Genomic DNA, 144,179 nt, shown 5'->3' with positions numbered 1-144,179 from the left:
AAGGTGAAAACACGGATGGACGGTGTGGATATACTAAAAATTCATCAAGGTAGGCCCCACACGGTAATGGTAACACCTAATCCGCTCCTGCGAGCCGTGGCCCAGCATGCACGGAACCCAGCAAGTCGACAAACCGCAGGTTTGCTTCGGTACTGAGTAACCGTACGAGTAATTCCTAAGGAATAAATAAATAAATAAACAAATATACTAGTCAGACTCAAGCTTACGTCTAGGATCGTCCGATCACCGTGATTGTTGGGCCACGGCATCACCTTTGAAGTGATTTTGAAAATCTGATGATTGGGACCTGAATAGGAAAACCGGCTCCTCTACAAGACTACAACTATATTGTAGAATAAGCTCATTCTACAACTTGTGTGTGGGGCCCACCATGGTGTAAGGCCCACATCCACTCCGTCCATAAGGTGTGCCCCTTCAGCTTTCCAATCCATCCCAAAATTCAGGGTGATTTAATATACAGGTGGGTCACACCACAGATGTGACGGGGACATCCATCATCAAAAGCTTCCAGTTTGTGTGTGGTGTCCACCGTGATTTTTGTTATGTCATTCAATCTATTCATAAGATGCTCCCCAACAGGATCACTGATGATAACATCCTTCAATCAGGTCATTCCAGAACTCAGGTGGGCCACATCACGATGTGGACCCCACCTGAATTTTGGATTGGGATGCTTTTTTTTTTTTTTTCGGTTTCGAGGAGAAAATGAGGGGCTCAAAAGGATGGGCGGAGTGGATGTTGTGTACACGTCGCGGTGGGGCCTACTCACAACGTCGTTGAATATGCTTGTTCTACAAGGCGTCCTTATGTAACCACCGAGCTCGGTGGATCGGTGACTGTGGGGCCCAACATGATGCATGTGTTTTACATCCACGCCGTTCATCCATTTTCCAGCTCTTTATTTGGTATTACTCAATAATCAAAGCAGATCCAAATATCAGGGGCACCATACAGCAGGAAAGAGTGGTGATTGAACGCTGACCATTAAAAACTTTCAAAGGTTCATTGTATTATTTTTTTTTCCATCCAACCTGTTGATAAGGTCACACAGACCTGGACGAAGGGAAATATCAGCTTGATCAATATATTTGGTTGCCCCCGAGAATTTTTTTAACGGTGGGCGTTCGATCACCACTGTTTTCTGTGGTGTAGTCCACTAGATCTTTCATCTGCTTCATTTTTAGGCTCAGGACCTAAATGACCCAGAAAAACAGAGGGACCGCGTGGATATAAAATACATGCATCGATGTGGGTCCCACAGTCACGGATCCGACGAGCTCGGTAGTTGCCCGGATCCACCGAATTCGCGTCAGGAGTTACAAGGTCCTTCTCATCAGCAAATGAATGTATGGTGTGCTGGTGCATATGGTTTTGTACAAGTGCAACCCATGGTTCGGTGATCCTAACTATTCAAGGCCTCCTATCCGGATTAGAAGATCCTCACCCTCCAATATTTGACCATTTTCATCTTTAATATAGAAGATTCCTTGTGATTTACGCATCCAAGCTAGATCCCAACAGATCTACGGTTTGGATCACCTAACCGTAGATCCCACATACGGAATCAATGGACAGCATATGATCTAACCCAACATACAGTTGTCTCCAACCTGATGAGTGGGTCTGTCTGATCATGATGGGACCAACCTTTTGCACGGCTCAGATGGCCCGGAAATGTGACACGTCGGCAGGAAAAAATGAGACCCGGTACTGCAACTCGGCCTAACATACATAACTCCCGAGAAATTGAAATTGAGGAGATAACCATTCCATCAACCATTTATCTTCACGCAAGTATGGTGGGCCCCACACGCATCAACGAACATTTCTCTCCCCCTTTACATCTCATCTCGTTTTTTTTTTTCATCTCCTTACGCGGCTTCAATCCCATTTTTCAAACTCACAACACAACTGGCTCGAATCATCCCCCAAAGATTTGCTAATCCCACACGCGTGTAACCATCCATACACAGTTACACGTGCAGATAAGAAATACGTGTGGGAGATCTGAGCTCTCCATCAAATTAGATACACTGGTTAGATCTTCTAACCTATAATTCAGGTGATTTTACTTAGGTGGGCCATAATGGACGGCTATAAAAAATGTTTCATCTGTCCATTAATTTGTACGTTGTGGCCCACCTAATGAGTGAATTGCCTTTATTATCTAGCTATGATATATATAAGAATTATTTCAAACGAGATGAAAAGCTCAGATCTTGAACACATGTTCCATACTGGCACGTGTGCTTGCGTGTGGATGACCAGACGTCCAAACGCGTGTGGAATTCGTCAAACTCACGTTTAGGCCTAATGCCAGTATCTCTCAACACCTTATATAAATCCAACCTTCCATTCCACAGCCCAAACTCCAATATCTCTCTCTCTCTCTCTCTCTCTCTCTCTCTCTCTCTACATCCATCCATCCACCATCATGGGCAATTACATCTCCTGCACTCTGTCCGGCACTGGTGGGGGCCGGCGATCCAACGGTGCAAAAGTGATATTTCCAGAAGGCAAGATCCGACAGTTCGATGAGCCCATGAACGCGGCCGAGCTCATGCTCGAGACACCCAACCACTTCTTGGTGAATTCACAGTCATTACAGATCGGCCGTAGGTTCTCAGCACTCGCTGCAGATGAGGACTTGGAGATGGGCCACGTGTACGTTATGTTCCCGATGCGACGGCTCAATTCCGTCATCACACCGGCAGACATGGGCAGCCTTTTGATAATCACGAACTCCGCCGTCAAGTGGTCCACCGGAGGAAAGGCTAGGATCTTACCAGAGACTGGTGGGCCACGGGAAAATGAAGGGCCAAGATTGAATTTGGATGACATTGAAGATGAGATGGTGAGCGAGTTTAAGGCCAGGGTTAGCATGTGTAGGTCAAGGAAACCCTTATTAGAAACCATTAATGAAGAGACCGTTTGTTCAAGATAACAACCGTCCGATCGCACATGTATATCTGAGCCATCCATCCGGGCTTCTGACTAAAAATTGCCTTTTTTTGGATGATCCCAACCGTTGGATAGATTTATCATGGTCCATTGAGTATGAAAGGTTGCAAAATCTGGCTTCCAGTATTAATTGGTCTGTATTTAGGAATTAGATGATTAATGTTGTTTTATCAGCAGTTGTGGTTTTGGTTTTGAGTTATGGTCCATTCGTGGGTGGACACCTGGAATGAACGGATCAGATCGGATCTTCTCCACGTCTGCACATATGTACGACTTCGATGTTGGAATATGGAAAGTCTGTACTCCTTCAGGACATGGCAATAAAGCCTATCCTCATTTGGGTATTTTCCTTTTGTTTGGTTTTATGTCAAAGGGATTTTACATTTGATTTCATGTAAATGGTGAATATGTTATATGAATACGTGGTAGAAAGAGAAATTTATATTAATATTATCCACGAAGTGCATAGCAAGCGCACATGCATGAGGAAGTTTTCACGAGATCCATGCCATTTGGTGGGTGTCCCCTAGGGGTGTACAACGAGTTGAACCGAGTCAAGTTGGTCTCCGCTTAACTCGGCTCAGCCACTAGTTAACCTCAACTCGAACTTGGCTAGGCTTGGTCCTCAAGCTTGATTGGCTAGCTCGGCTCGGTTCGATTAGCAGCTCGGGTCAGTTCAATCCAAGTTCATCTGTGCAGCATTTCAATAAATGCTTGGACTGCACCTTCAAAATCCCATTGTATGTAAAATAGCCGCAAAGATTTGTTAGGTATTTTATCAAATACCTTCTAAGCAACATAAAAATCAAGAAAAGAAGAATATTTATTTCATATACATTCCTTCCTTGCCACCAACTACACTTGAGGAAAAACTTCGCGCCATTACCAACTGAGGTATCATGTGAGTGAAATAAGGAAAAGAAATTCTTGTACTTTTTCTTATGAATAACCTTTGAACCCATGAGAAAGAGAGAAAACTCTTAGAAAGGAAAAATAAAAGTGAAACAATTAATGAAAAATTTGTTTACAAAGCTCACTTATGAGCTTATATCAAAATTTTTTGGCTTTCTCGTGAAGGTTTTTAACGTAGTAATTTTACTAAAATTGTAAAGGGCTTTTAAATTGACTTAAATTCTTTTTCATGACTTAAATAAGTACTCTAAGCTATTTCCAAAACTCTTCAAGCCTTTCAGTACTCCAAAATAATAGTAAAATTTGACATTTTCCCATCAAATTAACTCATATAACTACCATTTTTTGAAAGACTACTTAAGGTTAATTACCTTTGGCATTGGCCAAGATGCAGAGCTCATCATCAGTAACTTTCCATCAGTGTATGATACACATAAAATAGATAATCTATCACAAAGTTATAGCCATTCAAAACTATCTTGTGCACTAGACCTTGAGTTGAACATTCTAGTCCCTTTTTTTTTCTTTCTTTTTCTCTTTTCTTTGTTTTATTGTTTTATTGTTTTTTTTGCTTTTTTTTTTTTAAAAAATAATCCTAGCCACCCATTAAGTTTCCTGGAGCTACATCATGACATTCATTCTAGACCAAGCCTGCTTAATTGAGTTTAGATTTCAGCCTTAGAACCACTAGAATAACATATGAGTTAGGTTTGGAGTAGGTCTTTAAGTTCAAACAAGATGGGTTTTGTAAAGTCTAGCTAGGTTACTTTGAGTTGGGTTTGCATTCAATCTAAGTCAGTCCCCTCTAATTTCTAGTTTCTAATCTATATACTAACTTCCCAAACTTCCTAGCAATGTCTTCAAAGCTTTTAATTCACATGTGGCATGGTCAATTGTTCATCCCAACCATCCATTCAATCATGCCACAGAGGAAGCCTAAGATGAAAAACCTGATCCTAACCATCCAATCCATACAAATAGTCAAGATCGTGTGGAGAAATTAATAAAATAAGAACTTCTAAACATTTATTCAATTGGGTCCCACTATTTCGGTTAGATGATACTACCCATCCGTTCCCTGGCCCACAAAAGAAACAAAGTTTTCATCATAAAGGCTCAAATTCAGAAAAATTACTAACGTGCACATGAAGGTGGGATCATAATCATCTTCTTAATGACTATTAATCATTTTCATTGACAAGGTTTGTATAATTCAGTTTAACTGTTCACATTTCATTAATTGAAGGAATTTTAAAGATGAGTTCGGATAGGTCTTGGAGTAAGCGGATTTCGTCTTCCCCCTGCCCCTGACCGTGTCTGAACGGAATCGGTCTAGGGAGGGGTCTATGGGGTCCACTGTGATGTATGGGTTTTATCCACACCGTTCATCCATTTTTATTTTAAGGCATGAACCTAAAAATGAGGCAGATCTAATATTCAATTGGACCAAACGGTTGGGATTGAATGTTTACCGTTGAAAACTTTTTGGATTTCACATAAGTTTTGGATCAAGCTGGAATTTTTATTTTCACTTAATTCATATTTTTTGATGTTATGAACAGGTTTGATGGAAAAAAAACATCACGGTGGGCCCTAGGAAGGTTTCAACGGTGGACGTCATTATCACCGTTGCTTCCTATGGTGTGGTCCACTTAAGCGTTGGACCTTCTTCATGTTAGGGCTTCTAATCTAAAATGATAAGAAAAAATGGATGAACGGCGTGGATAAAATCCATACATCATGGTGGGCCCCGTCTGGTCTTGGATCGGTCGCTTTATTGGGGGTCCAAATCCCACGTACAGATGCACTTAAAAGTTTGGACACGTGGTAGTTTGATGTGCTTGAAGAGGTGTCACACTCATACCATTGTCCGCAAATATCGCCGAAATTTCAAAATCTCGCAGAAAATAGATCAAACGATATTTTAGGAGACTTAGAATATCAGAAGTTTTTAATTTCTCGTAATTTTATATTACAAGTATATATTTATGGTTTGAAAATTATTTATTAATTTTTAATAAATATTTGATTTTCAGCGATATTTTACTAGGGATAAAAGCGTCAAAATGAAGAAAATCTCCGCAGAAATTTCCGGAACGTGGCAAGCATAGGGTCCCATTCCAATGGTACAAAGCTCTTCTGACGGCACACGTGGCCAGTATTATTGGGTGACACATGAGTCTTTTTCACGACGTGGCAAGCATTATTGGAAATGGGCCTTATGCAGAAAATTGTAATGATTATACCATTTACGGATAGGTTTTGCTGGTTGCTTTAACTAAAACTCTGAAATTCGTAACTTATAAATAGTAAGTTTTTAATTATAATAAATGTCCTAACTCCTATGTATCTTAACCACGTTGTTCTTTCAAATATTGGGTGCAGGATAACGAGTTATAATAAAATTAAAAGTTATTATTGATAGTAAACATTAGATTCGACCGCCTAATACAGCATGACAGCTTATCAAAGCTGGATTAGTTGGCTAAAATAACTCATTCTAACTTAAAATCATATATGATACGTTGAGTAATCCACTCAAATTCGTGAGATATGCTTATTTTGAAGTTCCTATGATTTTGATGACTTTTGCATCCGAATCGAGCCTCCTCATATCCATCTTCGATATGAAAGTGTCCATGGCCTGATATACATCACCTGGCCGTCCATCTAAACCACGAGTCCTTTCAGATGGGTCCCACTGTCTGCTTCATATGGCCCATCTACATCATGCAATAATATGATAGAAGTATGTTATTGCCACGTGTATTATGAGAGGGAACTGCACGGGCCTAGATAATCTAACCAGTGGTTCTTCTGCTGCGACGGCGCTAGATCGAGTAGCACCTGTTTGTTACTCTACACATGAGATGTTGGGAGTGGGGTGTTTAATCCAGACCGTCCAGCACTGCAGAATATCATCGGTGGATGGCTTACGGTAGAGTATTACACCAAACGGACTATCCTAACCATCAGTTTTTACTCATAACGTCACACAAACATGGTTGGAGGTAAAACATAAATATCAGCTTGATCCAAAACTTCTGTAGCCCTGAGAAGCTTTCAACGGTAGGTGTTGAATTCACCTTATTACTTGGAGTGTAGTCCACTTAGCTTTGCATATGCTTCAATTTTGACTCGTGCTCTAAGATGAGACGGTAAAATGCGAGTCATGCTCACCCGTGCACCTTTGCACATGTGCACCTTTGCACATTTGTCATGTGCGTCTGATCCGAACGGTCCATGTGATTCAGAATCCCATGAAACCCCAAAAAAATATTTTCACCTTGATCTAAAATTCCAATGGGCTATAAAAAAGAGAAATGTAAATCAAGAGAGGAATTTGTTTTCATTTTCCATGGCCTACCACAGTTTTGGATCAAAGTAAAAATTTGGCCCGGGGGTTTCATGAGGTGCTTCTTCACGCGGACCATTCAAATTTTAGATTCATATCATGGGTGATGAATTCTCAAAAAAGTTAGCACAAGTTAAGAACAAATTGTGCACAACTTAATTTACTAATGCCCTAAATTGAGATGATAAGGTGGATAGGAGATAAGAAACTTATGTACCAACATTAGGCTGTGCCGTACAGAGTTTACTCTAGCGTCCTACATTACACAATCTATGTCCATCACTGACAACCCAACTCCGTGGGGTCTACCTTGATGCATGTGTTTTATCCACGTGGTCCATTGATTTTTCCATCTCATTTTAAGGCTTGGGCCCAAAATTGAAGCAAATCCGGAGCTTAAGTTGACCATACCATAGGAAATAGAGGGGATAATAACACCCACCATGGAAAACATCCAAGGACCCACCATAATATTTATTAGCCATCTAAACTATTGATAAAGTCACACAAGATAAGAGGAAAACACGAATATCAGCTTGATTTAAAACTTTTGTGGCCCTCAAAGAAGAAATCACCGTAGGTTCCTGTGGTGTGGTCCACCTGAGCTTTAGATTTATTTCATTTTGGGCTCGTGTGTATAAAATTAAAACATATACATCCCGGTGGGCCCCACAGCGCAGCCACCGCCAATCCACTTCCGCAGATGACGCCGTGAACATGTCATTGACCAAAATAAAGTTGGCCGGCTGATCAGTAAGTCAAATTTGTACCAGAAAATGGGTGGTTAGGAAACCAATGGTCCAGAATCAACGTACGTATGTGGCTCACTTCATGAACCTACTACCCTGATTTTTGGTATATCCCACGTTCACATTGGCCCAGGACTCAGACACGTGCGCATCCGTTCGGATCTTAACACGTGTTAAGTCAATACATGAGACGTTGGAAGTAGGGTTGTTCATCCAGGACCTCCAGCACTGTAGAGTATTACAGTGTGATGCCCTTACCTTGGGCCCATCTTGATGTATGTACTCTAAATCTACACTGTCCATCTGTTTTACTAGATCATTTTAAGACATGATCCCAAAAATGAAGCAGATCCATTTCTTAGGTGGACCATGCTAGTGGAAACGGTAGTGATTGAATGCATCACCATTAAAAACCTCCTAGGGCCCATCCATGAGGGGTTTGGGCCTTGAGTCTTATAGTGTTATGCTGGGTTGGACCTAATCTGACCTGGCTCAAGCCAGCCCATTGTAAAATGGAAGCGGATTAGATACTGACAAGGTCAGTATCCAGATGGCTACTGAAGTGATGTCACCAAGCTCTGTGGACCCCACCATGATGCATGTGTTGTATCCATACGGTCCAACCATTTTTAGAGATCGTATTATGGCATTACAAAAAGAATAAGATAGATCTAAGGTTCAAATGGACCCACCACAGAAAACCGTGGGAGCAGTCACACCCACCGTTGAAACATTTATAGGGCCGACTGTGATGTATTTTTGAGATCCAACCTATTCATAAGTTAACATAGAGATAGATGAAGTGAAAAAAAAAATATCAGCTTGATCGGAAACTACCATGGCTCCGAATAAGTTTTGAATGGTAGATGTCACTATCCCCACTGTTTTCTATGGTGGGGTCAATTGAACTTTAGATCTATCTTATTCCCTTTGTAATGCTATAAAATTATCTCTCCAAATGGTTGGACAGTATGGATACAATACATGCAACATGGTGGGCTCCACAGAGCTTGGTGACGTCACTTCAATTGTGATTTGGCTACTGACCTTGTCAGTATCCAATCCGCGCCCTTGTAAAATGTTAGGAAATGCGAGGTGTACATGCTCCAATGCGCCTAGTAATGAGTGTGGCAATGGGCATGGTTGCTTGGAACGGCCCGGATGACCCAATCCTAAGGGGTTAGGGCTTGGACCACTAAACTTGGTCCAACGCCTGGACTTGGGCTTGAAATGTAGGCCCGTGTTTGGATTGGGCAGATTGCATGGTGTGCGACTTTCGTAGTGTGTTGACGTCACCAACTTATATGAGCCCCACCATGATGTATGTTTTATTTCCAAGCTGTTTGTCCATTTGACGAGATAGTTGTAGGGTTTGATCAAATAGACAGATCTAAAGCTCAAGCGGACCACACAAGAGAAAACAGTGGGGATTGAACTTCTACCATTAAAAACTTCTTGAGAGTCACAAAAGTTTTGGATCATTTTTGGTTCATGCCTCGAGATGATTTTGCAAAATGGATGGAGGTTGTGGATATAACACATACATAATGATGAGAACTTAATGACATCAACACATCACGTTGGTTGGACCACCCAAATTGCCTCCTAAAAGAAAAAGATACTTTTTATATTTATTTAGGGTTTATTTGGATTTGTGAAAAGCATGAGGAAGGGAATAGTATTTCTGACTAAACTTTATTTCAGAAAATTGTAATAAAGAAAATATTGTTTTTCTTTTTCTTTTCTTTTTTTTTGTTTTTGAAAGATAAAAAGTGAGAAGTAGTGTTTCCTATAATTTTCCCACTAAAAGAAAAGGATTAACAAACAATAGAAACTGAATTCCAAGGAGATAAAGTTTCCTTTGCTTTCCTTTTCATGAATCCAAACTGGTTGGTGTGTGGGGGCCAATTGTAGTATTTTTATGCCATCCCATTGATATAACATGACACCCCCCCAACAAAAATGGGATGCCCAACAATCAGGTAAATCTAACAATTAGATGTGCCTCATATCATATGAACATAAAGGTTTTTGGACAGTTGTTTATAGTGTTTACCATATTGGGCCCACTTATAATTGAATGGATCTAATTTTTGGGACATCCAAGACTACCTCGCTAGACAGGTCAGATGTTATACAAACATTATGGTAAGCATCAAATACAATTAGTTAGATGTATAACTAGTTGTGTTGCACTTTTTTCTTTATTAACCTACCCCAATGGTCCTGGTAATTATCATCTTCAAAGCGTCTCAGATTCGGTAGTGATCCCTCCACTACCGAGCTTGGTATTGGCCAATACTGGTCGATGCTCTATGAGCCCTACCATGATGGATGTGTTTTATCCATGTCGCCCATCCATTTTGTTGTCTTATTTTAGGACATCATTCCAAAAATGAGGTGGATAAAGGCTCAAGTAGAGCACACCACAAGAATCAGTGGAGATTCAATGCCTATAGTTGAAAACTTCTTGTGGGCCACAGAAGTTTTGGATCAAGTTGTTTTTTGTGTTTTCTCATCATCCAGGGATACGTGACTTTATGAACAGGTTGGATAGCCATGGGCCCCTGGAAGATTTCAATCGGTCGGCATCACTATGCCCACTACTTCATGTGGTGTGGTCGACTTGGGCTTTGGATTCACCTCATTGTTTAGCTTATATTCTCAAATGAGCTGCAAAATGATTGGATATGGTCGATAAAACACATACATCATGGTGGGGCCTAGTGCTTTTCCAATACCGACCAGTATCGAGCGCGGTACTGGAGGGGTCACTCCTAAATCCAAGTCCCTTCGTACCTTCTATTGTGTGTGTTGGATGCATACAATGAAAAAGCATCGTGTGCACGTTTACAGACATTAGACCCATAATAAAAAGTACAAAATAGTCATTACATGCAGGAAATTTTTTACTTTTAAACCATCTTCGACCACATTATACCCATAATAAAAAGGACAAAATAGTCATTTCATGCAGGAAATTTTTACTTTTAAACCATCTTCCCACACATTATACACCCATGTGGTGTTTTTATATCGGCATTGAATGGAGCTTGTGCCCTTCTATACTCAATGCCCGTTATAACAGGTAGATGACTTTTGTAAATTAATGACTAAAATGCTCTAATGTTTCCAAATTAGTAAGGATTTCGTTTTCAATTCACCTAACAACTTTGAGATTTGTGAGATTGGGAAATGCTCATCAAACTGGGGCAACAAGGAATACAGGTTCCAGCAATTGTCAGGCCAGCAGCGTAAGGAAAATGTCAGTTTTGAGGCACTCATGTGTGACTGACCCAACAATAAACATGCCTCAATGAGGCAGTCCTACCAGCATCTTCGGCCACATGTGATAACATCACGAGGCATGTATAACTCTAATTCACCTCGAGCCAAGTTGGAAGCTTGCATTGGAATGCATTTAGAATTAATGTGATTTTGAATTTTCAATTATGTTTGGCAGTTTGTAATTGGAATGTAATGAAATTTAAAATTTGTGTTTGGATGCCTGTAATTGGAATGCATTAAAATGTTTTAGTACATTGATAGGAGCTTAAAATTGATTAATTAAATTAGCTTTAATATTCTAAATTGTTACACATATTTGATATTTAACAGGATAGTTGAAATAAGGCTATTGAAATATGTACTTCAGTAAAAAAAATTGACAAAATTTTTAAGTTCGAGTGAGCCACAAGCATAAGGATCATAAACAATCAACTTGCCGATGTTTTTTAATTGTTTATTTAGATGGCCAACATTTGGACAGTTTTGATAATTCTATTAATTTAATTTTAGTGTTGCAGCTAATAATTGAATTGTTTTAGATATCACTAACATGTTACATGTATAATAGATACTAGCCACAACACGCTTGTGTTAAAAATGCGACTCTCCTACCTTTAAAAGGAGAGCAAAAAGGCATTTAACTCTAATTATACTCAAATCACAGTAAAAAGGTAAAATTTTAAAACACATTAAAATTCTGTATCTCTAATACCTTTGACTTTATTTGCCACTAAATACATTGATGCCCAATGCAAAAAGTAGCCACTAGAAATCCATTTACTCCTAAATACATCCAAAACTGAGCTATTAAACAACCTCTAAAAAAAAGAAAGAAAAGGAGAGACCCATGAAGGATGGGGAATGAGAAAGGTTTTCAACTACATGGAGTACAAAGGTTCTATGATAGGCAAGCTATAAATGAGACTTGATGCATGATAGTAGAGACTGTGCATGTGGCACACATTAACTCAAAGTTCAATGAAAATTCCTTGTATTCAAACAACAAAGCGAAGATGAGGGTTTTTTTTTTTTTCCCAAGAAAATGTTGTTAAAAAATAATAAAGGCAAATATCTCTCATTATTTTTTAGAAATGGTGTTTCTGAAAAACAACAATTTTGTCAAAAACAAGCTTTAAAAATGAGGTTGCTTAATGAGGTTGCTTAATGAAAAGCCTTTTAAAAAAGGTACTGGATATATAAATTCCCTGATAATGGGGCACTACTTCACAAAAATCCTAGAATAAATGAGATCAACAACTTCCAATAGCCAATATGATGGGTATTTCTTTTGGCTAAATCCACATTTCTTCCCTCATCTTGCCTACCTGCTATTTGCCCAATGGAGTATAGTGGATGATATGCATGCACTTTTAGATTGTCCAAATTGTAGATTGATCTAGTTTAGATGCCAAATATTCATTTAAATTCACATATACAAGTGTGACACAAAAAACTTTAATACTCTAAAAGAGCATGATATTTCATGAATACACACTCCTACTGATAATTAATTATATAAAGGCATATATGAAATTTTTCTTTAACTTTTAGGGCTAGACTAATCTGATCATGCCTTGACCCTGCATTGGCCTTGGCCCAACCCTAAGTCGAGAGCCTAGGCTGGGGCCTCTTTGGTCAGCCACGCCAAGGCCAGGGTGAAGGGCTCTCAGGTCCATTGCACCCTTAGTAAAGTGTAGATGCTGCATAAATGGAACAAGGCACATGTGTGCTACACAAAAGCATCTCATCGAGTTATCCAGGTTGTGGAGATGCCATCTCAAATCAGGCTTATATGGATTTTAGGTGGGCCACATGCTTAACAATTTTTTATTTTTTATTTGGAAAGGTAAGAAAAGATTCAACTTTCTTTTAAAAAGGCGACAACCTAAAAAATACATGAGGGGCCCACATCCCAGGCCAATAAAGAAAAAAGAAACCCACATCTCAAGTCAGGGAAAGAGCCCACACCATGTGCTTGGGAGAAAAAGAACCCACACTCTCTATTTAGGGAAAGTTCACACCCAAGGCCAAGGAGGAGGAGACGTCCCATATTTCAGGTCAGGGAAAGCCGAAAAGGGTTGCCCGGATGCAATGAAGGGAGCATCGAGGGTAACTTAATTGAAATGAGCCTACTAAAATTTGGATAGTCAGCCAATTTCTTTTACCTATTCATTTGTTTTGTATAAACATAGTCATTTGATGATAGTATAATCCTGACTTTTTAGTCATGACATCCACACGGCAAGGTTTGCTAGGTGGTTGGTTCTGTTTTATCATATGTGTGACTTGTTATTCGTGTGTGAGGCTAGTAAATTGCATTCCTTATAGTAAGGCATTCTTTGTTGGGGGATTGCAAAAGCACATAGAGATGAATCAAGCAAAGTATTTCAATAGCACAATCATGTCCATACACAAAGACTCAGAATTTAACGTGGAAAACCCTTGTGGGAAAAAACATGATATAAAGCGACAGATATGCACTATGAAAGTAGGAAATTACAAGAGATAGAGATTACTCGATTTAAGCAAGCCTCGAATCACCTAAGTTACACCCTTAAAACCATAGGAAGAAATTAAAAAGCTCTAAGATCTCCCTTATTCTCGATTAAACCCATATATTTAGCCTATAGGAGAATCACGATCGAAATAGGAAACAAATCCAGCACTTATGAAATTTTGCGTAACTTTGCGCGATCGTTCAATGGCACTTCGATGAACTCAATGGATTGTCGATGGTATCGAACATCTTTGATGGCATCGAACATTTTCGATGGCATCAAACAAAATACCAAAACGTTCAAGTGATAAAATATGAATTTTTCAGATTTTCTCGATGACACTTCGATGAGACTTCAATATCATCGACGACTCGTCGATGGCATCAAACCCCTTTTGATGACATTGAGCAGGACACTTAAAGTATCCAGCAATAAATCGTGAGATTTTTTATTTTTTCTGATGGCATCGAGTAGCTATAAATGGCAACGAATAACTCTCGATGGCATTGAATGGTCTGTCGATGGCATTGAATGGCATCAACGGACCCTGTTGCTGAAAATATTTGAGACATCAACAACATTCCTCTGGCTAAGCTGATAGTTAGTCCAAGTGGTACCAAGTGCAAGAAAGGTTCACCATGAGAGAGAGAGAGAGAGAGAGAGAGAGAGAGAGAGAGAGAGAGAGAGAGAGAGCACTCGTCCATGTGTTACCGAGTGTAAGACATATTTCAAAAATCTGAAATGGTACTTTACTCGACTTGATGTTCATTGGATTCAAGTTGACTCAAAAACTTAATCCGACTTAATACAATATTTAATATTATAAAGTAAAAGAAAATGGGAAAAGGTTTTATGAGGTCTCCATGGGCCCTAGTAATATGTGTCCATCATACCATTAATTAGATGCATCGCTTTCATGGTGGTCCATGGGCTTAAAATTGAGACTAATTCATGACTTAGGCGGACCACAACACAGACAAAAATTGAGATTGGATGCCCATCTATTGAAACCTTCCTATCATTTATAGGGCCCAATGAGATGTTGTTCAGACATCCAACCCATCCACCATGTGTCCCATTTGGATGAGGGTCACACCAAATTTCAGGCTATTCCACTTAGGTGACCCCACCAGCTGCTTTTAGATATTTTAAGCATGGATTTACATGATTTTCAATTGTAGTCTACTTAAGTTCCCTATATGACTGATTTTTGAGACATCCTACAACTTAGAGGAGACCCATCAAATGCACGGTGTGAATACATAGCACACATCATAGTAGGGCCCACAGATCTCGATCTCATGTCCATTAGGTCAACCTCATAGAACCTTTTCCCATGAAATTGGGAATGTTAGTAGATACTTAACATGGTTAAGGTAAAAACGACATAGACGCAAATTCTATCAATTAAACACCTAATGTTGCATTGGTTATGTTCATCTTTCTTGTAATAAAGGTCTTGGCCTGGGTTCCATTTCTTTCCTCTTCGTTATGTTTTATTAATGTTCGCTATCCAATTCATCGAGTGACTCGGTTCTAGTCACCTTGAGTTGTGTTGAGTTGACCGAGTGGCTGGGTTGACTTGATGTGTCATCCCAAGTCAGGACTAGTCAAATCTAAGAGTGAATTTCCCGCCACTGAACTCGAAATCTGACCTAATTGAGTTGACTGAGCTGAGTTTCAAGTCAACACAAGTTCTAGGATTATGGTGTAAGGAAGGTACGCGAACGTTTAGGATAGAAAACATAGCTTTCAAACCAGGCAGGTGAACTCAGGCTCACTTGAGTTAACTCGGTCAAGTCATGGGCTAGCCATGGGGTTGGGAAAACTAAGTAGAGTACTCTTGGAAGTGGGCCTCTTCAATGACTTAGCCTACTCGAGTCAAAGGAAGAAGAAGAGAAAAGGAAAAGAAAAGAAAAGAAGAAGATGATGACTACAAGACAACAATGATATTGATGAATTTTCTAGAGCCTAATGAGTTTCATTGATGGGTACAAATGCAGGACTGTCTACAAAATACATAGCACAGTCGTTGGACTCTAGGCACGAATTTGCAAGTTGAGTGAAATACAAAACACAGCAATAGCATAAAATCTCAAAAGGAGTGAGCTGTTTAGTTCTAGATTTTAGATATTCTCATAAAACTCAAATTTCGACTGTTGATTAAAAAAACGCTCATGAATTTGGCATTTCGGGCTAGAGTAATGCTCCGTGGGACCCATTTATGCAATCAATCAATGTATCCATGGTTTTATATTGCGAGACAAAATAAGCCATTTTAGATAAACGGTCCACTTCATTTTCACCAATCCCAACATAAAATCGAGACTTGTGTCTATAGTTCTAAGGACTTAGGGACTCAACTTGAAACTACACCGAGTCAACTTGACTTGACGAGTTTTCAATTTGAGGATTGGAAAACTTGCTAATGAGCTCAAATTGATTGTTAAGTCGAAAACTTGGTTGATTCGGCGTGATTCGGTGTGGCCCGATTGAGTCGTTTAGTCAATTACATTTTATTTTTCAAAATAGAAACATAGGAAAGCAAGAATAGAGAGCTGTCTCTTGCGAGGAGTTATGACATTTTTGTGATGTAGGACGGGTCTGCTGAGTAATTCCCAAATAGATAAAAAAAGATCATTTCAGAATTCAAAGAGTAATAAAAGGAATCATTTTGCAATTAAAAAGTCTGTTTTTATGCTTAAACTAAAGTTTTTTACTTTATCAAAATTCAAAAGATCTTATTAAAGTAGTTCGGGCCATAATAAGTCACCATTGTAATGCTCTGAATTCATCATTTGTTGAATGAATTTAAAAGATTATTTTTTGAAATTTTCATTCGCTTTTTTTTTTTTAATTATTCTTTTGTGAATTCAAGGAGGATTCTTAAGCAGAAGAAACTGATCTTCTCCCTTAGTTGTTTGCACCATCCACTACGTTGATTTGTGTTTAAATTGGGGTATTTTGTATGCTATATTTATTTCTAAGCATGTAAAATATTCTCCACAAAATGAATAATTGTGAGTTTTGTGGGCCCCATGATGATGTATGTGTTGCATCTACACTATTCATCCATTTGGTGAGATCATTTTAAGGCATGAGCTCAAAAAATGGTAGATCCAAAGCTTAAGTGGACCCCATTATAGATAATGGTGAGGGCAGTGACACTTATCATGATGTTTATTTGAGATCCAACCTATTTATAAGTTCAATCCTCGCTTCTTCTTTTTTTGCTACAACGGATTCAATTGAGCTTTAGATCAGCGTCATTTTTTGTTTCATCTCATAAAATAATTTCTTCAAATGGATGAATGATGTGGATACAACATATACATTATTGTTGGGCTACCTAACCTGCATATTGACGCAGGGATGAATGTGATAATGTCGATCATCGTCTTTCTCAAGTGGATAGCTATTCCGAATCTATGGGGCTTCTTTGGACTCCTTACCTATAATTCTTGAATTCACGAGGAAAAAGTAAGAAAATAGAAATAATATTTCAAAATTTTCATAAATTAATTAACGATTGAATCAACAAGTTTATGCTAAGCCATGGAAGAAGTTTTGGAATCAAATTATAACTAAAACCGTTAGAATTCGCGACTTACTATAAATGGTAAACTTTCAATTTATAGACGACCGTGATCTCTACTAGTGTGCAATTTTTTCGGCCAAAAAAAGTGTCCTATTTGGCCGAATCATTACCTTCCGCCAATTATTCTATTCCAAGTACTTTTCAAGTTGGGCACAACTTCTAAAGCATAACGAATGAAGAGTTATACTGAAAACTCATTATAAATTATAAAAACAAAATTAAAACAAGAATTTAAATGTCATCTAATGATATTTTATAAATTTTGCATGGGCAATCTAACGTAGTGGGTGGGTGGCTAAAGTAGCTTGTTGTACCTCAAAATCATATATGGTACATTCATAGCTCATTTCTGTTTGCAAGATACGTCTGTTTTAAGTTTTGATAGTCCGGATCACCTTTGCTTCTGGCCGGGCCTTTTTTGATCCATCTCGGCTATGAAGCTCTCTGCAACCAACTCTACGTCATATATGCTCGTGTCCTCCAATGGCTTTTTATCGCATGCTTTTTTATTTTTTATAATACTCAGGGTTTAAATAATAATAAAAAAAATAAAAATAAAAATAAAAAAAGAAAAGAGGAAAAAAAGGAAAAGAAAAAGTAAATAGATTGCAGGCGTGGTGTCAACCGTCTGATGTTTTACGAAAAAAGGTCCGTGGGTATTCAATCGGCGTCACATGGATTGTCATCCATATCGGTGGCTAGATTCACGTGATAGTTCACCACCTTTTAAAAGTGAGGGTGACGCTTCCACCGTACACATTGCAAGGTCGTGCCACACACATTTCAGACGGTCCAAAAATCCAAATGGATGACTCAATTGTGGATGGATAATCATGACCCAAAAAGTACGCTGAACAGATGATAATGACCTTCTGATTGGGACCTCATGCTATTTAGTTTTAACCGTCCATCTGATACCCATCAGCTGGAATGTCACCATTTCATTATCTCTGTGATTTTCAACCCATGCATCATCTACAATGTGTCTCGCAATTTGGATGGTTTGGATAGTCATACACAAGCTCCATGTCTCATGAAGTCAAGTCCCGTTATTTTTGAAATGGTGGTAAACTCTCACAGGCTGCATCTGTGCTACAGTAGAGAGCTGGATTCAACAAACGATCCTTACCGTTCATCAATGCACTTTGCAGTTTTGCTCATTTCAGTGTGAATCGCTTTCTACTTTTGCTTTAAGCTGTCCAATTGTAGGGCAGGGAATCATATGATTACTTTAACTTTTGGCCTATCGTCCGTACAGAGAGGGACGACCTTGTAGTCGTTCCATGCTGATAGCACGCCACGTGTATGATGGAGAGGTGAATCACGGCACACACGAGCCAACATTCCATGCCGTTGACGTTTGCTTGGACGGACGGTGCAGTCAGTGGCTCTGTGCTGTGGTGCCCACCGTGATTTTTTTTAATGTTTTATCCCCTCCGTTCATCCATTCTTTCAGATCATTTTAAGGCGTGAAATTAAAAATGAGACAAATCTAAAGCTCAAGTGGACCACACCACATGAAGCGCGGAGATTGAACGCTTACCATTGAAAAGTTTATGAGGATGACAGAAGTTTTGGATCAAACTGATATTTATGTCTTCAATTAATCTAGTTACATGTGACCTGATGAACAGGTTGGATTTTAAATAAACATCATGGTGGGCATGGGGAAGTTTTCAACAGTAAGCGTTCAATCCCCATTGTTTGTTGTGATGACTTGATCCTTCAGTCTATCTCATTTTTAGATTAATATTTTAAAATTATCTTTCAAAATGGATTGAAGGTGTGTGTGTGTGTATGCGTGTGTGTGTGTGTGTGTATATATATATATATATATATATATATATATATATATATATATATATATATGGAAAAGGTACTATGCGCTCGTCCTCATGAGTCCGTCCCATGAGATCGAGCTGTGTGGGCCCCACCATGATGCGTTTCAAACATCTACCCCATCAGTCAGATGCACCATTCCATCGTGGGCTAGGTCTCAAAAATCAAGTCAATCCGTGACTTGTGTGAGCCACACCACATACAGAAGTGGGGAGGGGCCGTGCACCATTAAAATATTTATAACCATTTTTTGGGCCCACTGAGATGTAGTTTGCAAATCTAGCTCATCCATTATGTGTGTCCCACTTGGATGAGGGTTTAGACCAAGTTTTAGCAGCATTCAAAACTCAAGTGGGCCCCACCAATCGCTTTTATATGTTTTAACGGTGTCTTCACCACCAAGTGCTTTTATACATTTTAACGATGTCTTCACATGATTTTAAATGGTATGGCCCACTGAGTTCTGTATACAACTGATTTTTGGGATATCTCATAATTTAGAGAGGACTTATCAAATGCACAATGTTGATGGTTGACATGCATCACGGTGGGGCCCACACAGCTCGACCTCACGGGAGCTCATTGCGCGCACGTGTGTGTGTATATATATATATATATATATATATATATATATATATATATAATATAATATAATATAATATAAAATGTAGTTTCTTCGTGGTGGGGTAGTAGCCAGGACCGGTTTGCAACTAGCAAGCCCCGCGATAACGTGAGCGGATTGCATGTGCCCCGAACAGAAACAACTGTAACCGGGGCTGTGTGGGCCACAGTGATATCCTGGACAAATCTATTCCGTCCATCTGTTTTAAGACCACAGTAGGATAGGAATCTAAAACTCATATGGGATATACCACATGCAACAGTAACGATTGAATGCCTCGGGGTGAGAGAAGTTTTGCATCAGGATGATATTTGTTACTACAGATTATCTGAGTGGTAATAACCATACGAACGGTTTGGATGGCATATAAAAGTCCTAGTCAGCTTCAATAAGCTTTCAACGATGCACATTTTCATTCCTACTGTTTCATTTGTGGTGGCCCACCTGATTTTTGGATCTGATTGATAGAATCCTAACTTATTGTGGTATTAAAAAACAGATGGACGGAGTGGATTTGTCACGGACATCTATGTGGAACCTAGACAGCCCCGGCACAGGTATATATCTTTGTGTAATCCGCTCTTATCGAGGACCTCCATCCCAATGGGTGGGACGGGGATTTCCTTCGACACTGTTGGAGGAAGTTCAATCGGTCAGAAGCTAGGTGGGACCCACCATTATGTTTCTAAGAAATCCATACCGTTCATCCGTTTTGTCCGATCAAGTTATGAGATGCCCAAAAATACGCAAATCCAAAACTCCAGGAAGCCGTATGACAGGAAGGACAGGAAACAAAAGATCGAACATCCACCGTTGAAACACGTGGGGTCACAGAAGTTTTGGATCGAGCTTATATTTTTGTGTTTTCAGTTCATCGAGTAGAAATGACCTTATGAGCGATTTGAATGGCATATAAACATCACAGTAGACCCAGGGCATTTTAAACGGTGGGCATTTCCTTAACCACTTTTTCCTACCGTGCGGCCCACTTGAGTTTTGAATCTGGCTCATTTTTGGGTTCATATCCTAAAATGAGCAGGAAAAACGGATGGATGGGGTGGATTTCTAACAAACATCACAGTGGGCCCACCTATCTTCTGACTGCAGGAATACGTTCCACACGTGTTGCAGGCAATCCGTGTTCATTGCACTTCATACGCGTGGCAGTGAAGCAATCGTGCAAAATCTGGACCTTTAATCTAAACGGCCTAATAGTGAATGTTACTTTATCTAAAGTTTGGGCTACTCCACTCATCACATAGGCCCACATCTGTAAGATGCTTAAAAATGATGTGCAACGGTCCACGTACAGAGTACATATTTGGCCACCACACAAGTGGACCAGGTCGATCTATCAGACTACGTATATTTACCATTTCATGAATAACGGACAGAATCTCTCGCACACATTCCATCCGCACGTGCATGGCAGCTGCAAATTTGGCTATAGATGATGGAAGAAAGCAACTTCCCAATTGTTATCAAGGGACGAGAATTTCCCACGATAGCATACTGAGTAAACTCTGTGAGGCCCACTGTAGATGTATGTGTCTTATCCACACCGTCCATCCGTTTTTACAGCTAATTTTAGTACCTGATTCCAAAATTGAACTATATCCAAAGCTCAAATGAACCACACCACAGGAAACAGTGGAGATAATGATGTCTACCAAAGCCATGCTAGGCCACAGTATTTTTTTTTGATTCGCCATGTAACATGTTTACAAGGTCAAGGTCATACAGACATGGAGAAGGAAAACGAAAATACCAGCTTGATCTGAAACTTCTGTCACCCCAAGAGAAAATTAGATGAACGGTGTGGATAAGACACGTACATCATAGTAGGCCCCTAGAGTTTACTCAGCTCGCTGCGCACCATAGAGTGCCGAGTTGCTCAGTGCGGAAACCTGATTGCGTACCGAGTAATTTAGTATGCTGGGTAAACTATGTGGGGCCATTGAGATGTATGTGTCTTATCCACACCATTCGTCTATTTTCCTAGCTTTCAAAATTCAACCATATCCAAAGCGTCGGCCCAAAGTTCTGAATCAAGCTGATATTTGTGGGATGGATACACCCAATCTTTGGGCCTATCAAAGCTTTACATCAGGCTGTTATTTGTATTTTATTAGTGGTATTCATCATTTTTAACGGTTTGGATGGCATATAAACATAACGGTGGCCACGGAAAGATTTCAATGTGGGGCATCCCCATCCTCACTTGCCACTGCTGTGGGATGCTTGAGTACTGGATATAGCTTATTTTTGGAATAACATCCTAAGATGACTTGAAAAAGCTGATGGACGGAGTAGATTTATTACAGGAATTACTGCGGGCCCTATGACGATTTCTGTTGCACGGGCTCCCAACAACGGTTGTTGTAGGAATCGCTTAACAAGCAACGATGATTTTTGTTTGCAGCGGCGCATCTGTATGCACCAACCAGAATCGCCACATACGTTCTGAAGTATCACTCTCGCGAATTTTCTGGGCCCATAAAAGTAGGAAAAACTGTCCCCACTCATCAGATAAGTACAAACAGCCAACGGTTCAAATTTAATGTAATATTTTGCACCACCTAAAGAGAGAAATTTCGTTATATTGAAATAATTTCATACAATATTAACTGGGCCCAACGTATTAGCGGTCTGGATCTTTCATTAATTCTTTATATTATAACTTATTCATCACATGCATTTGGCGCGTGCAGATGCCGTGGTGCGGATACGATTCCCCTTGAACATGCAGAACCCAACGGGCAAACCTGACTGAGTTCGTTTTTTATATGTCGCGGTGCAGTAGCATCCATGTGTCTCTCCACTGTGGCCTAAATTCTGATATTTTATGATGATCGCAACCGTCCATACTATGGATACTACCTTTTAATGGCCATAATAAAAGTATTATGATAAATTAATTTTTATCATGACTGTGTATAGGTAAATATGAAACATAGAATACCATTTTCAACGGTTCATATCTAATCCAAAACATCAAATGGCAGGATGAATTTTAAAACCTTATTATTTGTATATAGCTCTTTTAAGATAGTAGGTAGAATATGGACGGTTCCAATCATCGTACATCTCTACATGTGGGCCCCCATGGGCGATACATACCGTCGATTCCGAGTCTTGACAATGGCAACACGAACTCGAACTGGCCATCGAGCATCCCATTCCCAGTAACGCGCGCTCTCTTTACACAGGAAGTTATTTGATACTCTGGCAGCGTATGATGCTTGAAACACAGTCACTAAGAAATTGTACATCTGACATCCCTTAATTCAAGTTAAACCTTATAAATTGTGGAAACCAATGTTTATAGTTCTAATGATAAAAAAATAATGTTGGTCGAGAAATATTAATCTATGATTTATAGAAAACTATTTTGGATAATAGAACCGTTAGATTTTTTTTTATTTTTTTATTTTTTTATTTTTTTGTTTTAACAGTCTAATAAATTCTCTTCAATCCAAAATTTAGATAATTAAATAATCCTAAAAATCGTTTCAAATACTTATGCATTGGTTTCCACAATTTGGACGGTCTAGTTTGAGTAATTTTATGTGACGAATGCAAATTCCAAGTAATTTCTAAGTGCTTGCGTATCATCCATCATACTCTCCAGAGTATCAAAGTTTTTCTCATCTCTGCCATTTCTCTCCACTCTGCACTCTCTTTCTTTTTCCAATCCTCCATTTGCTGACATCTCTTTCCTTTTTTCAAATCCTCCGTTTGCTGACATCTCTCTCTGTATTTTCCGATCTCCAATGGCCGGAATCCAGTGTTCTACGGAAGACTCCGATCTCGTACATTCACGGGCTCCGATCGCCGGCGAGCTGATCTCGGACGACGACCGCTCCATCGCCGCCGACTCCTGGTCTGTGAAGAGCGACCACGGAAGCACGTTCGACGATGAGCAGCGCCACGTGGACGCTTCAGATGCGCTCTCCACGGGCATCCTCCGCCCCACGTCGGATTACGGGTTTGTACTTTCCGATCGACTGCTTCTCTATCGGATCGCATTTCAGATGGAAATTGGGGCAAAAAGGGTGGGAATGTGATGCATTAGATTTCATATACACCACCTAATCGACCGATTTCCTGGGCCCGGAAAATCGTAGTGTCGGAGACTGCAATTTGGTGATCAAAACCGTTCTTATAGTGTGCCCGATTTTGGATGGGACATGCCCCAAAAATGTGCCACGTCAGATGTTCGTAACTTTTGATTGGCCCCATTAAATGTGGGCCGTTGGATTGGTCGACCATTTAAATCCAATGGTGTGATGGTGAGGATTTTATCTGATAGGGGGATCTCACTGGGTGTCACACCTGATGATGGGTGATGGGTCCCTCCAGAGTTCGGATGGATGGCTTAGATTGATTGAAGGTGGGCCCCACATGTACTTTTGTTGGGTCTAAAAGAAAACAACACCCTTTTGGCAGATAGGGTGTTTTCAGGCCAGCATTATGTACATGTGGGGGCCCACTTTTCAGTGATCCGGAGCGATCATGTGGTGGGTGCTGTGGGACCTAGTCATGTCCTTAAACTGTTAGCTGGGGGACTTTGTGAAGTACTTCCCTAGCTGCCTTAAATGGCCCACTAAGTGGACGGTCAAGGCTAAGGAAATCTTGTACCTTGGGCAAGCAAATTAGTGGTTAGGTGTAAGTGAAGCTTAACCTCCTAGCCCCGAACCTCAGGATGGGGGCGGTTTCAGATGACAGTCTCTGTTTCCGGCAAACCTGACGTCAGCCACCGGAGGTAACAACGGTGGAAAAACGAACAGCTCACCCCCCATGTGGTGGGTGCTGCCATGCATGAATGCAGCTGCAAAGAACTCGTCCATTGGACAATCTTATGCCACTGATGCTGTGAAGAACTTATCCACCCGACAATCTTATCTGTCCAGTGATTGGCCTGCGAATAGACGGTGAAATGAAGACATGGCAAACAGTCAATAGGCAACACGAGAAGTCTACTCAACGGATGGATCAGAGGATCTACTTGGTGATCACCATCCACTGCGTGGCAGAGCATTAATAAAATCCCATTCTGTTTTTATGATTGTTTGGGAATTTCCCTTTGAATTTTGATTCGATGAGAAGATTATGATTTTACTACATAAGGTTTGGGATTGAAGGAAAACAAAGATAAAAAAGAAAAATCTGAAGAGCTGTCAAATTGCTTGGATGAAAATGGATTGCAAGAAAATGCGTAAAAGAGTGCAACGGTTGAACAGTTATGATTGTTATGTGATCTTTTGGTTGTAGGTCATACATATGCACCAAAGTCTATGCACCAACGTCAAGGTAGCATCTTCCTTCTATCATCTATTTGAAGGATCCCACCTTAGATTGAATGTGGTGGTGTGGTGATACGCTTATAGATGGATAGCTGGATTTCAATGAGTGCAAATCTTTAGGAAGATATCTTAACTTTTAGTTCTTCAAAAATGATTATGACTTGAATTAAAATGCTATTTAAGTCTTTTTCTGTGTTTAATTTGAATATTGAGATTATGGTGATGTTTTCTGATATGTATGGAAATTTATTTTGTGGAAGCAGTTCCGACAAGGATGCGCCAGATGCCGAAGTGGAAACTTCGCTGGGTTCCCAAAGCTATTGGGATGCCACATACACAAATAAACTGACAAATTTCCATGAACATGGTCACGTAGGTGAAAATTGGTAAGTACATTTATCATTTTTTAAATTCTTGTAATGGCCTAATGTCAAGTAGAGGAGTCCTGGTCACCCTTGTATATACTTTTTCCTTGTAAATGCATACTCTTATCAGGGGGAAATCTCTAGTCCTAGTTTGAGTGGTTTTTCTTCCACACCTTGACAATGACTCATGAAGTGAAAGATGCTTGTGCCTCTCTCCATACACTCTACTACAAAGCCACCTTTGCGTGCCCTTACACCTGTCTTGGCACCCTCTTGATGAATGTGGTAGATCTTACCAATGTCAAAGGCTATAGTAGGTGATGTGTATGAGAAGTGGAATCATTTTCAAACAAATTCAGTAGAAGATGATTGCCTTTAATGAAAAGCTTCAATGAAGCTCACTTAAAGGGATGCTTGACTCTGTTCCATCAGGCAAGTATCTTAGCATCTACACATTAGTTGGTCAAATCAAGCCAGCGAAAAGCTATGTAATGCAAGGGCATTCCGGGCTCGAGTGGAGTGGCATATGTGAAGTGGGGGCACAAGCAGGGTGGGCAGCCTATGTGAGGCGGGTGGCTTGTGTGAGGCAGGACCCATGTGAAGTGGGGCCCACGAGCCTAACTTGGGCTATGTGATAAAGGGATTGATTTGCCACACTTTATTAGTTCGAGCTTTTGAAGGAAGTGGTTAGTTGTCCTGCGTCACTACATTGCCAACCTCATTTGAAACTGTGATACCAAGTCTAATGCCAGTCACATGACAAACCCTCTTATCTTGCCCCACTACTTCATTGGTCCTACTATTTAAAATTGAGCTTAAATTGACTACATGGAAGAACAATTTTGCATTAACTAGTGTGGTGATGATTCAATCATGATGGGGAAACTAGGTCTGAGGAGACCTCGCCTAAACTATTAGATTCTTGAAGAAACCAACAAGTGGCTATTCTCAATAACGCGAGGAGTGCCTAGGAAGTGTCTATTTAGAAATTCTACTATGCAATTTAAAATAATGTGTTTATAGTGTTAAACCATAGAACTTCACATGGTTATTGTGTTTATAGAAACTTGGATTCAGATATGAGGAAAACTATCCATTTGGGAGCCGTGTATTTGATATGCGTTGGTAATTACCATGGAATCTATTCTCAATAATTCAAGGAGTGCCTAGGAAGTGTCTATTTTGAAATTCTACTATGCAATTAAAAATAATGTGTTTATAGTAGTAAACCTCAGAACTTCACTTAGTTATTGTCGTTATAGAAATTTGGATTCAGATAAGAGGAAAACTATCCATTTGGGAGCCATGTATTTGATATGCATTGGCAATTACCATGGAATTTATGTGAATTGGAATTACCAATTATGTTTGGCAGCTTGTATATGGAATGCATTGGTGGAGAGTGAGAGAGAGGACAGTGACTTGTGAATCGGTGATAACCGGAATCCATGTGAAATGGAATCACATGGTTTTGCTGCGATTTCAAGAAAAGGGCTTTTAGAATCTAATTCACATCAAATACTCTCCCAAACACACCACTTACCATCGATTCACAACAATTACCACCGATTACACGCTCCCAAATGACCCCTAAATAGTACAAAATTGATTGAGTGGAGATGGTATTGGTGGAATGGAATGATGAAGGTGGTGATCTCCCCCCCCCAAATTTAATATAGTTGACTTACCCTTTATAAGAGATAGTCAAATGACTATGGTCAGTCCCTTCGCACTTTTAGAGCCCTAATAAAAAACAAAATAAAATAACCCTCTCCAGCATGGAATGGGGTGACATCAACAACAATTGGTTGTACATTCAACGATCATATCTCCTGACGATGATAGATTGGGTTTCAACCCTCTCTTACAGATCTCATCTGGCCCTCATCCCTAAAGCTTCCAGTCCTTTTTTTTTCTTTCCTTTTTAAGATTTTCACTTCCCTAAAGCTTCCAGTCCTTGCTAAGGTATTCCAAAATGGTTACATAATGGTAACCGTTACACGTTAACGGGTCGTACCAGCTGTTATAGAAAAATTGCCCGTACTGGCCATTACGGAAAAATTTACCTGTAACGGTCATTTCAGGGTCTTTTACGGGGCCAAAATAGGTTTTTTCAGGCGGTAACTGATATGGCCTTGGTCCACACATGCCTTGCAAAAATGCTGAATCTCAACCCAAAATGCTTTGAATATGGGGATCAGCATTCGACCTTCATTTATGCTGCATGTTGCGTCCTTGGCTGCATTATTTTCACCTTCATATGTAGGGCATTGAAGCACTAATTGGTTACTTTCAGTCACACTTAATTAAGTTGCAGAAACAGAGGATATTTCAACATCTTATTTGTATCCATTTCTTCTGCCATAAAAATCCTTTTATATAACCACGAGATTAGCATCTAAGCATTGTTTCTTCTTTTTAGGTTTGGACCTGAAGTCATGGAGGCTGTAGTGGACTGGACCAAAAACCTCTGTGTTAGCACTTCTCAAGGCTGTACACAACATTTGGCTGAAGATACCAAATCCGAGTCCAGTGGAGAGGTCCACAAATGCTTGTCTAGCTGGAGTGTGCTTGACATCGGAACTGGGAGTGGTCTGATTCTTCAGGAACTTGCAAAGCAAGGGTAGCAGTTGGAAATGCTGATGTTAACTTATATCTATTTTAGTTGCTTCACACATTTATTCCAACTTTATGGGATGTCTTCCATTCGCAACTTGGCATATGATGTATAGTTTTATTTTTGCTCATTCTCTTGCATGTAAGTGCAGAAATATCTGAGTCATTCTATAATATGTTTGTCTGTTGGAGGTGCAATGTTAGCTTGATACTCCAAAACTTGGTGGCATATCATGTGTAAATATGTAATGGGTCAGGTAGCATATCTGAGGCCTGGTCAGACGAGAATGACTTTAGTGCTTATTTAGTCATTGTAGCATTTCATACTATTTGTCATTTAATATTTATCACCAACAAAAGCCATGCACATGGTGGATTTTTGTATGGCTGACACTAAAACACCACGAGTTTTCTCACCAAGGCTCAGTCCCCTACAACTCAGTTTATTTGATTTCTTGATTGAACAATGACGTGAAGAAAGATGCAGAGATGCAAGGAGGTCCCTAGTTTTCAATTGGAAGCCTAAGCCTCACAGTTAGTTATCTCGTGATCAGTTATCACTTTCATATTGTTGAAATACCATCTCATACACTTGATGAAAAATCATTTTCCATACATGGAAGAAGAGTAATGGGTCTTGGCAGAACGTCGACAATTTCCACTATAAACAAATGCCACTACAGAAAGTATGCTTTGTCATTCTGTCTCTGTGTTTGAGGGAGTTAAAAAATAATTTCCATATTGAAAACCAAGTGAGATGGTTTTAATTGATTGTAGAAAGTCAGATGTGGTTATTATTACACTTCCACTTGAAGTTTCTTGGAATTTATTATTTATTATTTTTATTTTTTATGACAGAGATTTTTCGTCCTTCGTTTTCTTTTCGGTTTTTAATGCAACATGCAAAGAGGATATTTGGGACAGGATTTGTGAAACAGACACCAAATAGTTGGGACTAGGCTAAGACGAAAACGATACTGATCATCTTCATCATCACCATCATCACCTAAGCCTTATCCCAACTATTTGGGGCCAGCTACATGAATCCTGTTCTGCCATTCCACTCTATCAGGGCCAGACCTTCAGTTAGACCATAAGTCATCAAGTCACTACCTAGCATAGGTTTGGAATGTCATATTGTTTGGATTCACGATGGAAGTCTGGCATAAGTCTGATACCAGCTGCCAGCCTAACGCAAAGAGAGCACAAATATTCCAATACATAGGTTGATGACTATCAATGAGTGATGATGATGATTTTTTCACTGCTACTGTCCAAATTTCATTTTTCACATTCGTCAATAAATTTTGGTTATTTTCAATGACATTACATGTGTTGCACAATATGCTGTTGGAAATTTTGTATGCCAAGGGCTTACTAATTTGTTTATAGAACAAGTCCTTGAAAATATTATAATGAGTGAACTCCGATGATATCTTTTCAGGTTCTCTGATTTGACAGGAATTGATAGCAGTGAAGCAGCAATTGATCTAGCACGGAACCTTGCTGTTCGTGATGGATTCGCTAACATCAAGTTTTTGGTATTCCCATGGAATTCAATAGCATGTTTAAAAACTTTCATCTTTTTCTATCCTTTTTTTTTTTCATGGAGTCAGAATTGAAATCTACACCCACTTATATTGGTTTCACTCCATCCATTTTCCCTTCTGAAAACTCAAATAACGATGTTTTTCAGTTGCACTTTCGAAATCATGGAAATATGAAATCCATATAATCAAATCAATCTGGGTGGGTGTTTGCCTCCTGCATGCAGCATTTCTTCATTGTTCAAAGATGTTAGGACTTAGGATACTTGTCCCATGGGGAGCTTCTCATATTCAATGAAAACATATAATATTTGTCTAGTGGTTTCCATCTATATTGTAGGTCTAGTGTAGTGACCAAAACTTCTATGGAATGGGTTCAGGCTTCTTTCGGTAGTTATTTTACATTCTGGCAGGTTATGGCAGCTTTTGCACACACAATCTCTGCATGTGCATGCATAAATTTTAATTTAAACCATCCAAATTACGGGCCTATTGTGGATCATGACCCAAAAATCACACTGAGTGGATGGTTATAACTGTCCAATGGGTGCCTATCAAATGGGTAGTTAAACTGAAGTATGTAAATCCAACAAACGAATGCCCATTAGTCAGTGTTTAGGATTGTCCAATCAATCTGATTTGAGGGTTACCCATCTTTTGTGGGGCTTGTGATCGGACAGTTTGGAAGATGTGCATCCATGCCACATATTCAGTGGTTGTGTCATGTGTATGGATGGTCATACTATGCCATAAGTATCAATGTTTTTTCTCTAGATGAAAATCTTTTAGCTACTGCATCACAGAATGGCTAGGGAACCGTAATTAGCCTCACACAAGTCACCCACCCCGAGTGTGCCCATGCATCCCAGGGGCCACCCCACTCGAGTTCGGTGTGAAAATGCCCCTGCATTAATTACCTCCGGTGAGGAGTCTCGAACACGAGACCTCCCGCTCGAATACCACTTAAATGCAAGATAACTAACCACTTTCTCGAAAAGCTCAAACTAATAGACCGTGGCGAACCAATCCCTTTATCTCATAGCCCAGGCCCCACGTCCCATGGGTTAGGACCTTGGCTGAACCACCCTCATGGGCCCCACTTCACATGGGTTCCACTTTACATGAGCCACCTGCCTCACACGGGTGGGGCCCGCCTCACACGAGCCACCTGCTTCACATAGGCCGCCCACCCCGAGTGTTTCCCTGCATCCCACAAGCCACCCCACTCGAGCCTGGTGTGAAAATGCCCCAACATTACATATGCTTGCTCATTAAATCATTTTATTTGTTTATTTATCTTTTTATCTCTTGATAAGATGGGTTTTCTGAATAGAGCATACTAGTCATTTACTAAGATCATTGGAGTAGATAACTTTCACTTGATTTGGGAGCCTTTTGACATTATTACCGTTTCTTTATTCAATAGGTTGATGATGTCCTCGAGACAAAATTGGAGAGAAAATTCCAGCTTGTTGTTGATAAGGGGGCTCTTGATGCAATTGGACTGCATTCCGATGGCTCTCCCAAAAGGTAAAACCAGTCTTTAGTTCCTTTTATGACTCATGTTTCCATTTAGTTCATTTGTCTTCATATTGTGCGAAAACATGAGATCTATGAGCTCAATTCTCTCCAATTTCATTGAATCCAATTCACATTCTTGCGAGTGTGGTGTATACATTGGAGCATGGTTCTAAAACTCGGTAACTCGACTTGAAACTTGGGCAACTTGACTCAATGAGATTTCGAGCCGAGTCTCTTGGAAACTTGCTGAAGAGCTTGACTTGGTAAGGACTCGAAAAGACTTGTTGAGTTGACTTGAAAATTCGGTCATCTCGACATGAGTTGGCATGACCCAACTGAGTCACTAATCAGGTAGATACCATTGTTTATGCACCCTGACTGAAAATCAGGCCAGTCGCTCTTCAGGTGGTCCTCACATGTACAAAATACATTGGCTTTTACAAAAAAATTACCTGAGGTCCGCACATCAGCCTGGTTTGATGGCTTGTATCTTGCACAGGCTTTCTACCAGTACATCTCCTAGTATTAGGATATTAGTTTTCATTCACGTAGCCTTGACATGTCTCATGACGCAATCCGATGAGCCTCATTTTGAATCTCCTATGAAACAAATCACAATGCAGTGTTGGACTGAGCAGCTCCTTTAGCTTTGCCAATATGACAGGATTGAGGGGAAAGATCATATGCCTAAGACATCTGACCGTGTAAAGAGTGAAACCATCGTAACAATCACATGGTGCAAAAATCAGGTCGATCTGCTTATCAGGTGCGCGCAAGACCTCTCTACATTGAGTCAGATGATTGGTCGTCCATTAGAATCCAATGGTGGACCCAACTGATAAGCAGACTGGCCTGATTTATACAGCTGGAGATCTTTGTAATGGCTCCCACCTTTTGCAAGGCTCAAATGTTCTACACATGAGACACATTGGCGGGAAAAATCATGCTGCATGGTAGCTGCCTATGATCATTCTTCAGAAAACTAAATTGGGCTGATTGATTTGAATACTAGTTGTTCTTAAGCTTCTTACACTCTAATGAGAATGCACAAATGTGATTTGTTTGGCTACCACAATTTTGTATTTTCAGGGTCATGTATTGGGAATCACTCTCCAAGTTGGTTGCTCCTGGCGGGATACTGGTTAGTATCTTAACCTCTCTTAAACTCGTTCCATCAACCGCCATATCTTAACTGCTCAAAAATGGTCGAAAGTGACCAAAATGCCCTTACCAAAGTCCTGCACTCACTCTCTTCCCCTCTTGGGTTCTGGTCATGCAGGTCATCATGTCATGTAACAGCTCGAAAGATGATCTGGTGCAAGAGATGGATGCTCTCAGCCAAAGAAGGCTCACTCCACAGGACTTGGAGCCCCCCGAGGACCAAGAAACGCATGTAGAGCGGCCTCCATTCCGATACCTTGATTGTGTCCATGAAGATACTACATTCGTCTTTGGTGGGGCGGAAGTTTCCCACATTGAAACTGTTGCGTTTACACGAATTTGAAGTAGGAAGTTTGTTTTCTTTCCTTTTTCTTTTATAGCGAGTGGCCTTTATCTCTACCTTGTGGCAGGTTTGGGTGATCCGGAGTGAGGTCTGTATTGCCAGTGAATACAGAAATTCAAAGAGCTAGGTTGTAGCTGAGATTTCAATTGAGCTCCGAGTCTAATGACAATTAGAGTTTGTATGATTAAGGTTCTTAACCAAATGGTTTTTGTTACCTACGAGAGAGGGGAACACCATTTCCATGGAGCAATTTCTAACTTTCCCATTCCACTCTTTATGATTTTGGGGACATTACACATCAATATGAAAACCATGGTTTTAAGACACGCACCGAGTCTGATGCGACCGATTTGCAGTTGGTTGGCCCATTCCAGTTTTTGATACCACAGCTCACCCCCAACTCAGGCAAGTCAAGCTTATTCGACCCCAACTCGGGCGAGTCATGGCTCAACTCAGGCCAAACGTGTCAGGCCGAGTGGTGTGTACAATTTTTCTAACTCATACATCACTACATTTTTCTGCACAGTAGATGGGTGCAACATTCTTAGTTGAAAAACTTGACTCAACTTGATATCCAGCCGGGTCGGGTTGACTCAAGTTGACTAGAAGACTCAACTCAACCTGACTCTATATTTAATTATTAAACTAGGAGTTTAATAATACTAATATGATGTAGAACATGGCACAGATGCATTCCTAACATGGTTGGACCAAAAGAAGGTGGACTGTAAATTGATCATAACTTTTGATCTGGGGGTATCCTTACAGGGTGCATAACTTACCAATCTTTATTGAAATGGACAATCGGAGGTGAACTGACGCATAAAGTGGGCTACATCTGTCCGTTTTGCCAGAAAACCTGTGCTTTCAACTCAAAAACAACGTTTAAGGAAAATTTACTATTTTTACTAATTCTGATTTTTTATTATTTTCATATTTTTAGAGTTTTAGATTTTCTTCTTTATTAGAATAACTTGTAATCATACTAGGACTCTTCTAGCAAAAGTTTATTTGAGATTTTTATTTTTAGAAATTATATTTTAGAAGAGTTTCATTAGAATTAGATTTTTTTATTAGAGTTAGAATTTTGCTTTTTTTGGTAATTACGAATTTTGATTTATATATATATTAATGGTGTAACAGGGACACATTAGACAATTCTCAATCAAATTTCTAATTTTCTAGAATTTATTTCTATTTTCTTATTTTTCGTTGTGGATTTGAGGTATCTCAGTGAGGCGTCCAGAAAAGCTCCGTGGATTCGGAGTAGTTAACCCTTTGAGGAAGACTGTGATCGATCTCATCATGTTCATCCCTTCGTCATAATACTAGATACTTAAACATGCTATGATTAGAGTTGCACACGAGTCGAGTCGAACTGAGTATTGCCCAGCTCAGCTCGGCTCGCACTGCCCGAGTCCCAGCTTGTACTTGGCTCGGCTCGGGCTTCGAGCTCGAATGCCCAGCTCGTGCTCTGCTCATCCGAGTTCGAGTAGATATGGAGCATTGTGCGTGCAAGGCAAGGATGTGCGGCACCATGCATGCAGGGCAGGGATGAGCGGTAGGGACAACCAACGGCAAGGACGAGCAGCAGGGATGAGCTGTGGCACCGGATAGGGGCACCGGGTAGGGCAAGGATGAGCGGCAGGGACAACCGACACCGGATGGACGGCGAACGAGCGCAAGGATGGGCTGAGAGAGGGTAGGGGCACTAGGAAGGAATGGTGTTGGGTTTTTTTTTTTTTTTTAGAAAAAGGGTTTGGGGATTTTATTTTTTTTGAATGGGCTAAGAGAGGGTAGGGACGCTGGGAAAGGGACGGGCAGGGTGGGTGAGTAGCTTAGGGTTTTTTATTTTTTGGGGGGTATACATATACCGCTGGTTGAGTACCGAGTCGAGTCGATTTCGAGTATTACTCGAGTCGAGCAGGTCAAGCTCGTGCTCGGCTCAAAATGATTTCGAGCACCAAAAATCCGCTCGTACTCGGCTCTAACTCATTTCGAGTCAAGTGGAGTCGAGTTTTTCCGAGTCTAGTCGAGCGAGTCAACAAGTATACTCTGCTCGTGTACAGCTCTAGCTATGATATAAGAATGTACAATTTAAAACAAGAAACTACTGTTTAGTCATTTGGTAAAGGCTGGTGGGGCACAATTATAGTCCAGGGTTCATTGAACAGTCTGCTGGGCCCCACCTTGGTTGTACCATGACCCACCCGAAAACATCCCAATATTATAACTAGCCTTTCAACCAGGCTCTTGCAAATAGATGCTTAATGAGAGCAACACATCTACAACCCACGTTCAATTCTTCATCATCTAAGCCTTATCCCAACTATTAATTGGGGTCAACTAATTGAATCTTTTTCCCTTTCTTACTGCCTCTAACATTCTTTAAAGTCTTTCCCTTGCCCTTTTAGACCCTTCTACTTATACCAACTTGCTCTTAACTAGTGTAGTTCCTTATCTTTGTTACACATGATCAAATCATTTTAGTCTACTTCATTTTGTTTTATTGCTCATCTATCTGAACATGTTAGTGGTACCCTTTTCATGGACATGTTGTTTCTTAACTGCTCAGCATTTTGTCCCATAAAGCATGGTTAGTCTTATAGTCATCTTACAATATTTTTCTTTTAGTTTGAGTGGCATGCGACGATCATGTAAAACTGTAAAGGCACATTTCCATTTCTTCCACTTCATTTGAATCTATGGTCAACATTCTTCTTAATCTCTCCACTCTATGAACCATTGGCCTTACATGTTAAAAGTGATCATTTTGGAATTCTTTTTGGTCCACAATTTTTCTAATTTCACTACTATTTGTTACTAAAATTGCACTCCATATATTCCATTTTAGTACGAGTTAAATTTAAATCCTTTAGATTCTAAACCACTATTTCATAAATTATGCTTTTGTGTCGTGCCCTCTCTTGTCTTGTCAATCAAACTATGTAATATGTAAACAAGATACATTACAGGATCTCTTCCTACAAATGCCTCGTTAACTCAATCATAACCAATGTAAAATGTTGCATGCTCAATGCCTTCTCCTGGTGTAAGCCTACAGTAATTGGGATCTTACTTGTCTCTCTATTAGTTATCTTTGCATCTAGTACAACCCTCTCATACGTATCATTAATTATGTTAATACATCCTTTTGAAACTCCTTTCTCTCTCAACACTTGTAGATTGACTCTCTATGTACCTTATTGTAATATTTTTGCAAGTCAATAAAAATCATGTAGAGATCTTTCTTCCTCTTCCTGTATCTCTTTATCAATATTATAGTAGGAAAATAGCTTCAATAGTATATGTCTTGTTATGAAACCAAATTAATTTTCTAATGCATTTGTCTTGAACCTTAATCTTTTCCCAATCACTCTTTCCTAAAATTTCATAGTATAGCTCATACACAATTGTTAACTTTATGTTTTCCTTTTATTCTTCTAAATAAGTATCACTATACTTTTCCCATTTTATTCAATTTTATTAAATAACTTTCTAAACCAAAATGTCTCAATATCTCATATATACTTACAAACCTTTATTGGTATAATCAACATCTTACAAGACTTAGAGCGCCACTTTCACTGCAAACCTCGGAACCAACAACGTGGGTGGGAACCTGACCGTAGGGCCACCTAGATGTATGCATTATATATCCATGCTGCCATTTGTTTTTTCATATTATTTTAGGCCATGGTCCTAAAATTAAAGCCGAGTTTTTTTATGTGGACCACACCACAGGAAAGTGTTCATTGAATGCTCACGGTTAAAATCTTCCTAGAGTCCTCTGTAATGTTTATTGACTATCCATCCTATTAATAAGATCACACAAACCTCGATGAAAGGAAAAAGCCAAATATCAGCTTGATCCAAAACTTTTGTAGTCCATAAAAGGTTTTTAATAGTCAATAACCACTATTTCTGTTAGTGTGGTCCACCTGAAATTTATATCTTCTTTGTTTTTGGGACCAACACATAATATAAGCTAAAAAACAGATGCGTGGTGTGGATATACAACTGCATACATCTTGGTGGGCCCTACCGTCAAGGTCCCACCCTCCCTGATGGGCGCTCATATAACATGCCTTATATGATTGGCTTTTTTCAAAAAACTTTTGTCACTTTCCTAATGTACGCAATCATCTCATTTCATATGGTATTTAATTTTTCATTGACATTCTATTATTCTCTCTTCCATCAATTCACTTCCGAACAAAATCATTTTTCTTTCTTTATTAATTCTATCACGTAGGGTCCTTACACTTGCTCGGGTGGTAGACTCTCAGGAGTTTTTAACTCCCGGTCAAGGGTTCGAGTACCCATAGGTGGTGAAATTCTACTAGCGTGTGGGGTGTGTGTGCGTGTGTAAAAAAAAAAAATTTAATTTTTTTTTAAAAAAATCTATCACGTAATGTTTAGACATCTAGCAATACTGAGCTAATCTTCTTGGATTGTACAAAACTCAAAAATATGGTTCCCATGATCGAAAGACCTGATCAAGAACACCTTCCTTTCTAGGCACGTTTATATGTATGGATGAGAGACATGCTCGAAGATAGTGATTTCAATGGACCGGGTTGGTGCTGGGCACTTGAGTAACTGCCTAACTGGTTATGGGTACAAAACAGCCAGTGTGGCCGGGCCTCATTGCAGCTGTGACTGTAAGGCCCACCTTGATGTATGCATTGTATATCACACCTTGATATATGCATCCGTTTTGCTAGCTTATTTAAGCAGATAAATCTCAAGTGGACCACTCAACAGGAAACAATGGTGATTGATCATTAAAACTTCTCATGGGCCATAGAAGTTTTTGATCAAGTTGATAATTGTTTTTTCTCTTCATCCAAGTTCGTATGACCTTATCAAAAGGAAGTTTGGGTGTGCCTTCTCATGTGAGCATTGAGTACCTTTGCACACGTGTCATGGGCACTGAATTTGAACAGTCCACATGATGTGGCACCACTTGAAACTCTACGCTCTCAATTTTCAGCCCGATCCAAAACTCTAGTGAGCCATAGCAAAGAAAATGCAAATCAAGAGAGAAAACTGTTTACTTTTGCCATGGCTCTCCAGAGTTTTGTATTGGGCTAAAAATTGGGCTTATGAGGTTTCATGGGTGCTGCATCATCTGAACTGTTCAGATTCTATGCCCATGGCACGTGTGCAAAGGTGCATATAGGTGCTCACGTAAGCAAGTGCATAGGTGAGCATTCCTCTATATATACGTGTGTATGCGTGCTTATAACAAAAAAAATACAAATTTAGATGGCTTAGTTCGACCTTGGAAATCAAATCTTAGGATCATCATCAAAGCATGCTTTTGGCACAAGAGCTTGTTCCTTTTTTTTTTTTTTTTTTTTTTTTTAAAATTTATTATTATTATTTTTATTTAATTATTTTTTTATAGCACACGCGCACACACCCCCACACACTCACGCTAGTGAAATTTAACCACCTATTGATACTCAAACCCTTGACCGGGTGTTGAAACTCCTGGGAGTCTACCTCCCGAGCAAGAGTAAGGATCCGGAGCTTGTTCTGCTTGACAACAATAAGAGTAGTTTATTTGTGATGGCAATGATAAGATTAATGCTATGCGATTATACCATCTTATATGATTAGCCTTCTATAATAAAAAGCTTCACGGAGCCCACTGTGATTTGTGATATCCTCTATTCCATTAATTGCTTCGCTTCATATTAGAATTTATTTCAAAACTAACCTCAAATAAGAATCAAGTGGGCCACGTGCAGGGAACAGTGGAAATGATGACACCTGTTCACATAGAAATCTGGACGTCCTCTTTAGATCACTTATACCTGCCAGATAAGGCAAAAATAGAGATACCTTTTGATGCCAAAGTCAGGCAGGGAAGCTAGATCAAGCACATCAGGAGTTACCCTTACCTTGGGGCCACCTTAGTGATGTTTCGTATTCCACGTCGTCCAGCCTTCTTTTTTTTTTTTTTCCATCTCAGTTTAGGAAGTTTTCCAAAAATATTAGAGGTGGACCACACCAAAGGAAACAACGGTGATGAATGACCACCGTTAAAAACTTGCTAAGGACTACAGTAATGCCCATCGTAATGTTTCTTTTCCATCAAACCCGTTGATGAGGTCCAACATACCTGGATGAAGCAAAAAATATAAATATCATCTTGATCCAAAACTTTTGTGGCCTACAATTAATGGTCATTTGCCACTCTTTCCAGTGGTGTGCTCTACCTGACATTTGGATTTACTTAATTTTTTTGTATCACCTCCTAAAATGATAGGAGAAAGCCTATGGACGGCGTGGATGTGAAAAATATTCATAAAGGTGGGTCCCACACGGTAAGGGTAACACCTAATCTGCTCCGTATTAACTGGGCCTGTGGGTAGGCTGGAGCCCCGCATTCATTAGCTAAAGTAGATCTCGGTTCTTTGAAAGCTTTGGTCCTTTTTCGGTACACAGGTTCTTTTAAAGCTTGGGCTTGGGCGTGGGCCCACTTTGATGGACAACATACTGGGCTTACCCTCGGGCTTATAGTACTGCCGGCCCAAATCTGTTAGGGGGTGTTTGTTTACGGCAGCCGGCCATGCACATCGACCTTTGGTTTCACATACACTGATACCAAGGAACAAGTTTAAAATTTTGCAGGGCCATCATGTTATGTGTGTCTGATCCAAGCCGTCCATTCATTTTAACAGCTCATTTAAGGGCATAAACTGAAAATAGAGGCAAATCCAAAGTGTAAGTAGACCACAAGACAAGAAACACGGAGATTAAACACCCACCATTGAAAACTTCTTGTAGGCCATAGGAGTTTTTGTATCAAGCTGATATATGCGTTTTCCCTTCATCCGTTCTGTGTGATCATATGAACAGGTTGGATCACAGATACACATCAGTGTGGAACCCACAGATGGCTTCACATTTCAATGATGGACATCAATATCCCCTTGTTTGTTGCGGTGTGGTCCACTTGAGCTTATAATTTGGCTAATCTTTTGGCACCACCTCTGAAATGATCTGATAAAATAGATAGATGGCGTGGATCGATCACATATATCATGGTGGGATCGACAAATTTCACTCAGTCATTCCCACTAATTTTTTGGAATAAATTATAATTACATTGTAAAACAAACAGTCCCTTAATGCATACCGCTACTCTTAGTACACGTGTTCAAGTCAGCAAGTGTGTAGATACGTGCTTCAAGTTGGCACGTGTGAAAATAGAAACCTCCCGACATCCCACTCGCGAGCGGGCGCAGATTGAGTACTACTTCATAGAGCTGGGCATATCTGACCCGACCCAATCTGAACCGAACTGATAGCTTGGATTGGTGCGAATCGAGTAGGGCCATATAGATCTGACAGTTTTTCGGATCGAGTTTGGATCGTAGTCAATCTGGACTGATCCGAATGGATCTGATTCGACCCGATCTGAATAGATACATGCACAACACGCAAGTCAGATGGCAGTGAAGATTTGGTTGCTTTGGAGAGGATGCTCTGCTTTGCAATATGTTGTAGAAGAAGTTGTTTTGGCTGCTGCTGAGAAATCTCTGGTTTTGCTGCTCTTGGCGATGGGCTTGCTGTCAAAGCAAATGGTTGTTTTGCTAAGAGCAGCTGACTTAAACGAGAAGGATGTTCTAGTCGTCATCGGCAGAAGCAAACCGTTATTGCCCTTGAAAACAAGGATGATGACGAGGATGACGAAGAGAGGAACAAGATGATGATGGAGGTGAGGATGAGTGCAGGAGGGGTGGCAAAAAATGTAGTAGCTTTCTAGGATTTCATTCCTCTAATGGTAGAAAAGCTTGGAGAAGAAGGTCTTATGGACCGATCCGAATCGTGCCCAACCCGATCCGACTCGGTTTTCCTGACCGAGTCGGACTCGGATCAGATCAGGCCAGCCGTGCATCGGATCGGTTCGAGTCAGATATCCCAGACTCGGTCTCGAATCGAATCGAATTCGGGTCAGGCCATGTAATTTTCGGACTGAGTTGAGTTGGACGCAATTCGATTCGACTCGGTCCGATGCCCAGGTCTACTACTTCACCAGGACCTAGTTAGAGATGGGTTGTTCTGTCAGGGATCTATGGGGTCCTCCATTAAATAAGGTTTTCATCCAAGCCGTCCATCCATTTTGAAAGATCGTTTTAGGATCTGAATCCAAAAATGAGATAGATCGAAGGCTTGAGTTAACCACACCAAAAGAAGCAGTGGTGACCATGATCCCCACTGTTGAAACCTTTCTAAGGCCCATCGTGATTTTTATTTACCATCCAAACTGTTCATAAGGTCACATATACTTGGATAAGGGAAAGAAATATATCATCTTGTTCCAAAACTTCTGCAGGCCCCAAGAGGTCTTCAGAGGTAGGAGTTCAATCCCCACTATTTCCTGTGGTATGGTACATTTGAGCATTTGATCTACCTTGTTTTTGGGATAACAACCTAAATTGATTTTTAAAAATATATGGACAATGTGGATAAAACACATACATCATAGTGGGACCCACAGAGCCCCCGATAGGACCGTCCGTCAATAGCTAGGTGTTGGTAGTACCCAATCAGAAACGGATTGGCTAGTGTACCACACACCAACTCTAGAGTTGTTGAAGACGAGAAATGACACACCTCGAGCTCCGAGTTGTACTAACAGTTCAAAGGAGATCAAAGTTACATGGCCCCAAAGTGATGTATTTATTATATCTACACCGTTCATCTATTTTTAGAGATCAATTTAGAGCATTATCCAAAAAATGAATTATATCCAAAGATCATTCGGACCATACCACAAATAGCAGCGATGATAATGATTTTCACCGTTAAACAATTTGAAGGCCCACCATAACATTTATTTTCTATCCAATCTGTTCGTAAGGTCACAAAGACTTAAATGAAGAGGAAAAACAAATTTCATATTGATCCAAAACTTCTATGTCCCCAAAAAGAGTTTCAATGATAAACGTTCAATCCTCCACTGCTTTTTGCAGTGTGGTCCACTTAATAGTTAGTTCTATCTTATTTTTCGTCTTAAATCTTAAGACGAACTTGCCAAATGGATGGACAGTTTGGATATAACACATACCTCATGATCAGACCCACACAACTTGCTAACGTCGATACAATAGCTATATAGCTGATGTGCAGTACACTAGCCAATCCGCTTCCTACCTGATCCGGAAGCAGATTGGCTGGTGTACCACACACCAGCTATATAGCTGCTGTAGGTACGTGTCGTGCGAAGAAGAGCACTGATGCTCCTTGAGCTCCGAGTTGCATGAACGATTCAAAGGAGATCAAAGTTATGTGGGCCCCATAGTGATGTATTTATTATATCTACACCGTTCATCTATTTTTAGAGATCATTCTAGAGCATTATCCAAAAAATGAATCATATCCAAAGATCATCTGGACCACACCACAAATAGTAGCAGAGATAATGATTTTCATCATTAAAAAATTCGTAGGGCCCACCATAACGCTTATTTTCCATCCAATCTATTCATAAGGTCACAAAGATATGAATGAAGAGGTAAAAAAATTTCATAATGTTCCAGAACTTCTGTGACCCCAAAAAGGGTTTCAATGGTAGATGTTCAATCCCCCATTGCTTTTTTCAGTGTGGTCTACTTGATAGTTATATTTGTCTTATTTTTCATCTCAAGCCTTAAGACGAGCTTGTAAAATGAATGGACAGTTAGGATATAACATATATCTCATGATCAGATGCACACAACTTACTGACGTCAATACAACAATTATATAGCTGGTGTGAGGTACACTAGTCAATCCGCTTCCACCTAGTCTGAGCCACTCGTGGGCAATCGGAAACGGATGGGCTACTCCCATGCCACCAACTAATGGCTGGTGGATGGTGCTCTGTGGGACCCACCATGATGTGTATGTTTCATCCATGCCATCTATCTATTTTTCTAGATCATTTTATTGCATGAGTGAAAAAATGAGGTATATCCCAATCTCAAGTGGACCACATTATAGGAAACAGTGTTAAATGAATTTCGACCATTAAAATTTTTTTGGAGGCTATATGAGTTTTGGACCAAGCTGATCATTGTTTTTTCCCTTCATCTGGGTCTGTATGACCTAATCAATATATTGGATGTCGAACAAACAGTATAGTGGGCCTTATGAGGATTTTAATAGTGGATATTCAATCACTATTGTTTTCGTATGGCATGGTCCAACTGAGATTTATATTCTTATCATTTTTTGTATCAAGCCTTAAAATGATCTGTAAAAATGAATGAACGAAATGGATGAAGCACATACGCTATAGTGAGGCTCACAGAGCACCGACCACAGCCACGGGGCTGGTGGCAGGGGGAGTGGCCAATAAGTGGGGATCCTCTGGTCAAGAGGGATTTCCTGTTACCCTAATTCTCATTGGTCCACATCACCACTCACTTTAGGAAAAAAAAAATAAAACAAAATAAAGCTTCGGACACCAAACCATTAGGGTAACAGGAAATCCCTGTTGACCAGATACAGAGGATCTGGACTCGTAGCCAATCCGTTACCTGTGCGCGGGGGGAACGATTAGCTACTCCCCCGCCACCAGGCTGGTGGCTGGTTGTCGGTGCTTTGTGGGCCCACCATGATATATGTGTTTCATCCATTCTGTTCATCCATTTTTTTATATCTTTTCAGGGCTTGATCCCATAAATGAGGGGGATATAAATCTCAGGTGGACCACACTGCGGGAAAATAATAGTGATTGGATATCCATTATTAAAATCCTCCTAAGGCCCATTGTACTGTTTATTTTACATCCAATCAATTGATTATGTCATACAGGCCAGGCCCAGATGAAGGGAAAAAACAAAGATCAGCTTGATCCAAAACTTTTATGCCCCCAAAAGGTTTTTAGTGTTCAGTGCTCATTCAACTAACGTGGTCCACTTGAGATTGGGATATACCTCATTTTTGGTACCATATCATAAAATGATTTATATATAAAAATATATGGACTGCATGGATGAAACACATAAATCATGGTGGGGCCCACCGAGCACCGACCACCATCCATTGGCTGGTGGCAGGGGGAGTAGCCAATCCGTTTCCGTAATGCGGATTAGATGCGGAAAGGTTGAGTAGCGAGGCTCGCTGTTGAAGTGACGTCACTGAGTTCTGTGGGACCCACCATGATGTATGTTTTGTATCCACACCATTCATCCATTTGGAGAGATCATTTTAAGGCATGAGAAAAAATGAGTCAGATCTAAATCTAGAGTGGACCCCACCACAGAAAACAGTGGGAAGAGTGATGCCTACCGTTGAAACCTTCCTAAGGTCCAGTATGAGGTTTATCTGTGATCCAATGTGTTCATAAGTTAAGACAGACATGAAAGAATGTAAAACACAAATTTCAGCTAGATCGAAAACTTTTGTGGCCCTTAAAAAATTTTAATGGTGGCATCACTCTCTCCACTGTTTTCTGTGGTGGGTTCCACTCGAGCTTTGTATCTGACTCATTCTTTTGTTCATACTGTAAATTGATATCTCCAAATGGATGGACAGTGTGGATACAACACATACATCATGGTGGGTCCCAAAGAACTTAGTGACGTCACTTCAGTAGCGAGTCTCGCTATACATACGTTAATTGTATTTGATACTTCCGAGAGAGAGAGATATTTTTTATTTTTTTAGTCCGAGAAAAACGATAGAAGATTCAACGGTACTTCCGAGAGAGAGATATTTTATTTATTTTTTTATTCTGATAAAAACGATGGAAGATTCAACGGATCCTTCTTCTCTCTCCCCAAAATAGCTTTTTCCCAAAACACTAAAAAACCCAACATCTGAGAACGTCTCTCTTTTCTCATGTCGTCGAATCTTCTTCATCTCTTCGTCCTTTCGCTTCTGTTAACATTCGAAGCTTCTTATTCTTCATCTGACGGCATCGAGAATGCGAGGAAGCCGTTGCGTTCGATCAACGTCCCAGATCTCGTGAAAGCTGCCGTCGACTTGAACTCTACGAATTTCGATCAGGTCCTCAAAGAATCCCCGGCTTCATTCGCCATAGTCGAATTCTTCGCCCACTGGTGAGTTTGCTGAATTCTTCTCCCTGACGGGCTGTGTGACCGTAGATGCGGGGCCCACCTCTCTGTGATCGTGCAGTTCGTCCGGTGGGCCCGTTGTAGAAGATCTTAGTCGTCTTATGAACGTGATGAGGTCTTTGGATAACTACTTCGAATCCATGAAGCTTCTTTGGACTCCTCGCATAGAATTCTCAAAAGCAAGAAAATAGAAATAGTATCCATGAAAATTCATAAAAGTAAACGAGTATATAACCCTTTAAATAGGGACACCTTGAAAGAAGTTACAGAATTGAACTACAACTAAAACTTACTACTTATTATAAATAGTAAATTTACTTTCTATAGTAAGTGTCCTACGGGGGCTTAACCAACTCCTAAAGCCCAGCAGCAGATAAAGAGTTACAATCAAACCAGAACTTACTAAAAATAGTAAAAACGGAAATAAACATGGAATTCGACCGTAGCTCTCTGATGGAATCTCGCGAATTCAGTGTGGGCACCGGGTTGGTTGTCTAAAGTAGCTCGACCTACCCAAAATCATATATGTTATGTGGAGTAACTCATTCCGGTTTGCGAAATATGCCTGTTTTAAGGTTCTGACGATCTTGATGACTTTCACCTCGGATTGGGCCTTCTCTGGTCCATCTTGGACATGAAAGTGTCCGCGACCCACTCTACATCATTCATAGTCTGAATAATTGACTGTTTACCCAAGGGTCCGCACTCGGCAGGCAACATGTGAGAATCGATCTTGTTGCTACAGGTTCTCAATGGAGGAGATGCTTGCTATTGTATCTTTTTTGTGATGGGGTCAAACAGATGACTGGCATGGATTGCATGTAGGTGGGCTTGGCATGTACAGGTTCTGGCTGAGAAAACAAAAATAATTTCTGCTTGGCCCAGTAACAGTGCTAATGGTACCCACATTTTCGTGATTGTGGCTGTTCCTCTGTGGTCCACTAGACGAAAATCCTGGATGACTGAAATGTGGGCCCAGCTTGTATAGCCCCCAGACCAATCAAAACTGAGTTCGTCCTTCAATGGAGAGGGATTGGAATTCTGCTGGCAGAGTGATGGTCCACTTGCATGCACTCAGAAATTGGGTTCCACAATAAACCATCCGGAAATTGTATGCATGTCAGTCAATCAAGTTAACCACTTAAAATAAATAAATAAATAAAACGTTTATCACTTTATAATGAAATAATGTCTGGGTGACTAATGGACTTCTAATGTTTTAGTCGGACTAAAATGAAGTATATGGATTGCAATATCAATATGAGTGGAAATGACTAATTAGTTAAGATTGTTGATCAAGAAGTTTCCCCAAATGACCCCTTGCGATATCTTAGGTCAATAATTTATGAGAGTGGAGATTGAGAAGGATATTGCCTGTAGAATTCAATTTGAGTGGAAGAAATGGAGATGTGACTCTAGAGTTTTATGTGAATCTCATGTACCACTCAAACTGAAAGGGAAACAATATTGGATAGCTATAATACTAGCATGCTTTATAGGATAGAGTGTTGGGCAGTTAAGGAACAACAAGTTCATAGGTTGAATGTAGCTAAAACGAGGATGTTAAAATTACGGCTGTCAACGGGCCAGGCCTAAGGTAGGTCTTGGCGCGGATTTTGAACTGTTTTGGGCCAGACAGTTGAGCCAACCCTATTCAAAAATCTAATATTTTAGGCCCGAGCCCTGCCCATTGACACCCTTAGTTAAAATGGATGAGTAGCTAGACGAGGAGGATATAATTAGAAATGAATGCATTCGAGAGAACTCAGGAGCAGTACCAATAGGCAATAGGGCGAGGGAAAGTTGACATCTATGGTTCAAGTCATTTGTAAAGGAGGCTAAGAACTACTTTGGTTAGAATGAGTGAATTGGTACAAGTTGAAGGCTATAATTAAAAGGGCAAGGGGAATGCCTAAAAGGATGTGGGTGGAGGTTATAGGAGAAGACTTGATGATCTATGGTCTCACTGAAGGTATGGCCCTTGAGAGAGTGGAATGAAAGAATAAGATTCATTTAGCTGACCCTAATTACTTGGATAAGGCTTAGAAGATGATGATGATGATGATCAATTGACATCTAATTGACAATTCCAATGAAAATTGTCAAGGGTCCAATTTTAACCAACAATTGTCCATTAATTAGAGGATGGGATAGTCTAATCACTTTGGCTTTGGGGTCATCACCTATCTATAGTGGATCCCATGGTTTGGATAGATTGATGTGAGTTACATGCGTGCCACTTGGTACAGATTTTGAGTGCATGTGAATGAACCATCAAACTCTTACAGAGTATCAAATCATTTATTTATTCCATTTTCATCTTATTTAGAATTTTATATTTTTCTTGAAATTTTTATTTTAAGATTATTAGGGTTTAGTTTGCTTAGTTATTAAGTTGAGCTACTATATTGTTGTATTATTGTGAGGACCATTAGTGAAGAGACACGTGAGTTCTCAATTATTGTAGGCTTGCATCAAGGGTGTACGTTGAGCCCGTACCTTTTCGCATTGGTTGTGGACGAAGTAACGGGGCATTTGCAAGAAGAGATCCCATGGTGTATGTTGTTTACAAATGACATAATTTTGATTGACAAGACGTGGGAGGGCATAATACAAAGCTAGATTGTGGAGAAGTGCTTTAGAATCTAAAGGATTTAAAATTAGTCGGACTAAAATATATATATGGAAGACAATTTTAGTATCAATAGTCATGGAAATGAGAATTTAGTTAAGATTGCTGACCAAGAAGCTTTCTAAAATGACTACGGTTGATATCTTGGTCAATAATTCATGAGAGTGGAGAGATTGAGAAGGATGTTGCGCATAGAATTCATGCTGGTGGAAGAAATGGAGACGTGCCTCTAGAGTTTTATGTGATTGTCGTGTACCAATGAAACTGAATGGGAGACTTTATAGGATAGCTATAGGACCACCATGCTTTATGGGACAAAATGTTGGGTAATTAAGGAACAACATGTTCATAGGATGAGTGTGGCTGAAATGAGGATGTTGAAATGAACAAGTACAAAGACGAGGGAGGATAAAATTAGAAATCGAGGAACTTAGGAGTAAGTGAGTAGCACCGCTGTTATTTGATGGGGAAAGTGGGCATAGATGGTTTGGTCATGTCATGTGCAATAGAGACCAAGAATTGTACCAGTTAGAAGAAGTGACTTGGTGCAAGTTGAAGGCTCCCAAAAGGATGTGGGTGGAGATAGTGAGAAAAGATTTGATGACCTATGGTCTAACTGAAGTTATGACCCTTGATTGAGTGGAATAACAGAAAATGATTCATGTAGCCGACCCCAATTAGATGTTATTGTGGGGAATCTTCATATAAAGCATTACAAGACTTGAGTTTGGGGCTTGATCAAAGGATTGAACAATATTTCGTGTTTTTCTTTCTTTATTTCTCTTTAAATTCAGGATTATAGGTCAACAATCAATAACTGTTGCCATAATATGTGCTGTCATGTATCAGGGTTGGAGTGAATTGTGTCATTTTTTTAGTTAGGTTTTTCTGAGGAGGATTACTTTTAAAAATATTCTGAACAGATTTTGGAGAGGATCATAGGTCGAGTTTACGAGAAAGTAACGGGCTTTCAAAATTTTATAACTTTTCTTATCAGGAGTAATTGATACATACAACCCATTGCATGCGAACTTCAAATGCAACAGAGCTCATGCACGAATCGGTCATGTGTGTTGGTTCACATGCAACCCAGCTCATGTGCCAATTTGTCATTTGTATTGGACATCCAACAACTTTACAACTTATAAGGTGGGCCTCTTCATGAACACCTGCGCAAAAGTCAAGTCGGTCTACACTCCCCTCATCAGGTGGGTCACCCTCTAAGAAACCATTGGATGGTTTAATTCAGACCTAACAATTGCATGATTCAATGTACATGTATGGCTCACATGATAAGTGGACCTGCCTGGTTTTTGCTCTCGGTGATCTTCATATATGATGTTACCCAATTTATCATGTCTCAGAATCTCCGATGCCCTTCACATGGCACATTGGCAGTTGAGCTGAGCTGCTGCATGTGAAGTTCACATGCAGTGGGTTGTAGGTGATTGTTTTTGTTTGATGAGTGTGTCATATTGATTATTGCTCATTCATGGGCATTCACACCCCCCACTCTGTTTCTATATGCCATTGGTCGTATGCTGTTTGAAGCATTAATACTATCCTATTATTTTGTTGGGTTTGCAGGAGTCCTGCCTGTCGAAATTATAAGGTACATCCTCTGTATCATTGTAATGATTAGCTCCCTTTTTTTCTTCTTCTTTTGAACAGTGTAATGATTTGCTCCTAATGCATTCAGTTTTCTAATGCTTTTCGCTTGAGTGACAATTATGCAGCCTCATTATGAAAAGGTCGCCAGGCTTTTCAATGGACCTGATGCAGTGCATCCTGGGCTTATACTCATGACAAGAGTAGATTGTGCATTGGCGGTATGTTGGTTCTGGTTTCAGACTGAAAATATGATTTTATCAAGAGCCATATTAATGGATTTATAAGTTAAAAATCATTTTGAGAACAATAATGTCTGTTTTTTGTTTTCAAGTTGGCTGGTAACTTTTCTTCTATTTTCTTTTTGCCCTCTTCTACCTGATCATTACAAAAAAATAAAAATAAATAAATGAAGGAAGAAGACGGAAGGAAAAAAGAGTTTTATGCTGACATGATTTGTTAAGGATTACTGTATAGTTCTAATTGTGTGTAGGAACCTTTTTTTTTCATTCGAATTTTATTGAAGGAGATGGATACATCAAGACAAATGGAATGAATTCCAATACATAGAGAGGGAAACAAGCTATTGTTTCTGTGATATTCTTAACAAGATCCATTCATTAATCATAGATTGTAATGGGTTTGGGTGAAATGATCATGACTTCTGCTCATATGTAATTATATGTAAGTCAGCTGATAGTTCATCATGTATTCTTCCTTTATCCCTATTGTTGGTTATTCTTTGTTTGTTTCTCTATCAAGTGAATGTATTGTCTTTTCAGCTGGCCAGATTATAGTGAATTCTCTTTCCAGTGTCTGTCATTATCTGTCCATGATGTTTCAAATATTCCCACCAATTATACATGTGTTATATCAAACTCTCAAGCGTCTTTTGTGTTTAAATAAATTCTCATGGGCCAGTTTAGGGGATTTGACTATGAAAAGCTGCATGTTGAGAATAAAGTGGGTATGGCTGAGTTTTCATATGGAGTAATGTACAGGTGTCTTGATACCTAGTAGTTTAGCCATAAGATTTGGGAGACAGAAATAGCTCTTATGACCTTATTAGATAAGTTATTGAAGAACAATCATCATCCTCTAATTCTAAACCTTATCCCAACCAGTTTCTTAAGTATCGATGATATTAGCTGATATATCTTGTATCCCACCCGTGTGATATGAAACACACAAGTACTGGGATATATCCCACATGTTTGATCTGGTGAGCATTTTTTATTTTCGATCTCTTTTTTTTTTTTTTTTTCTTTTTTCTGTAAATCATGTTAAATTAGTGTCAAATTGTTACAAATCCATAATTTTTCATGTTTTGAATGAAAAATCATGGATTGAGAGCTTCAATTTCAAGATTTGGGGGGGATGGGTCGAGTTGCAGAAAATTGAAAAAATCAAAATTTCACAATATCTCGCAAATCGGTTGCAATCTTTGTGTCCAAACATAAAATCAAACATGCGTGTAACCTGATCTAGTGATTCTTCTTTTGCTTTTGAATGTATTGCTTGTAGAGCTGGGCATAGGACCGAGTCGGACATGATTTGGTCCAACCTGATTCGGTCTGATATCTACGTGGCCGGATCTGAACCCGATCCGATCCGGCACCGAGTTCGGGACATCTAACCCGAACTGATCCGTTGCATGATTGGTCTGACCCGAACCGAGTCCAACTCGGTCAGAGAAACTGAGTCGGATCAGATTGGGTATGAATCAATTTTCTTAACGGTGAAAATCATTATCCTTGCTGCTATTTTCGGTGTGGTCCATTTGAGCTTTAGATATGATTCATTTTTTTTCCTATGCTTTAAAATGATCATGAAAAATTGATAAACGGTATGGATATGATAAATACATCATTGTGGGGCCACGTAATGTGGATCTCATTTGAGCCGTTCGTACAACTCGGAGCTCGAGGAGTACAGTTGTGTTGACGTGCACAGCATGCTAGCAATTGCTACGTGCTGTGCACGAAAGTACCGTGCATGGTGTAATGTTAGCAAGTTCTGTGGGTCTCATCATGAGGTATGTGTTATATCCAAACCGTCCATCCATTTGACGAGCTCGTTTTAAGGCTTGAGATGAAAAATAAAACAGATCTAACTATCAAGTGGACCACACTTAAAAAGGTTGTGGTGATTGAACGTCTACCATTGAAACCCTTTTTGGATTAATTTGAAATTTATTTTTCCTCTTAATACAGGCCTTTGTTACCTTATGGACAGATTGGATGGAAAATAAACGTTATGGTGGGCCCTATGAATTGTTTAATGGTGAAAATCATTCTCAGCTGTTATTTGCGTTGTGGTCCAGATGATCTTTGGATATGATTCATTTTTTGGATAATGCTCTATTATAATCTCTAAAAATATATGAACGGTGTAGATATGATAAATACATCACCGTGGGGCCATATAACTTTGATCTCACCGTTCGTACAACTCGAAGCTCGAGGAGCGTCAGTGCTCGTTTTCGCACGACACGTACCTACAGCTAGCTACTGCTAGCTTTGTGTGGTACACGGGCAAATCCTCTTACCGTAGTGAGTAAACTCTGTTGGGGCCCACCTTGAATGCATGTGGTTTATCCACGCTATCCATTTGTTTTTCCATATCATTTTAGTGGTTGAACCCAAAATTGATGAATATCCAAAGCTCAAGTGGACCATACCATAGGAAAAAGTAGAAATATCGATATGAATCACTCTGGATCGAGCCGGATCGAATCGGTCTGGTTCCATTCGGATCGGGTCGGTCTGGATTAACCACGACTCGATTTCGATCCGAAAACGGTCGGATCTTAAGGGTCCCTACTCGATCCGCACCGATCCAGGCCGTCGGTTCGGTTCGGAATGGATCGGATCGGGTCTGATTGGGTCGGATCCACTAGATCGGGTCAGATGTGCCCAGCTCTAATTGCTTGTGTTTCCACACGTCTTCTTACATTTATAAATTATATGAATAGACTTTGAATATACTTGCATCAATTCAGTTAGGCATCGCACATATTAGGACCCCATACAAAGAAAACCTATTATGTGCACTTCTTTTTTGTAATGTTTTGATTTATAAGTGTGTATTGATGTCTTTTTCAACAATCACTGAAGTTTCATTGAAAAAATCGACCAATTAAGACCCGAGACCACTACAAAGCATCTCACCATCTTCCTCATGTTATCCACTATGTCGGCTTTGGCATCATAAAAGAGAATGCTGTCGTTTGCAAACTGAAAATGGGAGATCAGGAGCGAGCTATATATTCCCCATGCTGAAATCTCTAATCAAGCCTACCGGCCGCCCTCTATCCAGCATCTTGCTAAGAGCTTCAGCCCCCCACCACAAACAAGAATAGTGAGAGCAGTTCCCCTCGCCGAAGGCCTCTTGATGCCCGAAAGAATCCTTCAGGAGAGCCATTTACAAGCATCAAGAACCTTGCCGACTGGACACACTCTTGCATCCAATTCCTACACTTTTGCCCACATTCCAATCTTCCTAACATGTTGTTGAGAAAGCCCCAATTGACATGATCATAAGTCTTTTCAATATCCAACTTGCAAATTATTCATTTCTTTCCTTTTTCTATGCTTTGAATCCAAGCATTCATGAGTTGTGAGGGCACCATCCAGAATTTCTCTTCCCGCCACAAACACACTTTGATTAAACATTCTTGGTTAAACATTAAATTGTATATAATTTAAAAAACCCCACCACCATCATCATAGGGCTTTCCCAGTTATTTGGGGTTGGCTCTACGCGCGAATGACTGCCAACTTAATTATACTGGATTGTGTCAATGTATCTGATTAACTCAAACTGGAAAAAACATGTGCCAACTTAATTATACTGGATTGTGTCAATGTATCGAGATCCCAATTGGTTTTAGCTTCATTTTTAGTTTATGTGTTTCCATATTTAGTGCCTAAATTTGTTGTACATCTGTGGATGTTATTTTCGAGTTCATTTTCTTACCATAAACGTTTTTTTGAACAGCATTCTCACCTCAAACATTATAAGGTTACCTGTATTTTTTATTTTTTTTTAAATTTTTTTTGTCATTCATAGCATTATTTTCTAGAAAACTGGTGTAGGAGCTGAATTGTGTTCCCATTGAAATGTATGTGGTTTGTGTGTGTGTGTGTTCCTGGAATTGATATTGTTTGTTCATGGCCCACTTCCAAGGTTCTTTTACATTGTAAATATGTTAATAATGCTTGGCTTTACTCCTTTCTTCTCTATGTAAATTATTACATACCACTTCTCCCTCTGTTATGATGAGGTAATTGATTACATTTACTGGGAAGTATGTTTGGTGATTACCCCCTCTAATCTTTGCATGTGTGGCAGCACAGATAAATAAAAAGCTTTGTGATAGATTTTCAATTAGCCATTATCCTATGCTGCTTTGGGGTTGTCCTTCTAAGTTTGCATCTGGTGGATGGGAACCTAAACAAGATGAGAGTGAAATACAGTCCATTGATGATGGGCGGACGGCTGTTCGCTTGCTTAATTGGATCAATAAACGAATGAGCAGGCATGTTCTTTACAATTTTCTCTCCTTTTTTTAAATCCTTTCATCCTTTCTTTCCCTTTTCCCCATATCGAATCATTATGAACCAAAGACTTGCATTTCATCATTGAGAGAAAACTATATAATGTTTCTATGGTTATGAATTAACCATTTTGCATCATACAAGCATCACATGTGGAAAGAAATCCATTCAACTCATTGAACAGCTGAAATCTGTACTCTTTTTAATCGTGGCTATATCTGTTTCTGGAAATTGCATCAGTATGTCTAGTGGTGACGTAATTGATAAAAACAAGTGTCCAGTTGTGCCACTGAATCATGGAAAATTATTTGATTATGGAAGCAAACCATGTGTTGTTTTGGAACTGCTAGTGTGATGAGAAAAACTCTCATCTTCATCTTCATTGTTCTGAAAGAGCTCAAGTAAACTTTATGATAACATCATACTGGCTTTAAAATGTTGTAATCCAGCTCTAAATTCTATATGTAGTAGTTGATTAATCATTGACCTTGTGATAAGGAGATGTAGTCAAGATTGATAGGCAACACAAAACAAGAAAGGCACTGATTAATTATTGATTACTCTCTCGTGTTATCATTTACCTTATAAGATCCTGGCGCTGAGGATATGCCAATATGCTCGGTTGTTAGTTTGTACAAGTGGGGCAGGTGGTTCTGTGATCTAAACCTTTGGTCTATGGGCCCCACAGATGAACTATACCACAAGAGTCTTCTCAATAGGACAATGCTAATCCTTCAGTTTGCGGCTTACAGATAGAATGTTAAGATGAGACTTGAGAGATACAGAAACATCTGAACATTCATTGGAAAGAAGCTTAAAGTTGGTGGCTGGGGCGATGTTGTCAAATTGCATATGCAGTCGCATGGGATCAGCATCTGTTGTTCACATATGTGATTGTTTATTTTTAAGAAAAATAAAAATAGGGAAATTTTGAAAAAAGTTATAAAAAATTTGGGAAATTTTGCCTAATTAGTAAAAGTGAATGGATAACTAATAACTTATTTTACATATTTCATTGTAATTTGAGTGTTTCATTAAGTTATATAGTTAATTACTAATAATATATTTACATAAAATTTAACAAAACAATTTATAAGCTACATAAAGAGAGAGTTAATTATTAAAAACTTCAAACATAAAGAAAAAGATGAGTAAAAGAGAGAGTAAGAGAGAGAGAGAGAGAGAGAGAGAGAGAGAGAGAGAGAGAGAGAGAGAGAGAGAGAGGGAGTTGGGTTGGGTGGTTATCAAGTCAACTCAGTTGAAACCGAGTGCCAATTTATAGGCAAAATTGACTGAAATTGCAAAAAATCATAATTTTTTTTTTTAAAAAAGTCCTGTTTGGCAGTATGCGATCGTATAATCATCGAATAATAAAGTATGCCATGGCATACTTGCCATGCGATCTCGTCACATATATGCAATCGCATGTGTGATTGCATTTGACAACATTGGGCTGGGGTAAAGATAAAATAATGGTGGCTAGGGTCATCCAGGGAGATTTTCATGGTGTGGTCCATCCCCAAGTGAAACCCAACAGATCAATGTTCTAGGTCACTCAAGTGTGGGCACCTTTGTACGAACTGAAAACCTGACTATGTTGTGCATTTCCTCGGCTCATGAATCATATAGTCCCTCGACATAAATAGTAGTAGTGGTGTTTTTTTTTTTTCTCCCAATTTATGTGGGTTTTGGGTTATGGAACTTACCAGCAATATCTGTACTTGTTAACGTGTATGCCATATGTGATGAAATGTTTCCATTACCTTCAATTTGATCATGGCATGGCACTAACTTTCGAGACATCTATTGTTTGACAGTGAATTCAACTTGGAGGACAAGAAATATGAGAATGAACATCTGCTTCTTCCAAATGCCTCAGACCCTGGCCAGGTCTTTCAGAGATGAACACTGTGACCTGTTCAAATAATATATTTTTGAACTCTCTTTTACAATTTTACTTCACTGTTTTTGAAGTCTTTTTATTTTGCTTCAGTTATAATACCACAATAGTAGTGTGTATAATCAAGAAAATGACATAACACTTTGTGTTGCATGGATGGTGAAAGATTGCTCTATCTGTATATTAAAGTGTTGCATGGATGGTGAAAGATTGCTCTAGCTGTATATTAAAGTGTTGCATGTATGGTGAAAGATTGCTCGAGCTGTATTTGATGTTGAAGAAGCAACAGCTTTAAGGCCTTTGACATCATCTTCGAACACAAGGTAGGGCTTATTTACACTAGAAACAATGGTGATTGATCATCCAAGTTCGTGTGACCTTATCAACGGGTTAGATGCAAGCAAATATTTCCATGGGCCCTATGAAGTTTTTAATGGTGGGGCATTCAATCAATACTGTTTACTATGTTAGGGTCCACCTGAGATTTGGATCTGCTTTATTTTTAGGCTCATGCCCTAAAATGAGCTGGCAAAAAGGATGGACGGCGTGGATGTGTATTATACATACGTCATGTTGGGCCCCACGGTCAGGGGAAGGTTTTAATGGTGGGGGAATCCATGTCTACTGTTTGATGTGGTGTGGCCCACTTTAGTTTTGATTGTACCTGCTGTTTGGGATCACGTACTAAAAAAGTGCTGGCCCAGCCAACTGATGGACGGATTGATGTCACACAAAAATCAAGTGGCCCACGGAGGTTTTTGTTGCACGGGCTCCCTGCAGCAAGTGTTGCACGGAGATATACGGTAGAACCCGAAAGAACGTAATAAGGTGGAGCCATGTTTCCAGTGGACACGTCGGAGGGTTATGTATCCATCGGGTCTATCGGGTCCACAAGGACGGATGGCCCACGTTTGAAAATAAAAGTAATGAGACAATCGAATCCATTACTTTTTCTAAGTTCATCTCACTGCATTTTTTAGCGTTAACTTCTTTATTTTCCACCGTCATTTTAATGATCAAAATTAGAGTAATAGATATGATTTTTTTAAGATCTAAACCATCCATATAAGGGCCTTGCATATGGACGGACCTGATCGATACATAACCCTGCCACGTGTCCTGTAGAGAGATGGCTCTACCTTATTACAGTTCTTGCGACACACCGTATCATCACCCCTCGTGTCGATCGCTCAACATCACCAAGATCATGACCCAACCCAACTCCAAACTCCTGAATTACGAAATTAACCCTGCACGCTTCAACAAAAGAAAACCCAAACCCCCTCTCAATCTCTCTCCATTTTTTTCGAAAATGCCCTCAACTTCCTCGAAATTCCTCTCCTTCCTTCTCTTGTTCCTCACCTTCTTCGGTGCTCCTGCAACGGATTCGAACCGCCGAAAGGGAATATGCGAGACCTTCGTCGCCCTAAACGGATTCCGTTGCCGCCAATTCACTGTAAGTAAATCTCTCTCTCTCTCTCTCTCTCTCTCTCTCTCTCTCTCTCTCTCTCTCTCCTGTTTTGGTGGTACGCGGGAGTAGCAAATCAGGTGGTTTCCTTCTCTCTAAATGGCCGAACCAATGGGGTCCACCGTTTTTTAGTCGAAATTCACGCTCTAATGTGAGTCAGTTTCACTATTTCACGGGCAAGCCTCTCCTCATAAGGTAGTCCGGTGGACTACACGTCTTCCCGCGTTTTTAATTGGGTGACCTGGATCGCGCAAAAACCACGTTTATCGGACGGTTCTAACCGTCGATTTTTTGAGTCACCACCATCAAAGAAATGTGCGCGAAACTCAGGTTTTTGGTTTTACCAGTTTCTCATATCATTTGCTAATTCAAGTAGTCCTGGAACCATGTAGTGAATCCATGAGACCCACATGTACTCTGTTTGGAGACTTGAATAGTGAACGGTCAGATCTCATCATTTCTTGCGATGGCAATAAATGGACCATTCGAATCAGTGGACCCCGCCCTTTTTATTTAATTTTATTATTATTATTTTTTATTTTTCAGGTTCCAACAAGCGACCTCTACCTTCTAACAATGCAAAGGATTTCAAGTAGAAACGTTGCGATACACAACGAAACGAAACCCGTTTTTCTTTTCCATGGGATTATGCAGGTTTCCCCGTGTTTTGAATGATCGCATAGAAGCTGCCATGCCTTCAGATGTATGGGGTCCACCGTGGTGTTTGAATTCCATCCAATCCGTCTCCTCTTGTTAGGCCTAAAATCCCCCAAAGCAGCCCAATCAGTAACTGAGGTGGGCCACAACAAAGGAAATAGTTGGGGACGTTGGGGAGGGGTCCACCTGGATGAATGGACACAAGGAAAATCAACTCATTCCATATCCATATCCAAACCTTAGGTATATATATATATATGGGGCGGTTTGGATTTGAAATGCACATTACGGTGGGCCCCATGCAGCTAGAACGAATGGCTTTCGTCCTTTCTCATCGTTTCTGGTTTACACATGGAATTTTCTGATTGGATAGGGCGGGGAGATATGGGTGATGAACGAGCCTAACGAGTCTCTAGGGTTCATTTTAGCAGAGGCCGGTTACGATGTTTGGATCGGGAACGCTCGCTCTTCCTCTTTTAGCCTCGGCCATCTTCACTACTCCCAATGTCAGAAGGTTTCTCTCTCCCTCTCTCTCAAATTCGATTTTCGCTAACCTACGCCATGCGGGCAGGCGACCCCACATCCAGCAAGGTGGATGATCGAGCTTGCTCCAGTAGACAGAATACTCAGCCCTACAGTTCTAAAATGTCACGCGGTCACTGACCTTTAATGGGACCTGAGCCAAAACTGGTCCAGCCATGTTCTTCTATGCACCGTTAAACCCAAAACCAAAGTGGGCTATCCGGGCCCACTTGTTACCCGACTCTGAAAGCCTTGATGAGATCATGATATGTTTTGATTTGTTTCTGCGTAGGAGTACTGGGATTGGGACTTAGATGACATTGCCACAAATGATGTCCCCACCATGCTGAGATTCATCAGAAGAGTGACCGAGAAGCAAATTCTCTACGTGGGCTTCTCTCAGGTGATCTGATTTTCTCCCCCCACATCTCCACCTCTCGACGTGTGTCCACGATTGAACTGCACTAATTTCCATGCATGAACCATACACGATGGTTTGTGCTTGGACTGAGCCATGATGGGCTGGGTCGAATCATGTCCAACTCTATCCTATGAGCCGACTGCTGGACTCATCCCACCAAACTGAAATAACTACGGTCCAGCCCACAGGCGGTGAGACTCGTACGTCACTAGGGTTGTACATCTGAGTTTGAGTCGAGCTGGCCTCAGCTCGGCTCGGCCACTAGCTGACCTCAGCTCGAACTTGGCTTGGCTCAGTTCGGTCAGCAGCTCGGGCAAGTTTGAGCCAAGATCGAGCTGAGTTCGCCTGTGCAGCATTTTCACAAACACCTGGACTGCACCTTCAAAATCTCACTGTATTTAAGACAGCAGCAATGGTTTTTACAGATATCCTATCGAACACCTTCTAAGCAACATAAAAATCAAGAGAAAAAAAGAAGGTATTGGTTTCATATACATCCCTTCCTGGCCACCAGCCATACTTCATTGGGTCATTATATCAAACACTTGGTGAGCAACATCAATATCAAAGTAATTAAGTCACTGAACTAGTTCAATTCGAGTTGGGTTCGATCGGAGTCGAGCTGGGCCCAGCTCGAACTTGGCTCGAACTCATTTTCGAGCTCAAAAAATCAGCTCGACTCGGCTCAAACTCAGCTTCGAACTGAGTCTAATCGAGCTTTTTTGAGTCGAGCAAGTTAACCGAGCTAGCTCGGTTCATGTACACCTCTACTCGTACCAAGCTATACCCAAGTCAGACGAATGATTTGCACGTCACTGTGGGCCTCCACCACAGTGACCTCCACCGGGGTTTCTTCTGGCTTTGCTCTGCTCAGACATAGTTCACCATCTTTGGGTCCTGACAGGCATGCTCTCACTCGAACCCTTCTCATAAGAAGGTGCAACCTACGGGGGATCCCACCAATTAGCTTCCTTGCGCCTTGCGGGTTTGTACATTCATTGACTCACACACATGTCATACTCCTTGGTCCGTGTTTCAAGACGGGTCAAACAGGAGCCCATGGGCTAGTGCTGGGAGCACACCGGTGCCGAAGTTGGGCAGGCTAGGTCTACTGTTTTATTCCCATATGGGAGTGGGCAGTGCTCATTTGAGCCCGATCTTTCCAAAGCGTTGTGGCCCACTGATTCATCGTGGTTGATATTCTCATTAGGGGGCGATGGCGGGGTTTGCTGCCTTCACCTACTCGAAAGTGTCCGACCTTGTGGAGAAAGCTGTGATGCTGAGCCCGATTGCTTACCTCTCAAACATCAGATCGACCGTCGCAAGGATGGCCGCAGCCTCCTTCCTTGATCAGGTGATTATTTACGATAGGAGAAATGTGGCCCACCTTAATAACCATCTTCCTACTGGTTGGTGGGCCCCACACCTCCTCAGTTTCAGTGGGGGTCCAGATATCTGATGTTAAGTCATACAGAAACTCGGTTGGGTGGACTTACATTCTGGAACTCCTCAGTAGAAAGATTCACGTTCGTCCATGGTTAATGGTCCAAGCCGTCTGGACCGTTGGGGTGGCCACCATAATATTCGGCCTTTCCTTGGACCGTTGCTATATTTCTTTCCTTCACCGTTGATTAAAAGACCATCAAACATAGGGTGAGGATGTCTCCATCACGGGAGATTTTTTGGACATGGGTCTATCCAGGGTGGGACCAATGAGGTCAATGGTTTGGATCAGGGGACCATGGACCCCACTTATATGTACTGGATTCTGACTCTCTCTTCTTCTTCTTTTTCTTTCAGCTCGACCTTGCGCTTGGAGTAAGCCGCTTCAGTCTTTCAGAGTAAGTGCCGCAGCCTACATATAACGTTGCATTTCGAGGTTGGGGAGCCATACGTGCCAACCTGGAACATTTGAAAGGGATCTGAACCGTGTATCGGGTGGGGCCCACGTGTGGATGATTTTGCCAAAAACTCAGGATGTTTAACTGATGGTAGCGGGCAGCTGACCATCCATTGTTTCGGAAAACGTGTGGCCCACCTGATAGGTGGACATTGCGAGATGATTTGCACGGTTGGGCTCACGATTTGGTGATCCAAACCATTAATATAATGTGGTCACCATGCACCAAAAATTCCCCGGATGGAAAGAACGTAGCCACCTGAATATTTGATGGAGCTTGGACTGTCCCTTTATTTTCTTTCGTAATCATCTATTTGCTGTCCACCAACCGAATGGTTAGAATTTTCCCACCTGGGAGATTTTCAGTGCATGGACCATCAAAAGTGGGGCCCACAATGTCGGTTTTAGATAACCGGATCATTCCTCCCACTTGTAGGAACCGAGGGCCTCCGTGGTGGGTTGACGTCACCAAGTTCTTCGGGCTCCGCAATGATGTATTTGTTATATCCAGACCGTCCGTCCATTTGGTGAGATTGTTTTAGTGCATTAATGATTTTAATGAGGCAGATCGAAAGCTCAAGTGGACCACACCAAAGAAAGCAGTGGGATTAAACATCTACCATTGAAATCTTCTCAGGGGCCACGGAAGTTTTGGATCAAGCTGATATTTGATTTTTCGTTCATCCAGATCCTTGTGGCCTTATCTACAAGTTGATGGCAAATAAACATCATTGTGGGCCATAGGAAGGTTTCAACGGTGGGCATCATTGTCCTCACTGTTTTCTGTGATGTGGTTCACATGAGCTTTGGATCTGCTTCATTTTTTGTGTCATTCCCTAAAATGATCTGTCAAAATGGATGGACGGTGTAGATATAACACATACATCATAGTGGGCCCTACAGAACTTGATGACGTTAACAGGTCACAGACGTTGGTGGGTCGGGCCTGGCAACTCGCTTCCGGGTTTAAGCAGGGCTGTCAATGGATCGGGCCCAATCCGAGCCGAATCAAAATTTAAAATAGCCCAACTTTGTAAAGCCCAGCCTAAACAGTTTAAAATCTGGGCTAAAGACAACCCCAGGCCCAGACCATTGACAGACCCAGGACAACTTGTTAAAGTCCTGATTCGAGTCACGGCTCAGCTAAGTCAGGGGAACTGGGGATACTTTAACTCTTGACTCAAGGTGCTGAGTCGAATTGACCGAGTTGACTCGGACAAGTCGCATTGGACCGAAGCAGTGCAAGATCCATGGCTAACCAGACCCTGGTCCGGCTCATTAGCAATCCTAGCGTTAAGAGAGCAGTACGTAATTGTTTGTGCTTGGATATGTGGTTGCAGTGAGTTGGTGAAGCAGATACTGAGAATGGTTTGCGACCTCATTAGCTTAGACTGTCAGAGCAACTTCCTTGCACTCATTGAAGGTATGGCTTATGATATGGCATGATTGATGGGCCATCCACAGTCATATCCAACCATTCCTAGTTGCTTTGGGACACTAGCTTGGTCAATTCTAGAGTTGAACATGAACCAAGCTAGCTTGATTAACTCTCTCAGTTCGACTCAACTTAGCTCCACTCGGAGCAGAATTTGGGTGAGCTGAGCTGAATTTTTAAGCTCGGAAGGATTTTGAGCTGAGCTTGAGTTAACCTGAGTTTGACTCAGCTCAGCTCGAAGCTCAGCTTGAACTTGACTCGGTTTGGCTCAAATCAATTTAGCTAAAGTTATAACTTAATTATATGATACTGTATATGTGGGAAATAGTACTACAAGGTCAAACCTCATGGGAATTTCGCATGAAGTCGAGCTGTGTGGCCCCACCCTGATGCGGAACACAGCTCACGTTGAGGAAAGCTCCCATGAGGCCAACCTTATAGTGCAATTTCCCATTTATACATATAACTTCATTAATATGTTATACTTTATATCATATATAATATTAAAAAAAGGCAGCCAATATTAAAATCATAGAGAAAACACTTTATTCCCAAGTTTGAACTTAAATTCGGCTCATAAGCTTGAGTTTGAACTTAGCTCGAACTTGGCTTGAGCTGACTGAGCTGCTGACAGAATCGAGGCAAGCTGGCCAGTCAGGCTTGGGGACTGAACCGAGCTGAACTCAAGTTGGGAAAGGCTGGTAGCCAAAACGAGCAAAGTTGTGCCAAGCTCAACCCAGATCGGCTCATATACAACTCTAGTAATTCAATCCATTAAGCTGAACTGTTAGTTAGGTCTATAAATCATTTCCTGCTCTCCAATATCAAAAGGATGCTGATCGGATGAGGCAATCCATCCATAAGTAGCCCTTTTTAACAGCCTAAAAGTTTTCAAAGCTACGGATGGTACAATCAGGATTATCTGGTGAAAGCAGTTCTTTACAACCATGCAATTAACGACGGGGCCCAACAAATAGATGGATGAAATTATTTATTGGTCTTTTCTTATTTTTTATTTTGATACATGGTCTTTTGATCAGGTGGTTAGAATCATCCGATCAGTATGAGTTTTACATCATAGCTCCCCCCACCAGGACCCAGCTAGGGACAGATGGTCTTGTCACCGTTATGTATGTGTTTTATCCATGATGTTCATCCATTTTCACAAATAATTTCAGGTGATGAACCTAAAAATGAGGAAGATTGAATTCTCAAGTGGACCACACCACAGGAAACAGTGAGGATTGAATGCATACCTTGAAAACGTCTTGAGGATCACATAAGTTTTTGGATCAGGCTGGTTTTTATGTTTTCCCTTCATCCACGTCTATGTGATATTATCAACAGGTTGGATGGCAAATAAACGTCACCTTAGGCCCTAGGAAGTTTCAATGGTGGGGTTCATTGTCAACATTGATTCCTCTGGTGTGGTCCAATTAAGCCTTCGATCTTCCTCCTTTTTGGAATCATGCACTCAAATGATCTTTCAAAATGAATGAATGGTTTGGATAAAACAAATATATCACTGTGGGCCCCACAGAACCCTTGACAGGACCGTTCGTCACTGGTTACGTCCCGGTGGGGGTAGTACCCAATCGGGGTCCGATATGGACCTAATGGACGACTCTGATTGGTCCATCTGAGTGTCCAACCATGCCAATGCAACTATTTCTCACTTAATTATATTAATGGTCTGTAACTCTATGATGGTCCCAACAAATGGATGGCTCATGTTGCTGAGGGGACCTACATTTACGTAAGTAATCTTGACAGTCCATTTTATAGGCCATTGATCGAGTGCCCAGAATCATCCAGTCTGTGGCCTAATTGACATCAGCGATGATGATTGAACTGTCCAAGTGGTCTGATGGTTCAACTCACAATCCTAACCTTCTGATTCATTCCCCTCAAATGAACGGTCAAATAAGAATACAACAACAGTCCAATGTTCTAGATCACTGAAACATCCCATAATCCTCTCTCGAACGTCTACAGATGCGAACCGGATCTAAATAGCTGATTTGAACGGCTCTGATCACAGGTCCCAGCCACTGTATAAACCAATCGAGGACCGGATATTATAAACAGTACGAGTTGCAATCGACATCAATGAGGAACATCGTCCAATTGGCTCAGCGTATGTTTACACGAAGACTGCCATATTAATTCCCCACCGTACATGTGGTATACGGACGGTCCAAATCGTGCGGCTCAGTGTGGATGGACCATAGCCTGAAAATCACACCGATTGAACGATCAGAACCATCCATCGGTTATCAAAATATACACATGGTTAATCAGATGGTTCTGATCGTCTGATCAGTATGATTTCCGGACAATGCTCCATCCATAACAGGGACAACAATTTGGACGGCCTGGATCGCCATACACGTATGCCAAAGGGCTGATAGATTACTATCTTTTGTTGTGAAGTCGTTAGATCGGGTCGGTTTTGTAAATATGATCATGGGATTATCGGTAATCTCATCCGTTACTGGGCCATCTTCCCTCCATCATACAAGCTCCATGGACTGCCAAAGAGGCTTCCTTTCTTGCTCGCCTACGGTGGGAACGACTATTTGGCGGACGGTGAGGATGTAATGCACGTGTCGAGGGAGATCCCCGGACCCGTCGATATGCTGTTCATGCCCGACTACTCGCACGAGGACTTCGTGTTAGGCACGTGCGCGCACAACGACGTGTATCCAACGGTCCTTAGCTTCTTTGAGAGTTAGATGCATTGCAATTTTCTTGTCCTTTTATAAAATCATTTTGATTGAAAATAAACTGATAACATGGAAAATTTGAAACAAAAAGATTTGTGATTTGGTTTTGATTTTTGTAATACTAATATGAGGAATTATATGATGTGCGGCCCACCTCTTTGGGTGGTCTACACGGTTTCAATTCTGTGCAGTGGTTGTTCACTAATCCAGGCCATTGATCTGTTGTCTCCCACCTGCATGGACCACGTGATTTTAGGGTTATGTCTTCCTTCAGTGGATCTTATGATTTGGATGGTTTAATTTGAATGTGAGAGCGAGGTGGGTGGGACCCCTAACTGTATGTATACAACTACATCCAGGCTGTCTATCTGTATTGAAAGCTCATTTTAAGGTATGATCCAAAAAAATGAAGCAATTCCAAATTTCAGATGGACCATAGTATAGCAAATAGTGGTGATTGACCATTAAGAACTTCTTGTGGGCCAGAAAAGCTTTGGATCAAGATGATATTTGTTTGGTCTCTTCATCTAAGTATTTTTGACCTTATCAACAGGTTGGATGGATGGCAAATAAACATTTCAGTGGAATTAATGAAATTTTTTATGGTGGGGATTCAATTATTACCTGTGGTGTGGTCCACCTAAGATTTTAGTCAAAGGTGGGCTCACATAATGCACTATTCTCATTAAAGGTGGGCCCCATATAATAGATGAACCACATCAAAGTGTGGCCAGCATGGTGGACCATCCACATCAAGTGAACCTTACTTGATGGGTGGTCCACATCAAAGATGGGACTCACATGATTAATGATGGATATTGAATGTGGGCTTACATGATGGTCTGTTAACATCGAAGGTGGGTTCTACATGATGGATGATGGACATTGAAGGTGAGCTTATATAATAGTTGGTTGACATCAAAGGTCGGCCCACCTGATGAAAGACTCATATTGAAAGTTGGGGGCCACGCAATGAATGATCCACATTTAAAATAAGAGCTTAGGGCCCCACAGAGCTTCTCTAGCACCCCGACTTGCACCAACTGGTAGCACGTGGGTACTAGAGGGGGAAGTGGATTAGGTACCAACCGTAGAGCTGGGCAGAAACCAACTCGATCTGGCAGATCTGACCCGATCCAAAGGCCTGGATCGGTGCGGTTCAAGTAGGATCAGTCAGATCCGACCATTTATTGGATCAATGTCAATTCAGACCGATTCGATCAGATCCGATCCGATTCGGTCATATAGTATGAAGTTAAAATAGAGTCATTAGATGTTTGCATCTAACTGTTGAGAAATAAAAGACTGAGGTTAAAACATTTCCCAAGAGAGGTAACGTGAGGGCAATGTGGGTGGCTCATTGATGAGGCCTACGTTGGGCAGGTGTACCCCCACCAGGCCTTAAAACCTGGTTCGGAAGCGGATGGGCCGGTGTAGAAGCGGATCTCAGTAAACTTTGTGGGCCCAAATGTCATTTATGCAATTTATCCACTCCATCCATCTCTTTTACCAGATAATTCATCTCAAAAATGGAGTGTATCCAATTTTCAAGTGGAGCACACCACCGAAAACAATGTAAATTGAACATCTACTGTTGAAAAATTATTAAGGGCTAAAGAAGTTTTAAATCAAGCTAATATTTGTTTTTTCCCTTCATCCATGTCTTTTTGATCTTATGAACAGGTTGGATGACAAATAAACATCACTGGGGCGGTGGGGCCTTATAAAGTTTTCAACGGTGGAAATCAGTACTTCTACTTTTTCCGATGGTAAGGTCCACTTGAGCTTTGGATATGCATAAATTTTGGATTCAACCCCTTAAATGATCTGGAAAAATGAATGGACGGTGTGGATCAACCACATGCAATCACGGTGGGCCCACATGCATTCACGCTATATCACACGCCAACTATATAGCCGTGTGTAGCCTGTGGATAAACTTCAATTTAATTTCTTATTTCACATGCAAGCAAGTAGAGGTGGGCATCAGACCGAGTCGGATCGGATTGGGTCTAACTCGATTTGGTTCGAAATCTAATTGGGCAAACCCGATTCCGATCCAATCCGAGACTAAGTCCGAGACATACGACTCGATCCGATCCTATTTTCGGTGTGGTCCATTTGAGCTTTAGATATGATTCATTTTTTTTTTTCCAAATGATCTAAAATGATCATGAAAAATGGATATAATAAATACATCATTCTGGGGCCCATCTAACGTTGACATCATTTGAGCCGTTCGTACAACTCAGAGCTCGAGGCGTTACAGCTGTGAACGTGCTGTGCACGGCAGCTGTAAGCCTGTAACGTGTTGTTCAAGAAAACACTTAAGTTAGCAAGTTACGCAGGTTTGATCATGGGATATATGTTATATCCAAACAATCAGCTGTTGTAGATACGTGTCGTGCGAAGACAAGCGCATACACGCCTCGAGCTCCGAGTTGTACGAACGGCTCTAATGAGATCAAAGTTACATGGTCCCCACCATAACGTTTATTTTCCATCTAATCCGTTAATAATGTTAAAAATACATGGATGAAGTGGAAAAACAAATTTCATATTGATCCGAAACTTCTGTGATCTTAAAAAGGGTTTCAATGGTAAACGTTCAATCCCCCACTTTTTTTTGCAGTGTGGTCCAACTAATCTTTAGATCTGTCTTATTTTTCGGCTCAAGTCTTAAGACAAGCTCTCCAAATGGATGGACGGTTTGTGTATAACACATACCTCATAATTTGACCCAAAGAACTTGCTAATGTCAATACACCACCAGCCAATCTACTTTCGGTTTGGTAACACCCACTTCTCTCTTCCGATTTGAACGGTACCCAACCCAATTCGATTCGGTTTCCCTAACTGAGTCAGACTTGGTTCGGGTCAGGCTAGTAGTGCATCGGATCGAATCGAGTCAGCTGACCTGGACTTGGTCCCGGATCGGATTGTGTTCGGATCAGTTACTTAAAAATTTGGATCGAGTCGAGTCGAACCCAATTCGATCCGACTCAACTCGATGCCCACCTTTACTGTTTCATATGGTGTGGTCCACTTGAGCTTTTGATATAGTTCAATTTTTGTCTCATGCCCTAAATTTATCTGGAAAAACGAATGGACGGCGTGGATAAAGACCATACATCCATATGGTAGATCCTGCTGAGTTTACTTAGTAGGCTTAATGAGCTAGTAGAGGTGGGCATCGAGCCGAGTCGGATCGGATTGGGTTCAACTTGACTCGATCCGAATTTTCAAGTAACTGATCCAACTCGATCCAATCCAAGACCGAGTCCAGGTCAGCTGACTCGATCCGATCCGATGCACTGCTAGCCTAACTCGAACTGAGTCCGACTTGGTTAGGGAAACCGAATTGGATCGGGTTAGGTACCGTTCGGATCGAAAGAGAGAAGTGGATGATACCAAATCGGAAGCGGATTGGCTGGTGGTGTATTGACTTCAACAAGTTCTTTGAGTCAAATTATGAGGTATGTGTTATATCCAAATTGTCCATCCATTTGGAGAGCTTGTCTTAAGGCTTGAGCCGAAAAATAAGACAGATCTAAAGATCAGTTGGACCACACTACAAAAAACAGTGGGGGATTGAACGTTTACCATTGAAACCCTTTTTAAGATCACAGAAGTTTCGGTTTGATATGAAATTTGTTTTTCCACTTCATCCATGTATTGTTAACATTATTAACGAATTAGATGGAAAATAAACGTTATGGTGGCACCCATGTAACTTTGATCTCATTTGAGCCGTACGTGCAACTCGGAGCTCGAGGCGTGTACGCGCTCATCTTCACATGACACGTATCTACAACATCTTATAGCTTGTGTGGGACGCGGATTAGCCACAGACAGGTTGAGTAGCTAAACTCCCTACTGAAGCGACGTGACCAAGTTATGTGGGACCCACCATGATGTATGTGTTGTATCCACACTATCCATTCATTTGGAGATATCAATTTAGGGAAGGAGCTAAAGAATGAGTCAGATCCAAAGCTCAAATGGATCCCACCATAGAAAACAATGGAGAGAGTGACGCCCACCATTAAAATTTTCTAAGGCCCACAAAAGTTTTTGATCAAATTGAAATTTGTGTTTTCCCTTCTTTCATGTCTGTCTTAACTTGTAAACACGTTGGATCTCAGATAAACATCATAGTGGACCTTAGGAAGGTTTCAACGGTAGGAGTCACTCTTCCCACTGTTTTCTATTATGGTAGGATCCACTCAAAATCTAGATCTGACTCATTCTTTGTCTCATGGCCTAAAATGATCTCTACAAATTGATGGACGATGTGGATACAACACATACATCATGGTGAGTCCCACTGAACCTAGTGACGCCACTTCAGTAGGGAGTCTCGCTAACTACTCAACTTGTCAATATCTAATCCGCATCTGCTTGCGTGTGATACAAGAAATTAAATTGAAGTTTATGCACAGGCCACACACGACTGTATAGTTGGCGTGCGGTATAGCATGAATGCATGTGGGCCCACCGTGAATGCATGTTGTTGATCCACACCGTCCATTCGTTTTTCCATATCATTTTAGGTGTTGAGTAGCTAAACTCCCTACTGAAGCGACGTGACCAAGTTATGTGGGACCCACCATGATGTATGTGTTGTATCCACACTATCCATTCAGTTGGTTAAGCAATGCATGGTTTAATGATATGGTGCATGCCCTTCACCACCAACACTTCCTTAAACGATGACATCTAACGTTCGCAATGACCAACACTCCCTTAGTTGCGACCTCGACTACCGAATCACCATAATAAATAATGCAATGTCGTGAAATATGTTAGCCCGGTTGATTAATTAGATTCATTCACCCAACAGGTTGGGAAAACTGGAATACCCTTAGCAGAGTTATTGCCCTAATCCGATTGCGCAGCTCGATGGTCGTGGTCATAAGACTCTCACGATCCTTAACCCTTTGTGGATTCGTCAATCCCGAAATTCTTAAGCTTAGACAAAGACAATTGGGACTTCAATGTCTCACTCGCGGTCACTATGGGGAGGTCGTCACCCTGGCATAGGTCGACAGCACGGACACATTGTCCCATACCACCGTCCCCTGCTCACGAGTCTAGGTGCTCACTGGTCACTACGGAGAGGCTCGCCACCCCAACGTAGGCCGATAGCATGGGCATGATGTCCCATACCACCATCCCCAACTCATGAGTCTTGTGGGCTGTAAATTACAGCTAATAGTGGGCGCAAAGGTCTTAGGGTACTTCGAGTTCATACAAGCGTGATCAAACATAGTTAATGTAACAAGAATGACCGATTTGTGAGTTAATATACTTCGACAGGCTAAACCATAACTAATCGGCCTAAGAACGATGTCTCGTGTACTCCAACTACGACCAACAACCTACAGTTCAACTGATCGGGCTAGATTTACTCGCGGGCAGGTCCAACAAGGGATCGCCCAAGAAATTCCAGGTAATCTGCCAATCCACAAACATTGTCAACTTTGGGGACAATTCACACATAACATACATAAATCAGTAAATTCAGTACATGGACAGCAACATATGAAATTTCACCAAACAAACGGGTCATGTCTAACATGTTCCAACCTATACATTCATAAGGACATCCATACATCGAAACATAGTAGTTCAATTTCACAAATTATAGCATAAATTGCACCAAACAACCATGTAATGGGAATTGAATGAAAATAATTCAACAATTTAGAGATTTATCAACATTCAATCACCACAGCACCACACATGCATGGCATGTAACAAGGACAAATCAACAGATCAATATTACTTGGAGAAATTGAAGTTTATACCCTAATTAAACATGCAATTCGGCATTCCATGTAATTGGGGATGCTCAGGCCAAAGCCCCTTTCCGATATTTTAAGAAGTCGTAGCCCTAAAGTCTCATCCGTGTAATCCAACGAAATTTCAGCACATACACTTACAATGCACCACACACATTCACTAAACCTATGCTAGGCATGATAATCTGCCACCTAAAGGCAATGATCCACACCTAATGTTAATCAAAAGTTGCTGAGATCGTCCTAGCGTCACCGGGTCCATAAGCTCGATGTGCTGAGGCCCTGCATTACATGGAGTAGAGGGTAAGTTACATGCATGTAGCTAGAATCAAGGGAGAAATAATTTGGAGCCCTATCTTACCTCAGATCGGGCGGAATTTCTCTCCAACGGCGATTTGATTGGCATTATCCAGCGATTAGGAGGTGTAGGTGCGGGGATTCCCAAATCCTAAGGAGCACAACCAAATTCACACCCCAAATCACCTTTGCTCTCTCCTCCCTTCTCTCTCTCTCTCTCTCTCTCAGCTGCTGGAGTTTATGGGAGTGAGAGAGAGAGAGAGAGGCTGGATATTTATATCTAGATTTTTATTTCAGTTGACCCTACAATTTGATAAAATCCCTCCAATGGCCCTGTGGGCCCATTTTTTATTATTGGGGCTGTCCTGATGGCCCCCTGGCCCATCTAATTCATGGAACACGTGCCCCATGGCCCGATGAAGGGCTGGGCAAAGTTTGATTGCAAATGGATGTGGGGTTTTACCGCAATGGCCCGTTTTGTGATCAATAATCACCGTTCCTCGATCAAGGGTCAGATTTTGATGGATAAGTGCAGGAAAATATTTCTAGCCTTTGGTGTAAATTTAGAAGAGATCTGACGGCTGAAATATCCATAATCATTGACTCAAATCATAGGGTCACTTGATTAAAATTTCAGCAATTAGGGTTTTGAGTAGGTTGATTTACCGTTTGCAAGCGCCGACTGGAAGGCACAATAAGTCCATTTTTGGGCATCATCCAAGCCTAATGTCCGTGATGGACCTCAAGCCCAATGAGGCCCTTGGCCTCCCCAAGTTTCAGAATTTTTTGTCCTACCTCGCGCCGTGCACAGTTCATACAAGCACCCACCAAGCATTATTGGACCCGACCGGCCCTACGGCCCTTGCTCGGCTCGAATGTAGATGGATTGCATCACATTAGCGGCTTATTCTTAATTAATTTACCTATAATTCACCCGCACGTGTGATCAATTCATACGGTCCTGCAACAGTTCGCACATGGGCACCTCAGGACACTGTTCATATTTGGACAGGGTGTTACCCACCGATCGCAGGATGATGCCGGCAGTGAACTGTAGGATCACACTTGAGGAAGTATGATCTAGCGATGAGGAGATAAATGACATAATCATTCAATATCCCAAACAAGGTGATGATCGGGTAGATTGGGGAGATAAAAAATTTAGGACGAAAGTCGATCTTCCTAACTTCAATGGCCAACTTCACATTGAGGATTTCGTTAATTGACTTTCTGAAGTTAAGTGATTCTTCGACTATATGAAAATCTTTGAATTAAAAAAGGTTAAGCTTATGACTCACAAGTTAAAGGGCGAAGTTTAGCTTAGTGGGAGCAACTTCAACTCGCACATAAAAGATAGATGAAAGCATCAATCCGCACATGATAACGGATGAAGCAGCTGCTGCGCTCATGATTCTTTCCCAACAACTATGATCAGGTATTGTTCTAACAATACCAAAATTGTCGATAGAGTAGTTAGTTGGTGAGAGATTACGGAAAAGAATTATACCACTTGGCGGCACTAAACAATTTGTTTGAAACTAAATTATAGCAAGTTGTCCAATTCAATGGGGGGTTGTGTGTTGTGGTCTAAGATCGAGTTCAGATGCAACCCGTGTGAACAATGAATGAAGCGATCAGGCTACCTGAGCAGAAGCACAACTTGAGTGTCTCAACACATGAACATTTCCTACCACTAGGGTCGTTGCGGTAGGTCCATCCCAGGGAGCTTCACAGGCCAAAGGAAAAGAACTTGTAGGAGGCGCACTCAACTTCCTACACCTGTGAACCGATATTTGAGAAGCGAGCAAGTTAAACCTCAAAGGGCGTAATCGTTTATGCCAGTCCGAATAGGATTCTGAACCCATATGGTCAGCTAAGGCTTGCTAAAACACTTGCCCCCAACGACAAGTGGCTAACATCGCCATTAATGATAGTACTGTTGAAAACAATGATGAAGACTTGTATGTTGATGAATTGGAGCATGCCACAGAGGATGAAGCGGATGATGCCGATTGGGTTCCGCAGGATCATGGTAAGTCACTTGTCATGGGGCAACTATTGTATGCACTAAGGAAGGAGGTACACCCACAGTGACACAACATTTTCTGAACTAGGTGTAGGGTAAATTGAAAGGTCTGCAATATGATTATTGATAATGAAAGCAGTGAGAACATTGTTTCCAAAGTTATAGTGGAGAAATTGTAGCTGAAAATGGAGCGGCATCCCTCCCCATCTATGATCAGCTGGATTAAGAAGGTCAGCGAAAAGAAAGTAAATGAATAATATACGATATCTTTTTCAATTGGCAAACATTATAAAGATTAAGTTGTATGCGACGTTGTTGACATAGAGGCCTGTCACATTCTACTTAATTGACCGTGGTAATCCGACTGCACATTTTCGACAAAGACGGCCAGAAAATCATACTAGATCCTATGGACCCAGATGAGCCACCCGAAACTTCTAAAGTTAATGGGCATTCTCTCCTAACTATACAGGACTTTGTAAAGGAATCCAAAGAGACGGCACAAACCTATGAATTAATTGTAAAGGGAAAAAGAACTCGAGAACACCATCATTCCTGAAAAATTAAAACCCTTACTATATGAATTCCAAGAAATTCAGCCCGATGACCTTTCAGATGAATTTCCCCTGTCACGCCCCAAACTCGAAAACAGGGCTCACAGAATTTTCGATCGCCGAATTCGGTGCCGACAGCCTCCTAGTACCCCATTCTCAGCTCCCAATGCCCATATACCAGATTTCGATCCTGAGATCATATAAGGAGGATTTTTCAATGTACATTTATGTCGTAAGAAGCATAACCACAAGTTTACCCAAATCACAAAAGCAACACCATCATCACATATCCACTAATATAAACAGTTGAATACAGTGCTGAAATGGAAATACATATATCGATAATCAAGCTCCAAAAGACAGCTGCACGCTTCAAGCTCAACACTGCTGCAGCTAACACCGCCTGCACGCATCTATTGTGCATAAGCTTATAGAAAGCTTAGAGGGTGGTGAAAGTCTGTGCGCAAGGTAAGTGCTAAGTATGCAATATCAAAGTAATGTAGAAACATGCTGGTAAGTGTGTAAATACCATCAACCTTATCCAAGCTATGCGATGCAAAAATATAATAAGCTAATATCATATACTGAGGAAGCAATGTATATCAGCAATGCAATGTGAAGACATAGTAAACCAAATATCATATACTCAGGAGACAATGTAATATGTAAAATCCTAACAAGTCCATGAATACTATCAGTCTCACTAGGCTATATAAATGCAAAAACATAGCAACCCAAAATGTCATATGCCGTGGATGTAATGCAATATACAGTGCGAATGAAATGACCAAGCTGGAGTGTGAAGTCGGGATGATAGTACGTAATATCGCAGGCTACGCGGTCCATCAGGAGGAGTCGTCAACAATTCGTGCAACTTGTCCTCTGTACCATCTTACTAGATTGCTCATGAATGAGGCATCTTAGGAGAAAGAGCCTGAGATTCGTGGGCGTTATACCCATCTCTTAGGTGTTTGATTATATTGGTATGTTGTGTTCTGATATTATATATATATAGTGATGTGGTTTCCCTCCCTTGGTGAGTTCTGTATTGGTTGTGTTGTGGTTAAAATTTTGAGGATGAAATTTTATTAGGAGGGGAGAGCTGTAAGGCCCGTATCCTAGACCGTACTGTTCCTTAGGCTTCCATGATCCTCCCGGTCGAATTCTGACAACCTGCGACTTGTAATTGGCATTTGCGCACAATCCTAAGTCGTGTCTCATATATCAGAGTCGGCTCGACCCGAGACTTGTACCTTTGCGATTGCGCCGTCGTCGCGGTTTCAACGTCGTGTCTTGGGCGTCGAGGCGATACCCGGGCCAGGAGATGTGAGCCGGTGTTCAGTTCGAAGAAAACGCCATGCATTATGAATTTCGAGAGAATATCTACAACCCATCACATCAATCCATCAAATAATCAAATCAAGTACAATCCATACCCTACCCATCCCTCTCTCATCCAAAGTCAACAACACCCTTACTCATCCCATTCCTTTCTTACCAACAAGTCAACAAGCACCATACCTCTCATGTCATACACATCACTTCTCTCTCTCTCTCTCATTTCACACTCCATTTTCAAGCACTCCCAAGGGTGGACGTCTAAGCTCCATGAGAGAACTAGGTGTGGCCCACCTTCCTACCATCCAATCCCACCCTCTATGATCAATCTCAACCATTGAATAATGTTCCATTGGAGCTAAAGATAAGGAGAATCCAAGATGAAGCAAACAATGGGTGTTCTTTAGGTGGATCCTTTCATTTTCTTGAATAGGGTAACTAGGACACACCAATCAATGGTGAAGATCCCATCTTGGTCCCTACGTATGGCTAATGGCCCACCTTGATGGCATACATGTGATGCAATTTTTTATATTGTTGATGATGAGGTGTGTGGCCCACCTGGGGGGGGTGGTGTGTGTGTGTATGGCCCGCATGATGTATATGTTTTACCCACATCCCTAGGACCACTGTGATGTACATACGTGGTGTCTGCATCGTCCAGTTCCTGGACGGTGGGACCCACTGACGTCACTGTATTATCCTAGCCGTGCTTCCTAGACAGACCCCAGATGAAGAGAAAATACAAATACCAACTCTATCTCGAGCTGATCCACTTACCTGGAAGCGGATTGGCTGGTATACCTCAACCAATTATATAACTGCCGTATTGGGTCAGCATGCCCTGTGGGCTGCTGTGACGTATGTGTATTATACACACCATCCGTGGGACCCACTAGATGTGGGGTACATCCACATCGTCTGTCCACCTGGGCGAGGACCCACATGTGGCATGTGTTTCATCAAAGCCGTCCATATATGTGGACCCCACCAGCAAGTGCCGTGGGAGCGCACCTTGACTGTCTGTCCAGATTGAGAAGGCCATAGGCTTGAAAGCCTTTTTTTAATTTTTTTTTTATATATAATACATATATTATATACATATATCTGGTGGGCCACACGTGTGGACCCACTTTGCATGTGCAGGATCCACACCGTCCAGCCACACCATCTAATGGTTTGGATGGTGAGACCCAAGTGATGTATGTGCCTTATAACCTGGTCGACCATCCAGGGCTGGCGTGAGGACGGCCACATGTGTGGCCTTCCACGTGGGACGTGAATCCCCACTATGATGTATGTGTTGCATGATCCATACCGTCCATTGATAGGGACGGTGGGTCCCACCTATTGACTGATGTCAGCAAGTTGTGTGGGCCACTAATGTATGTGTTAAATCCTAACCGTCCATCTGTGGGGCAGCAGCCCAGCAGCAATCAGCTGTTGCACCTCACGTCAGTAACCGTGGGACCCACCTGCTATGTATTTGGATCCACCGTCCAGCAGCAAGACGGTGGTATCCACCTTGATGTGTGTTTGGCCCACCCCACACGTGTGGGTGGGACCCACCTTGATGTGAGTGTTTTACATCCACACCGTCAAGTGGAAGAATGGTGGGACCCACCTGATGAGAATCAGATTGGCTGGTGCATCTCCCAGCAGCATTCAGCTGTAGTGATTGACGGTAGCAAGTTCTATGGGACCCACCTTGCATGTGTGAGGGTGGGGACCACCTTGACATTTGTGTTATATCCAAACCGTCCAACAATTTGGCGAGCTTATCTTAGGGCTTGAGACAAAAATGAGGTAGATCTATTTATCAATGGACCACACTGCCAAAAACAGTGGAGATTGAACGTCCACCATTGAAACCCTTTTTGGGTCACAGAGGCTTTTGGATCAATATGATATTTGTTTACCCTCTTAATCCAGGTCTTTGTGACCTTATGATCAGATTGGATGGAGAATAAACTTTATGGTGGGCCCTGTGATTTGTTTAACCGTGAAAATCATTATCACCACTGTTATTTGTGCTATGGTCCAGATGACCTTCCAATCATCATCTCCGCCGCTATTTGGAGTGCGGTCCAGTGATCTTTTGATATGATTGGGAAATACTCTAAAAAGATCTCTAAATAGATGAATGGTTTAGTTGGTGTGGCCCGATGACGCGTGGCCTATTTGATGTATTCGAGGCCCAGATAGTGGCCCATTTGATACATATGAGACCCATGTGTAGGGCCCACATGTTATATATTTGAAGCCCATGAGCAGGGCCCACGAATTGTGTATATGAGGCTCATGAGTGAGGCCCATTGCGATGTATATTAGGCCTTTATGTGAGGCCATGGGTTCACTTTACGTTTGACTCTATGTGGGCCAATCCTTGGGAGCAATGATGGTTAAATGTCCACATTAATGGGCGATGATGGTTAAATGTCCACATTGTGACCTTCCCTTAGGCCCTTTGTTAGGCCGATTACCGACTCCGATTATCGAGGCCGATTCCGATTGTCAATGACGATTGTCGAGGCCGATTCCGATTATCGATGCCGATTATGAGTATGTGACAGCATAACATCATGTATATGCTCATATGCATCATCTACATGTTTGTTATGAGATGTGGTTGTCCATTGTATATGTCATTGGGTATGTTGTTATGAGACTCCTTAATAGGTGGAGATTGTCTGACATGAGTACACGGTATGCGCAGGATTGATGCATGACTGGATTGTATGACTCATGCATCTTGCATTGTGTGTTGTGATTACTGTACGCCCTAGCGACATCAGGGTCATAGCCTCCACAGGCATATCGTGGATGGCTAGATGGGACACCGAAAATCTGTTACTAGCATCGGGCCGTTATAGATGACCCTGGGTGAAAATTCATAAATCCTCTTGGTACCAGAGGACGCCCTAACATCTAAACCGAATGGATATATATAAGCATATGAGGGCCGTATACCAATATGTTACGTCTCTCACTGTGTCGTGGTCGGTTGAGAGGGAATGTGACCTTACCTGCCTAAGTAAGGGGGCAATATCTACGTTGAGTTTGACTAGCTTAAGGAATGGGTCCGCTATCGGCGAGCTGGGACCAATATTGGCAGGCAGATAGTGAGGTCTCTTCCACTTACGCAGTTGTGCGTTCGAATAGGGACGATAAACTGACATAGAGTGTAATAGACCATGGTGATGATCCCAGAGACGTACGGTACTGATATGTGAACTTATTGAGCAGGAGGTGCATACTCATTCATTCATTCATTCAATATCCACTCGGGTTGGTGGTGCGCAACTAATTATTGTATACCTTCGTAATGGCAAGAATTTTAGTTGGGGCACGTGAAAAACTTGAGATCAGGAGTCTACTACATTGAGTCTGGCTATCCAAATTTAGGTATAGGACTGGTTTGGATAGAAGTCCTTGTGATGGACCCCATAGCCTGCGATACTACGTACTATCATCCCGACTTTACTCCAGCTTGGTTATTTCATTCGCACCGCATATTGCATTGCATCCGTAGCATTTAGCATTTTGGGTTACCATGTTTCTGCATTGATATGGCCGTTAGCATTCATGCTATGCATCGTACAACCTTGGTACGACTGATGGCACTCATGGATTTACCAGTGTATTTTCGCTTACTCTAATATCATATGATTCATGATCTTGTCAGCATTTTCGCTTATTCCGATACTGTATGATTTATGGCATTGTATTGCATACTTGGTACTTACCTTGTGCACACACTTTCACCACCCTCTAAGCTTTTTATAAGCTTATGCACGATAGATGCGTGCAAGTGGTGTTAGGTCGCAGCAACGTTAAGCTTGGAGTGTACAGCGAACTTTTGGAGCTTTGATTTTTGACATATGTTTTTTCCTTTCAGCACTGTATTCAACTGTTTATATTGGTGGATATGTGATAATGATGTTGCCTTTGTGATTTGGGTATACTTGTGGTTATGCTTTTTATGAGACAAATATATATTGAAAAATCCTCCTTGTAGGATCCTAGGATCGGAATCTGGTATATGGGCGCTGGGAGCCGAAAATAGGGTACTACGGAGACTGTCAATTCCGGATTCGGCAATCGAAAATTTTGTGAGCCCGATTTCTGGGTTTGGGGCGTGGTAAAAAAAGACCTCACTATCTACCTAAACAGTAGTCTGCAAATACCTATCCGGCTCGTCGACAGCGGACCCCATTTATGAGCTAGTTAAACTCAGCCTAGCTTACAGCCCCCTCACTCAGACGGATAAGGCCACACCCCCTTCCAATCGACCACGACATAGTGGGAGACGCGGCCTACTAGTATTCAGCATTCGGTCACTCATGTATCCACTCAGTTTAGACATTGGAGCGTCTCCTGGCCACGAAGGTTTAGGGACTTTCACCCACGGACATCCAACGTGCCCAGATGCTCTAACCAAACATTTTCGGTGTCCCATTTAGCCATCCACGACATGCCTGTGGAGGCCACAGCCCTAATATCGCTAGGGCGTATAATAATCATATCACAAAATACAAGATGCATGAGTTACACAATCTAATCATGCATCAATCCTGTGCATACCGTGTGCTCATGTGGGGCAACTCCGTCTCTCAGGGAGTCTCATAATAATCCGCCCAATGGTATATGCAATAGTTAATCACATCTCATAATAAACATGCAGATGATGCGTATAGGCATGTATCATGAAATGATGTTGTCACATACTCATAATCGGTATCGATAACTGGTATTGATAATCGGCATCGACCTCAATAATCAGCATCAATAATTAGCATCGATAGTCAGCATCGATACAATATCGATAATCGGCACCGATAATCAGCATTGATAAACGGCCTCGATAATCGGCACCGATAATCAGCATCGATAATTGGCCTCCATAATCAGCCTCCATAATCGGCCTAACAAATGGCTTAAGGGAAGGTCACAATGTGGACATTTAACCATCATTGCCATCAAATGTAGACATTTAACTAACATTACTCCCAAAGAGTGGCCCAGATAGAGTTAAACGTATAGTGGGCCCATGGCCTCACACAAGGGTCTCATACACAACATAATGGGCCACATACAATCTCAATGGACCTCATACAATCATAATGGGCCTTATACAATCACGATGGGCCTTACACAAGGGTCTCATACATCATAATGGGCCTCATCACATGGACCTCATACGTCACACTGGGCCACAACCCATGTGCCTCAAATACATTACAATGGGCCACAACCCATGGGCCATAAATACACCACAATAGGCCTTGCCAAATGGGCTATAAATACATTACATTGGGCCTCATCCATGGGCCTCATATACATCAGATTGGGCCTCACATATGGCCACATATATATCACATCGGGCCTCATACATGGGCCACGTGTACATCAAGTTGGGCCTCATCAAATGGGCCGCAAATACATCTTATTGGCCCTCATCATATGGGCCGTTAATACATCACATTGGGCCACATCTCATAGGCCGCAACAATGGGCCTCAAATACATCATATTGGGCCATATATGCATCAAGGTGGTCCTCGCAGATGGACGGAGTAGATATAACACATGCCTCATGATCAGGGCCCACCATAACGTTGATTTTCCATCCAATCTGTTCATAAGGTCTTAAATACTTGAATTAAAAGGAAAACAAATTTCATATTGATCCAAAACTTCTATGACTCTAAACGGTTTCAATGGTGGACGATCATCTTCCACTAATGTTTGCAGTGTGGTCCACCCGATAGGCAGATCTACCTCATTACTCATCTCAGGCCTTAAGACGATCTCAGAAAGTGGATGAACGGTTTGGATCTAACACAATCCTCATGATCCGACCCACAAAACGATGGACAATGTGGACACAAAATACATACATCAATGTGGGGTCCACGGAACTTGCTGACATGATTGCAATGGCCCCACTGTCCCAGCTCTGCTAGATGGATGGCTTGAATATAAAGCACATATATCTGGTGGGCCCCGCCCTCACACGTGTCACACGTGTGGGGTGGGTCCACACCCTCAAAACGGACGGGCAAAGAGGGTATACAGATACCCCAAGGTGGGCTCCCATCTGTCACTGTCCATGAATGGACAGTGTGATAAACAACACATACGTCTAGTGGGCCCCACCTCCACACATTCAACACGTGTGGGGTGGGCCCCACAACGGATAGCTTAGTTATAGAATACATGCAACGAGTTGGGTTCCACCTTCTAGCAGGTTGGATGGTGTGGATTCTCTCCCAAACAAGGCCACGTCCAGGGATGGACGGCCTTGATGAAAGACATACATCAGGTGGGTCCACACGTGTGGCCCACCACCATGGTTCAAGCTGATATTAGTTTTGTCCCTTCATCCAGATGGTTAGCGGCCTAGATTTGCTGCCGCTACGGTGCAGACCACACATGCTGGATCTGGACCATTGAAGAGGGATGGTGTGGATCAAGGTCGGCTCTACATGACATGGATGGTCTGGATTTCAGATACATCACACCAGGCCCCACCGTCCCCTGCTGAATGGTGGGGCTTCATGGATGCAACACACACATCAGGTCGGTCCCACGTGGATGGGCCACCTACAATACATATATCAAGGTGGATACCACCGTCCTGCTGATGGACGGTGGATCCATGTACATAGCAGGTGGGTCCCACGTGGTGTGGGCCACCAGAGTTTTAGATCAGCTGATATTTGTATTTTCCTGCATCCAAGGTCTGCCCAAAAATGGGCAGCAGTGAGGTGGGCCTCATGATCGGATGGTCTAGATCAAGTGGGTCCACTCGTCATCATAAGAGGGAAAGAGAGAGAAAAAAGAATTGGCGTGTGTCACGCCCCAAACTCGGAAACCGGGCTCACAAAATTCCCGATCGCTGAATCTGGCGCCGACAGCCTCCGTAGAACCCCATTCTTGGCTCCCAGCGCCCATTCGCCAGGTTCCGATCCTGGGATGCTACAAGGAGGATTTTCAACATCAGTTTGATTCGTAATAAGCATAACCAAAGGCATAACCCACAAACAACAACCAAAAACTCCATCACATTTCCACTATAATCAAAAAACTTTACAAGTACAATGAGCATAAGAGAAATACAATGAAGATAGACCAAAACTCCAAAAGAAGATCAGTCACGCGTCCAAGCCTCCACTGCGATCCAACGCGTCACCGCACGCCGGCCGTGGCATAAGCTTATAAAGCTTAGAGGGTGGTGAAAGTGTATGCTCAAGGTGATAATGTAGTTATGCAGTATCAGAGTAATGCGGAACATGCTGATGAATGCTAAGAATCCCATTAGCCGTACCAAGGCCATGCGGTGCAAAGAATGATGTCGGCCATACCAAGGCCATGCAATGCAAAATGCAAGTCAAGCATACAAATCCTCATCTAAGTCCACATGTCAATACGACTCAAATCTGGGATAGTACACTCCAAGCCAGATTGCCGCCCCATCGCGCGCAATAAGGTGAGTGGAAAAGACCTCACTATCCGCCCGCCAATATCGGGCTCGCTCCTCAATAGCGGACCCATTCCTCGAGCCGGTCGAACTCAGTCTAGCCTACTCTCGGGCGGGTAAGGCGCACCCCCTTCCAACCGACCCAACATAGTGGGAGATGCAAATCGGCACTCACCGCTCATGCACCCACTCGGCCAGACGTTGGAGCAACCTCTTGGTACCATAAGGGTTTAGGGACTTTCACCGGGATATCTATCGCACCCCATGTAGAAAAGATTTCAGATCCAATCCCGCCAACCACGATACGTCTGTGGAGCGACCCCGATGTCGCTAGGGCGTACAGAACTATACCACACAATGCGAATGCATGAATCACACTATTCACTCATGCTCAATCCCGCGCATATCGTGCGCTCATGTAGGGCAACACCCGCTCGGGAGCCCCTAAACAATCCGCCCAAGGCTATGCTATGATCGGTCATTTCTCATATCAAACATACGTATGATGCATATGATCATGAATCATGGAATTAAATATGTCACATGGGGTGGATGATGCTCATAATGAAGACGGGCCTAGACGGCCTACATATTACACATATGGGCCTATCAGTGGGCCCAAGGGAAAGTCATAATGCGGACATTTAACCACACTACACTTACAATGTGGACGTCAAACCAACATTGCTCCCAAGGCACGACTGCCACAAATATCATTTCATAAGTTATTTTGGGATCACACATTGCAATGGACCTTAGGTACATCCATTGGGCCCTTAAATACATCAAATTAGCCAAGTCATATGGGCCTTACATTCATTAAGTGGGCCACACCAATGGGCCTTATGCACATTGCAATGGCTATAACCCGGGGGCTTCAGAACATATCAAATAGGCCTAAGCTTATGGGCCTTACACGTGTCAAATGGGCCTCGACAGTTGGGCTCCATATGTACATCAAATGGGTCTACTCACCTGGGCCTTATATGTATCAAATGGGCCTCACCAATTGGGCCCCATGTGCACATCAAATGGGCCTCAACTCATTGGCCCCATTACCTTAAATGGGCCTCGACCCATGGGCCCCTAATACATTAAATGGGCCTCGACCCATGGGCCTTTTATATACATCAAAGTGGGCTTCAACCATGGGTCACAAGTACTGAGGTGGGCCTCAATCACGGGCCTCAACATTAGTAAAAAAAATATACATATAATATAGTATATAATATCTATATAGTATATAATATATATACATAATGCATATATATAATATTATATGAAATATGATATTATATACATATATATATATATATATACACACACACACACACGCACACATCACAGTGGGCCCACACACTCATCACAGTGGGCCCACACATTCATCACAGTGGCTCCACGTCCACCGTCCAGGCGGACGGTGAGACTAAAGCACTTACATCACTGTGGGCTCCATGTGGGGCCCACCATAATGTTTGCTTTCCATCCAACCCGTTGATAAGGCCACGTGGGCCAAGATGAAGGGTGAAAACAAATTTCACCCTGATCCAAAACTTCCGTGGACCCCAAAAGAATTTCAAGGGTAGGAGTCCCATCCAACTGTTTCCTACAGTGTGGGCCACCTGAGTCTTGGATCAACCTGATTTTTGGGGTGGGCCCACGTCAGGTAGTGGCCCACCCGATGAACGGGTTAGATGACATATAACCATCACGGACCCGTCCGCCCGGACGCTGGCGCAGGCAGCGCCTGCTGCGCTTCTGACGCAGCAGCAGCAGCAGCTGCTGCTGTTTTTTTTTTTTTTTTTTTGATTTACGTTTTTCCATGGATTTTGCAGGTGGGGTCCACATCCAATGAATCTACGCCGTCCAATGTTCTCCCCTGGCTCACCACGAGCAGTTCAAGTCCAATATTGGACATATTTCAATGTACACCCAATCAAGGAAGTTTTCAATGGTGAAAATCACCATTTACTATGGTATGGGCCGCCTGAAGGTCTGATTAACCCCATCTTTTGGCTCAACGCCTAAAACAGGTTTGGGAAAAGAATGGACGGCATGGATTTAATACATACATCAGGGTGGAGCCTACACAAGTGGGCCACCCCAAAACTTTGGAAAAGTTGATATTTGTGTTTCCTTTCCAGCAACGTCCAGGGAAGCTGGACGTTCCATATTCCTTGGAGATGGGCCCTGCTTAGGTGGGCCACCAAGTGATGGATGGCATGGAACTACACATGTAAGGTGGGCCCCACTTTTAAATGATTTGGATAAAATACCTACCTCATGGTGGGGTCCATTCAAGTGGGCCACATAACCTCAGTATTACAAAAAAAAAAAAAAAAAGATAAAAGGGAGAGAGATAGAGAGTGAGACCGTGTGATGGAGGGACCCCGGCACTATGGGCCCTCCCTTGCACTAAATCATACATCAAGTGGGTCCCATTACATGTGGGGCCCATGGAATTGAAATCCAACGGTGGAGATCCTTTCTCCACTAAAATAAATGGTCTAAATGACCTTAAGCATGTAAAGAAATAAACATCATGATGGGGTCCATGGAGAATGGCCCCATCATGGAATGATCATGATGATCCAAGTGGGCCATTGGCCACATCTTAGGGTCCAAAGTGAGATCCAAACCATTGATCGGTTGGCCTCACTTGGCCCAACTTAAAAGCATCAAAATCTATCCTATCCAAACACCCACCGCTAGATCTTCTTGCTCCCTTGGCTTCCTTAGCTCCTTGAGCTACCCTTTGATGGAGGAAGATGAGAAATGGATGGTTGAGATGAGAGATGAAGGGGTGGGAAAGGTGGACCTCACAAATGAAGTTTTCTCACCATGGGGGACTCATACGTATGGTGCTCTCTCTTGGATTTGGATTTTTGAAAAAAAAGAATAAGAGAGATAGTTGTAAAGGGAGAGAGAGAGAGAGAGAAAGAGATGGGTGATGGAGTGATGGGGGATGGTTTGGGTTGAAAATTGTGAAAAGGTGTATGGTTGTTGTTGAAATTTGGAAAAGAGGAGTGGTGAGGTGGAAAGAATGGTGGACTTTTGAAAAAGGTGGGGATGGGTTGATGTACTTGAGGTATGGGATGCTTTAATGGTTGATTGATGGGACTAATAGTAGAGATTCCCTCGAAATCCGCAACGCGCGGTGTTTCTTCGGAATAAACGCTGATCGGCATCTTCTTACCTAGGTATCGGTTCGGTGCGCAAGTCACGGCATTGGAACCGCGGCGACGACGCGGTCGCTATGATATAACTTTCAGACCAAGCCGACGTCGGTGTGCGGGACCTGGCTTAGGATCGTGCGCAAACACCGAATACAGTGCGAAGGTTGCCGGAATTTGACCGGAAGGACCGCGGAAGCTAACGGAACAGTACGGATTAGGACACGGGTCTTACAGCGTGCGATGGAGGGGGCTCCGCCACTATGAGCTCCCTTCTACGATACAAAGTATACATTAAGATGGGTCCCACCACATGTGGGCCCTCAAATCATAAAATCAATGGTAGAAATTCTAGGATCACCCACCTATGGCCTTCTTCTTGGCTCCTTGGTCTCCTAAACTCCTTGACTCTCCTTTTATTGGAAGTTGATGAAGGTTGGATTGTTAGGACGAGAGATTGGGTGGTAGGAAGTGGGCTACACTAGGCTCCTCTCTTATCTCTCCTTAGCTAGGACATTTCTCTCCTTGGGGTTGCTTGGAAAAATGGTAGAAAGAATGAGAGAGAAAGGAGATGTAAGGAGAGAGGGATGGGTGATGGATGGAGTAATGGGTGATGGATGGTATGGGTTGTGTAAGAGAGAGTTGACTTGGGGGATGACTTGAGTACTTAGGGATGAGATAGAGTGATGGGGTTGTACTTTGATTGATTGATGTGATGGGTTGTAGAGATTCACAACGTGTGGTGTTTTCTCGAAATGAACGCGGATCCACAACTCCTGACCTGGGTATCGCATCAGCGAGCGAGACGCGGCGTTGGAACTGCGGCGACAGCGCGGTTGCTAGGGTACAAGTCTCAGGTCAAGTTGACTCAGATTTATGGGATACAACTTAGAGTCGCGCGTAAATGCCGATTATAAGTCGTGGGTTGTCGAAATTCGACGGGGAGGATCGCGAGAATCTACGAAATGGTACAGTTTAGGATACAGGCCTTACAGCCTCCCATATGAGATATTCAACACCATATCAACCTTATCTTAGGGTACAACTTACCCAATCATCCTCACTCTCAGATGGGTTCGAAACTGTGCGATATTCTATAAGGATAAATAGAGGAATTGATCCGTAAGGGTCCAATTCAAGAAAGCATAAGCCCATGTGTCGTTCTGACCTTATTAACTCTGAGTTGGCGCACATATGTCGATAGTCAGACGATCAACAAGATTATCATAAAATATAAGTTTTTCATACTTGTTGAGACTCAAATATTGCATAATTTTCTCCATTTATATCTTAGTTTTATGAACATAAATCACCTTAATATTCTATTTTACTCATGTATGTGTTGCAAGGTGAATTTAAGAGCTTGGATTGAAAAAGGGTATTAAAAAGTAAGAATTTGATGCTCAAAAATCACCAAGGCAAGGGATGGATCTTAGGAGATCAAGATTGAAGAATTCACATGCCAAAGATCCAAGAAAACTAAGCGAGGAATGAAGAGAATCGAAGATTTGAAGTGAAGAATCCTGAAATCATCCTGAAAAAGTGTATTCTGAAGCTGTGAAGTTTATTTTGAAAAACTGCGCAGCAGGAAGTCTGTTTTAAACGAATTATGCAGCGAGAAGTCTATTTTGGAAAAATATGTATATTTGAGGCGTTTTCTAGGGTTTTCAACTTTGTACGAAAATTGGAGTTCCCTACTTATAAATAGGGCCTCCTAGGGCGTTCTTAAACATTATTAGAAGCATTCAAGAGCAATATTTAGGGTTTTTTAAGAGTTTTTAGTTTTATTAAAGCTTTATAAGTTATTTTTTTTTTATTTTAGATTCTTTTTATTTGCAGTTTTTTCTTCTTTCTTTCTTGTTGCTTTTTATTTCTACAATTTAATTATGTTTTTCTAAGTTCCTTCTAGCCCAAGCTAGAAGGGAAGCACATGGGTTTAATAATTTTTTAAGATTATGATGATTGATTGTTTTAATGATGAGAATAATGGTGTATGCATATTATCTATTATTTAGGTTTTGTTTTTTATCCTCTTGTAAGATCCATATGTTTCCATCATATGAGATTTACATTGATGGATAGGCTTACCCTAGATCAATCATATTTCCTAGATAGGAGAGGTTCTCAACCTATTATATTTCTTTGATATTCATTATCCTATAGATATTGAATACTTAAAATCACTGGCGCTTGAGAATATATGTCAATGGTGCAAATCCATTATTTTCTAATCTTTTATATCATTTATTAAAAGTATTTAAAGTGTTTTATTTTCTGATTAGGCTGATCATAGTGCTCAGATTCTAGTTGTGTTATCCAAGTCATCATGATTTTGGAACATTAACCTATGTGTGAAACTTTGAAGCTTGGGTGTTTTTTATTCAGTTGAATTACATCCATTCAAAAATCCCAAAATCAAATCATCAGTTTAGTTTTTATTACTTAGTTTGTTTTGCATTTGATTTTTTCCTTCTCGCAATTCATCTCCCTATGGGATCGACCCTGTATTCACAGGATATTACTTATGAACCTCTGCACTTGGAAGTAAGCAATCAAGTTTTTAGCGCCGTTGCCGGGGAGAAACTGAGATAGATCAGATCCATGCAAGATAGCTAAGGTAAGTTTTCTTCTAAACCCTCCAGATTTTCTGTAGATTTTTTTTTTTAATTTTTTTATTTTTTTCTTTAAAAATAAATTTAGTTGGGTCTTTCAAGCACTAACTATGACATAAGGTTGCCATGCTTGGGATTTTATCACCTAAGTGTTATGGTTGTCCTACAGTTGCTGTTTGATCACAAAGATCATCTACTGAATCTTTTTTCCAGATTAGCATAGTTTAATTTACCCTGCTTGGGATTTTATCACCCAAGTGCTATGGTTGTCCTACAGTTGCTGTTTGATCACAACGATCATCTGGTGAATCTATTTTTTAGATTAGTATAGTTTAATTTCTGCATTAGTTTTATTTTTGTTGATTTATTTTTTATTTTTGCTTTGTGGTTTGAACCCTCATAGTTGGCCCTGCCGCCTGGGTTGTTGATTTATTTTTACTTTGTGGATTGAACCGTCATGTTCGGCCTTGCCACCTGAGTTGTTGGTTAAGTTTTTATTTTTATTTTAAGTATCATACATCTTATTTGAATTAGTGGTATTTGTTGTGTGGTGTGGATGGTTTATGTCCCGTTGGAGTAGGGATCAAAACAATCGACTCTCCTCTGAAGGGGGACTAGTTCCAGGCCTTGATCATTCACTTAGAAGAGGCACTCAACATCACTTGGATTCCATGACAGACCCAGTTGATAATCCAAATCCAAATCTGCCAGATCCAACTATAAATCAAAATAATCCTCCTCTTGAGGATGAAAATGAAGTTCATAGGAATTTGTTAAATCAACCATGGACTTTACGTGAACATTTACACCCTGAGAGATCAACTTTACCATCTTGCATAGTGTTCCCTGCTCACACAAGGAACATTGATTTTAAACCAGGTGTGATTCAATTAATTCCTAAATTTCATGGCTTAGATTCTGAAAGTCTCTACTTGCACCTCAAGGACTTTGAGGAAGTAATTGCAACATTACAAGTAAACAATGGCAATAGGGATGTACTTAAGCTTAGGTTATTCTCATTTTCTCTAAAGGATCGGGCCAAAGCATGGCTCAACTCTCTAAGACCTAATACTATCACTTCATGGCAAGCCTTAAGTAGAGAGTTTTTTAAAAAGTTCTTTCCCGAGCACAAAACAAATGCACTAAAATAAGAAATCATGTCATTCTCCCAAAAGGGGAATGAACTATTTTTTCAAGCTTGGGAGCGCTTCAAAGATATTTTAATTACTTGTCTACATCATGGTTATGAACCATGGCACGTGATTGATGCTTTCCGAAAGGGGGCTCACCATGGATACCCGTCAGTTCATAGAGATGATGTGTGGTGGAACCTTTCTTGATAAAGATCATAATGAGGCTTGGGATTTTTTAGATATGTTAGCAGAGAATACGCAGACATAGGATGTCTCTGCTAAATCAGACCAAACTAGACCCATTCCTAGAGAGAAAGCGGGAATGTATGTCCTAAGAGAGGAAGACGACCTTAATGCAAAATTCGCTGCATTGGCTAGAAAGGTCGAAGCCTTGAAAATTAGGAAGGTTGATATGGTTAAAGCAAACACTTCCTTAGGTAATTTTTGTAGCATTTGTGGTGGTACAGACCATGACACAAAGGATTGTCCAATAATATCAGTTGTACAAAATATCACGCATGAGTATGATCAAGCAAATGCTATAAATAATTACCAAAGGTCAGTTATGCAACCATTGGGAAACACGTACAATCCAAATTGGCGTAACCATCCTAATCTTAGTTGGAGGAATGGACCACAAATTAATGTGCCCAATGCACCTCAAATGCCTCCACAAAATAACTTCTTTGGGGCACCTAACAATGCACCATATGTGCCCCCGCCAAAGCGATCATCTGTGGAAGATGCATTAACCACATTCATGAACTCTCAAGCTCAAATGAATCAGTCTCTAATCTAATCAAATCAGGAATTAAAGACAGCTGTGGTTAGGATTGAGACTCAACTAAATGCTAGGAAAAAAGACACTCTTCCTTCTCAACCTGTGCCAAACTCTAGAAACACACATTTCATTAGAGACTCAAATCCAAGTGAGTTACATCATGAATAAGCTAAGGCTATCATTACCTTAAGAAGTGGAAAAGAGGTCGATAACAAGATAATGCAACCGGTAGAAATACCGGAGGATGAGTCACTGTCTCAAGAAAATGATGAACCGGCTATGGTTCAAGAGCCGCAACAGCAAAAGGATAAAGAGACTAAGTCATATGAGCCTCCAGTTCCATTCCCATTTAGACTTCGAAATCTGATTGTTCCCATGAAATATCAAGAGGTGTTGGATGTGCTCCAAAAGGTTACTGTTAATATTCCTCTGCTTGATGTCATTAGACAAATTCCATCATATGCTAAATATCTCAAGGACTTGTGCACTGTAAAGAGGAAATTAAATGTGCACAAAAAGGCCTTCCTTACTGAGAAAGTGAGCGCTATCATTCAACAAAGGGTTGTACCCAAATACAAAGACCCGGGAAGTCCCACTATTCCTTGTATTATTGGGAATTTCCAAATTGAGCATGCTTTGCTAGATTTGGGTGCAAGTGTCAACTTAGTACCTTATTCAGTTTACAAACAAATGGGGTTAGGCGAGCTTAAACCAACCACGATTACACTCCAACTCGCTAACCGCTCTATTAAGGTACCAAGGAGAATTTTAGAGGACGTGCTAGTCCAAGTGGAGAAATTCTACTTCCCCGTGGATTTTATTGTACTAGACACTGAACCATGTGTAAATGCTAGTGCTCAAGTTCCCATCATTTTAGGCCGCCCATTCCTAGCAACTTCAAATGCAATCATAAATTGCAGGAATGGAATGATGAACTTGTCTTTTGGTAACATGACTCTAGAGCTAAATATTTTCAATCTATGTAAGCAGCCCATTGATAATAATGAGATCCATGAGTTGAATTTCATGGACTGCTTGATAGAAGAAGAGGAATTAGAACTTAGTCTGACTGAGGAATTGATTCAAGTCATTGGAGACTTGAAAAATTCTGATTTAAAAAAAATGCTTGCTGAAATTTTTGATGATAATGAGAGCACTACCACCCAGGACATTGGTATATACCAATGGAGACCGCGTACTCAAATCCTATCTATCAAGGACTTACGACCTCTGCCATCACCAACCAATGATCCAAAGCTTGATTTAAAATCACTACCAAATGAGCTTAAGTATGTATACTTAGGTGAAAATAAAAATTATCCTGTGGTGATCTCTTCATTTTTAGACAAGGATCAAGAGATTAAATTGTTGAAAGTTCTAAGGGACCACAAAGGAGCCTTGGGCTGGACCATTTCTAACATCAAGGGTGTAAGCCCTTCCGTATGCACTCATCGGATCCACCTCGATGAGGATACCAAACCAATTAGACAACCTCAAAGGCGTCTCAATCCAAATATGATGGAAGTTGTAAAAAATGAGGTGATCAAATTATTAGATGTGGGAATCATCTACCTAATATCCGATAGTGTTTGGGTGAGTCCAACTCAAGTAGTCTCAAAGAAATCTGGAATAACTATTGTGCAGAATTCTAATAATGAACTCATACCAACACGTGTCACCACTGGTTGGCGTGTTTGCATTGACTATAGAAAATTGAACCAGGTTACAAAGAAGGACCATTTCCCTCTACCATTCATTGATCAAGTTTTAGAGAGGGTAGCAGGTCACTCCTTTTGTAGTTTTCTTGATGGATATTCTGGATATAACCAAATAGAGATAGCCCTGGAAGACCAAGAGAAAACCACGTTCACTTGTCCATTTGGCACGTTTGCTTTCAAACGGATGCCATTTGGATTGTGTAACACCCCAGCAACTTTCCAACGGTGTATGTTAAGTATTTTTTCAAATATGGTTGGAAAGTTTCTTGAGGTTTTCATGGACGACTTCTCTGTATTTGGGAGTAGTTTTGAGGAATGCCTCAATAATTTATCTCTTGTCTTGTCTAGGTGTGAAGAGAAACACCTTGTCTTAAATTGGGAGAAATGTCATTTCATGGTTCAAAAGGGAATTATTTTGGGCCATGTTATCTCCAAAAATGGAATCGAGGTAGATCGCTCAAAACTCGACATTATAGCTAATCTACCTATCCCCCGAACTGTTAGAGATATTAGATCACTTATAGGGCATGTTGGTTTTTATAGAAGATTTATCAAGGACTTTAGTGTCATTACTAGACCCTTGACTAATCTTCTTCAAAAGGATGTTCCATTTAAGTGGACAGATGAGTGTGCAAGTGCCTTTAATAAAATTAAATCATCCCTTACCACTGCACCTATCATGCGTCCACCAGATTGGACACTTCCTTTTGAACTAATGTGTGATGCAAGTGATTATGTCATAGGGGCTGTTTTGGGCCAAAGGAAAGAAAAACGGCCCTACGTTATTCACTATGCGAGTAGAACTCTAAACTCGGCCCAAGTGAACTACTCGACAACTGAAAAAGAGTTACTTGCAGTAGTTTTTGCTTTGGATAAGTTTAGGTCCTACTTGCTGGGATCCAAAGTGGTCATTTTCACGGACCACTCGGCTTTGAAATATTTGTTATCTAAGAAGGATGCAAAGCCGAGACTTTTGAGATGGATCCTCCTACTCCAAGAATTTAACTTAGAGATAAAAGATAAGAAAAGAGTAAAAAACGTAGTGGCCGATCACCTTTCTAGATTGGTGTTAGATGATTCCATTGAAGAGATACATATCCAGGACACTTTCCCTGATGAAAAATTATTTGCGATCTCCAAATTGCCTTGGTATGCGGATATAGTAAACTATCTTGTAACGGGAAAAATGTCATATCATTGGAAGTCACAAGATAGAAAGCGTTTTGAAACTGAGGTTAGGAACTTCTTCTGGGATGACCCATATTTATATAAATATGGGACTGATCAAATTTTTAGACGTTATGTCCCAGAGGATGAAGTTCGAAGTGTTATTTCTTTTTGTCACATGGAAGCATGTGGTGGCCATTTTTCTACTAAGAAAATCACTGTAAAAATCCTGCAGTGTGGTTTTTACTGGCCCACTATGTTTAAAGACACCCATGCTTTCTGTGTTGCTTGTGATAGATGTCAAAGGTTGGGAAGAGTGTCCTGGCGCAACATGATGCCTTTATCCCTAATTTTACCATTGGAGATTTTTTATTGTTGGGGTATTGATTTTATGGGTCCGTTTTCATCTTCTTTTTGGATTTCTTTATATATTGGTTGGTGTGGACTATGTTTCAAAGTGGATTGAGGCAGTTCCAAGTAGGACCAATGACAACAAAGTGGTCATACGATTCCTCAAGGAAAATATTTTTGCTAGATTTGGAACTCCAAAGGCCATCATTAGTGATGGCGGGTCTCACTTTTGCAATAGGACATTTGAAGCTTTGATGAAGAAATATGACATCAAGCATAAAGTAAGTACCCCATACCACCCATAAACGAGTGGGCAAGATGATATTTCTAATCGAAAAATCAAACACATTTTAGAGAAAACTATAAGGCCAGATAGGAAGGAATGGTCCCTCAGACTATCCGACGCTTTATGGCTTATAGGACTGCTTATAAGACCCCGATTAGAATGTCTCCATACAGATTGGTGTATGGGAAGGCTTGCCACTTGCCTGTGGAATTGGAACATAGAGCCTACTGGGCAATAAAGAAATTAAACTTTGATATGGATTAAGTAAGTGGATAAAGAAAATTAGAGTTAAATGAATTAGAGGAGTTGAGGAGAGACTCCTATGAAAATTCTAAAATCTACAAAGAGAGGACCAAAGCTTTTCATGACAAAAATATCTTGAGAAAGAATTTTGAACTTCAGCAAAAGGTCATATTGTACAATTCCCGTCTCCAGTTCTTTTTGGGAAAGTTAAGATCAAGATGGACAGGCCCCTTCATTGTGAAGAATGTTTATACTCATGGGGCTGTTGAAATTGAGAATCCACGTAATGACAATGTGTACAAGGTTAATGGTCAGAGATTGAAGCCTTATGTGAAAAACTTTCATTTGGGAGAGGAGTCCGTCCATCTTCATGAGCCAGAATATTCAGAATGATGCTCCTGGTTTGACGGAGCATTTGTGTAGGATTTGTATCATATTCAATTTTTTTAGTGTCACATAACAGGTTAGTTTTTCATTGCAAGTACTATCCACCCTTTCTTTTATTTTTATTATTCTCTGCATTACATTATTATTACATTGGGGACAATGTAGATTTTAGGTTGGGGGGTGTGGATAGTCATCTATATGAAAGTTTTTTTTTGGGGGGGGAGGGGTTTCAGTTTATTTTATTATTATTTTTATTATTTTTAGGTTTCAGTTAGGTTTAAGTTTTTTTTTTTAGGTTTATGAAAAAAAAATTTAACATTTTCAAAATAATATTTTTATATACAAGAATGTGAACATGATATTATGCGAATTCCAAAGGCAAAGTTAATATTTATAGTAGTCAGAATTCTGACAACTGAAAATTATAAACTTGAGTTCAATTATCTAATCACTAGTTTAAAGTGAGTTGTAATTTGATGTATTGAATTCACAATACACCCTATCTAACTAAGTGAAGAATATGATATGTGAACTAGAATAACAACTTTTGATTCAAACAAGATTGAATGAACTAGTACCATTGATATATGTTTAAAAGAGAGAATATTAAAGGAAAAAAAAAAGAGTGATGGAAAAAAAGAAATTTTTATTATAGAGCATGAATGCAATGACTATAACAATCGTGTCAGTAATCCGGAGTAAGAATACCTAAGTATCCATTACTGTTACCATTACAAGTACGATACCTTAGGTTATGAAGCAAACTCGATGGGAATCTTCATCTAAGAGTGGTCTATAATAATGAGGATATGATGATAAAAGAAGAAATATCATAAAAAAATGAGATAACTAGAGATTTCATATTCTTGGGATGATTGAAAAGAGTTAGGATAGGGAACATGCATATTTCTCAAAGTTAGACTAGTGTCATAGAGCACCTAAGTATATTAGATCATAACTATTCTAAATTTTGATTAGGTTTCTGAACTCAAGGATGTAATGGATTAAAAAATTAAGATTCTAGCTAACTTCAGACTTAGGGTAAGTATTGTTTTGTTTTGGAATTCATATGATGAATGGAGGCATAATTGTATAAATTTCTTAGTGTTGAAATATTTTTCTTATTTTCAATGTTTGTGGATAACATTTCTATAAACCCTCACGAGACTATAACTCGTCCACTAGGGAAAACCTAGGGGTTTAAAGGCTTATTGCATATGCTAAATGCAATCGAGATTACTTGCGAAAGTGGTGTAGTTAGAATTTTGTTTTCATTTTAATTTTGTTTCTAGAATTATTTTTTATTTTTATTTTTATTTTTCTTCTTCGCTTATTTTGTTCGGGACTAGCAAAATGCTTGTTGGGGGGGTGTGTTGAGACTCAAATATTGCATAATTTTTCCCATTTATATCTTAGTTTTATGAACATAAATCATCTTAATATTCTATTTTACTCATGTATGTGTTGCAAGGTGAATTTAAGAGCTTGGATTGAAAAAGGGTGTTAAAAAGTAAGAATTTGATGCTCAAAAATCACCAAGGCAAGGAATGGATCTTAGGAGATCAAGATTGAAGTATTCACATGCCACAGATCCAAGAAAATCAAGTGAGGAATGAAGAGAATCGAAGATTTGAAGTGAAGAATCTTGAAATCGTCCTGAAAAAGTGTATTCTGAAGCTGTGAAGTTTATTTTGGAAAACTACGCAGCAGGAAGTTTGTTTTAAACGAACTATGCAGCGAGAAGTCTATTTTGAAAAAATACGTATATTTGAGGCGTTTTCTAGGGTTTTCAACTTTGTACGAAAATTGGAGTTCCCTACTTATAAATAGGGCCTCCTAGGGCATTCTTAAACATCATTCAAAGCATTCAAGAGTAATATTTAGGGTTTTTAAAGAATTTTTAGTTTTATTAAAGCTTTATAAGTTGTTGTTTTTTATTTTAGATCCTTTCTATTTGCATTTTTTTTCTTTCTTTCTTGTTGCTTTTTATTTCTGCAATTTAATTATGTGTTTCTAAGTTCCTTCTAGCCCAAGCTAGAAGGGAAGCACATGGGTTTAATAATTTTTTAAGATTATAATGATTGATTGTTTTAATGATGAGAATAATGGTGTATGCATATTATCTATTATTTAGGTTTTTTTTTTTTATCCTCTTGTAAGATCCATATGTTTCCATCATTTGAAATCTACATTGATAGATAGGCTTACCCTAGATCAATCAGATTTCCTAGATAGGAGAGGTTCTCAGCCTGTTATATTTCTTTGATATTCATTATCCTATAGATATTGAATACTTAAAATCACTGGCGCTTGAGAATATATGCCAATGGTGCAAATCCATTATTTTCTAATCTTTTATATCATTTATTAAAATATTTAAAGTGTTTTATTTTCCGATTAGGCTGACCATAGTGATCAGATCCTAGTTATGTTATCCAAGTCATCATGATTTTGGAACATTAACCTATGTGTGGAACTTTGAAGCTTGGGTGTTATTTTATTCAGTTGAATTACATCCATTCAAAAATCCCAAAATCAAATCATCAGTTTAGTTTTTATTACTTAGTTTGTTTTGCATTTGATTTTTTCCTTCTCGCAATTCATCTCCCTGTGGGATCGACCCTGTATTCACAGGATATTACTTATGAACCTCTGCACTTAGAGGCAAGCAATCAAGTTTTTGGCACCGTTGCCGGGGAGAGACTAAGATAAATCAGATTTGTGCAAGATAACTAAGGTAAGTTTTCTTCTAAACTCTCCAGATTTTCTGTAGATTTTTATTATTATTATTTTTTTCTTTTTTCTTTTCTTTTTCTTTGAAAATAAATTCAATTGGGTCTTTCAAGTACTAACTATGACATAAGGTTGCCTTGCTTGGGATTTTATCACCCAAGTGCTATGGTTGTCCTATAGTTGTTGTTTGATCACAAAGATCATTCGCTGAATCTATTTTCCATATTAGCATAATTTAATTTCTGCATTAGTTTTACTTTTATTTATTTATTTTTAATTTTTTGTGGACTGAACCCTCATGGCTGGCCCTGCCACCTGGGTTGTTGATTTATTTTGCTTTGTGGACTAAACCCTCATGGTCGGCCCTGCCACTTGGCTTGTTGATTTATTTTGCTTTGTGGACTGAACCCTCATGGTCGGCTCTGCCACCTGGGTTGTTGATTTATTTTGCTTTGTGGACTGAACCCTCAGGGTTGGCCCTGCCACCTGGGTTGTTGATTTATCATACCATGACTGCACGATAGGTTAAACATACTTACGAATGTAAAATTATTTTCTAAATTGAACGTAATATAATGTTCATACAAATGCACTGAATGAGGGTAATAGTGTAAATTAACCTTTGAAAAAAAAGAAGAAAAAAAAAAAACACTCCCCCAGTGATATTGGATCCTTGAGCCATTTTCCGATCAAATCACATTTTGGGAGGAGTGTTAGTTTCTCTTCAATTTTCTTGGAACTACATTCTCATGGATGCAATTTCGAGTGATTTGCAGCTTACATGTACGAACATGCACCCGTGTGGAGGATCCAAGCTGCTCATCAAGCAAGCCCTACTATCTATATTCTCTGGCCCCAAAATCAAAATGAGAATGCAATTTCGAGTGATTTGCAGCTTACATGTACGAACATGCACCCGTGTGGAGGATCCAAGCTGCTCATCAAGCAAGCCCTACTATCTATATTCTCTGGCCCGAAAATCAAAATGGTTGGTGGATAAAATGCACCACGTATGAACAAAAGAAATGAATGGTTAAAAAAAGCCGGCTAACAATATTCAAATACAATATGCCTGCGTAGCCGTGACCTACCAGATGCGACGTCATTCCTGTTTTGTGCACCGGATATCTTCACACGGGGGCCCACCTGATGAGCTGATTTTGTCTCATACCTGCGTGCCACGCCGGCAAGCATGCGCGTGAATTTCCTTGGAAAGTACAATCGCGCGACTGCACTTCTTGTTTCTATCCGCTTCCATGCATGGCGTACACGAAACTTTTTGCTTTGTTTTTTACACACGCACACGCTCACGCACCCCCACACACTCACGCCGTAGTGGGCTTTCACCACCTATGGATACTCGAACCCTTACCGGCCGTTGAAACTCTCGAGAGTCTACCACCCGAGCAAGAGCAAGGATCCGGCGTACACGAAACTTGCATATGCATACAAGCTAACAAGGACAACATGCACAGGTCATGTCCCAACTCCAAATGGCTGTGGGTATGTGGTCCACCCAACCTTCCAGAAAAGCCAACGAGAGCGTACAAATGTAATCTTAATGGTCTACCTAACATTCGAACAAATCATAGCCGTTTATTTATTGCCTCTTAATTTTCTACAAGAGAAACGGAAGCAGTTTGGGTGCGACCCGGGCCTGGGGCTGTGAGAGGCTCAAAGAGATGTCCGTGACAAATCCAATCCGTCCATCTGTTTTGAAAGACCACAATAGGATAGGATTATAAAAATCAGCCAGATAAAAAACTCAGGTGGGCCACACCAATGAAACAATGGGAAAAATGTCCGCTATTGAAACCTTTCTAGAGTTGACCATGATGTTTATATACGATCCAAACCGTTCATAGGATTATAACACTCGGATAAACAATCGGAACAAATATCATCCTGATAAAAAAAACTTCTGTTACCCCAGGTCAATCCCAAATGGTTGGTGTGGTATGGCCCACATGATTTTTGGATCTGCCTAATTTTTAGATTCATATCATATTGTGATCTTGAAAAATAGATGGACGGAGTGGATTTCTCACGGACATCTTTATTGGCCCCACACAGCCCCGAGCATCCGCTTCCAAGAGACACACCATACCTTCAATGCTATATATGTGAGAACACAAACCTCCAAACGCCTCCTAAATTTGCCCTATGTTACCATTTATAAGTATTACGCATCAAACCCTAATTTTAAAGAAACAGTCAAAAAGGTGGTGGGCCACCCTTCCACAAGCCTCACAAGTTGGATTACGTCTTCTGTTTTGGACAGGCGAAATAATTTAATAGTCCGCGAGACCACTGGATATTGTAGTCTTCAAAGCATCAGTTATACACCTGGACACACCTTACTGTCACTGTTACTGGCCGTTCATCTAACATGGAGACCTATGGATGTCTCTTGCGAAAATTGCACAATTAAGATAAAATGTCCAAGATTTCTGCTCCTTGAATGTGAACAGGTGGGGTTACCTATGCCAGCCGTTCGTTTGATAACCGTAGCGGGCCCGGTGGGTCATCCAATCTGTGGAATTTTTGTACCATGGTCCATCCACAATTGGGCCAACAAAACTAACGGGTCTGATTGATGAGGGTATTCCCTTGGACGGTGGACTTTGATCTACTCTTGCCAAACGTGGAAAGAATCAACTTACGTTTTACATAACTTTTTCTGATTTCCCTTCTAAGAAAAAACGGACAAAAAAAATAAATATTGTAGGCATGGCACGTGCAGTGGAGAGAGGAGGGGAGAAAGAGATGGGAGAGAAAGGGTGCAACTAAAAAAAAATTAAAAAAATTATCTACCCGAGAGAGAGAGAGGTGGATACTTTCAATGGCTGGATATTAGATAGACGTGGGCATGAGTCAAGTCGAGTTGGATTGGATTGGGTCCAACTTGATCTGATTTTTTCAAGTACCTGACCCGAACTCGATCCAATCCGGGACCAAGTCCAGTAGGGCTGACTCGATCTGATCCAATTCTTTACTGGCCTGACCCGAACCAAGTCCGACTCAGTTAGGGAAACCAAGTAGGATCGGGTTGGTTACGGTTCGGATTGAGTCTTCTATTCGAATCGGGTTGAGACCACTAGTAAGTAGAGCTGGGCAGAAACTGACCCGATCCAACGGATCCGAACCGATCCAAAGGCGGATCTGTGCGGTTCGAGTAGGATCAGTTAGATCCGACCATTCATCGAATCGAGTTCGAATCAATGTCAATCCGAACCGATCTGATCCGGAATTCGATCCGATTGGATCCATCCGATCAGATCCGATCCGATCCGGTCATGTAGTATGAAGTTAAAATAGAGTCGTTGGATGTTTATATATTTAACTGTTGAGAAATAAAGGGCTGAGGTTAAACCAGTTCCTAAGAGAGGTCACATGAAGGCAGTGTGGGTGGCGCATTGATGAGGCCTGCGTTGTGTAGGTGTACCACCACCAGGCCTTGAAACCTGGTTCGGAAGCGGATGGGCTGGTGTAGAAGCGGATCTGAGTAAACTTTGTAGGCCCAAATGTCATTCATGCAATTTATCCACTCTGTCCATCTCTTTCAACAGATAATTTTAGGGCTTCATCCCAAAAATGGAGTGTATCCAATTCTTAAGTGGAGCACACCATTGAAAACAATGTGAATTGAACATCTATCATCGAAAAATTATTAGGGGCCAAAGAAGTTTTAGATTAAGCTGATATTTGTTTTTCCCCTTCATCCATGTCTTTTTTATCTTATGAACAGGTTGATGACAAATAAACATCACTGGGGCGGTGGGGCCTTATAAAGTTTTCAATGGTGGAAATTAATACTTCTACTTTTTCTGATGGTATGGTCCACTTGAGCTTTGGATATGCATAAATTTTGGGTTTAACCCCTATAATGATCTGGAAAAACGAATGGACGGTGTGGATCAACCACATGCATTCACGGTGAGCCCACATGCATTCACGCTATATCGCACACCAACTATATATATAGTCGTGTGTGGCCTATGGATAAACTTCAATTTAATTTCTTGTATCACAAGCGAGCGGTGCAGATTAGATACTGATAGGTTGAGTAGCTAGCGAGACTCCTTACTGAAGTGACATCACCAAGTTTTGTGGGACCTACCATGATGTATGTTGTATCCACACCGTCCATCAATTTGTAGAGATCATTTTAGGCCATGAAACAAAGAATGAGTCAGATCTAGATTTGGAGTGGACCCCACCACAGAAAACAATGGGAATAGTGACTCCTACCGTTGAAACCTTCCTAAGGTCCACTATGATGTTTATCTGAGATCCAACGTGTTCACAAGTAAAGACAGAAATGAAAGAAGGGAAAACACAAATTTCAGTTTGATCAAAAGCTTTTATGGGCCTTAGAAAATTTTAATGGTGGGCGTCACTCTCTCTACTGTTTTCTGTGGTGGGGTCCATTTGAGCTTTGGATCTGACTCATTCTTTGGCTCCTGCCCTAAATTGATATCTCCAAATGAATGGACGGTGTGGATACAACACATACATCATGGAGGGTCCCACATAACTTGGTCACGTCACTTCAGTAGGGAGTCTAGCTACTCAACCTGTCAGTAGCTAATCCGTGTCCCACACAAGCTATACAGTTGTTGTAGATACGTGTCGTGCGAAGACGAGCTCGTACGCGCCTCGAGCTCCGAGTTGTACGAACGGGTGAAATGAGATCAAAGTTACATGGGCCCCACCATAATGTTTATTTTCCATCTAATATATTAATAATGTTAAAAATACATGGATGAAGTGGAAAAATAAATTTCATATTGATTTGAAACTTCTGTGATCTTAAAAAGGGTTTCAATGGTAAACATTCAATCCCCCACTATTTTTTGCAGTGTGGTCCAACTGATCTTTAGATCTGTCTTATTTTTTGGCTCAAGCCTTAAGACAAGCTCTCCAAATGGATGGACGGTTTGGATATAACACATACCTCATAATTTGACCCAAAGAACTTGCTGACGTCAATACACCACCAACCAATCCGCTTCCAGTTTGGTATCACCCACTTCTCTCTTCCGATCGGAATGGTACCCAACCCGATCTGATTCGATTTCCCTGACCTAGTCGGACTTGGTTTGAGTCAGGCTAGCAGTGCATCGGATCAGATCAAGTCAGTTGACCTGGACTCGATCCCGGATCGAATCGAGTCAGCTGACTTGGACTCGGTCCCAGATCGGATCGAGTTTGGATCAATTACTTAAAAATTCGGATCGAGTCGAGTTAGACCTAATCCGATCTAACTCGACACGATGCCCACCTCTACCAGCGAGCCAAGGCCGGACGCCGCAGCCAAGCGAGCGAGGTCCCGACCTCGGCCAAACCACTAGTGAGCCAGGGCGGGACCCACCATGAAGTGCGGTCCACCAGCGAGCTAGGGTGGGCCACCAGCAGCCTGCACGGTTGCACCTAAGCCAATGCGGTCCACCAGCGAGCCAGGGCGGGTCACTGCTTGAAAATACAGAGAAAAAAATGGAACGTGCCTGATAAATGGAGGAGGATGAACGGTGAAGATGGGTTGCTAGGCTGCTGAGTGGCCTGAATTCGGATCGAGATGGGTGCGGTGCTGCTCGGGTAGGGATGGGTTAAGGTTCTCGTTCGGGTAGAAAAAAAGTGTAAAAGTTTTTTTAAAAAAAGTAAAAATACACTTTATAGTATCCAACCAAATCGGATTGGATTGGATCGGATTAGCTACTGACCCGAGCTCGACCTGTTGTACGGTTGGATCCGAGTGGGTCTACTCGATCCGACCCGATCCTGGCTTTCAGTTTGGGTCAGATCAGATCCAACCAGTTCGATTGAGTCAAATCCGTCGGTTCGGGTCGGATCTTGCCCACCTCTACTCTTAGACCAATTTTTATTTTTATTTTTTGACATTGTGGTCCACTTGATTATTAAATGTGCATGGAGTCTTTCGTCTCATGTGATGGATGGAAGGATTGAACGTCAATGGTCCTTATAAAGCTTTTGTTGAAGAGGCTTCTCAATGATTTGTATGTGAAAGAAGTGAATGTGGGCTATACACATCGAGAAGAAAAATCTAACAATAAAATATCATTATCAACATTTTAAAAATAGTCTAGAGTTGTAATGACTAGTTGAACATCAATTTTACTTCCACCTAATGAATACTATCATTTAACCCTTTATTTCTCCACCACTGGTTAGGATCATCCGATCTAAGTGTATTTTGAACCGTTTGGCATCCATAGTAGGGGTGACTAGATGGACGGCCTAATAGATACATATGCCTTGAATAGATGGCTATGATCTAATTTTTTCCGCCTCGTCATTTCTCTTTATGATTGTGATGTATCTAGGGTCCATTTTCCTTAAGCAACCTCTCCTAATCATGGAAAAGAGAAAATAATAAAATTAAAGAAAAAGGAGCAAAGGAATTCTCCTATGCAATTATCTAAACTGGATTTTTAAGTGATTGTTGAAAATTGATCTCTGTGGTATAGTGAGGATGGTTGGCTAAGATTAATTGATTGAGGAAATTTTTAACACATCATCCATCCATAGGCCCACCAGATGAACTCTCTGGATCATTGATAGATGGGGCCCATCTGTTAAATTTTCACATCAAATGAAAAAAGCCGATCCATTCGGATGGAGACTTATATAAGATGGAACAATGGCCCAATGAGCATTAGATGGTCCTTAACATGTAATCTATGATAAAAAAAAAAATTACACATGAAAGTTCATTGACCCAAATGAAGCACAAGGGAAACAAGGCAAAGGAAAAGAGTGCCAGTAAGGAAAGTAAAACCAAGAGTCCCTACTACTAATCTTGCAATCTCTAATGACTGAGATAATATGAGATTTCTTTTGAGATTAGAATTGTAATTAGATGGATAATTCCATCCATTGCCCCGTCTGGAGTATTGTTGTAGCCTCTCGTGCATCGTCGCTATGTATATTCTCTCTCTGAGGACACTCATGTTCGCATCGACGATGTTCATGGACTTCCCTGTTAAATAAAATATATGATGATTAAGAACAGTTGTTTAGGTTAAGGAGATAAAAGTTGGTAGCCTAATATCAGTGAGAAAATGAAGACAGATGAGGCTATCTTATGGGAAGGGTCAAAGCTCTCTCTCTCTCTCTCTCTCTCTCTCTCTCTCTCACACACACACACACACACACACACACCACTACTTTCATGCATGTATCATAACTTACCCATCTTTATTCATCCATCCCATGTAACCAGATCACCATCCTTTCCTCCTCCTCCTCCTCCTCCTCCTCCTCCTGCCTCTTCTCCTCTCTCTCTCTCTCTCTCTCTCTCTCTCTCTCTCTCTCTCTCTCTCAAAATAATAACAATAATAATAATATAATCAAGATCCCTCCCTCTCCCCATCTCTCTCTATAACTCTCTAGATATGCAACTCTCTCTCTCTCTCTCTCTCTCTCTCTCTCTCTCTCTCTCTCACACACACACACACACACACACACACACACACACACAGCACTACTTTCATGCATGTATCATAACTTACCCATCTTTATTCATCCATCCCAAGTAACCAGATCACCATCCTTTCCTCCTCCTCCTCCTCCTCCTCCTCCTCCTCCTCCTCTCTCTCTCTCTCTCTCTCTCTCTCTCTCTCTCTCAAAATAATAACAATAATAATAATATAATCAAGATCCCTCCCTCTCTCCCCATCTCTCTCTATAACTCTCTATATATGCAACTCTCTCTCTCTCTCTCTCTCTCTCTCTCTCTCTCTCTCTCTCTCTCTCTCTCTCTCTCTCTCTCTCTCTCTCTCTCTCTCTCTCTCTCTCTCTCTCTCTAATAAATCAATCAAAAGCTAAGTAAAATCAAAGTAATTACCTTTATCGGCAGAGTTCTCAGCTCTCACATCCAGGGGCCTCCGAACCTTTTGCACCAGACTAGCTGGTCTGCTCATACCACACAAAGACACACATGGTTGGGAAGTGGCCATGGCTTTCTCCCTCTTTCTCTAATCCTTCTACATTTATCTATCTCTATATATTCTCACTTTGTTTACTAAAACTAATGAAATTCTTACACGCTTTTGGATTGCTGACCTGTAATATAGTCACGATACATCAACCTTGATTCATGATGCACATGCAGGTGATCAAAGCCATTCATCAGGTGGCACCCACCATCGACCTGTTCTGTCCCAAAAATCATGATGACCCACTGAATATGGACCCTTGATCATCATTCTTCTATCCCATCCTTTTCTCGTGCTCCTGTGGCCTGCTAGATGGATGGACCAGCCTGATGTGTCGTGACCAGGACATATTGATCATGGCAGTCCCCGCCTGATGAACGGTCCAGATCTCACATGGCGAGTGCACCGCGAAGTGCCTAGCCACACTCTTGCAAATTTAGCCTTGATGAATAAATAAATTAATATGTACATGATGCATGAATTTAGACCATTGAATTACTATGGCGGTTTATTTTAAGTTAAGTCATTTCGCTTTCAACTGTTTGATAACATTGACTTCACTTCACGATTAAAAGCTTTGATACTCTGGTAAAGTGCAATGGTTGATACACGGGCACTCAGAAATTGTATACATGGTACACAAAGTATTCAAAGAGCACAGTCCAGGTGGTTTGTCCTAATTTAGATAGATCATAAACCAAAAGGTACAATGACTGATTTCGATTTTCTAACTGGATAGGTGGTGGAGATTTTCTAAACCTTAAACCCTAAACCCCTTCACTAATTAGAGTTTAAGATCGATCGTTCCTTCCAATCTCATTTTGAGGTGGTGGCCTATCCATGGTAGGTCCCATAATATGGTGGTTCAGTTTTAGTTAATGAATGCCACGTGTCCATTTTCTGAGTACCCGTGTATCAACCATCGCAATCTCCAGAGTACGAAGTAACTCCCCTTACGTCATTGGCTTGTCCGGGCGTATGTTAGTGGCACTGGCAGATGGAGGTTTCAGTCAACAGGTACATAACCTTGGCTTGGTTCCTGACTGCGGGGGATATTTGATACTCTAGCGGATTATGATGCTTAATACTCATGCATTCAGGAATTGAACACGTACGACACGTTGACTCAAATTAAACCATTAACTTGTGGAATTCTCCTTCTCTATGTCATATTACCAAGCTTAGATTTGTTGAACAATCCTACCCTCTTATTTTTTGACACTTGTTCGTTGAAATAGGACCATTGGATAATTTTTATTTCACAACGTCCAATAAATGTCCACCAATCTTATAGTCAGATAATCAAATAAAAATAATTTTTAATTCAATATACATTTTAAATTAATACCCATAATTTGAACGGTTTATTTGAATTATCCGCATGCCACTTATGTAATTTCTAAGTAATTTAATAGTGCCTGCGTATCATCCATGACGCTGTGACAGATTATCAAAGTTCTTTTCTTCTTCCGTTGGGGATTGAATTGGCAAAAAGGGTTTTGAGATGAGAAATTTACAACTGTACGACCCATATATGGCCCACCAACCTTTTTAAGCGCACTTGCGTTTTACCTCTCAAGAATAAGCCCCAGCTGTACGGCCCCATTTGTCAACTCGAAAATGCCCCTGCTTTCCTTCCGGAGGCGGATCGCCTGGTGCTCAAAGACGAGCGCTGACGCTCCTCGAAGTCCGAGCTGTACGAACAGCTCAAAAGAGATGAAAGTTACATGGGCCCATTGAATTTTATTCTACGTACATTTTTCTCTAAGTGTGTATATATATATATATATATATATAAATTCTCTCTTTCTTTCGTTTCTTTCTTTATACATTTGACAAGAATATCTTTTAAATCAAAATTAATTACTAGATGTATCATGTATAATTTTGGAGAGGGGAAGCTACTTTAGCCAGCCAACTTAGTCATTTCATAGATTCCATCAGGTCAATGGTCAAAAATACATTTCATTCACTTCACGATCAATTTCAATTAGTTCGTGGTCAATTTCATTTATTTCATTTACTTCGCGGTGAATTTCAATCAATTTACAGTGAATTTTATTAACTTCGCAGTCAATTTCATTTACTTCGTGGTTAATTTCAATCATTTCACGGTTAATTTCCTTCACTTCACGGTCAATTCTATGCATTTTACGATTAATCCCGGCGATTCCCCTTCACGTCATGGTCAATTCAGTGCATTTCATAGTAAATTCCCTTCACTTTACGGTCAATTCCGTGCATTTCACGATCAATTCCCTTCATTTCACGGTCAATTCTATGCATTTCACGATCAATTCCGGAGATTTCCCTTCACTTCACGGTCAATTCAATTCATTTCACTGTCAATTCCCTTCACTTCACGGTCAATTTACTTCACTTCGCGGTCAACTCCATGCATTTCATTGTCAATTCCCTTCATGGTCAATTCCATGCATTTCACAGTCAATTCGCTTCACTTCACGGTCAATTCCATGCATTTCAAGGTCAATCTCCTTCACTTCACGGTCAATTCAATGCATTTCATGGTCAATTTCCTTCACTTCATGGTCATTTTCATTCATTTTACAGTCAATTTCGACGATTCTCCTTCACTTCAAGGTTAATTCCCATCACTTCATGGCAATTACATGCATTTTACGATCAATCCCGACGATTCCCCTTCACTTCATGGTCAATTCCATGCATTTCGCGGTCAATTCCCTTCACTTCACGCTCAATTCCGTGCATTTCACGGTCAATTCCCTTCACGCATGGAATTGAGCATGAAGTGAAGGGACTTAACCGTGAAGTGAAGGGAATTGATCACAAAATGAATGAATTGACCGTGAAGTGAAGGAGAATCGCCGGAATTGACTATGAAATGCATGGAATTGACCGTGAAATGAAGGGAATTGAACGTAAAATGCATGAAAATGGCCGTGAAGTGAAGGGAATTAATTATGAAATGCATGGAAATGGCCATGAAGTGAAGGGAATTGACTGTGAAATGCATGGAATTGACCTGAAGTGAAGCGAATTGACCGTGAAATGCATGGAATTGACCGTGAAGTGAAGGGGAATTGCCGGAATTGACCGTAAAGTGGAGGGAATTGATCGTGAAATGCACGAAATTGACCGTGAAGTGAAGGGAATTGACCATGAAATGAATTGAATTGACCGTGAAGTGAAGGGGAATCGCCGAAATTAATTGTGAAATGCATGGAATTGACTATGAAGTGAAGGGAATTGATTGTGAAATGAATTAAATTGACCATGAAGTGAAGGGAATTGGCCGTGAAATGAATTGAATTGACTTTGAAGTGAAGGGAAACCACCGGAATTGACCATGAAATGCATGAAATTAACTGTGAAATGCATGGAATTAACCGTGAAGTGAAGGGAATTGACCGTGAAATGAATTGAATTGACCATGAAGTGAAGGGAATTGACCATGAAATGCATAGAATTGACCGTGAAATAAAGGGAACTGACCATAAAGTGAAGGAAATTGACCGTGAAATAAATTGCATTGACTGTGAAATTAATTGAATTTGACCATGAAGTGAAGGAAAATCATCAAAATTGACCGTGAAATGCATGGAATTGATCGTGAAATGCACGGAATTGACCGTGAAGTGAAGGTAATTGACTGTGAAATGAATTGAATTGACCGTGAAGTGAAGGAAAATCACCGGAATTGACCGTGAAATGCATAAAATTAACCATGAAATGAAGGGAATTGACCGTGAAGTAAAGGGAATTGACCATGAAATGCATGGAATTGACCACGAAATGAATTGAATTGACCATGAAGTGAAGGGAAATTGCCCGAATTGACCGTGAAATGAAGGGAATTGACCGCGAAATGAATGAAATGAATTTTCAACCATCGACTTGATGGAATCTATGAAAATGACCAGGTTAGTTGACTAAAGTAGCTTCTCCTACCCCAAAATCATATATAGTACGTCAAGTAACTAATTTTGATTTAGAAGATATTCTTATTAAATGAATAAAGAAATAAATGAAAAAAATAAAGAAATTTTTTTTTATATGCTTGTATATACATATTTATATAAATATGTATTAGAGAAAAATGTAGGTAAAATAAAGTTCTCTATGTTAAAAACAAAAACTAAAAAACTAAAAAGAAATAATTTGTGATGCCAGTATGGTTATGGCTACGGTTATAATCCGTAGCCATAGGGAAAAAATACCTTGGATGCAACAAATACCCTACTATGTTATCGAAAATTGTAAGATTTTTGAGACAAATCCGCTAGACAGTCTTGTATTGAAGAAGCAGGAGTTACGGTTATGGCTACGGTAATAATTCGTAGCTACAGGGAATTCCATCTTTTAAAAATAAAAACAGGGGCATTTTCGTAATGTGAAAAAAGGTGTCCGTACGTCCGGAGAGTATTCTTGCAAGCTGAAAAGACTGAAACAGGTAAATGGGCCATGAAGGGCTCGTACATTTGAAAATTTGTTGAGATGAGATTGTAGGTTTACCTAATACGGTATTATCAGATGGGTCCACTCTCTCCATCCGATTGATCGAGTTCACAGGTTAAAGCTTACTATAGATGGGCCACAGTGCAAAACCGTGCCTCATTGGACAATCCCAGCTGTGAAATTGATGAATTTTGCATGTTGAAATGTGACCAGTTGGCGATTTTTGTTTCAACTGCAATTTCAGTGAATGATGGTAGTTGAAATCATTATATCATTTTCAAATATGTACTATGAACCAATCACAATGATCCCAACCATTTGAACGGTTCTGATTTAATAGGGGTAGACAACATCTACGGTAGACACCTGGCAAGCTACAATTTGGGGAAGTCCTGCGGGTAATATTCTCTTTTTCTAGTAATCAAATGAGCCGGCGCGTAACGACGTAGGCAAGAAATGGTAGCGGAAGCTTCTATCTGTCCGCATGGCATACGTGCGCGGCATGCGTACGTGCCAACATGACACACGTACGCGGAATCCAGACCATGCACTATGTAGCTCATCGTAAACATACATCGCGGGTCAGCTCACTAGGTGGGCCAACGTCAGGATGGGATGCCAGAATAATCGGCCGATGGTCTATATATTCAACTTGCATATAGCTCCTCACCGTATGAATGGACCAGCTCGATATTCACACCGGGGCATACTTAAGAGGGCCCACCTGATGAACGGCATGGATCATACATGTGTGTCATGTTGGTACCTATTACCCGCAAATCCTCCCTTCAATCTCTCCTTCTGATGGGTTCGGCGTTTTTCTCGACAAAATATTGGTTTTTCAATCAGATAAAAATAATTAGAGGATTTTGAATTATGATATGATTCTGAGATGGTTAATGTGAGGGTTTCACCACGACGTGCGGCTGAGAGTACCTGAAAGTGATTTTAGAAAAGAAATTAGCAGGTAATCCGCATGTGCTAGCTGTCAGACGTAAATGATGGCGAATGGCAGCCAATCCAAGACCATTCATCGCAATACATAGAGTGATCTGAGACGTAGAACGACGTTTAACCACTTTGATGGCGATTGGTGCATCACATGACTCATGTACATTATTAATTTATTAGAGGCCCTATTTAGTGGTCCACATGTTATCTAGAGTGAATTTCTAGTCTGCCCATTGGGGCATTTGTGTGGGTGATCAGAACCGTTCAAGAGTTAGGTTCCATGATCAGTGGGCCATGGGAAACTATAGATTATGGTAAATGAGCCTAGCCATTAGATCTATGGATTTAAAATGACAAAATAACAAAATAGCAAAATATACATTATGGTACATTTTTGGAATGGTTGGGATCATTTTTATGAGAAAAAGGAACCTTTTATGAACTATCCAGTGTGTGGCCTACCTCTTCGTGTGGGTCCCAAAACTGATCCAACATGGCACATCAGCAGGCTACAATTCGCTTCAGCAGTCCTCAGAATAGCTGCCTTTTCTCTTTGTGCAGTTTCATAGGCTTGGATAGGAAAGCATTTCTGACGAGAACGGGGACAAGATGGCTTCTTGGGTGTTAGCGTGCGTCTGGGAATTTTAGAGGTTCATTTCTGTCCATTCTCACAGTCCGGCGGATTACATTGAATTTGTAGTTTGCTATGGCGTTAGAGTTAAAGAAATATGTCCCAGATAAGTAAAATTTATGGGTAGCTAAAATGAAATTCCACATCATATTTCCATGATTCTATCTATAAATAAAGGTTTAAGAGATGATTAGGAGATTTGTTAATAGCTGCGGAAGTAAGTCCTAAATTTGAATGAAATAAATGGAAGATTAATACACACGAATTTATGTGGAAAAACTCTTTCGAAGAAAAAACAATGTCATAAAACCATAATAATATCCTATGAAAATGAATTACAAGATATTTTATGAACTTATAGGTACGAGAACCATTCTCAAAGCTCTAACCTTTCTCTAGAACAAGTCATTCTATATTATAATCCCGTTTTACACCCATGTATTGTTGAAAATTAGATTTTGGAAAACTATTTAAATTATATAAAATTAAAATAAGAAAGTTAAAAAACTTATCAATTTGTATCAGTCGAGGCGTGACGTGAGTTACTCGGCTTGAAATCGAATTTGCTCCCCTTAGACAGCGTCCCAAGTGCAACAGGTTTCCAGAACAATCGATCTCCAGGATACAACGACTATGACCCGGTCCCAGCGGTGCACTCACTGTACACGGATTCGAACCACTTGTAGTCTTAACCCAAACTAGAAAATACTCGAACACATTTTTAAGAGGAAATCTGATTTTGCTAATCCATTTAAAAACTTAAAATTAGAAGTCTATTTATAGACTTTGTGAAGACATCCTTTCACAAAGGGTTGTGGCTATTGGGTTTAAACCCAAGTGGTGCGACCCTTAGGTTTCAAAAGACACAACTTTTCAAAACAAAAACTGAAAGGATATAACCTTTCAGTGAAAAGACACATCCGTAGGATATTTTGAAACACTAAATTATTTTAAAATAATTTAAAATATAACAATCCCCCACATGTTTCAAAATTTTTGACATTTCAAGTTAAGATGGAAGAGTTGTTCAATGGTGTCGGTGTCACCATAGATTTGGACCGACATTAGAGTAAACATGACAGGTTTATAGGAATCAGGTGACACCATAGTCTTGAACCTAATTCCTTTTGATGTAGATCGCAAGGATATGCCACTCACACAACTTTTCCGCTACAAGTGATTCTGTGGTTCGGTGCGTTTCGGCCATGCACCATTACCTGAATTTCATGAGTACTCTAGAGAATTCGCCTAAATTCTCATAGGAAGCGGCCTCGGCCTCAACCTCCACAGCCATATAGGTGAATTCCATCAAGTGTATGCAGCAACTATATACACCACCAAATATATGACTATGGATTCATTAAGAGTTCTAAAAACTCATCCTTCTGCATTGTTGCTCGCACTGTATACCATAGAAGGGGCTCATTTACATCAGTGCAATCGTCTACCTCATGTCTTGTTGTTTACCCATTGAACCTATCTAATAGGATCTCTACTCGTATAGGTTGGGTTGCCAACACTGGTAGCTCATATATTAGGCTCAGCCCCATTCCCTTCGATGTATCATTAACTAATCTTTTAGATAGTCACTTGGTCAGAGGATTTATAACCCGTAGGCCTTTTACCTCCACCCGTCATTGTTTCATCAGGCTTCCTTCTCATACGAGTTTGGCCATGTCTTAGTCCCATTATAACTAATCATCCTTTCAGATCAGATAGGGATCATCGTATTGGCAAGTTATTGCCTTACCAACTAGCTACTTATAAATGAGCCTCTGCCTAGGCTGATTTCTCATTTTTCTCCTCAGTCAAGTCTTTGACAGTCAGTTGCAACCTCTTTGGCTATTCATATCTCAAGCCAAAGCATACCGAACTTATTTCTAACTTCTCAGAGTCAACAATTACGACTTCATCAAACAACAGATACTGAGCATTACTTTTATTATGATAGTTGTCGTATCACCGGCTCTGAATATAACCAACTTTTTTTAGGCTTGAATGTACTCTTACCATTCAACCAACTTCACTAGCCCGACAGTCAACCAACTGGTTGTAAAGTCAATCGAACTTATTGTATCTGCAGTACAAAGAGGTTGGAGTAATCTGTCATGTATAGACATATGACAACTAAAATAGAGTATAACCTTCATGTAATCATATTATAATATTATCATGTTATCACATGTTCCCTAATACATGAAAGGTTGACCAATTTATCAATTGGTGATTAGAATTCATTATAATCAATATATATTTGGCAACTGAATATGCAGGAGAAATGTCTAAGTTTATTATCAAGTATTTTGATCGTTGGATTGAACAATGAGCTCCATATATGAATAAGTTTGGCTATTAGATACATTTGTTGATGGTAAAATAACACATTTCATTACATAAACTTATAGTCTCATATAAATACCAATCTCAAATATCCAAATTTAGCCTTCAATGAGAATAAAATATAACCTAAAAATCTCATTGATCCAACAATCATCTTATGAATTCAAACTGCTACCAATATTCTTTCTACCATTCATTTGATGGCTACCAATTTGATCATTAAAATATGCAATATATTTAATTCCAGACACCTTGTCTCAAAGACCTACACATTAACATAAAATGTGTGTATATTGATCCATAACACTCAACATATAGTTTCCTTAGTGCAAATCTTCAATTTTATGTCAACCCATTTATCCAATACTTATTGACTAAACTTATACTTCATGGGTTAAGTAGTTTATCTAAACGCATCTAAGTATACCCTCACAATTTCAAATTTAGCCTTGATAAATATATCTAAGGCTTACCCGATAAACCTATTAACCAAATTTTGAGTTGAGAATTCCATAGGAACTATCATATGAATTGATTAAATCTAACATATGTGTCCTATATTGGCATATGATTGGATGAAAATAATATTTTCTTAAAAAGTATTGAATCCTACCACAGAACGATGTTGATGATGGATGTGATTACAAGCGAATTTATTCGTACAAGAAGAAAATGTGAGTATTTATATAAGAATATAGTTATAACTAGTCCCATGGTTTAATTGACTCAATTATCGATCTGATCATGTCCATTGAAGTCATTCCAATCAAGGTATGTGAGAAGCATCATTCTATAGAACAACCAATGATGAGCCACATCTAAAATGAATTGTAACTATAATCCAATTGTCATTTAGCGGTGAATTCAGACTATGCATTTAGTGGGTCTTTCCAATCAATTCCCCTAGTTGAAAACCATAAGAATATTTTTATTTTTATTTTTACTATTCACCTTTTGACTTTTTGTCTTCACATGATGCTACTTCCTTCAATGACTAGTATTGATGCATCATCTACATGTGTCATGTGTCCGATATGAATACCCCTCCATTTAGGCCATTAAAGGTAAAACCCACTAAATAATATTTTCACTCTTACATATACCATATGAAAATGACATGATTAAGATTGATATTTTGAATCATGGATTCTATGCATGCAGTAGGCACCATAGATGACATAAAAATGGTCTAAAGTTATAATTCCAAATAAGCATGAAATCATGTGACAGAAAATTATTCCAGCAATGAGAAGTGTTATGCCTACTTCACATGACTTACAACACATGTGTGAGGGATTCAATCTAAGCAATATATGTATTTGATTATAGACAATGCAATGTCCCATTTGGCCAATCCACTTATCATATATACTTGTAAGAGAATGCCCTTCTTATTAGCGTTCATGTTTGACTTTTAGACAGAGCCTGTTTATCTATAGCCCTACTAGGTAGATGGTCGGGATCTCTCACACATGCACCGTACTAACATGAGAACTTTTAGAGAGTAACATCACCCAACTGCATGTTAACATCAACATAACTTAAATTATGCTAAATTAAACAGGATGTGCACTACTCATGTAGCAATTTATAACAACAATACTGGACATATTGCTTTTAAAGGATTAACTCTTACCCACCAAGAGATGATAGTGACTGCTTATTTGAAAATTCTCAGGATAAAAGTTTAATAAACTTTGTGCTTAACATACAGTCTCAGCGAGAATCAACACCGTTTCCTGATCAAGACAACATTACATTATAAAGATGAAGTATCACCCCATTGATCCAGATAGTTCATCTAGTGGACTCTTATGGGTGGACAGTAAAGAATAATCTCAGCCATAGATTGATAAACCTTTTTTTTAAAAATTTTTATTTTATTACATGAACCGTTTCTTATTATATAGTAATCAGAGATCCAAACATGATATTTTGACCCCATAACATGACATCAAAAGACACACTTGATATATGTAACGAATATTAAGCATCAAGAATTTTGGTGCATGCAAAAGTTCAACAATAGACACAACTAGAGGATAGACATTAGAATAATCCTAACCGTACAGAACCTTGGAAATGAAAACAGAAATGAAAAAATATTTTATTTTCTCTTTAAAATCTTAGGGCCTTGAAGCCATTAGATCCCCCCCACATTCACAACTGTCATCCATTCTTACAATGTTACAAATCCGGAATCCGGGTCGAGATTTATACATACAAACAACAAGAACAACAACGAGCCCAAGATGAACAGTTCAAATCATCATGTGTGTTTGGCATAAGCAAGCAACGATTTGAGGGAGGATGACTAGCAAGGTTTATAACATGAAATAATCATGATGTTCTTTACTTCTGGTTTGCACATGTATAATAATGTTCGTGTGTATAGTACCATCATTGGTTTACATGGTTCCCATCATTTATATTTTAAAGATTCTATGTGAAAGTGGCTCTCCTTTATTTATGCATGCATGGTGGTTGAAAAAGTTCCTAATACTTGTGTCCCACCCTGATATCCTAGTTTTATATACATCGCAGATCAATCCTAATTGTACACAAATGGTGAATATTAGTGGATACCTACTTGGTGTGGCACCACATATGACTTGATTTTGTTGTTTGTAATAGACTGGCATTGTCAATGACATAAACATAAAAACAATTAATAGGCTATAGCATCAGTGCATAACTTTAAGCCTTTTAGATGATTTACACAGGTGGACCAAAAAATATGTATACCAAATATATATAAGATCCTAACTATTAGATGGTATATGATGGTTCCAGATTATATGAGTTGATCTTTATTGTACAGGGATGTTAAGATCAGTGCATATCCTACTTAGTCGGTGCATACGTTCACTTTTGTACATGTGGTCCAAAGAACTTACATAATAAGTATTTATAAGATCTTGACCATTATGCGAGATATGACAACTCTAGATTATATGAGTCATGGCCCACAAATCGGGTTGGTGTGGTTTCATTTTGGGCTATTCCAACCAAATAAATGCAACCGTAATTCTTAAATAGTTTTCCAAACAAAAATTTGATTTTAAGATTGTTGGAAATTGGATTTTGGAAAACTATTTAAATTATATAAAATTAAAATAAGAAAGTTAAAAAACTTATCAAATTGTATAAGTCGAGGTGTGACGTGAGTCACTCGGCTTGAAATCGAATTTGCTCCCCTTAGACAGCGTCCCAAGTGCAATAGGTTTCCAGAACAATCGACCTCCAGGATACAACGACTATGACCCGATCCCAGCGGTGCATTCACTCTACATAGGCTCGAACCACTTGTAGTCTTAACCCAAACTAGAAAATACTTGAACACATTTTTAAGAGAAAATCTGATTTTGCTAATCCATTTAAAAACTTAAAATTAGAAGTCTATTTATAGACTTTGTGAAGACACCCTTTCACAAAGGGTTGTGACTATTGGGTTTAAACCCAATTGGTGCGACTCTTAGGCTTCAAAAGACACAACTTTTCAAAACAAAAACTGAAAGGATATAACCTTTCAGTGAAAAGACACATCCGTAGGATATTTTGAAACACTAAATTATTTTAAAATAATTTAAAATACAACATATATATAGCGTTATACTCTAAATAGGAAACAAATCGTACAATTACATAAAACTGCATACCATCAATCGAGCAATCTTTGATCGATCAAGCCTCCCATATTCGAGCAATCTTTAATCGATCGAGCCTCCCATATTCAAGCATATTCAAAAGTGTTCAGAGAATTTATACGAAAATTTCAAATTATGTCAATCACTTGAACCTCAAAAGTCAATTAATTGAACCTATCCAAAACTGTCAAGAGACCAATTTGTTTAATCCAGAATTCATTTGAATCGAGTAGTCTATTTGATCGATCAAGACCACTGTTTCTACGCAGATTAAATAAGACATCCAAACAACAGGTTCGACCGATCCCACCAAGATCATTAGACATCCACAACAATCATATAAGATGATATTTGTGTTATGGGCCTAAAAATTAGGTCAATTCATTAGTCAATTGGGCTACACTAGCAACAACAATTGAGAGGGGACACCCACCCTTGATTCCCGTAAAGGGGCAATTATTCATCAGGCATCCACAAATCTAATAATTAAAATAGTATTTCACTATATTATGGTGGTTTACGATCAATCAAAGATATATAAGGCCAATTATTTGAATGGTTTAATTTTAAATTACATATTTCTCATGTGTTTGATTTATGATTTAGCCAAAAAGAAGGCTTAATAAGTTGATTTGGCTTAGACTTACTTCTTGGCTTGTATGCTAGGCTTAGGCCTAACATGCATGGCCTTATCTATTTTTGAGTTGGACTTGGCCTAAAGTCATTTTAGCTTGACCTGGCCTCGCCTATTAACATGCTACTAAACTTCATGTGCACATCTTATATATTATAAACGATAGCGAATTATATCCTTCCTTGTATATAAATTTTGTAATTAATAATTCTTTCTATATATAGGTTGTATATTTCTATAAAAGTCTCGTTGAGGCTACAATAATATACAAAAAAAAAAAAAAATCTCAAAAATCTCTTACTTTATCTATGTTATCAATAAATATGTTCTAATTAAGAGTGCAACTCATCGATCGAAGTTTGAGATTGTATCTTAAAAAGATAGCCTAGTGGTTAATAGCTCCAATCTTAAAAACTGGCATAATTCTGAATAAAGAATCATCAAGGGTTTGGATCCCTCTTTACTTTTGCTCATCGAATAAAATTGTTATTTCATTGATGTTTCGCCCGATGTTATAAAGGGGAGCGGCCTGGTGAGGTGTGATCTAACCTCAAGAGGACTCAATTCCCAACCCAACCAAACTCCAATTCGAGGTGCTTAATTCAAATTCTTCTTTATAAATCAGCCCAACAGGATTGACCCATCTTAACCCATGTACATATGATTATTCCTATCTTGACCTAACCCAACTCCATTTTGACCAAATCGAACCCAATTCAATTTCAAATCTGTTAGAGTTTCCCAACCCTAACTCGACCCAAAAACCTTGACAACCCAACCAAAACTCAGCTTGAGTTAGTTAGGTTCGGTTGACCTGAACCTGAGTTGCAACCCTAATTCTAATCCTTGATTAGGCAACCAATGCATCTTGAATGTAGGCCATTGATTCCATTTCTTTCAAGTATCTATTGTTTGTGCATGTGAAGCCCACTTGATCAACAGATAGATTAGGTAAATTCAAGTAGTAAATAGGGATTTTTATCAATTTCAGACCGGTTTGGTTAAGTCCGGATCCAACCAATTTTTTTCAGGCTTAATTTTGGGCCCGTATGATCGACCCATGCTGGCCGGGCTTGGGCCAAGCTCAGGCCTGAGGCTTTAAGTGTGCTAGGTCCAACCCAAACCCGACACTTTTCCACCCCTTGTTTATATGTTTAGGCAGAGAGAGAGATATCTAAAAGTGATAAAAAGAAAACTACTATTAGATCAAGGTTATGTATCAACCGTCAAAACCGTTTATACAATGGGACTCATCGGATAGTGGGGATGTTCTAAAAAAATTCATAGATTAAACTTTGATAATTTCGTTTTTTTAGGCTAATGAGGTTTAGGGCTAGGCTGGGCCAAGGAGAACGGCCATGGGCCAGGCTGCAGTAGTCGGACCCACTCGATAACATGGGCCGGAGATTTATTAATAGCTTAAACACCAAAGAAATCATATTCTCGTATGCATGATACATGATTGTACACACTTGCATTGTAGTTGTGCTTCCCTATGAAACGGGAGTCTGATTTGGCTGCAACCTTAGAGCCAGCGATGTGGGTGCGACCTTGACAGTAGGGCCCACCTCCATGCATGTATTGTATACCCATGCCTATGTAGAGCTGTCAATGGGCCGAGTCTGTAACACTGTACTGTGACTTACCTGGTCTGGTTTTTCTCAAATTCCCTTGATTACCCAGATCCATTAGATTTCCGATAAAAGTTACTATTGTCTTTTTATTTCCATTTCAAGTTGGGTATGAAAATAAAAAAGAAAAAGAAGAGCATTTCCATGGTTAAGCTCACCTAATGATGAATTAGATTGCACATGCACGTATAACTTTACCACGTGTATAATGCATATATGCTATCTTACTCGTGTGGCCAGAGGAAACCTCTCTTCAATGCTAAAATCACCAGTACATGTTAAAAGAGAAATGCTCAATTTCCACAAGTTGAGTGCGAGGTCCACCATGGTATTTATATAGCATCCGACCCATCTAGTTAGTCCTGCTATAAAAATCACGTGGAACTCTTAGGTAGACTGTACTATAGAAAATAATGAACAACCACACAAAAACCTCTAAGTTTATATGGGTCCTATATAATGGTTGGATCAACTTTATTTTTTTTGGAACATTTCATTTTCATTGCCGATTGTAATAGTACCATGGTGAAAAAGTGTTATGGCATCCAAATATCATAGGGGTGGGTCCCACACGGTAACTGATTGGACGCACAGCTATGTTAAAACTAACTGACCAACTAGACTCAGATTTGAATGGGTCCAGCATAATACATATGGACCCCACCATGACCTAGTCAAAAACAGGTCCGAAAGACGAGACCCAAACCTAGCCCATTTCTTAATTGGTCCAAAAGATGGGAGCTAGACCATTGACAACCCATGCCATGTAACTCATCTGGTGAGCCATCCTGTACAATTCCATTGGGAAACGGATTAGGCAGTGAGGCCTCACCTTCTCAGCAGTAGTGAGGTGGTGAGATTTGATTGGTGAGGATGTAGATGGGCCTAGTATGTGCTTAACCAAAAAATGAGTACGGCATTGGTGGATCCTGACTATGGGGCCCATTGTGATGTATTTGTCTTATATCTAGGTCGTTCATCTATTTTGCCTGCTTGTTTTAAGCATGATCTCAAAAATTAAATAGATCTAAATCTCCAGTGGCCCACACCATGAGAAACAATAATGAATGAACTCCCACCACTTGAGTGCTATAAAAGTTTTCGATCAATTTGATATTTGTGTGATCCATTTATACCGGTTTACGTGATCTTATCAACATCTTGGATGAAAAATAAACATTATAGTAGCCCCCCAGCAAGTTTTTAACAGTGGGCATTCAATTACTAATCTTTTCTAGTATGGTTCACTTGAGATTTGGATTGCTTCATTTTTGGGATCATGTCTTTAAATAAGTTGGCAAAATAGATAATTAAATAAAATGAGAGTAAATGAGCCTATAAATAAAATCCTCTTTTAAGAAAGGATTTCAACCTAAATAGGATGAAATGTCTTTTTTAACTCTCTTAGACACTCAACGCAAGCAAGCAAATGTGTCACCGTGTGCATGTCTATTGTACACGTGGCATGCTAATGATATTTTGAAACAATTCAATTATCAGCTATATCATTAAAATTGTGTCAATAGAATAATCTAAACCGTCCAAAGGTTGGTCATGTAAATGAATGATTAAAAAAATAAGTAACTTGCTTATTTGTAACCCACAATAAGTTTAAAAGATGGGAGCTAGCCCATTTCTTAATTGGTCCAAAAGATGGGAGCTAGACCATTGACAACCCATGCCATGTAACTCATCTGGTGAGCCATCCTGTACAATTCCATTGGGACACGGATTAGGCAGTGAGGCCTCACCTTCTCAGCAGTAGTGAGCTGGTGAGATTTGATTGGTGAGGATGTAGATGGGCCAAGTATGTACTTAACCAAAAAATGAGTATGGTATCGGAGGATCCTGACTATGGGGCCCATTGTGATGTATTTGTCTTATATCTAGGTTGTTCATCCATTTTTCCTACTTATTTTAAGCATCATCTCAAAAATTAAATAGATCTAAATCTCTTGTGGCCCACACCACGAGAAACAATAATGAATGAACTCCCACCACTTGAGTGCTGTAAAAGTTTTCTATCAATTTGATATTTGTCTGATCCATTTATACCGGTTTATGTGGTCTTATCAACTAATTGGATGGAAAATAAATATTATAGTTGCCCCTTAATAAGCTTTTAACAGTGGGCATTCAATTACTACTCTTTTGTAGTATGGTTCATCTGAGATTTGGATTGCTTCACTTTTGGAATCATGTCTTTAAATAAGTTAGCAAAATAGATAATTAATTAAAATGAGAGTAAATGAGCCTATAAATAAAATCCTCTTTTTAAGAAAGGATTTCAACCTAAATAGGATGAAATGTCTCTTTTAACTCTCTTGGAAACTAGCGCAAGCAAGCAAATGTGTCACCGTGCACATGTCTATTGTACACGTGGCATGCTAATGATACTCAGAAACAATTTAATTATCAGCTATATCATTAAAATTGTGTCAATAGAATAATCTAAACCGTCTAAAAGTTGGTCATGTAAATGAATGATTAAAAAATAAGTAACTTGCCCCCCCCCCCCCCCCTTTAAACTATATAAATTTCTTCTTTTTATTAAATATTGTATATATAAACTAATTTAACATGTTAAATTTGATTTAGGTTATTATATATGTTTTTGTGAATATATTAAAAAAAAAATCTAATCCATTCGAATTCCTCTCACATACTTAGACGCACAATTCCTTGTAGTAAGTTCGTACATTGTAAATATTGGTGGGGCCCATTGTGATGTTTTTGAGAAATCAACCCGTTTATCCGTTTTGCAATCTCATTTTAAGAGATACAATTAAAAATGAGTTGGATCCAAGACTCAAGTGAGCCACATGAGAGGAAACAATGGAACAACGTTGAAATATTTACATGGCCATGGATGGTTTTTTATTTTTATTTATCAAGCTAAGATTTCTTATTTTCAATTCATCCTCATGGGAATAACCTTATAAAGGGTTTGGATGACATATAAACATCTAGGTGAATCCCAGAAAGTTTTCAATGGCAAATATTTCTTTCCTCAACTTTTCCTCTAGTGAGACCCAATTCAATATTGAATCCTGCTCAAATTTTGCCGCATATGATAAAATAATCTCATAAAACAAATAGATTAAATGAATTTCTCACCACCATCAATCAACACCCCCACCTAAATTTAGCACAAGAACTTCCTACAAAAGTTCGTGAAAAATAGTGTACCATGTACTTCCATCAACACACAATATTTGAATTTCAAATACATTTAATTTACTCCCATCTAAATACAATTAAGTAAGTTATTAACTATTAATTCATTTGCGTCCAATTTTATATGTGCACTTTAAAAAAAATAATCCCAGCTAATTCCTTCAACATACCGTTCCACCTATCAGATCTCGGTTCTACCTGCCAAATCTCAACAGGTAGCCACACCACCACCGGTCGACCACCTATCAAAAGTTCATGAACAGTGTAGATGTTAGCCACGTGTACGGGAACACTGGGGCACAGCTTCGGTGTGGATCCCTGACTGTGGGGCTAAATTTGATACACGTGTCTTACATCTACACCGTCCACATGTTTTTCCCTATCATTGTATAGCAGGAGACAAAAAATTTCAGCATATCCAAATCTCAAGTCGACCGCACCACATGAAAAAATGGTGATTGTTATTAAAAATTTTATGAGGGCCACAAAAGTTTTAGATCAAGCTGATATTTGTGTGGTCCGTTCATCCAGGTCTTTATAACTTTATCAACAGGTTAGATGGTGAATAAATATTCCAGTGGCCCCACATATTTTTTAACGGTGGTCATTTAATCACCCGTGTTTCCTGTATCGTGGCCCACCTGAGATTTGGATCTGTTGCATTTTTTATTTCATGTCCTAAAATGAGCTGAAGAAATGGATGGATGGCGTGGGTGTAAGATACATACATCGAGGTGGGGGTAACAGTCAATCCATCAAGGTGGGACTCACAGTCCAATCTACCAAACTCAAGGAGCGTAACGCGCACGCAATCCATCGTGCACTCGATCCGGCGGACGCGGATTGCTTCCTATCCCCGGCAGGGGTTCTGTGGGGCCCACAGTGATGTAAGTGTTTTATCCACGCCGTTAATCACTTTTATCATACCAATTTATAGTGTGATTTTAAAAATGAGGCAGATACACAGCTCCAATGGACCACACCAAAGGAAGCTGCAGTGATAATGACAACCACCGTTGAAACCTTTCTAGGGGCCACTGTGATTTTTTTTTACCATCCAACCTATTAATAAGGTCATGTAGACGTGGATGAAGTGAAAACACAAATATAAGCTTATCAGAAACTTCTCCAGCTCCCAAGAACTTTTTCATGGTGGAAGATTAATACCCACTTTGTGGTTCAATTAAGATTTGAGCCTAACACAATTTTTTTTTTATTATACTTTAAAATTATATGATAAACACGATGAATGGCGTGGATAAAACACTTACATCATGTTGGTCCCTCGGAGCCCCGCCCGGACGGATTACCGTAATCCGGGCGGGGGTAATCCGCGTCCCGATCCGCTTATAATGCCATGCTTAACGCTTACGTTTCAATAATAACAGCTTGTAATATCTATGGAGTTCGTTTTGCCTCCGTTCGGACGCGGATCGGTACCACCCCGCCCGTCGGACAGGGTCTCTGAGGGGTCACCGTAATCCAGAGATTTTATCCAGACCGTGAATCAATTTTTTCATATAATTTTGTAGTATAATCCCAAAAATGAGACTGATCCAAGCCTCAAGTGGACCACACAGAGGGGATTAATAATTTACCGTTAAAAACCTTGGGGGCCACAGAAGTTTTATTCAAGCTGATATTTGTGTTTTCCCTTCATTCGACGTCTATGTGACCTCTTGAACAGGTTGAATGGATATTAACCATCACGGTGGGCCCTAAAAAGATTTCAACAGTCATGTCATCATCACCGCTGCTTCCTTTTGGTGTGGTCTATTTTAGTTTTTAATATACTTCATATTTGGGCTTATACTCAGATTGACGTGGAAAAATGGTTGGACTGTGTGGATAAAACTCATAAATCACGGTGGCCATTCAGAGACCCTCTCCGTTCTTACCCAGAGACGGGTGGGGTATAGTACCCAATCCGCGCCCTTCCGTCCCGACTCAGGACCCAGCATCCGTCACCCACTGGGGCCCACAGCTGAATGGCTTGATAATCAGAACCGTTCATGTTTTGGACTCCATGACATACACGCCACCAAATTCACCTTACACTGAACCGAATGTCGTGGCCATCATATATATATATATATATATATATAAATGAAAAGAAAATTTTCAATGGCTCAGCTCAACACAAAAAATGAAAGGTCAGGATCATCTCCAAAGCTCACCTGTGGGATTTGAACGCTTTAAATCAGGGAAATATCTCTGCATGTGGACCCCAGTGAGTGCGGAATCCTCCGTCGCAACAGAGGCAAAGCTAACACGTCTGTTTCAGCTTGTACAACTGGGCCCAGTATTCAGTGATCCAAACCATTGATTTTGTATTTTTATCACACGCACTCACACCACAACGGGTGCTTGAACTCATGATCTCGCGTTGTGATCCAAACCACTGATTTGATGGACGGTTAGAAGACTACCACCAATTGTCCACATTCAACGTGCAAGTGTGGCCCACCTCACGAATTGTCCGGACTGATTTCCACCCTAGAAAACGTGCAAAATCTACCAGTCTGATTTCTACCTGATGTGTGGTCCGGCCCGCTTACGTGTGCAACCATGCAATCTGCACAGCAGCACATGTGCCAGCATGCAATTTCTAATAATAGTAAAAATGCTCCAATGAAGTATTATTAGATGTTTTTATTATTTTTAAGAAACTTAGCCTTCGAAATAAATTTTTTAATTCAAATCATTTCTATTTGAATTCTGAGTTTCGAATTTTTAATATAAATAATGTAATAAAGCAATCTAAGATTATTATGCAATAAAATTATTTAAAATTTTCCACTTATTTCTTATGAATTCAAAATTTTAATTACAAAGGAAGATGATCTTCTTTCCATATTCTCTAAATAGGATACCTAACGCCTTACCTACAGCAGCCAATATGGACTTGGTATCCATTGCTTATGACTGGGATTACAGGGATGTCCAATCTCATCAGCTCTCCCACCTTTCATCTTTTAAGTGTCAGTGTCAACCCAACAAAATACTCTCGGCCCAAACCTGTTAACGCATACCTTACTCCTGCTCTTAGTACACGTCATTAATGGTCGAGAACGATCACACGTGTTCAAATCAGCAGGTGTGGATATGCGTGTTTCAAGTTGGCACGTGTGAAAAGAAAAACCTCCGACATCCCACTAGCGCGCGGGCGCGGATTGGGTACTACACCACCAGGACCTAGCTAGAGAAGGGTGGTGCTGTCAAGGTTCTGTGAGGTCCTCTCTTACATAGGTGTTTTATCTAAGCCGTTCATCCATTTTGAAAGATCATTTTAGTGACAGAGTACAAAAAAGGAGATAGATAGAAGGCTCGATTGAACCACACTACAAGAAGCAGGGGTGACAGTGATCATCGCTGTTGGAACCTTTCCAGGGCCCACCGTGATGTCTATTTACAATCCAAACTGTTCATAAGGTCACATATACTCGGATGAAGGAAAAAAAATTATATCAGCTTGATTCAAAACTTCTGCTGGCCACAAGATGTTTTCAGCGGTAGGAGTTCAATCCCCACTGTTTCCTGTGGTATGGTCCATATGAGCATTTGATCTAACTGATTTTTGGGATAACGACCTAAATTGATTTTTAAAAATATATGGACGGTGTAGATAAAACACATACATGAAAATGGGCCCCACAGAGCAATCGACAGGACTGTCCGTCTCTAGCTAGGTCCTGGGGAGGGTAGTACCCAATCCGCGCCACTCGCGCGCAACTCCGCCTGGTTAATTGCATTTGATACTCCCGACATTACTTTTTCTTCCGAGAGAGAGAGAGAGAGATTATAAGATTCAACGGATCCCTTCTTCTTCTCTCTCCCCAAAATAGCTTCTTCCCAAAACCCTAAAAAACCCAACATCTGAAAACGTCTCTCTTTTCTCATGTCTTCGAATCTTCTTCATCTCTTCGTCCTTTGGCTTCTGTTAAGATTCGAAGCTTCTTATTCTTCATCTGACGGCATCGAGATTGCGAGGAAGCCGTTGCGTTCGATCCTACGAGCGATCAACGTCCCAGATCTCGTGGAAGCTGCCGTCGACCTGAACTCCACGAATTTTGATCAGGTCCTCAAAGAATCCCCGGCTTCATTCGCCATAGTCGAATTCTTCGCCCACTGGTGAGTTTGCTGAATTCTTCTCTCTAATGAGTTGTGTGACCTTAGATGCGGGGCCCCACCTCTCTGTGATCGTGCAGTTCATCCGGTGGGCCCGTTTAGATGATCTTAGTCGTCTAGTTCATAGGCTGAATAATGGACCGTTTAGCCAAAGGTCCGCACTCGGCAGGCGACAGGCGAGAATCGATGTTGTTGCTACAGGTTCTCAATGGAGGAGATGCTTGGTATTGTATCTTTTTTGTGATGGGGTAAAACAGATGACCGGCATGGATTGCATGTAGGTAGGCTTGGTATGTACAGATTCTGGCTGAGAAAACAAAAATACTTTTGGCTTGGCTCAGTAACAGTCCTAATGGGACCCACATTTTCGTGATTGTGGTTGTTCCTCTGTGGTCCACTAGATGAAAATCCTGGATGACTGAAATGTGGGCCCTGCTTGTGTAGCCCCGAACCAGTCAAAACTGAGTTTGTCCTTCAATGGAGAGGGATTGGAATTCTGCTGGCAGAGTGATGGTCCACTTGCATGCACTCAGATATTGGGGTCCACAATAAACTATCCAGAAATTGTATGCATGTTAGTCAATCAGGTTAACCACTTAAGAAAAAAAAACGTTTATCACTTTAAATGAGTCATGAACCGAAATTTATAATGAAATAATGTCTGGGTGATCAATGGACTTCTAATGTTTTAGTTAGACTAAAACGAAGTATATGGATTGCAATATCAATATGAGTGGAAATGAGTAATTAGTTAAGATTGCTGATCAAGAAGTTTCCCCAAACAACCACTTCTGATATCTTGGGTCAATAATTTATGAGAGTAGAGAGATTGAGAAGGATGTTGCCCGAAGAATTCAATCTGAGTGGAAGAAATGGAGATGCGACGCTAGAGTTTTATGTGATCCTCATGTACCACTCAAATTGAAAGGGAAACAATATTGGATGGCTATAATACTAGCATGCTTTATAGGATAGAGTGTTGGGCAGTTAAGGAACAACAAGTTCATAGGTTGAATGCACCTGAAACGAGGATGTTAAAATTACAGCTGTCAATGGGCCGGGCCCGGGGTAGGTCTCGGCCCGGATTTTGAACTGTTTCCGACTGGGCCGTTGGGCCAGCCCTATTCAAGATTCTAATTTTTTAGGCTCGAGCCCTGCCCATTGACACCCTTAGTTAAAATGGATGAGTAGTAAGACGAGGAATGATAGAATTCTAAATGAATGCATTCGAGAGAACTTAGGAGTAGTACCAATAGGCAATAGGGTGAGGGAAAGTAGACTTCTATGGTTTGAGTCATGTGTAACGGAGGCTAAGAACTAATTTGGTTAGAATGAGTGACTTGGTACAAGTTGAAGGCTATAAAAGGGCAAGGGGAATGCCTAAAAGGATGTGGGTGGAGGTAATAGGAGAAGACTTGATGATCTATGGTCTTACTAAAGGTATGGCCTTCGATAGAGTGGAATGAAAGAATAGGATTCATGTAGCTGACCCCAATTAATTTGATAAGGCTTAGAAGATGATGATGATGATCAATTGACATCTAATTGACAATTCCAATGAAAATTGTCAAGGGTCCAATTTTAACCAACAATTGTCCATTAATCAAAGGATGGGATAGTCTAATCACTCTGGCTTTGGGGTTATCACCTATCTATAGTGGATCCCATGGTTTGGATAGTTCGATGTGAGTTACATGCATGCCACTTGGTACGGATTTTGAGTGCATGTGAATAAACCATCAAACTCTTACAGAGCATCAAATCATTTATTTATTCCATTTTCATCTTATTTAGAATTTTATATTTTTCTTGATATTTTTATTTTATGATTGTTAGGGTTTAGTTTGCTTAGTTGTTAAGTTGAGCTACTATATTGTTGTATTATTGTGAGGACCACTAGTGAAGAGACAAGTGAGTTTCCAATTATTGTAGGCTTGCATCAAGGGTGTACACTGAGCCAGTACTTTTTTGCATTGGTTGTGAACGAGGTAATGAGGCATTTGCAAGAAGAGATCCCATGGTGTATGTTGTTTGCAAATGACATAGTTTTGATTGACAAGACGTGGGAGGGTGTAATACAAAGCTAGATTTGTGGAGAAGTGCTTTAGAACCTAAAGGATTTAAAATTAGTCGGACTAAAATATATGGAAGACAATTTTAGTAACAATAGTCATGGAAATGAGAATTTGGTTAAGATTGCTGACCAAGAAGCTTCCTAAAATGACCACTTTTGATATCTTCAGTCAATAATTCATGAGAGTGGAGAGATTGAGAAGGATGTTGCCTGTAGAATTCAAGCTGGTGGAAGAAATGGAGACATGCCTCTGGAGTTTTATGTGATCGTTATATACCAATGAAACCGAATGGGAGATTTTATAGGATAGCTATAAGACCACCATGCTTTATGGGACAAAATGTTGGGTAATTAAGGAATGACATGTTCATAGGATGAGTGTGGCTGAAATGAGGATGTTGAAATGAATGAGTACAAAGACGAGGGAGGATAGAATCAGAAATCGAGGAACTTAGGAGTGAGTGAGTAGCACTGCTGTTATTTGATGGGGAAAGTGGGCATATATGGTTTGGTCATGTCATGTGCAATAGAGGCCAAGAATTGTGCCAGTTAGAAGAAGTGACTTGGTGCAAGTTGAAGGCTCTGAAAGTGCTAGGGAAGGCCCAAAAGGATGTGGGTGGAGATAGTGAGAAAAGACGTGATGACCTATGGTCTAACTGAAGTTATGACCCTTGATTGAGTGGAATAACAGAAAATGGTTCATGTAGCCGACCCCAATTAGATGTTATTGTGGGGAATCTTCATATAAAGCATTACAAGGCTTGAGTTTGGGGCTTGATCAGAGGATTGAACAATATTTCGTGTTTTTCTTTCTTTATTTCTCTTTAAATTCAGGATTATAGGTCAACAATCAATAACTGTTTCCATAATATGTGCTGTCATGTATCAGGGTTGGAGTGAATTGTGAGATTTTTTTTAGTTGGGTTTTTTCCAAGGAGGATTACTTTTAAAAATATTCTGAACAGATTTTGGAGAGGATCATAGGTCGAGTTTACGAGAAAGTAACGGGCTTTCAAAATTTTATAACTTTTCTTATCAGGAGTAATTGATACATACAACCCATTGCATGCGAACTTCAAATGCAACTGAGCTCATGCACCAATCAGTCATGTGTGTTGGTTCACATGCAACCCAGCTCATGTACCAATTTGTCATGCGTATTGGACACCCAACACTGCTTAAGGCGGGCCTCTTCATGAACACTTGCGCAAAAGTCAAGTTGGTCTACACTCCACTCATCAGGTGGGTCACCCTGTAGGAAACCATTGAATGGTTTGATTCAGACCTAACAATTGCATGATTCAATGTACATGTGTGGCTCGCACGATAAGTGGCCCTGCCTGATTTTTTCTCTGGGTGATCTTCATATGATGTTACCCAATTTATCATGGCTCAGAATCTCCAATGCCCTTCACGTGACACATTGGCAGTCGAGCTGAGCTGCATGTGAAGTTCACATGCAGTGGGTTGTAGGTGATTGTTTTTGTTTGATGAGTGTCTCATATTGATTATTGCTCATTCATAGGCATTCACATCCCCCACTCTGCTTCTATATGCCATTGGTCGTATGCTGTTTGAAGCGTTGATACTATCCTATTCTTTTGTTGGGTTTGCAGGTGTCCTGCCTGTCGAAATTATAAGGTACATCCTCTGTATCATTGTAACGATTAGCTTCGTTTTTTTCTTCTTCTTTTGAACAGTGTAATGATTAGCTCCTAATGCATTCGGTTTTCTAATGCTTTTCGCTTGAGTGACAATTATGCAGCCTCATTATGAAAAGGTCGCCAGGCTTTTCAATGGACCTGATGCAGTGCATCCTGGGCTTATACTCATGACAAGAGTAGATTGTGCATTGGAGGTATGTTGGTTTTAGTTTCAGACTGAAAATATGATTTTATCAAGAGCCATTATTAATGGATTTATAAGTTAAAAATCATTTTGAGAACAATAATGTCTGTTTTTTGTTTTCAAGTTGGCTGGTAACTTTTCTTTTATTTTCTTTTTGCCCTCTTCTACCTGACCATTAATTTTTTTTTAAAAAAAAATGAAGGAAGAAGACAGAAGGAAAAAAGAGTTTTATGCTGACAAATGATTTGTTAAGGATTACTGTATAGTTCTAATTGTGTGTAGGAACCCTTTTTTTTTTTTTCATTCGAATTTTATTGAAGGAGATGTATACATCAAGACAAATGGAATGAATTCCAATACATAGAGAGGGAAACAAACTATTGTTTCTGTGATATGCTTAACAAGATCCATTCATTAGTCATAGATTGTAATTGGTTCGGGTGACATGATCATGACTTCTGCTCATCTGTAATTATATGTGAGTCAGCTGATAGTTCATCATGTCTTCTTCCTCTATCCCTATTGTTGGTTATTCTTTGTTTGTTTCTCTGTCAAGTGAATGTATTGTCTTTTCAGCTGGCCAGATTATAGAGAATTCTCTTTCCAGTGTCTGTCATTATCTGTCCATGATGTTTCAAATTCTCACGACATTCCCACCAATGATACATTTGTGTTACATCAAACTCTCAAGCGTCTTTTGTGTTTAAATAAATTCTCATGGGCCAGTTTAGGGTATTTGACTGTGAAAAGCTGCAGGTTGAGAATAAAGTGGGTATGGCTGAGTTTTCATATGGAGGAATGTAAAAATGTCTTGATACCCAGTACTTTAGCCATAAGATTTGGGAGATAGAAATAGCTCTTATGACCATATTAGATAAGCTATTGAAGAACAATCATCATCATCTAATTCTAAACCTTATCCCGACCAGTGTTTTAAGTATCGACGATATCGGCCGAGTATCGACGATATCGGCCGATATATCCCACGATATATCTTGTATCCCACCTGTGCGATATGAAACATACAAGTAATGGGATATATCCCACATGTTCGATCCGGTGAGCATTTTATTTTATTTTCCGATCCTTTAAAAAAAAAAAAAAACAAAAAAAAAACAAAAATTCCCTATAAATCATGTTAAATTAGTGTCAAATTGTTACAAATCCATGTCTTTTCATGTTTTGAATGAGAAACAATGGATTGGGAGCTTCGATTTTTAGATTTTGAGGAGATTGGTCGAGTTGCAAAAAATTGAAAAAAAATTAAAAATTTCCAATTTCTCGCAAATCGGTTGCAATCTTTGTGTCCAAACATAAAATCAAACACGTATGTAACCTGATTTAGTGATTCTTCTTTTGCTTTTGAATGTATTGCTTGTGTTTCCATATGTTTTCTTGCATTTATAAATTATATGAATAGACTTTGAATATACTTGCATCAATTCAGTTAGATAGTGCACAAATTAGGACACCATACAAAGAAAACCTATTATGTGCATTGGTTTTTTGTAATATTTTGATTTATAAGTTTGTATTAATGTCTTTTTCAACAATCACTGAAGTTTCATTGAAAAATTCAACCAATTTCCCAATGTTTTCCCATGTTTCCAACAATAGTGATGCATTACACAATACAACCGGTATATTCCATGTGATAACCGATATGTGTCCGTATCCCAAGGGTGCGATACGTAACGCGATATCAATATTTTGAACATTGATCCTGATTAATGGAGGTTGGCTGAGTTATTGAAGAATAATGATCAACCTAATTCATAATCGTCATCATAACATAGAGGAGTGTTTAAACACATGAACATTTCTCTTTGGAAAAATTGGCTGTGGAGATTTGGGGAGAGGGGGGCAGCCTTTGAAAAAGAGTGCTAGCCTATAAATATGGGGTGGATGGAGGGGTTGGTTTACAATCATCTCAGTACAGGGCCTTTGTGTTGAAAGTAGTGTTTGGGTTGAAAATTGATTCAGATGGAGGATAGGCCCCATGTTCCTCAGTTATTCAAAATGGTGAAAGGAGTTTACATCTCTCAAGATGGGGGATTTCTTTCATCCTTAGGGATGGTTCTTGCATTTGTTCTTGGGAGGAAAGGCCCTTTAATATTGCTTTCCCTTGATCATTTAGAGCGGCTAGAGAAACAGTTCATATCTCTCAAACTGTGTCTGAAGAGGAAGAGGATTGCGTCCGAACCTAGCCTGGATAATAAGCCGTCCGACTAGGGCTCCTATGGGGCCCACCATGATGTATCTGTTTATCTACGCCGTCCATCCATTTTCTCAGATCATTGTAAGGTATGAGCCCAAAAAATGAGGTAGATCCAATGCTCAAGTGGACCACACTAGAGATGACTCTTGCATTTAATGCAACCCAAGCTCACTATTTGGTGTGGTCCACTTGAGCGTTAGATCAGCCTTATTTTTGGGCTCATACCTTAAAATGATATGAGAAAATGGATAGATGGCGTGGATAAACAGGTACATCACAGTGGGCCCCACAGGAGCCTTGGTAGGACGGCTTATTGTCTGGGCGGAGTTCGGACGCAATCCGCTTCCGTGTGAAGAAGGTGGCTGGGTGTATGGGCCCCTCTCTTTCATTTTTGCCCACATCTCAATCTTCCTAACATGTAGTTGAGCAAGCCCCAATCTACATGATCATGAGTCTTTTCAATATCCAACTTGCAAATTATTCATTTCTTTCCTTTTTCTATGCTTCGAATCCAAGCATTCATGAGCTGTGAGGGCACTTCCCGCCACAAACACACTTTGATTAAACATACTTGGTTAAACCTTAAATTAGAAAAAAACCCCACCACCATCATCATAGGGCTTTCCCAGCTATTTGGGGTTGGCTCTACGAATGACTGCCAACTTAATTATATTGGAATGTGTCAATGTCTCTGATTAACTGAAACTGGGAAAAACATGTGCTGAAGCTTGTGTAAATATCAAGATCCCAATTGGTTTTTGCTTCATTTTTAGTTTATTGGTTTCCATATTTATTGCCTAAATTTGTTGTACGTCTGTGGATGTTATTTTCGAGTTCATTTTCTCACCGTAAACATTTTTTTTAACAGTATTCTCACCTCAAACATTATAAGGTTACCTGGATTTTATTTTATTTTTTTGTCATTTTTAGCATTATTTTCTGGAAAACTGGTGTAGGAGCGGAATTGTGTTCCCATTAAAATGTATGTGGTGTGTGTGTGTGTGTTCATGGAATTTATGTTCGTTCATGGCCCACTTCCAAGGTTTTCTCTTATTTTTCTTTTACATTGTAAATATGTTAATAATGCTTGGCATTACTCCTTTCTTCTCTATGTAAATTAATGCATGCCACTTCTCCCTCTGTTATGATGAGGTAATTGATTACATTTACTGGGAAGTAATGTTTGGTGATTAGTCCCTCTACTCTTTGCATGTGTGGCAGCACAGATAAATAAAAAGCTTTGTGATAGATTTTCAGTTGGCCATTATCCTATGCTGCTTTGGGGTTATCCTCCTAAGTTTGCGTCTGGTGGATGGGAACCTAAACAAGATGAGAGTGAAATACAGTCCATTGATGATGGGCGGACGGCTGATCGCTTGCTTAATTGGATCAATAAACGAATGGGCAGGCATGTTCTTTACAATTTTCTCTTCTTTATTTTATTTTATTTTATTTTAATCCTTTCATCCTTTCTTTCCCTTTTCCCCATATTGAATCATTATGGACCGAAGATTTGCATTTCATCATTGAGAGAAAACTATATAATGCTTCTGTGGTAGTGAAGTAACCATTTTGCATCATACAAGCTCCACATGTGAAAGAAATCCATTCAACTCGTTGAACAGCTGAAATCTGTACTCTTTTTAATCGTGAGTATTTCTGTTTCTGGAAGTTGCATAAGTATGTCTAGTGGTGACGTTATTGATAAAAACAAGTGTCCAGTTGTGCCACTGGATCATGGAAAATTATTTGATTATGGAAGCGAACCATGTGTTGCTTTGGAACTGCTAGTGTGATGACAAAACTCTCATCTTCATTGTTCTGAAATAGCTCAAGTAAACTTTATGATAACATCATACTGGCTTTAAAATGTTGTAATCCAGCTCCTAAGTTCTACATGTAGTAGTTGATTAATCATCGACTTTGTGATAAGGAGATGTAGTCAAGATTGATAGGCAACACAAAACAAGAAAGGCACTGATTAATTATTGATTACTCTCTCGTATTATCATTTACCTTTTGACTAGTCTCTCTGTAAACTTAGTGGTTTCTTTTGAAACACAAGCAATTATAAGATCCTGGAGCTGAGGATATGCCCATATGCTCAGTTGTTATTTTGTGCAAGTGGGGCAGGTGGTTCTGTGATCTAAACCTTTGGTCTATGGGCCCCACAGACGACCACAAGAATCTTCTCAATAAGACAATGCTAATCTTTCAGTTTGCTGCTTACAGACGGAATGTTAAGATGAGACTTGAGAGATACAGAAACATTGAACATGCATTGGAAAGAAGCGTAAAGTTGGTGTGGTGGCTGGGGCAATGTTGTCAAATTGCATATGCGATTGCATGCCATCAACATATGTTCTTCACATATGCGATCCTTTTTTTTTAGAAAAATTTAAAAAAAGGGGAAAAATTGAAAAAAGTAATAAAAATTTTGGGAAATTTTGCCTAATTAGTCAAAGTGATTGGATAACTTATTTTACATATTTCATTGTAATTTGAGTGTTTCATTAAGTTATATAGTTGATTACTAATATTATATTTGCATAAAATTTAACAAAACAATTTATAATCTACATTTAGAGAGAATTAATTATTAAAAACTTCGAACATAAAGAAAAAGATGAGTAAAAGAGAGAGAGAGAGAGAGAGAGAGAGAGAGAGAGAGAGAGAGAGAGAGATTGATTTTAAGCTTTAGAGTAGAGAATAGTGAAAATAGGGGGGATTCGAGTGCCAATTTATAGGCAAAATTGACTGAAATTGCAAAAAATAATAATAAAATGAAAAAAGTCCCGTTGGGCAATATGCAATTGCATACGCAGTATGCGATCAGCGATCGCATAATCATCGAATAATAAAGTATGCCATGGCATACTTGCCATGCGATCTCTTCATATATATGCGCATATCCGATCGCATTTGACAACATTGGGCCAGGGTAAAGATAAAATAATGGTGGCTAGGGTCTTCCAGTCTGGGAGATTTTCAAGGTGTGGTCCATCCCCAGGTGAAACCCAACAGATCAATGTTCTAGGTCATTCAAGTGTGGGCACCTTTGTACAAACTGAAAACCTGACTATGTTGTGCATATCCTCGGCTCATGAATCGTATAATCCCTCGACATAAATAGTAGTGTTTTTTTTTTTTTTTTTTTTTGCAATTTATATGGGTTTTGGGTTATGAAACTTACCAGCAATATCTGTACTTGTCAACGTGTATGCCATATGTGATGAAATGTTACCATTACCTTCAATTCGATCATGGCATGGCACAAACTTTTGATACGTGTATTGTTTTACAGGGAATTCAACTTGGAGGACGAGAAATATGAGAATAAACAGCTGCTTCTTCCAAATGCTTCAGACCCTGGCCAGGTCTTTCAGAGAGGAACACTGTGACTTGTTCAAAAAATATATTTTTGTACTCTCTTTCACAATTTTACTTCAGTGTTTTTGAAGTCCTTTTATTTTGCTTCAGTTATAATACCACATTAGTAGTGTGCATAGTCAAGAATATGACATAATGCTTTGTGTTGCATGGATGGTGAAAGATTGCTCGAGCTGTATATGATGTCGAAGAAGCAACGGCTAAGGCCTTTGACATCATCTTGGAACACAAGGTAGGGCTTATTTACACTGGTCAGATTAGAGAGCTTTGCTAAGCCCACACACACCTCTACATGGGAGATGTGTGACCCTGGCATGCGTGCAGGTTACATGATCCGTGCACCAGGTGTCCCCACTGATATATGCCTCACTAAAAGAAATCGGGCCAGTCAACTCATGTGGAACACTTGTTTGAAAACAGTAGTTGGCTGGAAAAAAGTCAACAGCCAGGATTCAGTGCACATGTCGCCTGACCAGTTTACCAGCCTTGTGTCAGGACATCTGTTTATGGCTCAAATGTGCCACACATGTGCAAGGTTGGCATGTGTGTCCACATCTAAGCTCCATGTGGATTTAGCAAAATTCCAGGTCTAAATATTATGTGCTAAGAACTTATCCCCTCCCCTCCCCCCCCCCCCCCCCCCTCTTCTTTCTCTCTGTATTTATTTGCAGATGATCAAGTCGGAGACTCGAGCCCCGCTTATAAGGTTCTTCCAACTCTTGGTGGCTCATCACCCTTCTAAAAGGTAGGGTGGCAATTCTCATTGTGTAACTTTGATCTGTGCAAGGGCTGCTTCCTTCTCTACTTACACTAGATTTTGCATGTTAGGTGTCGAAAAGGTAGTGCAGAAATATTAGTGAACTTCAATTATCTGTGGCCATCAGATCTTTGGTCAGCGGGTAGGCAAGATGCTGTTATTTCTCATGAGAGGGATGCACTTAAGAGTTTCCGGATATGCGGAAAAGAAGTTCCTCATGGATTTTGGGTGGGTACTGCAACATGTTTGACCTTATTTGAACTCTAACTGAATAGACTATTGTATGAATGTATTATGGCTTGGCAGGGTAACTTGTTTCACTGATATTTAACCAAGTCCTTTTAAGTCACCAAAAAAAAAAAAGGACGAGAAAGTGTCTGGTGCTTAATGCTCATACCTAAGTTCATTATCAAGTGGTTAGTCTTGGTACATACGTCATGTGGTGGACATGTATGAGATCTAGACTGTTCATTTGTTGAGCGCTACCGGCTACCATAAATTGGTGCGCGCGCGTAAGATCATGCTCATCAAGTAATCCTATCCACTGGTTGTATTTTGTGAGGATTATAATTGGGTTAAAAAAATCCAAGAGATGGTCATTATTCTATAGGCAAAATTCTTCCCATGGTCTGCCGTAATGGCCATTATGGGGCCGTAAAGGCCATCGCATAATGGTAACGGTGGCATCTGTTACATGTTGTGGGGTTGTAACAGCTGCAACGGCTGTTACGGAAAAAAAAAAATGACTCGTAACGGTCATTACAGAAAAAATGAATTGTAACAGCCGTTATGGAAAAAATGACTCGTAATGGCCATTACAGCCCCCACAACAGCCTGTTATGCCCCTTGTAAAAGCCATAACGGCCTTGTAAGGGTCCATTATAGGGCCGATACAGATTTTTCGGGCCTTTTACAATTATTTTTTTAAAAAAAAAAAAGAAAAAAAGAAAGAAGAGAGAGACCATAATAGCCGTTACAGGGGCCGTAATTGCCGTTACAGCCTGAATCGTAAAGATAATGGTGGCGGCTGTTAAGGCCACCATTACTGTTATGGAATACCTTGATTCTTCCATCGATAGATCAGATCATCTGACCAGTGTATCTTTGTCATATGGCCCATCCACAATAAGGTCCAATAGAAAGGGCTGCCAATGGGCTGAGCCTGGTGTTGGCTACAGGCACAAATTTTGAACTGTTCAGGTTGGTCCTGTCAGGCCGGCCTTTTTGATTTTGGTTGGTGAGGCCCCAGCCTATTTGCAGCCTTACTAATTGGTGAATGATCCACGTCTTGTACTCAAGTGGACATGTACCAAGATTGAATTCTTGATAACAGCCTTATATATTAGTGATTTAACACTGGACCCTTTTCTGGAAAATCAACTCGTTAGAAAACATCAGAAAAGTCAGGCCTCTTTCACCATCTATCACTCCCCTCTTTTAGGGGCATTGATGATTCGTGTTCCACTACTGTCATTGTTTTCTCCTATAGGCTGATTTTCCTACTACCTTTACATACTCTTGAACTTTGACCTAAACAAAATTTTCATCCTTGCTACAAGTGGAATTAGTTGTAGCTTATCTTTTTCTTTATGTGTTTCGAACTGTACTTCAATTTACTTGAACTGCATGTCAATTTATGTTAGCTCATTCTTGTTAATACAACTTATTAGATATCTCTTAAGAGGTCATTTGGATTCATGAAATATGTTTTGGATCTTTAGTAAGGAATGGAAATCTTGATAATGGAAAAAAAAAAATCCATAAAATGTTGGAGAGATTTGCTAAGCCCACGTGTGTACAAGGGGGTTCATGTGCACACCACTACATGTGCTAGTGTTGCCGACAGCCGACAGGTGGAACATCTAACCCATCCATCGGGTGGGTCTGACTGTGTTGAAGTTCTCACCTAAAAGTAAATCATGTCCATTCAGCAAGTGGGCCACAATTTTAGAAACAGTTAATTGGGTAAGAAAACTTCAGCCAAGTTTTTTCAGCCATGCATGTCTTGTAAACTTTGGCCCATGTGACCTGATGAATGGACTGACGTGATTTTGGATGAGAGCATCTACATAGTGGTATATTTCTTATGAATGGATTTGATCTTGTACCAATGTGTCATGTCGGCATGTGGCATGTAGATGAGCCGCCTTGTACAAGCTTGTGGGCTTAGCAAAGCTCAATCTTGGAATTTGCATTCTTTCCAAGACCTTGGTATATGCTATTCGATGGATTTTTTTTGCTCTTCTCACCCTAGCTCTCATTCTCCTTCCCTGCGAACGCTCCCTTCGGCATAGCTCTTATTGGAATCAATCCCCTTCCCACGCCCCTCTTCCTCATCGACTCATAGGTAATTTCTACCTTTAAAAAATGCTTTTAAATAAAAATAATAATTAAAAAAAAAAAAAAAAAACATAAGGAGAGAAGATGAGGATTCTCACAGCTGGTACATCTACATTGGCCTTACTGTTGGCCAACTGTCTGGCGATGTAGCTGCCAGGCATGGGCATGGTGGCCATGGCAGCCACCATCATAATAAAGTAGAGAAGAAAGGGGCGATCCCTTTTAATTTTTAATTTTTGGTCTTTGCAAAGGGGCTGATACCTTTGGTGTTTTGAAGGAGCATCAAATCTGTCCAAAACCCCAAGTAGGCCGTGGCCAATGTGGCACAGGCAAAGTGGGCCATGGGTAGCCTCAGACAGTCCTCTGCTTCTCTCATCCTCATGTGGGAGCCTGCTTATGGTCCCTTCTTGGTGCATAGCAGTCCATTTGAGAAATGGTCCACTTCAATCAATCTGGTCCACCCTGTTGATGTGTGCGAAATCCACTGTGGAACCCACCACGAGTGGTCTAAGCCTTTTGATTATCATTCATTGATCATGTGTGGATCCTAGATACCATATCCAATGGTCCACAAGACTTTCCCCAAAAAGAGGCTCTTATGGTATATACGATTCGTCTGATTTTCTTGGCGAGTGATATTTGTGGCAGGGCCCACATTTTACATGGATTGGAGTTACTACATATATGTAATACACTACAGGAAAGATGGGTCTTTATGTTAATTTCACATAGAGGGGCGCCCATATTTTGGCCCACTCGATGAGATGGCTAGTGCAATAGGCCATGTTGGAAGGATGTTGCCACCATCAATCAGGTGGATCATGCACGTGTTGAACATTTGCCATTTGTGATAAATTCCAAGTATTTATCTGTACACCATTATTATGAATTCATGGAATTATTTGGTTGCCATCTGACCTGAGTCTCTTTTTTTCTCCCCTTGAATTCTCCTTTCAGAGGTAAACACCATGTAATTAAAATTCCAGCATATTTTATCTTCCATGCATGTAAACACCCATTATTATGTATGTCATTGGAACTCAGAGCGTCACCATATGCTTTTTCATGAGAGCCATTTCTGATTGTTCTCAGTTGCATTATGTTGCAGATATTTTGCCGCGGAAGCAAAAACGACACCAGGGGATTCAGGTATAGTCTATACCCTCTCTTTCCTTTTATGAATGCCATGTTTGAGATATGACATGGTATGTTTTAAACAAAAACTGAAAGGGTATCATCGGGACAATGTTATGATATTACTGTGACAATTATGGGGATTTTTTGGTGATATTTTGAAAACGTTGGGATATTATTAGAATCTCTGAAAATACTAGCAGATCTCTGCACGTACAAAATATCAGATATGTTTGCCACCATGCTGAGAGGTGCTTTCTTGTCTACATACAACACTACAGACATCACATTTATTTTGGCCGATAACCAATTAGCAGATCTATGGCTGAACAATGCTGTTTTGAAATCATATGCACTTCCTGGGTACACTCCGGGAATACCATAGATAGGGCATAGGGATGGCAATGGATCAAGTGGCCCAGCCATGTTGCCAGGGCCTGAGCCCCTAAACTTGGACTGAGGGCCCAGGCTGGGCTTGAAATCTAGGCCCGGCCTGGGCCAGTGATGGATAGTCCAGTTTAGCCATTCGCCTGTCTGTAAACTTTATCTATTTGGGGAACTGTTCGATACCTGTATATGATGCTTGATATGCAGATGCTTAAAATGCCATGTGGCATTTATTAGATTGGTGTAGACTATCATTGCTTGATATGCAGATGCTTTATCTACATGCTTGATAAGCGCGGACACTCATTTTAAGCATCTGCATTTATTAGCTCAACCAATCTGATTTTGGATGGTAAGTAAGAAACAGTCATCAGAACATGAATATTATGATTGTTCGCAATCATTCTGTACAATTGTGGTACATGATTCATTGATCCAAACCATTGACCTTATGGGACCCACTCACCAACTTCAGGTTGGAATGGGTTGAAGCTCTTCTAGATTTTAAGATCCTGCTCATCCATTCTCTAGTCCATCTTCTGGATCTTTGTTGTGTTTTTCTTATAAACTTCTATTTGTAGGCATTGATTGGAGAACTAGGAACCTTGTCTGAGATATTTGTGGGGAAACCCTGTCCACAGTTCGCAGACCAGATCAGCGGTCTGGAATATTGAACGATGGGCTCCATAATATTCACATTCTAATGCATCATCAGGACCAGACAATTCCCCTCGTAAAAGAAGAGAACATCAGATGGATTTATTTAAAATGCATTGATCAACTTTTGCAAGATAGAACCTGATGGTGTTAATGTTGGCTTAGATTTTTTTTTTTTTTTTTTTGCCCCTTCTTTTCTCTTGCAGCTGTGGCTTGTGGGTTCTATTACACTCACTCTCAGTAAGGGTAGAGGATGGGGAGAGTGATCCAGCATTTACAGCTACATGTGAATTCATCCACAACTTCTTCATCTGTGAGGAATGCCGGCGACATTTTTATGAGATGTGTTCAAGGTAAAAGCATAATGGAAGTACGCAGAACCTTCATTTCTCAAACACCCCTCTAATGTTCTTGCTTTGGAACTTCCAATTGCAGCATTTCTGCCCCATTAAACACTACACGGGATTTTGCCCTGTGGTTGTGGAGTGCACACAACAAAGTCAATGAGAGGCTAATGGAAGAAGAAGCTTCTTTAGGAACTAGTGACCCGATATACCCAAAAATGATATGGCCACCAAGGCAGCTCTGCCCGTCATGTTATCTCTCTCCAAGTGTGAAACTCAACGGCACGATTCGAGTCGATTGGAACAAAGATGAAGTCTTCAAGTTCTTGGTTGGGTATTACGGAAAGATGCTTGTGTCGGCGTCTAAGGGTCTTGTGGACACTGGGACCGATTCATCGGCGGCTGACAATATGGTGGTTTCAACAAGTGGGCTTTCTTCGTCAGTACCTTTTGGTGCAGCATTGGCCATTGGTCTAGCCTGCTGTGCATTTGGGGTACTTGCTTGCCTATGGAGGTCACAGCAGAAGAATCGGAAGTACTTATACCAACTACACTCTTTAAAGAACACATGATTAGTAGGAGGGTAATCATCGTTTATGGGCTTGTTAGGAGAACCCGTTTAGTAGTTTGGTGAGGAATTATAGGCTCCTGCTGACGAATGTTTAGTTTGGTGATGTGCTGGACTCCATAGGTGATGCCCATGGTTGGGAGATCTAAACTGTTTATTTGATGGTATTTATTATGGCCCACAAATAGATAGTGAATATAAAAGAGTTTAATATTCGACATTCAATGGAGAAGGGCCAAGTTTGATAGGTAAGGATCTTCTGATAAGAAAGGATCCTGGGCAACAATCCCTATCCGTGGAATTCTGTCCATCAACAAACAATACATTCACTGACAGGCTGGGCCCAAAGTGCGTCATTGTGAGGTATGGGTTGCTCGAATGTTTGTTGACAAATTGATTTGGCACTCTTCTAACATTTCAGGCCGAGGAGTCGTCGGAGTGGAGATCTCCCCAAGAGCAAACTAGGTGTTGCCATTAACTAAGGTGCACAGCTTGAGTTTTACTGGTGGTCAGTTGAAATGCATGTTTCAATCTGCCCGAGGTTTATTTTATTTTATTTTATCTATATATCTTTTTGTCTGTCATTTGATATTAATTGTGAAAAAGAAGAAGAAGGGGGGGGGGGGCCCAGAACTTAATTTGTCATGTCTGGCGTTCAAAATCTTTCATATGATTTGTACATTGCTGCTTTGGTTTAATGAAAATCACTGGTTCTTACAATGTTGATCTTATAGTCAGCGATGCCACAAGATGCGAGTCTCACTGATGTCTAAACCAGACCCAAAAATCACTAGGAGGACGCAATGGTTTGGCTGGGTTCATGCCTGGCTCTGGATTGGTCCATCTTTTACACGGGCTTGAAACACTGGCCCATTTACTAATCAGGCCCGGGCTCAGCCTCAGCCCTGAATGTCGGACCCTATCCTGGCCAATGACTGGTGGGCCTGTTTGTCGCCTAGCCCAAGAAATCACCTTTTTTTTGGTTCCCCAGATTTCCCTCACGTTGCAATTCCTTGGTGATCCAATTACAACGTCTACTGGATTGATGTTTTTTTTTTTTTTTTCCACCCACACACTCATGCAGTCACACCCCCACACACTCACACATGCACACCCCACACTCTTGCGCATTTGCACCACAAGGGATGCTCGAACATCTGCTGGATTTGCGTTTCTGTTCCTTGGAAGTGCAGTTTAGGCGACTGTCTTAAAAATCAGGACAGGATGGGAGCCTGCAAACTTCAAATAGAAATAGGGTGTCCTATCCACTTTGCTGGTGTCATTTTTTGTTCATTTCTTTGTTTCATTCAGCATTGCCTTAAAAAGGAGATGTCATGGGTTAGAACCATTGGACCAAACACCCAACCAGAAATGGGTTGGCGTCCGTTCTGGGTTTGAAAACATTGGTATAAGGCAAGGTATAAGATAGAAGTTCAATTGGAACTAAATATACAAGTTCCTTTAGGGCCTGTTTGGGTGCCACTTATAAATGAGTTCATTTGATTTTAGTTTATGAGTTCATTTCATTTTAGTTAATCTTATTATGTAAATACATAATTCTAATTAACTAAAATGAGATAAAGGTCATTTTAAAGTGGCATCCAAACAGGTCTTTACAGATTTTGCTATTTGCTAGTCCTGCACACACCCTCTCTATATGCACCTTTACACATGCAACATTCCTGCCAGTGCAAGGGACATCGTACTGATGCATGAGGTGGTCTTGCAGAACCGAACGGATATGAAAGTGGCTGGTCCATTCACAAATGGGCCACCCCCATGAAACAAGAATTGATGGGTAAAGAAATTTGAAGCGTGCACCATTCAATGTAGAAGTGTGGCCCACCTGATGAATAGACTGGCCCCCGAAATTTGCCTTTGATCATCTTCACATTCGGAATGTGCCTAAAGTCCCATACCTTGCATACATTTTTTAAATTGGACAAGTGGCGACCTGCAAAATAATATTTCGTTAACAAAAACAGATGTGCAGGAATTACTGACCATCATTTTGCAGAGATTGTGATTTAATGGAATTACTAATCATTATTGCAGGAATTACTCTTGATCTATGGTAACTTCAATTAGTATTTTATGCGAATTCATTTGAGTATTTTAACAGCGTCACTGAAAGCATAAACGAGTCATGACCAAATGGCCTCCCTCCCTCCAAACACACTATTGCATGTATGGGGCCCACTGTGTCGTGTGTGTGCAATCAAACTGGTGC

At 40.3% G+C, this 144,179-nt stretch overlaps 5 protein-coding genes and 1 non-coding gene across 13 annotated transcripts; 4 read left to right on the top strand and 2 right to left on the bottom strand.

The window, feature by feature from the left end:
* The first annotated feature begins 2,455 nt into the window (after positions 1 to 2,455).
* On the top strand, positions 2,456 to 2,965 carry LOC131227991 (uncharacterized). The gene has a single exon (XM_058223808.1). It carries the CDS (start codon positions 2,456 to 2,458, stop codon positions 2,963 to 2,965), a length of 510 nt encoding a protein of 169 aa, XP_058079791.1.
* Positions 2,966 to 23,508: 20,543 nt separating this feature from the next.
* Positions 23,509 to 32,944, top strand: LOC131237707 (uncharacterized). Of its 4 annotated transcripts, none has more exons than XM_058235622.1 (8): positions 23,509 to 23,831; positions 25,413 to 25,535; positions 27,937 to 28,137; positions 29,575 to 29,671; positions 31,104 to 31,207; positions 32,288 to 32,339; positions 32,478 to 32,681; positions 32,770 to 32,944. In XM_058235622.1, the coding sequence occupies exons 1-8, from the start codon at positions 23,617 to 23,619 to the stop codon at positions 32,827 to 32,829; spliced, it is 1,056 nt and encodes a 351-aa protein (XP_058091605.1). In that variant the 5' UTR covers positions 23,509 to 23,616; the 3' UTR covers positions 32,830 to 32,944. The 4 variants fall into 4 exon arrangements, with proteins under 4 accessions (XP_058091605.1, XP_058091608.1, XP_058091607.1 ...); XM_058235625.1 differs by having other exon boundaries at positions 23,510 to 23,831; positions 32,478 to 32,652; XM_058235624.1 differs by having other exon boundaries at positions 23,510 to 23,831; positions 32,478 to 32,703.
* An 11,520-nt stretch (positions 32,945 to 44,464) lies between these two features.
* Positions 44,465 to 142,669, top strand: LOC131237704 (sulfhydryl oxidase 2-like). 3 transcript variants are annotated; one of them, XM_058235614.1, is made up of 12 exons: positions 44,465 to 44,770; positions 49,005 to 49,029; positions 49,154 to 49,246; positions 53,384 to 53,565; positions 55,402 to 55,474; positions 135,926 to 135,994; positions 136,434 to 136,507; positions 136,591 to 136,747; positions 139,968 to 140,008; positions 141,244 to 141,390; positions 141,473 to 141,916; positions 142,371 to 142,669. In XM_058235614.1, the coding sequence occupies exons 1-12, from the start codon at positions 44,550 to 44,552 to the stop codon at positions 142,429 to 142,431; spliced, it is 1,587 nt and encodes a 528-aa protein (XP_058091597.1). In that variant the 5' UTR covers positions 44,465 to 44,549; the 3' UTR covers positions 142,432 to 142,669. The 3 variants fall into 3 exon arrangements, with proteins under 3 accessions (XP_058091597.1, XP_058091598.1, XP_058091599.1); XM_058235615.1 differs by having other exon boundaries at positions 141,473 to 141,964; XM_058235616.1 differs by lacking the exons at positions 44,465 to 44,770; positions 49,005 to 49,029; positions 49,154 to 49,246; positions 53,384 to 53,565; positions 55,402 to 55,474 and adding exons at positions 125,868 to 126,235; positions 129,923 to 129,947; positions 130,072 to 130,164; positions 133,599 to 133,780; positions 135,677 to 135,749 and having other exon boundaries at positions 141,473 to 141,964.
* LOC131237705 (triacylglycerol lipase 1-like) lies at positions 56,668 to 64,797 on the top strand. Of its 3 annotated transcripts, XM_058235617.1 has the most exons (9): positions 56,670 to 56,940; positions 57,499 to 57,606; positions 57,983 to 58,123; positions 58,424 to 58,534; positions 59,763 to 59,906; positions 60,353 to 60,393; positions 61,793 to 61,875; positions 63,929 to 64,024; positions 64,321 to 64,797. In XM_058235617.1, exons 1-9 carry the CDS (start codon positions 56,692 to 56,694, stop codon positions 64,620 to 64,622), a joined length of 1,275 nt encoding a protein of 424 aa, XP_058091600.1. In that variant the 5' UTR covers positions 56,670 to 56,691; the 3' UTR covers positions 64,623 to 64,797. The 3 variants fall into 3 exon arrangements, with proteins under 3 accessions (XP_058091601.1, XP_058091600.1, XP_058091602.1); XM_058235618.1 differs by lacking the exon at positions 57,499 to 57,606 and having other exon boundaries at positions 56,668 to 56,940; XM_058235619.1 differs by lacking the exons at positions 57,499 to 57,606; positions 57,983 to 58,123.
* Positions 89,039 to 89,145, bottom strand: LOC131238326 (small nucleolar RNA R71). The gene has a single exon (XR_009167727.1). It is a non-coding gene; the product is annotated as a small nucleolar RNA R71 (small nucleolar RNA).
* Positions 103,382 to 104,753, bottom strand: LOC131237706 (uncharacterized). The gene is made up of 2 exons (XM_058235621.1): positions 104,566 to 104,753; positions 103,382 to 103,698 (listed from the first exon to the last, which is right to left on the bottom strand). The coding sequence occupies exons 1-2, from the start codon at positions 104,675 to 104,677 to the stop codon at positions 103,430 to 103,432; spliced, it is 381 nt and encodes a 126-aa protein (XP_058091604.1). The 5' UTR covers positions 104,678 to 104,753; the 3' UTR covers positions 103,382 to 103,429.
* Positions 142,670 to 144,179: the final 1,510 nt, after the last annotated feature.

Source organism: Magnolia sinica, chromosome 2 (assembly GCF_029962835.1).
Source record: "Magnolia sinica isolate HGM2019 chromosome 2, MsV1, whole genome shotgun sequence".
NCBI classification, from domain to species: Eukaryota; Viridiplantae; Streptophyta; class Magnoliopsida; order Magnoliales; family Magnoliaceae; genus Magnolia; species Magnolia sinica.
The sequence above is the reverse complement of the archived record's forward strand: the minus strand, read 5'-3'. Positions and strand labels throughout refer to the sequence as shown.

Bases quoted from the DNA above. Each gene is read 5' to 3' on its own strand.
- LOC131227991 (XM_058223808.1), top strand. From the start codon at position 2,456: ATGGGCAATTACATCTCCTGCACTCTGTCCGGCACTGGTGGGGGCCGG.
- LOC131237707 (XM_058235622.1), top strand. From the start codon at position 23,617: ATGGCCGGAATCCAGTGTTCTACGGAAGACTCCGATCTCGTACATTCA. The intron at 23,832-25,412 runs GTTTGTACTTTC...TTGTGGAAGCAG, and splicing joins CGCCCCACGTCGGATTACGG to TTCCGACAAGGATGCGCCAG. The intron at 28,138-29,574 runs GTAGCAGTTGGA...ATATCTTTTCAG, and splicing joins CAGGAACTTGCAAAGCAAGG to GTTCTCTGATTTGACAGGAA.
- LOC131237704 (XM_058235614.1), top strand. From the start codon at position 44,550: ATGTCGTCGAATCTTCTTCATCTCTTCGTCCTTTCGCTTCTGTTAACA. The intron at 44,771-49,004 runs GTGAGTTTGCTG...TTGGGTTTGCAG, and splicing joins GTCGAATTCTTCGCCCACTG to GAGTCCTGCCTGTCGAAATT. The intron at 136,748-139,967 runs GTGGGTACTGCA...ATTATGTTGCAG, and splicing joins AAGTTCCTCATGGATTTTGG to ATATTTTGCCGCGGAAGCAA.
- LOC131237705 (XM_058235617.1), top strand. From the start codon at position 56,692: ATGACCCAACCCAACTCCAAACTCCTGAATTACGAAATTAACCCTGCA. The intron at 57,607-57,982 runs GTTTCCCCGTGT...CTGATTGGATAG, and splicing joins TTTTCCATGGGATTATGCAG to GGCGGGGAGATATGGGTGAT. The intron at 60,394-61,792 runs GTAAGTGCCGCA...ATGTGGTTGCAG, and splicing joins AGCCGCTTCAGTCTTTCAGA to TGAGTTGGTGAAGCAGATAC.
- LOC131237706 (XM_058235621.1), bottom strand. From the start codon at position 104,677: ATGGCCACTTCCCAACCATGTGTGTCTTTGTGTGGTATGAGCAGACCA. The intron at 103,699-104,565 runs GTAATTACTTTG...TTTATTTAACAG, and splicing joins TGAGAACTCTGCCGATAAAG to GGAAGTCCATGAACATCGTC.